The 117,480-nt window shown below is 44.2% G+C and overlaps 5 protein-coding genes across 6 annotated transcripts; 2 read left to right on the top strand and 3 right to left on the bottom strand.

The window, feature by feature from the left end:
• Positions 1–23,515: 23,515 nt before the first annotated feature.
• On the bottom strand, positions 23,516–51,453 carry ephb3a (eph receptor B3a). The gene is made up of 15 exons (XM_041949875.1): positions 51,390–51,453; positions 45,537–45,601; positions 42,685–43,357; positions 40,462–40,617; positions 37,478–37,813; positions 36,625–36,749; positions 34,983–35,139; positions 34,753–34,861; positions 34,395–34,447; positions 33,517–33,639; positions 32,550–32,797; positions 28,425–28,640; positions 28,001–28,150; positions 25,851–26,044; positions 23,516–23,627 (listed from the first exon to the last, which is right to left on the bottom strand). Exons 1-15 carry the CDS (start codon positions 51,451–51,453, stop codon positions 23,516–23,518), a joined length of 2,781 nt encoding a protein of 926 aa, XP_041805809.1.
• Positions 51,454–70,793: 19,340 nt separating this feature from the next.
• LOC121614850 (neuromedin-U receptor 1-like) lies at positions 70,794–72,591 on the top strand. Its single transcript, XM_041948939.1, has 3 exons — positions 70,794–71,481; positions 71,840–72,073; positions 72,281–72,591. The coding sequence occupies exons 1-3, from the start codon at positions 70,794–70,796 to the stop codon at positions 72,589–72,591; spliced, it is 1,233 nt and encodes a 410-aa protein (XP_041804873.1).
• Positions 72,592–80,075: 7,484 nt separating this feature from the next.
• LOC121614549 (CPD photolyase) lies at positions 80,076–85,384 on the bottom strand. 2 transcript variants are annotated; one of them, XM_041948478.1, is made up of 10 exons: positions 85,289–85,384; positions 84,003–84,358; positions 83,755–83,903; positions 82,829–83,011; positions 82,515–82,673; positions 81,758–81,956; positions 81,304–81,456; positions 81,017–81,138; positions 80,747–80,906; positions 80,076–80,641 (listed from the first exon to the last, which is right to left on the bottom strand). In XM_041948478.1, exons 2-10 carry the CDS (start codon positions 84,244–84,246, stop codon positions 80,493–80,495), a joined length of 1,518 nt encoding a protein of 505 aa, XP_041804412.1. In that variant the 5' UTR covers positions 84,247–84,358; positions 85,289–85,384; the 3' UTR covers positions 80,076–80,492. The 2 variants fall into 2 exon arrangements, with proteins under 2 accessions (XP_041804412.1, XP_041804411.1); XM_041948477.1 differs by lacking the exon at positions 85,289–85,384 and adding an exon at positions 84,565–84,979.
• Positions 84,844–91,819, top strand: LOC121614550 (UAP56-interacting factor-like). The gene is made up of 9 exons (XM_041948479.1): positions 84,844–85,047; positions 85,220–85,360; positions 85,468–85,631; positions 88,397–88,545; positions 88,812–88,884; positions 89,081–89,136; positions 90,081–90,155; positions 90,323–90,449; positions 90,565–91,819. The coding sequence occupies exons 1-9, from the start codon at positions 84,975–84,977 to the stop codon at positions 90,664–90,666; spliced, it is 960 nt and encodes a 319-aa protein (XP_041804413.1). The 5' UTR covers positions 84,844–84,974; the 3' UTR covers positions 90,667–91,819.
• A 1,132-nt stretch (positions 91,820–92,951) lies between these two features.
• LOC121614548 (TSC22 domain family protein 2-like) lies at positions 92,952–114,264 on the bottom strand. Its single transcript, XM_041948476.1, has 3 exons — positions 111,779–114,264; positions 93,885–93,936; positions 92,952–93,480 (listed from the first exon to the last, which is right to left on the bottom strand). The coding sequence occupies exons 1-3, from the start codon at positions 113,605–113,607 to the stop codon at positions 93,094–93,096; spliced, it is 2,268 nt and encodes a 755-aa protein (XP_041804410.1). The 5' UTR covers positions 113,608–114,264; the 3' UTR covers positions 92,952–93,093.
• Positions 114,265–117,480: the final 3,216 nt, after the last annotated feature.

Raw genomic sequence — 117,480 nt, 5'->3', positions numbered from 1 at the left:
TCAGACTGAGATTGCTGCAGTGTAAAAGGATGTTGCTGAAACTGCATGCTATCATTATGACTTTTGCTTTTGTCACTCTACATTTTAACATGTAGATCAATATTTCAATGGTTTAAATGCAAAAATAAAACAAGCAGTAAACAACATGTGCCTCATCAGGCGACATAAGTGTTCTTTCCTGCTCTTTGTCCCACAAGCAGGAAAAAACATCCTAATCATAATGTATTTTTTCAGAATTCAAAGGGGTTTTTTTGTTCTTTTTGCCTTCTTAGATGGCATACACTAAAGAGCTGATAGAATATTAGGGAGTAAGGTAATGCAGCAAACGTCCTGGATGGACTCCAACCAGGGACATTGTGATTACATGGATGGTGACTTTGAAGCCCCTGAAAACCTGGCTTCAACTCTAAAGTAGGCCATTTCTCTATACGCTAAATATTCATGATTAAATTAGATGAAACCACATTATATTTATATTTCTTTTTGCAGAGTTCAACAGTTAAAAACTCAAATAAGGGTCATCACCTTTTTTTAAACTGCAAATCAGTGGGAAGAGTGCATATAAAACTAGAAAGGCAGGGAGCGCAGACCTCTAACCAACAACCCACTCCCCTCTGTGATATGCAAACCATCCGGTCAATACTTGATTATTTTTCCTGAATCTCTCTGGTGGAGTTCATTGCAGATAATTCACATTAACATTAAATGTGAGTAAGAGTTGAGGTGGTTGCATGATGTGTGTGTATTTATTCTGTTTTGTCACTATTCAACTTAACCATCGACTGGATTTTAAGGTGCCATTCATTCCGCAAAGTCCAACTGCCCCTTCTTGCAATGTTAACGAAAGAGAAAAATTTATTGTGTATCTGCCCGGTGATTCGGATCCCCTCCGAAACGTTTTCTGTAATCCTGCTGACGGACAGACAAACAAACCGGACTGAAAGCATAATCTTCTTGGTGGAGGTAAATGATGTGAAATTGAAAACAAGTTCAAACTTTGGCTGAAAACAGTGTCTTCATGTAGGATCCCATCACTCTGATTGAGAAAATGTGTTTTCAGGGCCTTTAAATAAATTCCATGAACTCTGTCAACGCATAATTAAAAAGAAACTGATAAAATGGTTTTTTAAAGTGCCTTTAGAAGATGAGACAATTCGCTTCTGCTCTACGCTGCGATGATCCCACTTTCATACACAAGATCGTCCGGATCTGTGCAGTCAACCGTCTTCCTGCTCTGCTCCTGTGGCAGCCCACAGCCCCCCGAGGACATAAACAGAGGAGTCAGAGGCCTCGGGCTCTTATGTTAAACACACCAAAGGGTAGGCACAGACGCACACGTTATGAAATTTTAAAGATACACAGAACGACGATTTGATGCATGGACCAGAGTTTGTCGCTATGGAGATGAAGTTTTGTGAGGAGGGGGGCGAGTAAAAAAGTCAACGATGAAATGATGTTACGTAATTGGAGAGTGGAAATCCTGGGTACTCTCAGGTGGAGCAGAGCTTTACTGGAAGCATTTGCACGTTGTACTACTACGTGTCTATAAATGGCTCAGTCTGCTTTCTACATGCTAACTGTTTTTATGCCACGTCCAGGAAGAAGAACTCAGCTACGAGCAGTTATTTTAGCCGCTCGGTGGAGTGTAAAAATATCTCGGTGGCTGTAACACTTACTCAGTGTTCAGTGCTTTTTTGTGTTTTTCTGTGTGAACGCTGAACTACAGAAAGACTTTGTGTCGTGCCTCGCAACATCCAAGGGTAAAACGTGCATATAACAGACTGTTATATCCAAGACTCACCCTGATGATGATGCATTCATGGTGAAACCACTGATTTGAAGTAAAATAATTAAAGCATAACTATTTAAACTGCTAATTTTTATTAATTCTCTCTAATTAACCTGCAGCTTATATGGCCCTGCGTCTCAGTTTCTCAAATGGAGGGGCACCCGCGGGGGCACTTCATCATGTTTTCTTGTACATTGAGCCACTGTTTGATCTACCGTAGGCACAAGTTAACATTTCAGAAAAAAATGCAAGCATGTGTTTGAATCTCTTAAGAAGCACATTTGATGGTATAAGACATTTTATTTGAATATACATGTGTCCGCACACACTGTCCACAACTCTGAGACCAGGCATTGTCATGTGATCTCCTGAGGGAACAGTCCACTGACAAACAGAGGGCTGCGAGGAAGCTGCAGGAAGAAAACGACTTGTCCAGGAAAAAGGTTGGACACCCTGGCTGCGTGCAGTGGAAGCGGCATGTCCAGGACTCCCAGCTCAAACAGCTGTTTGGAGGCTGGGAGAAGCTGCAGAGGGAGCCTGGTGCTGGCTCTGGCATAAGAGGGAGGACATGAGCTGGAAGCCTGGAGGAGAGGGCCGCCGCCTTGGCCGCCGCCGCCGCCCACCCCTCCAGCTGGAGAGTTTGAGAGTGTTGTGGTGAAGGTTGACAGTTTGGGCACCACCTGATGAGTCCCCTCCTGGCCAAAGCTACATCCATTAGAAATGGGTTCACAAAGGCACCTCTGATGTAATACAAACCTCAACCTCGGCTGCTTGTTAGGACAACACCATGCTAAACGATGGTGCTGTACTATGATGTAAAATGTTGACCCTGCTCAGTGTTATTTCTCTTAACTAACAGCTACAGGCAATAATGCACAAAGGGAGAATTTAAGGCCTAAAGGGGAAAAGCAATCTGACCTGGCTCTTCAAACCAGGTATGATCCATATTTGCTCTTTGTGACAGAACAAACAGCAGTTTGTGAGGCATAAGGTGGAGCAGAGTGGAAGTAATGAACAGGAGAGAATAACATGTAGAGTGCAGAGAAAGTGATCCCAATCTCTGTTTCATGACCAAAAGCGACGGCCTCCTGAGGTAACACGGAATGAGAGTGAAGTCAGAGGAGCATGTATCTGGGAAAACAAAACAAAACAGGGGAATGAAAGGGAAATTCACTCAGGCCTGTTTTCACTTCTTTTTTTCTTTTGCATCGAGCAGCTTTGAAGGGAAATTGTCATCTAACAAAGATAAATGTAATTGGTCACAAAGAGGAAAAGAACATTTGACTGGAGCTGAAGTGTAACAATGATGATAGCGGCAGCGGAGGGCCAGAGAGCAGCTCCTCTCTTCCTGATGGTATTAACTGGACTGAGGATGGCTGCTAATGGGTCGTAGATGATAGATGAGTTATCATCTGGTGAAAAATAGGAAGGGGGATGAAATCAGGCCAGCAATATTCATTCCACGATTCACCCCCGCCCCCATCCCCCCACAATGCATCCATATTTTGTGCAGAATGATTTCGCGCTAAAAACCATTTATTAAGAGATTTAATTGTGCAGGAATATATTTATTCAGGATGTAATATTGTTTCCTCAGAGGAGGCTATTCATTAAAAGATCTTTTAAAAATAGATGTCAACGATTGGTCTCCTGCCAGCTCGGTCAAAGATTTACAGTTTCGCCGTTATTGTTGCTGACTTAAGAACCTGACTTCTAGATGTCATTGCCGAGTGTGGCTCAAGTCCAACACTGTGTGTGTGTGTGTGTGTGTGGGAGGGGGGTTAGAGGAGCTGCTTGTCACACACACACACACACACACAAAGGCAGGGAAATTTGCCACCAATTATGTGAAAGTTTTTCTTCATCTAATTTGCAGTATTGTGTGTGTGAGCAGGCATAACACTGAGCTTTTGAATCTGCACCTTGTAGCGTCGTCGAGATGGGCGACTAATGAGCTGACAGGACAGTGGGAAAAGAGAAGAGAGGCGAGGCGACAGCATGCTCGTGGCTCAGTATCGACGAATACTATTCTTCATGCCCCCTCTCTCATAAGCGGCTTTAGGCTCAAAAGCAGGACCAGCCGGCGGGAAAGCAAACGGTTTGATTTATTACATGTGACGCCAGCGCTCAGGGGTATGTATATGTGCAGAGGCTACAGTCACTCAGGTAGCCCCCTCTGCATTTCTTATAGCTCCCATTACTGTGTGTTTGTATTCTGCGCGGCTGGCATCGCCTCAGATACATTGAATCAATTGCCTCCACCCACACCAGCCATCCACCCCCATACTCATATGTGAGCCTCGGTGAAATTAATGCCTCTGGGACAGACGAGCACTGAGTTTAAGGCAGCCTCGCTCATTGATTGGAGCCCATTGTAATAGCAATGGAAATATATTCAGATAATTATCAGGCTCATTTAGGTATGTGGCTTGCTTATGAACCTGCTGTAGCATTTGCAAAGGGAGAGGGAGGTTTTTTTTTTTTTTTCTCCCGCAGCAGCACCAGAGAGCTTCAGAGCTGACAGTAAATTTGCTCATCAACCAGTTTCGTTCCAGTGTGAGGTAAAATTATCCAATATTTCACGGTCTGCTCCTTTGAAGGTGGCGTTACTCAGCAAAGCTCAATGTGCTATAGAGCCAAAATGCAACAGCGTTCAAACTCGCACCATGAAGAGGTGCAACCTGCTGCATGAAGAAATGAAGAGAAATAAGAAAGTCCTCTTGTTTCCTGCTGTGTACGAACGACTGCTGTAAACAAATCAGGTGAACAACCGATCCTCACGTTTCATTCCACCCTCCTTTACCCGCCAAAAAGGCCCGGTCGTGCTCGCTGTCTGACGGAGTTAGGGTCAAGATTTATCTGCGCGTGAACATGTGGGAGCACAGTGATCTCATTAACAGTATATGTGAAGAATATCATAAAATGATGAGAACTTCATAGGAGGTCAGCCGAGGATCAATATTAAATCCTATCTCATTTATAATCCTGCTGAGCAGAGAGGCTCTGCGGGGCTTAGCTGCTTAAAGAAGACAGGGTTTGACAATTTACTTTAATGCTCATATGAATAAATATAATGACACACAAGTGCTTTGAGATGGCCTTTTTTTTTTTTATTGTCTGCTTGCAGGCACTTCAGCGCTGTTTCGTTGTCAGTGAACACACTATAAATACACTGATGGATGATGGAGAGGCTTGACCAAAAAAAGCGAACGTGATCAAGGAAAGTATTGACATGGAAACAATATGAAATAAAAATCAATTCATCAAATGTTTGTTGCATCTCCTGGCAGGTTGACGCCGTGTCCTCGGCTATTTTTAAGGAGATTTGGCTGCTCTTATCTGCAATCTCCCCCCTCCTCGACGCAGCATCTTCAGATCGAGGATTAAGCTTCTCATCATACATATCACTTAGAAGATTAACCCTTTCACGCACTCTTATCTCCCCGGGTCATGAATCTGACCGATGATGGATGTAAGATTCGATGAGGGAGTTTCATGCGATTGATGCTGAGGCAAATTCCAGCAGGCAGCTGCGCCGAAACTCCCAAACTTTTTCTCCCACTCGCCCCAAAACCTGCGAATTTAACCTCCGATTTTGTGTGTTCCTGAGCCAATTAAGCTGTGAGATTCGTTTGAAGTCGTAGATTGAAAGGAGTGCTTGCTGGTTTTCGGGCCCAAACAGTGAAGGGAGACCACAGGGGTCCAGGTTCCCAGAGCCTGCATGTGTAATCCAGTCTAACATGCATGCAAATCTCATCTGTGCCCGCACACAATGGCCTGTCTGTGTGGAGGAGGGAGGAAGGGAGGGCGAAGCAGAGAGAGGAGAGGAAAAGCTGTAAGTGTGTGTCCTCTGTGCCAGAGCATATGCCATGTTAGGTCTTAGGAGACGGAGCGCAGACACACTAAGGTTCACAGACTAGTAAGAGTCTTTTTATCGGGCTTGATATTTAAACATCTGCATAATTAATCCAATATCTGTGGAGCTCTCCGAGGAAAAAAAAAAAAACACAGCATCGCCCGTGGAAACGAGAACATTGTAAATTCTTGGCACCGCTCTGAGTGCAGCTCTTTTTCACGGCGGTGTAAAAACAAAAGTTGGCAACCCGGATCTCGGGGGAAATTAAAAATCTTTGTCTTTTCCAGCCAATTAAATGAAATACACCTTTTTGTACACGAAGCTAGCCGCTAGAATCTATTTATGAGCGTGTTGCGGCTAACAGTTCAACTACGCTGCTCGCCGCCGGGGAGCTTCACATCACTTCACCCCTCAGGATGAGGCTGGAAACCCGGCGAACGGGGTCAGAGGTGCAGAGATGCAGAGAACTTACTTTCCATCTGTCTCGATCATATAGATTTATAGGATTAGGCCAAATGCTGTTTTAGTCCTCAGCAGAGGCTCAGCTCTTTCATGTGAAACATTGGATTAGATAGTCAGAGAGCCATTGTGTGTGTCCTCTCCAGCCTTCCAATGGCTCCTTTCTCTACCATCCAATTATTGTGTGTGTGTGTGTGTGTGTGTGAGGGTGTTTCTCTATGCACACCACGCCTTCAACTTTATTACATTTCGATAACTTCATACATGTGTGTGTCTTTATTCTCCCCGCCTAGCACCTCTGCTCTATTGGGCAGACCATAGCTCAGCGGGGGGCCTTCACTCCAATTTGCCATCGTTTGTCACCATTTGTTCGTCGTGACAAACAAAACGTTGGCCCTCGGCCCCCTCCCGTTTGGCCACCGTCACACATGGGATCAGCTGCTCTCCTCTTCTCATGGCTCTATTTTCCGTGGGATCCCTTTCTTATCGCCGAATAACTCGGCTCTGCGTTGCTAGCTGGGGACATGTGCTTAAAATAGTTTCCCCGTCTAATTACCTCATTTCATCTGACATTAATATTGTAGCATGTTACCGTTGCATTATTGATGGCGTGTTTGTCTTGGTGTATGAGATGTTAATTAAAAGATAAACTGGAGCTGTGGCTGTGTGACAGTCTCTTTATCCGGGAGTCAGCGGGCTTCCACACTTCTGTTCTCCGACCCTGTCTGATTGTCTATTGCCGATGTTGTCAGATGCCTCTTCTAGCCTCGGCTTCATTGTGCACTGAAATACCTCTATTACAGGCCCTTGGATTTCAAGGTAATTGCATAATGCACTTTAAAGCCAGTTTTATGATGAACTCGAGCTGGACGGAGCTCGGCGCGCGAGAGGCCAGCTGGGCTGAGCACTGACGAATGAGGCCGAGATGCTCCAGGCAGATATGAGCCTCTGCACAGCAGGCACGTGGTCAGATAGCCGCTGCTGATTTCCTGCCTCATATCACTTTGTTGCATCTCAGCCGGTGTCGAAGAGAAACTACAACATGTTAAATTGCTCCCCGGCTCCATAAAAACACAGGAAGGTCAGGCAGTTAAAGAGCTTTCTGAGGCTTCCTGGGGGAGTAAAGCCCCTCTTTGGATGGCTTGCAAATGGACAGGCAATAAACTTTGGGTGACTTTACGGTGTTAACAGCGAGGAGTCAATCCAGTTGGAGATTTGGTTTCACTCTCCTCTTTCCATCCTCCTCATCCTCCACTCCTCTCTGATGCTGTGTGTCGTAAGGTTTTAGCCGTGAGTTGCGAGATGAACCGACAGATGACCGTGCCATTAGGCTGAGTGGCTGGCTGTTCCTCTGGTCAGCGAGGCCGCAGTGACAAACAAGTTGGCAAAGATTTAGACAAGAGGCTCCTTGGCACCGAGGCCCAGGCTGCTTCCTTTCAGCCCCAATGCGGGACGAAGAACAGATGTCTGGTTTAAAGCCACACAGTTTCTCTTGAGCTGTAATTTTTGTCTTGTTTGAAGTGAGCCCCGAGGCATATCTCATTTTCAGCCCTTGTACCAAATCACATGCATACCTTTATTCACATCTTGAAGACTCTCATTACGTGAAATGAAGAGTGTCAGATATGGAGGAAGCTATTAAGGAAGAGCAGCGAGCTCAGTGGTCTGTCGTAATTGGAGACACTAGTGCTGAGATGAGCTTTATATTACCAACGCCAGAGTAAATACTGACCTTGCTGTTTCCATGCTTGTGGCCCTGAGGGCGTTTTTAGTCTCTGGTTGTGATTCATAGAAAAGTAATGGTGGTGAAACATAAATTCAGTCGCAGAAAAGAGCGCAAACATTTTGGCTTTTGCCCATGAAGAACAAAAAGAGATATATTGATCATTAAAAGGATTTAAAGAAAGTCAGCAAGCTTTAAGGATAAGTCTGGCAATATTCTATATTTGTGTTATCATCAACAAATTCCAAGAAAAGGCCAAAGGCAACAGAAAATTGATCCTCCAACAGCTAAAGCCTGATACAGTACTGCTTATTCCTCTGTACCATAGATCTCTGCTGTTCAGAAACTATTAAAAACACACCGGTGAGCCAAACGGCTGCGCTGTGCGATACGATCCTTCATTACGACGAACACAGGCACTGTTGTGTATTCGAGTCGATCCGACATACTGTCCTGCTGCTGGAAATACTCACTACAGCACCGAATGTGTGTTAATCCACCACTCAAAATAATCCTTAACAAATGCACTCCTACCCCTAAACTACAGTGCCCAGCTGTTTGAGGACATTTCTGAAGCTTTCTGAACAACAGCAAAGGGAAGGTCTGTGGAAAGTGGAGGAGGGAGTTTCTGAAGCTGCTTGACCGTCAGACAAGCGCTTCTGATGAAGCACACTGGCAGCATCAAAGTCTGTGCTAGCGTCTCTGCAGGGTTGTATTCAGGCACAGAGGCACTTTGAGCTAAATGCTAACGTCAGCATGCTAACATGCTCACAATGATAAACGTGCCGGAATTATGTAGTGTTTATAATAATGTTTGAATCTGTTCATTATTATGTTCACCATCGTTTGTTCAGAGTGCTAGCATGCTAATAGAATCGCATTTGATCAAGTGGTGCTGGATGAAAAAGTTCAAAGTGGCGACGGTTCATCCTGAGGGGGGCGTGATTGTGTGTACCAAATTTCATTGAATTACAAACAGTTGTCGAGGTACCACAAACCAAACTGTCATGGTGGCGCTACAGGAAAAGTCAGGTGATCACCAAAGTCAGCATGATTCATCCTCTGAGGACCATGAATGTACGTATAAAGTTTCAATCCATTCCATAGGTGTTTCAGCCTGGACCCACCAACAGCCAGCACTGCCGTCCACAGAGCGAGTATGACCGAGTGCTACAGACTGACAGATGGACTAATGCTTTAAGGATTTTGTTTTTTTATTTATTGTATTTATTGACGATAATAAAAAAAAATTACAGAATATCACCAGATGTATCCTTTATAACGATATTATGAGAGTACTGAAGTAATTCTTGGTGCATCTTAAACCAGGATCCTCGAGATGATCATTTATCTGTGTGTGAGCAGCCGTTTGATAAGAATCCTCCACTTTGGTAACTAAATTATTGATTTAAATGGCTGCAATAAAACCTCATCAGCAAATTCATTTTAATTGACAGGAACAAGCTGATGGTTTCATCACTCCTCGGTTGATTTATGCTTAAGGTTGATTTTATTGGCATTGAAACTCACCCAGGAGAATTAATGTGAAATGATCTCACTTTCACCCCCCCGACACACACACACACACCCACACACAAACAGACACACACACACACACCACGGCTGCCTCAATGTCCGTGTGCCATCAATCTGATGTAAGTCGATGTAATATTGACTTTAAAAAAAAGACAAAAGAACCAATTCCTGAAAATTACCGCTCAAGTTCACAGTTAATCTCTTCAAGTAAGATTTTTTTTTGTTTTTTGTTATAACCAAAATTATTTTCAGGTTTGTGAAATTTCCACTAATGTGAATAATAACATCACATTTGTGGGTGTCAATGTTAAAGGGCCTTTTTTTTATTTTTAGGAGAAGTGCAATCAGCGACTATCCTGTAAAACACTTCAAAGTTGAATTAACGGAGGTGTTCTAGCCTTCATTTCATAACCATCCACCATTTTCTAATCAAATCGCTTTCATCAAGAGCTCATCTAGTTGTTGCAAACTATGTTAATGTGTTAAAATGAGGAGAGGATCCACCAGTGTGGTTGCAATCAGCACAGACTTTCATTACAGTATGTTAGAAAGTGATGGGAAGGCACAGCAGAGGAAAAACAAGGCGATTATGAGTCAGCACCGGCAAAAAAATCTCCCTCCTAATTAAATCAAGTGTGCCCTTCACGTCACTAAACTTCTCACATCTTGTTTTGATGGCGCAGGAGCTGCTGGTAACCTGCATGGGACGCTTTGAAAAATCAAGTCCCTGAATCTCAGCTCCCAGAATTAGATTAAACTCTGGTCCTTGCCGGATTCATCAGCATCCTCAAATGGAAATCACTCAAGAAAAAGATGTGTGTTCCATACAGACAGGAGGTCGACTCATCTTACACCTCTAGCTGGCAACCGCAGCTATAAGACACACTTCAAATAGCAGCTTAGCCAGCACGTTTCCAAAAGGCTTATAAAAAGCTCCATTCCTCTTGTATTGAGAGAAGGACACACTAGTCTACATGCTAATGCAGGTATATAATGCATCTCATTATAAAAGATTATTAAAAGGCGTTGTTAAAATATTATTAAAGGACGTTTAATGAAAGTTCTGTCCTCTACCAGGCTGCATGTCTGGCTATGAGGAGTGTGTCCACAATGAAGCATACACATTGAATGCTAAATAAGCTATAATAAGAACTTGTTTGTTCTTTTTCAGGATGTCCACACAGAATATGAAGCAGATTAGAAACGGAGGGGCGGGTGGAGACCAAAACAGATCTCTAATGCTTTATAGATCAGTTATTAGGTTATAAGGGCATCAAATAATGAGGGACTTTTTATTAATTGCTTATGAGTCATAACTGATTTTACTGATGGTTTATAATGCGTTATATTTCACTTATAAACCATTATTAAGAACAACTGTTGGGTCACCAGGTTGTGAAAACCCCTTTGGCAGCTGTTTATTCTTTTTATTTGGTAATAAAGCAGTTATAACTGTTAGTAATTCATTAATAAATACTCTTGGATGCATCACTTTCTAATAAGCCATCAGGTCTTATTAAGTTAGAAATGTTAGTAAGATGTTAATAACAGGTTTTAAACATCTTTATCAACTGGGTTTTGGTCCATGTAAGTGGTTAAATATTAATAGATTTTTCAAAACCTGGCAACCCAAAAGTTGTTCTTTTGAATGTTTAATAACTGAATGAAACATGAAACACGTGTGAATTATTTATGAATCACTATTAAAACCATTAGTTACGACCTATGAACCCTTTATAAAGAGTGCCTTATTATTTGGTGCTCCCTCTGTCCACATCCCTCTGTCGACACTGGGTCTGAAATTGTTTAAGTTGCTTCAGTGAAAATGCTTCCTGGATTCCTCATGGATTCACATTCTTCACAAATAATATACAATCGGTGCTTTTTTCCTCATAAGTTGTATATTGCATGATTTTATTTTTGTATTACATTTGCATGACTGTACACTTCACTACATTACATTTCACAACCTGCACTATTTGAATTGTCTTAAAGTTGCATCCAGTGATTTAGAAATGCGTTTCCATAAAGTTGAAGGATTTGCGAGAGGTTTTAAAAACTTGTTATTAATAACTTCTTATTGATGGTGGAGGATGAGTTGAGTAGTCTCACAGCCTGAGGGAAGAAGCTGCTCTTTAGTCTGGTGGTACAGCAGTGGATACTTCTGTGCCGCTTGCCAGACGCCAGCAGGGTGAACAGGCTGTTGCTGGGGTGGATGCTGTCTTTTAATATGCTTTTCTAATAAGCTCCCAAATCAGTGGATCCTACATTCCCCATAATGCAACTTGAAACAACTCTAAACAAAAGAAGCTTTCAAGTTGCATCTAAACTTTAGATCCTGTTGCATCTAAACTTTAGACCCTTCCTGACCTATGTCTTTCAAACTCAACCAATATTTATAAAGCAGGGTTTTTGGTCAAAAATTGTCTCCAAGCCCAAGCTGAGATAACCCTGGTGACATCACCATGACATCATCAGGGTTATTTTCTCAGACTTGACAGAGTTCCTCCAAAGCCACAGAAGACATAACACAACAGAGACATTATACAACATTAATCGAGGCTAAATTGTGCCTGCCGTGACTCCTTCACTGATGTTGAGATGTCAAATATTGGATTGCCCCTTTAAGCTGGTTTACATTGATCAATATAACACCAGTGTATTATTAAGTATACAGCATGTGACTATAGAGGTCACACTGTTGATGATTTGTATGATTGAGAGCAACGTCTTTATCTTCTTTATTCTTCCTTAAGGCACATCATACACACATATCGTCATTCTCTCAGCTGCTGTTCCTCTGCCCGATTGTTTACACCGAAAACAGCAGGAAGGACTCTTCTTCTACAGTCCTCCTAAAATCAGATTACACCTTGAATTCCTGCCAGCCCTTTGATGACCAGGGCATGATGTAGACACAAAAATAAATAACTACATAAATGCATTTTTCTTGGAGCCTTATGGAAACAGAAAAGCTATTCAAACCGACTGAGTCTAACTTTGTAAAAACAAAGATCAGTTCTTTTCTTGGCAGGAAAAGCTTGCAGACTATCAGTGATCAGCATCAAGTGAACGTGCACATGAAGGACTGGACAACCAAGCTTTGCTGCTACAGAGAAGCTGCATAAGCAAAATGTCAATAATTCATCTTTAACAGTAAAATCAGTTAAATTATGCTCATCAAGACAGACTGAGCAGGTTTTCTGGCATATTGCTACTTGGAATTACCTATTTTAAGAACAAACTTGATGACTATCTGTGAACATGTCATTCATTAAAATGTTTTCTGAAATATGTGGTTTAGGAGGACTGACTGGATCAGCCGTTTGGTCTTACTTAAAGGTACATCATGCAGGATTGTCCTAAAAAGCAATGTATAGACTCATACAAAAGAAATCCCTCTCAATCATGACTCCTAAGCCACTAGAAGTGTGTGGTGGTGTTTATCTGCACAGACTCTACCTGTATTTTCTTATTTTCTTCTTGTTTTGCTGTGGTCAGGGCATTTCTAGGCATCAGTGGGTGTGCGGCTCCCAGCCAATAAAAGCGTGCAGGTGAGGTCTAGACTTTCTAAAAAGGCAGTGACCAGTCTGACACTGTAATCTGTCTCATCTGCGTCTGCAGCTCTGACGCTAATTTTGCCAGACGGATGGCTGGGGAAATAACAAACAACAACTGCGACACAAATGCAATGATTGTAATTATCACGATCATTCTGTGTGACATGTGAGAGCGTCTGTGTGGAACAGCAACATGGAGGAAACATCTGTCAGTTTACCATCTATAACACAATAATCATCGCATGAAAATAAGCATATACGTGCTGAGCGAAACCTGCCGAAACAAAGCAGGCCGGTGGAAAACATTTCCACAGATCTGTGTTCAGTGTAAAAACACGACGCCTCCCTGTGCACGCAAAAAGACAAATTCAGTGTATTTAACTGTTTCCAGGTTGCCTTCCGGCAGAACAGTTTATTTTTGTGGGGATTTACTTTTTCATTAGCATAGCGAAAAGTCCATTAACATGTTTTAGTAAAGTACGCTTTCAAGTTTGTTGTGCTCATTGATTTAGCTGCAGACGCTAAGTAAGCACTGAAATCATATTTCTGTCACTGAACAAAATGTGCAAATGAAGCTGCAAAACAAGCTCTGTGCATTATGAAATGCACGGTGCAATGTCGCATTTTTAACATAACTTTTGGTCATGGCACTAGTCGGGGAAATTGGACATTTGTTTGTGCTACTACAACACTGGCAGGACAACATGTTGTTCAGCCAAGAACGAGTGCTGAAGTCCCTCTTCTTCATGCTGAATCTCCCATCATGTCCCGACTTTTCATTATCCTTACAAATCTCCCAGTGTGCTAACAAGCCGCTACGCTCAGTGAGCGAACAGACGGAGCTCAGGGGGAGAAGAGGATCAGAGAGACTTGGAGCTCTTGGGTTGGTGTGTGCTTAGAGATTCACATCTTTTTTTCCCCCTACATACAGCTGGGGCTCAATTAGTGTCCATTTTTACTAATTAAGTACACTCTGCCTGAATCAGTGGTGCAAAAACTAACGTTGTTTGTGAAATCACACGCTGTATCCGGCTGCTGCCCCTGAGGCAGGCTGGAGGCCCTTCTACTGTACGTTGCTCTTCCTCTTCCTATTTTTCTCTCACATCATGTGTTCAGAGACGAAGGTAGCAAATGAAGCGTTCCCAGTGGTTTTCTGTAGCTAGTAAGTCTTTTCTTCCTACTCCTGTTTACACAAAATCCTACTCGCAGGAAGTGCAGTTTTAACAAATTAGGGAAGAGGGCCGATATTTAATTTGTCGCCTTGCGCGATCCTGTCCTTTTAAAATGGACCCCTTGATGTTGAACGTTTATTTCTGCGTGACACCCATGACTGTAGTGCCGTGCTAAAGCCCAGCTTAAGGCATGGTAGTGGAGTTTTGTGCATATTTTCCTAACAATGTGAAGCGGAGTAAGCTTGGCACAGCAGATAAATCCTAAAGGACTTGAAGAAGAGACCCACAGTCACAGACATTTACAGTGTGAAAATACCCTCAGTGGTGTCTGAAGTTAACACTTTGTAGTATGATATGTGTTAAATTGCTACCACAGAGAGAATTGGGTCCGCGACTGTCAATCTCTGCACACCATCTGCGTATGGTATTAATTTCCCAGACAAGACGACGGTCCTTCTGCAGAAGGGTCAGACTTCTCCAAAATGATCTGTCAACCCCTTCATCCCCTGTCGCACTCTTATCAATGCTGCACACTTCCCTCTCCACTGTTGCCATGGCTACGGTTTGGCAGGGATGAGCGGTATCAAAAGCGCTGTGGAGTTTAGCGAAGACTCCTCTCCACACTTACCTCTGTTGTGTTGCTCTAATCCGTTCCTTTTGATCTTCTTTTGATGGAGACATTAAACCTGGAGGTATTCAGGATGTACCTTACAAAACCTTATGCTACTGTTTGACTGGATGAGACGCCGATTCTCCGCGGACTCACGCTCTGGTCCGGCTGGGCCGCTCTCTTCCAGCGAACAGATACCACCTCATTATCTGCAGACCACAGATAGGGAGCCTCTATCGCAGTCGGGAGCGCGGCTTTCTTCTACTCCGCTCTTTGAAGCTAAAGCAAAAACAATGAACTGCAAAATTTCAGCTCTCTTTGTGCCAAATTATGACTTTAAAATACTTTGAAGGCTTAGGGAAAAAAGGCCGGCATCCAGATTTAAACGAGACAAAAGAGTGTACAGCCATGCTAGCAGCTCTGTGAGGCTGAACTGAAGCAAAGTGCTAATGTCAGCATGCTAATGTTCATGACGATAATGCAAACATGTCCAGCAGTTTAAACGTTGACCACAGCTGTGCCCGAAATCACTTTTTATTTGCTCTATAGTTTCTATAGTTTTACACAACATTTACCCTATACCATTTTATTTAACTGTACATTTAGCCATTATATTGTACCCTAAAAAATGAAACCAATGGAATGATGAAAGTAGTGGCCATCTAGACTCTGCTAACGATCCCACAATGCAATACTCTGTTCTTAATAGATGCAAAGTTAGCAGTCGGGTAACCCTACACTTGTCAAATCACACATGTTTACTGCCCACCATGGAGTTAATTATTGTGTCATATAGTGTGTACAGCAGGGAATGAGTGAAAGAGGGAGTTGGCGTGGACACCATCTTAGTTTTGTGTATTAGCATGCTAACATTGGCTAATTAGCACGAAACACCAAGCACAGATGTGGCTGACAGGGACGTCTTTTCCGAGTATTTAGCTATCCGCCACAAGTATCTGACAAATTTAATTTTATTTCATCCACTTATTTGAGATACGACACTTAAAATCGAAAATGGCAACCTCACGGTGGAGGGAACGGAGGAAAAAGTCTGGGAGTCACAAAAGTTAGCTTCATCCTCTGGGGACTGTGAACGTCTGTACAAAACTTTCCTGTGAATTCAGCCAATGGTGGTTGAGATATTTGGACAGTTTGGACCAAAATAGACTGACATTTCCATCCCTACAGCCACGACTGGTTAGCCATGCTAAACGCTAAACGATTTCCTCTGCTTCACATTCGTACTCCACTGCATTTCAGAGGGAAGCATTGTGCTGTATCCTCCACTACATTTATTTGACAGCTGTAGTTACTTCGCAGTTGCAACGTGCAGCAGAGCATTTCTAAATTGTATTGCTGTTTCTACTTCAGTAAAAGATCTTGATGCTTCTTCCACAACCGCCGGCAACCGACTGCAGTCCGGTATCAAGATAAAACCCCAGGTCTCTGTATCTGTCCCCAGACTCAGTGTGATGGAGTGATGAGAAGATGTGTATGACTACATCCCACAAATATTTCCTCGCTCTCGCTCCTTTTCCTTCATCCTGTGCCCTGTAGCCCTCTGTGAGAAACATCAATATCACTGACAGATGGTTGAAACACAGCGAGTGTGAGAGGAAAAAAAAATCGCAGCTCCATACAGCGGGACTATCCGTGCTATTTGTGCGTCCTCATCCAGTTTAATTTAAGGCCAGAGAATTTCCACCGCTGCTTGTGTTGAAGCTAAATGAGGCTCTGATTTCTGAATATTCATCCGCTGACGCTGCACGCTCAAGCGGCTGATATAGACTACAGCAACACATTAGAGTCGATGGCATCTCAACAAATTCATTCTCACCTGTCACATTAGCGCTAACGATTGACAATTAATGTTGAGGGAAGTGCAGGATGCAACACATGCACATGCAAACACACACAAACACACACACACACACAGCAGCCATGTGGCTAAGCTTTAATAAGGCGATTTGATTTTGAATGTATCATCATGCACAGACATGTTTTGTGTGGCTATTTGTCAGCAGCGGGTATAAAAAGTTGACTGCGTGACTTGTTGTTGTGAATATGCCGGAGTTTATATGGGCTGCATGATGAATAGCTGGTGTCAGGTGTTACCATGGGGATGATTACTTGAAAGCAGGCAAGGCAGTATAAGCATTTGGGATTTCTAGCCAACCCATCAAATGCTTGGCAGGCCATTTATTTCGAATATACAGGTAGTTTCAGGCGATAAGAATCTGCCTGTGTGTGTGTGTGTGTGTGTGTGTGTGTTGTTTGTGTCTCTTTGTGATATAGACAAAAAGAGATCACACCGCATTTCAGTCGAACAGGCTCTTCCCATTTAATTACAAACCTGCTGTGACACATATCACTGTCAACATCGGCGCCGTTGACCCCGGTAACAGGACGAGACAGTGAGACATACCGGTCGCTGCTCTCAGCTCGGACGGCGAGGAAGTGTTTTTGTTCCTTGTCTCTCCTCATCTTTCCAGCGAACTGGAAAGCCCTCCACATGTAGAGGAGAGTCCCTGAAGCCAGCCAGCCAGCCTTCTCACTCGCGGCCTTGTTGCTAACACGCTCCACGGGCCACAACAAAAAGGGCTCTGAAAACAACCTCTCAAAACTTTGACTGGCAGCCCGGCGGTGCGATCCGCCCCGATGCTCCACACAGATACTTTGCAGATTTAGGAAGATAGGACTTAAGCTCAGGATCCACCAATCCCTTTGGTCTTCTTTTCTTTTCTTTGCCAATTTGGGACATCTGCTCTCAGTCTACGGCATCGCACACACCCCCACCACGTTTACTCAAAAGCCTAAAGTCTGTTTCTTCCTGCTCTTTTCTGTCCGTGGCCTCCCTGGTGGGGATTTGTGATTCAAACGGGGTTGAGGGACCTAAACCTCTCTATCTCATCAGCAAACATACAAATGCATAATCTGTTCATTCTTTCGAACCCATTCACATGCATGCTAATGATCTCTGCCGGCCCCTCTTTTCACCAAGAGCTCCCTGCTTTGGTGCTTTGAAACACATCCTGGCAGTCAGACGTGGTCTTTTAGCATCAGGCCGTATTTTGTTGGATTTTTACAGTGTACAATGGAGGGTGTCACAGCGTTTCTCGATTTTTCACCTCACGGAAACACGACAGCACGGTTGTGGCCTCCTATAGTCCGACACACAATGCTATGAAATGCCACATCCTTAGCCTGTCACCATCACAATTAGCAGACGCTAATTAGAGGAACAGTTTCAAATCTTATTAAGATTATTTGCTCTCCTGCCAAGAGTTAGATGAGAAAAGTGGCACCACTCTCACGTCTGTATGGTAAATACGCAGCCAAAGCCAGCAGCCAGTTAGCTTAGCTTAGCATGAAAACTGGAAACAGGAGGAAACAGCTCGCCTGGCTCAGGATCAGTATTCAACCTGTTTTGTGTTGCTAGTTTAATCTGTATAAAAAACCCTTTTGAGGTATTTGTACTTATGTAATTTCATTTGATGGTACTTTATGCTACATTTCAAAGGGGGATAACATAATCCAGTGCCTTTACGTTACTAACTTTTTGACTGCAGGACTTTTACTTTTTACTTTACAGTATTTTTACGCTGTGGCACTGCCCATGACTCACTCATGGACTCTTTTATCGAGCTGCGACAATTCACCCACAGGGGCCCGTAGAAAAATGATGTTGAATAAAATATTGAATAACAGCATCGTATCATTTTTTAAAAATGACTGTCCTAGACATGCTGTTGAGAAAGGTTTTTTTTTCCGAGGGTAGATTTTTAGGTATTAGTGTAGTCACAAATGTCAGTGGGATTTTGAATGAGGTTTTGTTACCTCGGGAACAGAATCTGGAATTTCCAGTTTCATTTCTTGGCTGGGACCCGCAACAACTTCCTGGAGTCTCTGTTGGTTGCCTAGCAACTGGTCCCGACCAAGATTTAGTCTGGCACATAACCCCTCGTAGAAGGGCAAATAGTACTTTTTATAGTTTCACTGTGTTCCCATGTTTCCAGTGCTAAGCTAACAGCTACCTGCCATTTTCCTGACGCGCAGCATCCCGTCCTTCAAACCCAACAGAACACTGACACCCATTAATCAATGGCCGGGGCTTCCGGGGCCATTTAATGGATCACACACTGCGGAGATCGAGCCCCAGACGGGCAGAGGTGGGGAGGCCTCGCCGAGCACAAAGTGCACTGTCATGCTAATCATCAGCCCCTGCTACACTGAAGGGCTTTCATGAGTAAAGCGCTGGGAGGTAAAGGTGAAATTGGGAGGCATTATTTACCCTCGCAGACGTGTGTGTGCGTATGTGCATGTGTGTGCAAGAACGTTTCTGTGCTGCTTGCCTTTAATTAAATGTGAACAAATCATTTGAGGGGAAAATTGAGTATTTGTGTAATGACATGTTTGCAGCTCGCCTTTTATATTTTTCATTAGACATGATGCAGCAGCAAAGATTACAGTTGCATTTGGTGCCAGCTGCTTCGCTGAAATGTTGAGATATAATACTTGAAGGCCAGGGTTAGAGAGTAACGGATTATCTTTAACAAGATTACAGTAATCTGGTTATAAGAAATCGTAAATGTAATCCATTAATTTGGATTAAAAAAGAAGAATGTCTCATAACTTGTGGCTTTATTGTGAATTATAGATTTATTGTAAAATCATGGGGAAACTGGGAAATTATACACCATTCTCTAAAGGTTCTGAATGGTTCATTACTGTCTGTGAGTGGGACAAATGTCTTCAGTGGGTATAAGTGAGTAATAGATTAAATATTCAAGTACTTTTTCAATAGTCAACTGCAGTAATTAAGGCTTTAAGCCATGTGGAGTTCAGAAAGTGATCCTGCAGAGGTCGACTTTCATGGACATACTTATTGTACATCTTTGTACTTCTGCTGCACGTGATCAGCGATGTGAACATGGACTCATAAAATCTCACAGATTTATACAAACAAAACTCTAGCAACAATAAAGTTCACCTTTATAAAATAAAATAACTAAATAAACAGAAAACGCATGCCTGTCAAGGTCAAATCAAAGCTGATTTTAGCTTCCATTTGGAAAATCAGATTTCCCCTTGACTGTCATATATATTTAATGCACCATATAACATGTTATGTTTCAGCATTACTGCAGCTATCTTGTCTGCATGCACTGTTTCCCTCATTTTCTTCCTTTCCAGCATTACACTCCGCTCTACAGTATCTTCGAATATTCAATTAAAATACAGCCCATTTTACATAAAAATTACAGCTGAAAAGACTTTGATTTCCATTTGTGCTTGCGGTGCAGAGATGCAGAAATTCCTCCACGACGAGTGCGAAAAAGAGACGGCGGCGTGTCGTTAAAAGGCCTGATATTTTTGTGTCTCTCCTCACAGTTTCGGCTTAGTGCTGCATGCGTTTCACCATAAAGAGGGTAGTTTTCCATTGATGAGCCGGCGCAGGCAGCTTCAGCACCAGCAGCAGCAAATCACTACTCTGTTAAAAGGCCCTGATGCGTAGCAAACTCTCCTGCCAAGCCCGCTCGCTCCAAATCTGCCTGCTTGCAGACCCCCTGTAATTGGAGGCATTAAACTTGCTTTGGACAGGATGGCAAATGAGAGCTTTGAGCTTGGAAGAGAACTGACTGGTGCATTCAGAAGGGGTACACAAGTAGACGCAGCTAAATCTGACAAATCACTGCCAGTCCAGCAGATCTGTGTGTGTGTCGGTGTGTGCGAGTGTGTGTGGTTATGCCTCTGAATATGCATGTGTGTTTGTGTGCTTCTTCTTTCTGTGTGTCCCGTCTCGGCCAGTGTGTGTGCGTGATTATGTGCGTCCAGTATAACGGCCGAGCCGCTGTTAATCTTGTATTAATCTCGGGGATCACTCTGGTCATGTAGGGATTTGACGTTGAACCGCAGACTTCTGGTCACTGATGAGCAACCAACAGCCATGAAATAAAAACTGTCTGTCATCCTGCCATCCCTTCCTCAGTTCTCCCTCCACCAAGCACGCTCATTAAAATCTCTGTGAGGAACTGTCGCAGCTGATTTCTCATCACTTAATGGTCTGTAATATGATAACGAGATATTTTCCTTTAGGTTAGCTGCCATTTTGCATCATCTTTAAGATGCAGCAGTGCAAAATATTAGATCCCAGCTCTGCTGAGATGGAGGGCTGCAAATGCTTTCTCCAGTGCGCGGCGAGCCAGAGCGGCCTGCGAAGCTGGAAACGCTTCAGATGTTTAATGGTAAACAGGACGCAAAAACTTACTTTTGACATTGTGTCAGAACTCAGATGCAATGGAAAATACCAAGCAAACATGTTTAAAATAGGCTTGTGTTGTAGAGCTTGATTAAAAGCTGGGCCCGCTTCAAAGTAGGTCCTAGAAAAACAGCTTTTCACTGGAAGACGTCCTCCTCAGCAGGCTTGTACTGCATCTATAATATTCTCCTTCAAGGTCAAGTATCTCTACACATCTTCCTTCTTTCAATGGAAAGAGAAGCTTTACCACCGCTAAGCATTTACCTGCCATCTTTGACACACATGGTAAGTTCCCAGTGGAATTATGCTCGGCGTCTGTGTATATTGCACCTTCAGATATGTGTGTGTGTGTGAAGGCCTTTGTGTTGACCTGCCGTGTGTGCACATCCTGTGAGACCAGCAGAGGTGATTAGAGAACATGGAGAGAACACGACACTACCCGTCCTCCCCTGGTGGATGATCACGCCGCCGCTCAGAGGAGCGGCGAGTCAGAAACAGGTAAGCATGAACCCCCCGGAGCCCACGCCGATAGACGCAGACGAGCTTCGTCTCAGTCAGTAAAAGCAGAAGGTGACAGCTTCACTCATCCAAGCTGGTACGAAGAGAGACCCAGATTGTGTTCTGGCTGACAGATTAAAGCCAAACAACACTGACATTTGGTGTGAAGCCAGATTAAGTTCTTGAAGCCTCTCCAGCAGCAACAGAGACTAAAATCCCCAGAATGGTCCTGTGGTCTCGCTAATTGGCGAGCCGCATGGACCGGCCTCTGATTAACCTTAAATCTTAATGAGTCCACCAAAAGCTGCTGTGATATTCCGACTGAGGAGGTGAAACACACTTGCTATTCCCTCTTTTCATCCCTCGGCCGGATAAGAGACCTGAAACTTCAGCCTAGTGAACCCGCCGAGAAATCAAAGAGAATACCATAGATCCGTTTAATAATTTATTTGCATATGATTATCGTAAAAATACTGAAAGAGAAATGCTTATTTTTGTTCTAGTTTTCTGGCATTTTTTTTTACAATCTAATACACCTTTAATTGCACAGGAAAAAGTCTGCCCTAACAGACACACATTTTCTTCTTTCATTGTGACATATAGTTTCAGATATGTAATGACCATTAAACTGTAATTTCTCCATTTGTTTGCTCCTCAACAATAAACAAACAAGCATATAAAGGAGGGTCATAGAGAGGCCAAGATCAGCTCAGATAGTTGTAACTGCTGAGCTGACCGGTCTAATAGAAATATAGTATTATATACAGGCAGTTGTTTTAGATATGAACTGCGCTGACAGCTGGCGTGCTGAAGAAAACACATGTCAGGAGAAATGAACCAATGAGTGATTTGTCCTACATCGTTGTTTGTAGGTCAGGTCAATATTAAGGTCAGGACGCTATCATCTGGATAGTGACCTTTTTAATTCCCACTGATCTGCAACACGTTTGCCAAAGTAAAATATACAACACAGCACTACCACGGCGCTTTTCATTTTCCAAACAAAATGCAGCACTCTCGCCAAAGTCTACTCAGTGTCCTCAAAGGTGATCATCCTGTCTGAGCAGGACATTTCGTCTTCAGTCCACTCATTCATGTCTGTCTGGTTTGTTAATGTGTGAAAAAACAAGCGTTGTAATAAAAAAGTTAAGCCCCGGTACTTGTAAAAAAACACACAAAACCACCTCTTTGCAATAATAGATAATAACTTAGCATTCAAAACAATGCGTATATGAATCAAATAAGGTTAAGAAAGACATGGACGTTAAAGTCCATACAGCAAAATGCCACCAAAGCAACGGTTAATGTGGAACTTATTTGTACTTTTCTCATGAAGAAGTTTCCACTTTGGCATGCACATGACGTGTCCCGCACAGTGTCAGTTACATCTCTCCTCTGACGGGGAGACGGTGTGAAGACTCGGATGCTTTGTACAGATTCGTAACACGTATATCTCCCAGTAGATGTGGAAGACAGTATTTAAGAGGAAGCAGATGAAAAGTGTGTTTTTTTTTCTTGTGTCCCAAAAAAAAAATAAAATAAAATAAAAGAACAGAGTTGGTTGGGTAAAAAAAAAGAAACTGGATTGAAGGTCTACAGATGTGAAGCTGTCTAAAGAGTCCGTTTTGAGCAAATGTTTGCTTTATCTTGGCACTGCTGTATCATCTAGACACTGAATCCTATCATCTGTGTGAGCTCTCCGGTCCTCAGGCTGAGGGTGAAGAGGAGGAAAGACTGATTCCCAACCAGCAGAAAACACATGCAGACATGCAAACACAACCTGAGAGGGGGGCAATAGGAAGTTTGGCTTTATGTCAATAGTCACAAATCCACAAGTGTCAAGTAATGAACACACACACACTGAATGGAAAGGTCTCTTTAAACGGACATTAAATCTCCAGGCGGAAAGAAATCTCCAAAACGGTCCTCTTTCTCTCTCTGCAGCCGGAGCTTCCTTCTTTTATTTTCTTCTTTTTATTTTACATCAGGCTCTTCGCGGCAGAGTTTCTAGGTAGTTTTTTCACTCGTTCCGTATCCTCCCGTTTGCGGCGGCTCACACTCTGATGGGGAGAGTTTGGCTCATCTGTTGCCGAACGATTTCCTGACTGCTGTCCGGACTCTTCCTGTTGTGTCCCGGCAGCGTCCCTCCAAGCCGCAGCAGGTCCCTGCCAACACAAAGCCACACAGGTCAGCAGCAGGTTCACAGCCACTTTAAACAAAAGATACAGCTCATTATTACTCCCATAAGTGCTTTCATTGAAGGTGGGTGAGGTCTAATCCATCTTAGAGTCGCTGTAGCTCCATTCTGCATAGCACATACGCCCACGACCTTGTGGTTATAAACAATAAGAATACAGCGCCACGAGAGTATGCTCAAATCTGCTGATCTAGGGCTTCATCTGCCATAAGTCCAGCTCAAATGCCAAGCCAAATCTATTCATCACGTTTTCAGTTTTAATAAAAGTTCAACATATTTCTCAGCTATCTTGGAAAAAGCGCCGCAGCCTCGGAGTGTCCTTTGCTCCTCGGCCAGTGTCCTTGTTTTTAAGGCCCTCCTTGTGGCTGAAGATACTCTGCAGATAGCCGCGCATCTCATATCCTCTCTCTTCCTCCACTATCTGCCCCAACATCAATGAGCAGCCAATGGCAGGTGAGCATTCGCCGCCTCAGACGCACACGCCAACACAGGAGACGCTCTCTACATCATGCTCTGACAACATGATCCTTTCTCCCTCCTTCTCTTCTGTCTATCTCTCTCGCTGTTGCATACAGATGAGGCCATAAATTAATCATTGGCATGTCATCTGCGCACGGCGACACGTAGCATAACATGGACACACACACACAAGCATCACACACACACACATACGTATCCCTTTCCTGTTCACCCATCACAGCATTGGGCGCGCCCTCCCCTGATGCATTAAAAAGCTCATTAGCAACCTAATTAAACACATTCCTCTCTTTTAGCTTCTCCTCAATCTCCCTTATTACTCACACTTCATCACCTCCTGCTTTTCCACATCAGCAGCTCGGGCTGCTGTCTGTCCTATCACCTACATTCCAGCATCCAGCCAAGTATAGGGGGAATTAAACCGAGGTCAGCCATTACATTTCCACACACAATTAGCTTCACTGAGCCCAAATCCTGGCGTAGGAATCGCCCTTGGGGCTCTGTGTTAGAGTGAAACTGTGAGCCAAGGAGCTGGCACAAGACCTGGATACCGTATGTATGAATTCTGTCTTTTGTGCCTGTCGGAAACAGGAAACTATCGCATAGTCAGAGCCACAGAGCTGAGGATGTGCGCTTGATTCATTATACATCACTACAGAGCAGAGGATCTAGCATCTAAACCAGCACTAATCATACTGTTGACTGGATGCCAGGCTAACAAAATTCAGAACAAACACGTCAGTAAAAATGGCTGCAACACTTGGAGTCGCTGCGCTCAAAACAAAGTTGAAAAACAACTCGTCAACGTGAGGATGGCTACCTATGAATAAGTCAACTTCTACACTTCCGAAGGAAGCGTCACAGAAAAAGAGGCAGACGTCTGTCTGGCAGTAAAAAACCCTTCAGCACAAAGAGAAATCCTCCCAAATCAACCGCAAGCATAAAACAAACCAAACCCAACAAACACGAACCTTGTCGTGCCTCTCTTTAGGCCAGCCATATTTTTTTACTGTGACATCTTATTCCAACAGCCCAGAGGCACAGCTCTGCTGGTCTCTGCACCAGGAGGAGTCTTCATCCTGCACTTCACAGCCGTCATACACAATACACCAGACAATTTCACACAAGGTGAAAGAGAGGGAATTGCATCACCCCCTTTTTGTGTTAGCGCTATTCTGCTGTTATTGTAGAAAAACCCTCAAAAGCATTTTGTGCTTATATGGAAAAACCAAGAATAATGCATATATTTTCAACAAAGGTTGGTTGCAGCAGCTGCCAAGTCAGCCAAAAGCACAACAGAGCCGCAACAACACGGCCACAGTGTGGTGAAAGTTCCTGCAAATGTGTTATCACATGTTCGAACATTTCTTCCATGAGCTCCTGCATTTACTGTAAACTCTGGTTGCTGTTGTGAACTGAGATTCTTCACAATGGCCCTTCTATACGCAGCCTACAAACCCAGAGAGATTTTTTTTTTTTGCTGCAGCTATTGAGACAGTAAATTCAGCAAGTTTGTCTGAAAAGTTGTTAAATCTCGCAACAAACTCGCCAACGTGGCAACAGTGAAGTGATTTGCTGTTCCTTGAAAGAACTGTGGTATAACACATTTTCATGAGCAGAAACTTTCCATCTACCTTGAAATGTGTCTCTATTCACTTAAATGTAAGAGATCAGTGTGTGTCTTTGATTATAGGCTTCCTGCAGATGGACTCACCCTGAGTAGGTGCTGGTCACCACCTTGAGGCTGGCGGCGTTGCGGAGCAGTTTGTCCAGGGTGCTGACGATGCGGGAGAACTTGGGCCTCAGGTTTCTCTCCTTCATCCAGCACTCGAGCATCAGCTGGTGCAGCACCATGGGACAGTCCATGGGCGGGGGCAGCCGGTAGTCCTGCTCTACTGCTGTCATCACCTGCGGGACAGGAAGTCATTCTTAAAAGTCTCTTAAAAGTGCTCTGAGCTAAATGCTAAACATCAACAAGCTAACATGCCCACAGTGACAATCATCATCATGCTGATAATGTTTACCGTGTTGGACATCTTAGATTAGCCTATTAGCAGGCCAACATTTGCTCATTAGTACTAAGTCTCAGGGACTTTTGGTTTATAATAAGCCCTGGCATGGCTACATCCCCGCAAACTAAAAGGTAGCAGCTGCTCGTTTGTTATTTTTTGTAACATTAGCGACCAGGTTGAGGTTAGTGTTACTCACCATTTTCAGCGTGTAGGTTGCTTAGAGTTTGTTTAAGGACGGTAACACGTAGATAGTACAACTGGAGCAGAACGCAGACTGAAATAGTCGACCAATGGCAGGTTGATATCAGCAGTCTACTTCCTGTGAGTCAGACTAAATAGCACTAAACACAAGGGACAGCTGAGGCTGATGGGAATGACATTAGTTTTGACCTGATGATGGCGCTAGATGAAAAGGTTGAAGGTTGAAGAATGACTAAAGCAATTGCAATTCATCCTCTAGGGACCTTGAATATCTGTGGATAATTTCAATTTAATATCTGATATTTTAGTCATAACCACAAATGCCAGCCTGATGGTGGCAGTAGAGGAAATGTCAATTCATCCTCTGGGGATCATGAATATTTGCGTAAAGATTTTATCACAACCTATCCAATATCTGTGAAGTTATTTCACTCTGAACCAAACATTCAACGACCAAACCAGAGCTTTGCTGCGTGGATCTTTTACGTAGTGTTAACATGTTGGCTCTGACTCATTTATATTATGCTCACACTGTTTGGCCTTTGTTAGTGTGGTGGAAGAATAATCCCTATTATGTCCTACATTAGACAGTTTTGCGGCTCGTGCTGTCGCACTTTCCAGTCTTCGTTTCACTATCTTTACAAAACTATAAAAACAATATTCTCAAGGACTCTCAAAGTTGTCACTTCAAAAGTGGCGTGATTGATAGGAGAGACAATAAGTGGAGGATGAAAACGCTCGCTCATTGATTTGATTTCGCCTAGCAACTGCATTTCCCTCCATAAGCTCTGTATGGGTCTTAACTCCCCACAACAATAAAAAATTGCCATTTGGGAACAATAAAACATTTCTGCTGCACTCCTCTTCTCCTGCTGCTTGTCCTTTGATTTTTATGTCGTGCTTCTTGCCGCCGAGCACCTCTGTTTATATCTCGCATTTGTTGACTCTGTTGCTTATTGAGCGATGACTGTGGTACAAAGGCTATTGGGAACAATAGAGGGCCTCTACTTTGATGCTTTCATTACTGCATGTGGGTTTTGTTATGAAAGTTATACATACATTACTGGCATTTTTCATTCCGGCTCTTTTTTTTTGTTGCTTTATTGCTATCAGCGTTACAACTCTCTTTTTGAAGCACAATACAGAGCAGATATTCCTTGGAGAATAAAGTGGAGGTGTGCACACTGCTTCAGTACTTTGTTCGGGGAGGAGGAACCAAGAGATTCCTTTTTCTTTCCTGTGCACTCACTGCTGTAGTTACGATGTCTGTGCAGTGCAGATAGCCTACAGGTAACAACGCCTGTTAAAAAAAAAAAAAAGGAAAAAAAGCCTTTTCCTGAGTATGCCTTTGTGTGTGTGTTAGTGTGTGTGAGAAGGGAGGCATTGCTGTATGGATTTGCAGAGGGTGGGCAGGCTAGGGCTGTAAATAAGGTGGTAAAAACTAGAACACAGGCGCACAGCTGCACCAGCATCTGCAATGAGGAGATAAAGACAGCAGAACAGGCCCAGGTCCAACATGTCACGCTGGAAATCAAAGCCTCAACAGCTCAGAGAAACTCTCAGCCGGCCCTAAACTTAGACATAAAACTCCCTGCATGTGCATTTGTCTATTGATATGTGTTAGTAACATGAGACTGTCAAGATAACTCACATCCTGGTTGCTCATGTCCCAGTATGGCCTCTCTCCATAGGACACCACCTCCCACATGACGATGCCGTAACTCCACACATCACTGGCCGAGGTGAACTTCCTGAAGGCGATGGCCTCCGGCGCTGTCCACCGGATGGGAATCTTCCCTCCCTGCTCACACACACAAACACACACACACAGAGGGGGATGGTATCAACACCCTGGGAGATGCTACAGTCCTATAACAACACACACGAAGTAGCTAATGCAAATTTCACAGACGGTCTCGCCCGCTAACGCAAATATTGGCACACATGAACAGTCACACATGCATCCATATGCATATGTGAAACAAGTGAAGGAGATCAAATTAACAAGCTCAATTAAACATGCACAGAGTGTACAAACAGAGCAGAGTCAGCAACACACACACACACTGACTGACCAGGGAGCTTGTGTAAGTGGGGTCAGCGGAAGTGTCGTCCAGAAAGCGTGACAGGCCAAAGTCAGAGACCTTGCAGACCAAGTTGCTGTTAACCAGGATATTCCGGGCGGCGAGGTCTCGGTGGACGTAGTTCATGTCTGACAGGTACTTCATCCCTGCAGCGATGCCACGCAGCATCCCGACCAGCTGCGTCATTGTGAAGCGCCCGTCGTTCAGCTACAAAAACACAGCCAGAGATGCAGCGGGAGGGGGAGGGAGAGAGGATGGGAGAATGAGGCGGTTAATTAAACAAGGAGGAAAGCAGAGGAATGACAAACGAGAAAGAGAAAAAAGGTTACGTTGAAATATAGAAACAGACGATAGGGAAGAGCATAGGAGATAAGGAGAAGGAGAAAGCACCAGAGACAGCCAATCAGTCACTGAGGCCACATAAACATGACATCTGTCATAATGCTTCATGGCTGCTCCTGACAGTCACTGACAGCTGACCTTTTCGCGCATGCTGTCCAATTAGCTGATTAATTAGACTCTTTACTGTCGTACTAAACCCATTAAGGCTCAATATTGACTCCACACAGAAACAAAAAGGGGAGCTGCAACGCTGAAATCAAAACCAGACAACTGCAGGTATCTTTTTTTTCATTCTCCCTCTGACACAAACTGGTTGCAGGTACAGGCAGTGCACGCTTGTTAACACTAAGCTTTGTTTGCATTTTTCCTCCGCGAACATTAAAGCAAAATGGGCCCGTCAACTGAATTAGAATGGCATGTTGCTCAAAGCTTATTTTCCCCATTTGAAAGTCCTTGTTTTGCAGAATCTTGGCCTTTTATGTTAACATTTGAGAAGCATGAAACAAATCTGAGATTAGGGCTTTCAGGGTTTAATTTACAATTCTCCACGTTTGCGAGGCGTGACGCAGCAGGGTAAATTCAAGATCGCAATAAATCAGGACTTCACAACCTGTGACGGCTCAAGAGACGTGATGTGCGTGAATTGACATTAATCAATGACGTGTCAATACACAATTAACTGATACAAAAAGAGAGAGGCTGCGGGGAGCTGAATGAAACTGAAACGACGCTGTGAGGTTTTCTTTCATGACCTGAATATTTCTTAGACGGAGAATTTAAAAAGGGGAAAAACACAATTTTCAACATAATCAATCCCTTCTTTGACTCCACAATGAGAAGGCAAAGAACACAAGACGTGACATGACAAAACCATAAACATTCTGCTTTGTAGTCTGCACACTCCAATGAAGTCTGACAGCAAAACAAGCCAGGACGGATGGATGTGTAAACAGCCATGATTCACAACAGGCCTTCACAGCCACGGCGGCGTGTACGTATGAGTGCGTGTGTTATTTCTGCAATGCTTCTGCATGTGCATATGTATGTGTGTGCGTGTGTGTGTGTCCAGGGTGCTGCAGTACGAGGTCTCATGAGACACACGTGGACAGTTTGTGCATGTGTGTGAGTTAACTCTGTAGCGTCCTCGGTGGAGCAGAACTCAGACTTCCTCTGAGTCACAGCGTGGCACCGGCAGATAGCGGGGGTGAGGAAAGCACAGGCCGTGCAGAGTTTTTAGTGTTATTAGCCGGACAGCTGACTGAGAGGAGTGGGTGAGAAGGAGGGAAGAGGCTCAGGCTGGACTCTCAGATGTAGGTCTGCAGCTAATGACTGTTTTCATTATCAGTTAATCAGGCCGCTTCACCTTTTCAAATGATGAAGTAATTGTTCGGTCTATAAAATGTCAGAAAAATAGTGAATCGCGTCCATAACAATGTCCGAGAGCCCACAGTGAAGCTCCCAGCAAAAATAAGTTAGCAATTTTCTGATAATTGATTTATCATTGAAGTCACTTTTCAGCTCCTCCAACATGAGGACTAACTGCTTTTCAAGCTTGGGCTTGCTGTGCTTGCTTTGCGTGAGCAACAACACAAAACCTAAAGGCATTCACTTGATCGATTACCAAAATCACCGTCACTTCATTTCATTTTTATTGATTAACTGATCGAACTGATTCATTCTCTACTTTGGTGCAGATCAAAATATGTCTGCAGCACTTCAGTGCCAATATTCAGCGGTGAATGCCTTGATCTGTAGACCCGATTTGCTTATTGTTTCATCATATATTCACCAACTTAACTCTGATTTTTGCTCAAGTTCATGCAAGGCTGCATGTTTAAACAACATTTAACATTTAAGAAGTTATAAATATTAGTGATAAATTATATAAAATTTTAGGGGTTTTGTGGAAAAAAACATGTTCCTCAAATTAAGATACTTAAAAAAGCGCTTAATACAAGATATATAAAGAAAAGTACGGTAATTATTTTTACTATTAAATAATCTGTCAATTTTTTTTTCCAACTAATTGATTAATCATTTACTCCAAAAGAAATGTCTGAAAAGAACCATTGTTTTTTAACATCTGTCAAAACAGCCAACCAAATTCAAATATATTCAATTTACTGTGACATAAAACTAAGAAAAGCAGCCAGTCAACATATTTTGACAAGCAAAGCATGTTTAGCATTCTTCCATAAATGACTTCAGCGAATGATTATCAAGACTGATTCATTCTTAGTCAACAGACTAACCAATTAATTGACTAATCGTGTTTGCTCTAAAAGGAAAGACGAAGCGCAGGTTGGGTCTCAGCTGCATCTAACCATCGATGTTGTTTTTTTGGGATTATTTTGAGATAATTAATTGATAAATCATTGGTCTATAAAATGAGAGAAAGTAGTGAAACATGACATTTGATTTAGAAAGACGAAAACCAGACAAAAGCAGCAAATTTGCTTGATAGATTACTTAAACAATGAATCCATGACCAAAATTGTATCAGCTGTAAGTAAGGATTGACAACTGTCAAGAATCAATCCATAATCTTGCGTGCTCATACTTAAGATACAGATTTAATTAAAAATCTTGGTATTATAATTAAGTTATGTTCTTGCGTGGCTGCTTACGTTTTAAAAACTTTTATCAAGGAGCAACCTCCGGGCAGAAAAATGAAGCCAGTGTGCAAATACCAAAAAACTGCAGTTCCGTGATTGGCCACTTGAGGCTGGTGGCAAAAGTGAGTATATCCCCATAGACCCCATATGAAGATGCCCGACTTTCCAGCAGAAATTTACAACCAATTTTTTTTTGATTGATTCTATGATTTTAATATTTGAGAAGTTTGGCAAATTTTATCAAATCATGAAACCTTTGACCAGGCACTGGTATAAAAAAAACTTTCACATATCCAGCCCTGCAAAACAGTTCATAGTCCATTGTTATTTATTTCTTTATTTGTTTTTGGAGCCAGGAAACATGGGGAGTGAGAAGTAGGTACAATATGCAACAAAGCTCTCCAGTCAGAACTGAACCAGAGATGCTGCATTTATACAGCATCAACCCCACTAGGTTAATGTCACAGCCCACCAGTTCCACTCATAACACCGCCCAAAATTTCTCATCACCTGTATGCAAACAATCAGCTGCATATTACTTAAAGGTAAACTGCTTCTGAGACCGGCAGCACGGCATTGATTCACCAGAAGCAGGAAGCAACCTCATCCAGGCTAACAGCTACAGTAGTTACACTCCTTCACAGCGCAGCCATGCAGGAAAACACATTTTATTGAATGTAAATGACATGTAATGGTCCCCACGCAGCTGGAAATGTACTGTGTGACACCTCATTTCTCATCCTGCCTTTGTTCAGTGTTTTGTGTAGGTGGTGGTGGTCTGAACTGAAAACTCTGATCAGTAATGTATTCTGTAGCCGTACAAAGAGTCTCTAATACACTGAAGCAAACCTATCCAAAGGTCTGCTGTGTGACAGTTTTCCACCAGGAGTTTGAGCATTGGAAAGCCTGTCAGCATCAGTCACTCACGTCAAGCAGAGACACTATGCCTGTCTCCAGGCGTTATATTGCACATTTAATCTCTATCACTCAGCAAGTGAGCGCCTCGGGGTGTTTTACAGAGAGTAAAACATTCCGATAACCCAGAGGTGTCGGGAATGACTGTCTGTGTGTGTGTGCGTGTTCCTTTCAGCTTTGATACAAACAGAAAGTAATCGTCTCTGTCAGAGGTGTTGTGGCACACACCTCCCACCAAGCTTACCCTGAGGAAGGAATCGAGCGCTCCGTTCTCCATGAATTCGGTGATGATGAGGACGGGGCAGCTGCGCGTCAGGACGCCCTCCAGCCGGATCACGTTAGGGTGGTCAAACTGGCCCATGATCGAGGCCTCGGCGAGGAAGTCCCGCCTCTGGCGCTCGGTGTAGCCGGCTTTCAGAGTCTTGATGGCCACAACCATCTCCCTGCGCCCGGCCTGCTTGAGACGTCCGCGGCACACCTCGCCAAATTCACCTGGGTTGAGACAATAATGTGGGGGTAAGGGGAGGAGGGGGTGAGGGTGATGGGGGAGAGGGGTTGCGTGAGCAGAGGGAAGAAGAGGAGGGGTGGAGGGAAGGAGGAAGTTGGGCAAAGTGCCGGGAGAGGGAGCGTTACTGCTTGGATTCGGGAGTGAAGGAGCTGAATTGAAAGAGTTGAGGGTCGGCGTCAACTGCGGGAGAGGATTCGCAAAGAGAGGCAGAAAGGACGGAAGGTCAGGGGTCAAAGATGTTGGGGAGAGAGGGAGTGACCGGTATCGATCGAGTGTGCAACCTGGGAGCGGTGAAGGGAGACAGAGGACGGGCGAGGAACTTCAAGGTTTTGCATTTGGTGCCTGATGTCCGAGTGTTTAGAAGGGAAAGAGAAAGAAAGACAGAAAGAAAAGAGAGGAAGGGAGGAGGGTTGAATGATCAGGAGCACACTGTCATTTAAGGTGAAGCAGGGACACAACATGCCGCTGGAGAGAGAAAAAAAAACAAAACAGACTAGACGGGGAAGAGCTATAGAGAAGGTTTTCACTTCAGTCCTTCCCACCCGCAGCTCTCATGCACACTCTGAATCCTAACCCTTCTCTCCCAGAGAGGACTCTTACTGAACGGACCCCAGGGCTTGATGGCACACTCCTGTTCAAATGAATGATTAATAAACCTGAATTATTCTCTGTCCTCTTGTACAAAAACAACGGCGTTGTTTACCTGCACCGATGACTTCTTCTATTTTCACGCAGGAGATGTCTATCTCTTTGGCAAACTCGTGGACGGCGTCGTTGGGGTCCTCGTAGGTGAAAGGGTCGATGTACACTTTGACCCCTGGAGAAACTGTGCGGGAAAAGTCACAAAGAAGCCAGCGTGTATCATACCTGCCCGAATAATATGGCTGAAATCACAGTAGACAGTTTGACATTTTAGGAAATATGCTTATTCACTTTCCTGCTGAGAGAAGGTAAGATTGATATCACTCTGATGTCGTTATAATAAATATGAAACTACATCCAAGAGATGGCTTGCTTACCTAAGCATAAAGATAGGAAGCAGCAACACATTTTATCTCATCTGTGTGTGTTTAAAAACAACAATTTGTGGTTCAATCTGGGCTTGCGTTCTGTTTCACGGCTGCAGTTACTTCCTGGAGTCTCTGCTGGTCGCCTGGCAACCGCACAGTGATGACAAGACTTCAGGAAGTTAGTGCACCTGGCTACTTTGTTTTTTTAATGAACTAAACAAACCAGATACCACAACTTGATTTGTGAGCATTGGGGGAGCTGGTAGGCAGATTTTTTCAGCTATTGACAGGCAAGCTGTTTCCTGTGTCTATGCTAAGCTATCTGTCTTGTGGCTTTAGCTTCAAATATATATAACAAAACAACTTATCTTTTAAAGTTCACTGTGAATAGCGAGTTTAATGGCAAACATCAGACAGATAACATGGTCAAGAGTTCTTTTGTGCAATTGGTGGAATGGTTTCCTGCCTCAGTCAGGTGATTGGATAATTGAATGAATCAGTTGGTTAACTGCGGTGGCATGACCAAATGACCACAGACGAGACGGTTCTCAAGCTGAACACATAAACTCACTGTATTGCTGCAGCTTCTCAGTGTACTCCAGCTCTGAGCCGCTGCGCTGCTTCCTGTAAACAGGCCATACATAAACAACGTCACATGCACATAATCAGTCTTGACCCTTTCCAGGTACAGCGAATAAACCTAATATCCAACTCATCCATCAGATGAAACCACAGGCTGCCGTGGAAGAAAGTCACGGAGCGGCTCTGTTCTCCTTTTTTTTCTATCCCAGAGCTCCTTTTTGAAGCTAAAGAGTTAGTATACACCCTTTGAAAGCATGTTAAAATTTAATGAGCCTCTTTGTTCAAAGCCTAACGAACAAAATGAAACATGTAGTTCAGGCTGTCACTAATAAAAGTCAAACACTTACTTAAGGCATACAACAGCGATAACCACCAAGGCAACAATGACCACCAGACCGGCGGAGGCCGAGCCGATGATGAGAGGCAGCTGGTCCTGCACCGACTTCTGAGGGTCACCTGGGCAGAATAAGGCACACAGACACAAATGAGTGAATAACACCAGAAACACTACTTGGGGGATTAAAGGGTGGCCCTCATTAAGAAAACTGGAAGAAAAGGCTGAGGGTGGTGTCCGTACTGTGAAGACTGGTGCTGAAGTCCATGGGGTTGCTGTAGCGTCCGTATCCAGCAACGGTGCGAGCTCTGACCTGCACCACGTAGGGGGTGGCAGCCCTCAGCCCCTCCACCTTGGCCGAGCTGTGCTGGGATGTGACGGTGTGTGACATCGCCTGGCCCTGAAGTCACAACAAAGGACCATTAAAGCAGCAGTCACAAGTGTTTCCTGATGCTTTTCAGACAGCTCAGAGGGAGAATCAGTCCTTTGGTTTTTATGTATTATGGCGCTTTTGAAAGATGAAATAAGACAATGTTCATCTTACAAATTAAAGGTTGGATTCATGAGCAATAAAATGCAGTTTTGCTTGGAGGTTTTGCTGCTACAGCTTGTCTTAGTCAGGTATGAACCATAGCGTGTGGTGGCTAATGCTAGCTAACTTTATAGCTCTGTAACTGAGAGAGTGGGTTGGTGTCACTTTATGATAATGGTAATTTGTGGCCACAGCTGGTTGCTGTTTAACAAAGTTTACGCCGTCAAAGTGGAAAGCTAGACAAGTTAGCTTTGAAAAAGAAAACAAATGAAAAGTAAAGCTATAAAATGCACCATTTCCTAATCAGTCACAGCTTCTCTCTATCTGGCATGACCGCTAGCTTATGGTGGCTAATGTTGCTAATGTTAGCTAACTTCAGTTAGATATTGCTAAACAATTCCTGAGTGAGTGATTTTATGACTCTTCTCTAATAGTGCTTCTGTATACTATACTACTATCCTACATTAAGCCTTTAACCGTATCCTGTAGTAGCAGTAGAAAAATGGCTCACTGTTCAGCAAAACTGACAAAGTTCAAGTTCCAGGCCATGACTGACATTAGCACTGCACGCAAACATGCATCCTCCTCTGGACGTGGCTAATACAACTCACTTTGTTCAGTTCAGTAGCGAGTTCAGTAGCAAACTTTAAACTTGTTAAAGTAAAATAACGAATATCGCAGTTGAGCTCAATGATTCTGTCAGTCAGCAGCGACTGGAGCTGATATGCAACAAGCTAGTATTCGCTCAGCAGTCAGTTCAGTTTGAGACGTTTGTGTCGAAGGTTTGTTCGTACACGTTGGACATCATGAACCTGAAAAAAATGTAGAACCTGGCCCAAGTCAATGTTAAGTTATTCAGCAAAGCGCTGACCTGGCCAAACAAATACGTGTAGTTCGACCATGAGCCTCATAATTGTCAAGATGGAGGTTTAAACGATGGGGTGATTAAGATGCTGATGTTAAAACATGATGTTGCTGTGATAAATTTCGCAGCTGTGAAATTTTCCCGAATGGTATCAGTAACACGCTGTAGCCAATGCAGACCCTCGCAGAATTTTAAAGCAGCACTGTTTTTGGTCTATATCTATATCTTAGAGATACAGATAAAGGGCTTTAGTAGGGAATTTGATCAATACCAGTGATGCAGCAGCAGTTGGGAGTCAGAAGAGCCCATAATCTCCAACAATAGTTATTTCTGTACTCTGCCAATCCCCCCACACATGCATCACATTTCAATATTTTTCAGCATCCATAAAAATGCCTCCCTCTGCACAGGGCTGGAAAAGTCGATTTTCAGAGGAAGACATGCACTGTGACCTACATTAAGGCAACGGCTAAAAAGTCAGATCTTACCCTCTCATGGTATTTAATCTCGTAGTCGAGGATGACCCCGTTGGGTTTCTCGGGGGGCAGCCACGACAGGCTGAGAGTGTCTGAGGTGGAGCGCATCAGATGGACGGTGGGCACTGCTGAAGGTGCTGCGGTTGGATATCAGAGAGGACACAGTGTGAATGACACTTTAAGGTACTGGAAACTTGCTTCATTTGTGAGTTGAGGGATCGTCACTTTACGTTCTGAGTTGCCAAGATTGTCACAAACCATCACAGTAAGATAATTATTATTCAAAATACTTCAGCCTGAACGGTACATGTTTCACCTTCACTGTTCTGCACTTCATTGATTTGCGAGGCCTGAAAGTGACTCAACTGACGGCCATTGTCTTGGGTCCATAAACTGCAGTAAGGTGGATTAAGTGCAGGTTAACTGGGAGAGTAATTACAGTCTGTGAAAGGTGCTGAGCAGTTTGGTTGATGATGACGCCGCACATATTAAGTGGAGATGTTGAAAGGTGACATTGTCAGTGATGTAACGGAAGACGCCTGGTGGACAGTGAATGCTGACAGTGGAGATACAAAGTGTACATAACATTTTATCTGCCTTTCCTGTAAGTCCCTCTGAAAAGCAGAGCTGCAGCTGAGAGTTTTTCTATCTGTCGCTCTCACTGAGCTTGTTCAGCAATGTTTCCTGTTGGGGTTAATACTGATACTAGGAGCTCATTAAGACACTCATTGACATTGACTGAACGTAGGATCCACTAACCAGCCTGTTTCACTGTGATGTTAAGTGGTATTGATCGGAGCTGCTCTATGAATTAACTTGGTCTGTGGACACATCCGATGTCACTGACAGATCTTATTCTACTAACCGGCTTGGTTGGTGGTGATGTTGACTGTGGAGTAGCTGGGTGAGGTGGGGTTTTTCCCAGAAACCCCGTTGACGGCCTGCACCTCGAAGCTGTAGCGGGTGTGGGCCTGCAGATTCCTCACCACCACCTTCCTCTGCCTCAGGCCCAACCTGCGAGGAGCGATGTCCACGTTGTCGTCGCAGCGCGTGCAGGGGCTGCGGTCTCGCAGGCATTTCTTGCACACGACGTTGTAGACGAGGTCGCTCCTGCCGCCCGTGTCCTCGGGCTCCTCCCACTCCAAGGACAGCGAGGTCTCGTTCACGCTGGATATAACGTTGCGAGGCGCCGAGGGGATCGCTGCGCAAACACACGCGCACGTAGGTGTTAAAGAAGGTGGGCAGGCAGAACAGAAAACACACAACTGATGCTTTAGTCATGTTCCCTATGCAGTGCTTACATTATCCTCCCTCTGTGGTGGAAGAAATGTCTTAATATCTCCATAAGAAAGCAATGAAAGGAAGTATTTCATGTACAGAAAGAGTGTAATCCTATTCTTTTTCATGAAATCCCTCTGCACGAATAAATGTGTTCGACTGCTTTACATGCCCCAAACAAATCCTTAGGATGGAGCGAAGGGCATGGAAAAATGTAAAAACGTAACAACAGGGGAAAAATCCTTCCAGGAGAATATAAATAAATAAACATATTCAGAAACAGGAGGATAAATACAACTTGTCATGCACAAGTAGAACACCACTGTTCATCATTAAGTAATGCTCCTCTATGAGAAGCACAGTCCTATACAGCCCTGCGCTCTAAACTGAGTCTTGCAGCTCGTGGAACTTGGCTAATCCACTCTCGATAGAAATTCATGTTCTTGTATCAGTATAACCCAAGGCCTCCACGTTTCAATAAGCAGTGCTGCGTTCTGAGTGAAGAGTGTTTGAAACCTGGATAAAGTATGATAACCACAGAGGGGGGCCACAAAGATTGGTTCAGCGAACATCCTTTTCATCCTATTACAGCAAAGAAAGAGAAGGGCTCTCCCTCTAAGCTTCCAGCGGCAGAAAGTCTAACCTGTCTCAAAGCAGAGGGGGGGGGGGGCTCTCGGGCCGTCAGCTCTTCTCGGCCAAAAACCGCCTGTCCTCTGAGTTCAGCTTGCCCTGAGCCGCATTTCACTCGTCCTGTCCTTTCTAATTAGGCAGACACAGTTCAGAGTGGAGGCTCTTCTAATTGGACGCCCATCTAAAACACACGCTGAGCCCAAGCTGCCGGCCATTGACTGGCTGAGCCTCTCTTGTGCAACACGCCGCTTCCAACACAAAGCACAGGCCGCCTGGCACAAGCTCTGACAGACCGCAGGGACGGAGCTGTCAGGCCTGTGTGTTTGTGTGTGTTTGCGTGTTTAGTCGGAGGTGGTGCTTGTGTCCCTGCCCGCCTGTCTGTGTGCGCTGGTCAACGTCCACAGTGTTCCTGTGACAAGGATCTGGGGAAGACAGTTGCGGGCCCTGTGTGTCATTTAACGCGGCGAAAGGCCCCTGGGGGGTGATTTTACACGGTCAAGGCAGCACATGTCGCTCTCCATCAGCACGACTGCTGGGACTTCTCTCAGAGGCCTGACCAAGCACGGACGCTGCAGACCAGACCACTTAGAATAATTGACTTGCAGCTGCAGATCTGTCGTCCTTAAAGTCAAACTGAATTCAGAATCGTCCACAGGGCACGTCAACCAAAACCATAGCGCAGCTATAGTTAATAATTTTGCTTTTAAAAGAGGATGAAACTGTTTGTGGAAACAGTGATTAACTTTCAGGACTCTGGCTGGGTTTCAATGGCTGTGTTTGACATTTGAGGGTCTGCATTGCTCAGAGACACACTGTCTGTTTCTGTGGTGTGCGACCAAGTAGAGTCACAGTCCCGCACAGACCCTGACAATCATACAAGAAGGTTTCCCCCTTTATCATCACCTACATAACACTGCTTATGTAATACAATATAAGATGTCTGTCCCTTTAAAACATCTAACATTTGGGAGGGCTCATCATGTTGTTACGTTTGTGTTTATCTCAGACTGAAATGTGGAAGCTAGAAAGCGACGTTAACTCGCCCCCACTCGGAAAACAGGAGCTCAAATCAGGGCTCATAACAAGGCCAGAGCTAAACCCCGGTTTGTTAACTAAGAACTAATTTTAGTATTTAATTTACTATTTAAACTAATTTTAGCACCTGCCCACACAGATGCTCAGATCCAATGATGACAGCACTATTCACATTTGTAACCAAAAATTAACTCCTGGAGAGCAATAATGTAGGGGGCGCTATCAGAGCAGAAATATAAACCAAATGTCAACTTGCAATATTTTCGGGGGTTTTTTTGGTCAAAGAGCTCATTGCACTTCATCTTAAGAAAACACATGACACATCATCCCTTTTAAGCTGATGTGATCAACTTGTTAGCAAACAGTTGGTTATTGAGATATCCAGATCAAAGTTATCAGTCATTTCTGCAAACATTATGAATGTAAATCCAATATTAACTCTCTTTTAGCTCAATTTTTGGTCTCCACCAACTCCTGCAGGAAATATCTGTCTCTTTAGCTGCTAAATGCTCCACTATGTTCAACAGCTAATTGCTAGTTGTGTCTGTCTGCTGTTTGCAGGTAGGGTACAGTGGATTTGTCAGAGCTTCGTCATTAAAAACAGATGGGTACTGTGGCCGAAAACAACCCGATCGGAGCGGAATGAACCAAAACTGAAGAATTCTTATATTGTCTTCACATTCTCTACAAGTCTACAGTTTCTTCTTTTTGGTGATCAGGATTTCAACCAAGTAAGTACAAAACTAACACTCAGGGTTTGTTCATTTCAGCTGGAGTTTGACACAATGATAGATGCAAGCTGGCAATGATAATTTACCATATGTTGGTATGTTGACTTTTCAAAAAGAGACTCAGCATAATAAAATGTGAGGATTTCTGAAGCCTGTGCAGTGGAGGATGACTTACTGGTGCAGCCGGAGTCAGGGGGGTCGCTGTCAGCACGGTAGAAACCGTTCTGGCAGGGACAAATATTGGCTCCCCGTGCACTGGTGCGACTGTTGGACGGGCAGGGAGCACAGGAACCCTCCCCAAATTTGGATTTGAAGGTCCCAGGGATGCAGGCTGGATGAGCGAGAGGGAGAATAAAAGGAACAATAAGAACAAAACAACAAAAAGACGCCACGCTGTCACTTATCTGAAAGACAAGCGGCTGTCACATCTGTCGCAGAACAAAAACGGTACCTGTGAAATATCTGCAAATATTTAAGGGGAAAACGTTGATGCGTTAGAAACGGCAACCACTTAAGCACAGGGCCTTATCTATACATTTGCATCTGCTCTTTCATTTTCACTCTCTCTACCAGGTGACATTAATCTCCCCAAAAAGAGAGTCGGGATGACAGCTAAGTTTCACGTTGAAGAGGAGGAAAAGGAGGATAAAGATGAAGATAGACTGCTGACAGGAGATTGCTGTTGTCAGACAAACAGGGATGGAGAATGCTTCTGAGAAAAGGGATACACCCTAAACCCATCAATCAGTGTCTGCTCAGTCCTCAGCCTTCCAAACCACACCGCTGAATACAAACAAGGCCTCCACATGCATGCAGAACAGCTCCATAATAAGCCAATAAATCAATTCGAATGAAGGGACATCAGAGGAGACGTAAATTAGCAGAGGAGAGTTATTAGAAAAATATACAAAGTATGGCGATCTAAGGCGATGTGTCCAAGCGATTAATTTGAATTCCAGAGTGTCACGCTGAAGGTTGGCTGATATCGAGTCTTAAGGATAAACCAGCATAAGCCCAGACTAAAGACGGATTCAGATAAAGGGGATTAGCAGCAAAAGGTCTGGATATATCCGCCTCCAGAGCCCCACGTTTTACTGTTTGCCACATTCCTAACTGGTGGTGTAAAAGTGGGGTCTCTGGCAAACATCTGTCCTGTCAGCGTGAGGCCTCATAAAAGCCAGCCAGTGAGGGAGAGAGTGTGATTAACTAGTTAGGCTAAGTGGTCTTTCAGTCTGAACTCAAGTTCCTCCCTAATTCCCAACAATGGCACTTTTAGGAAAATCAGCACAGCTAATGGCCCCGCATTGTGACTGTAAAACCAGCGCAATAAAAAGCCAAAGAAGATAAGATGAGAACGCACACTTTTTTTCCTCCTCTCATAATTCACCGAGACCTTTAGGCTCTACACTCTCTGATCTGATTTATTTTCCTTCTATTACACAGCGCATCATCATTTTCTTTTATTTGTTTGTTTTTTCTCGCTCGTTTCGGAGAGGGTGCTGAATCACCCCACCGTCTTGCTTCAATCCATAAACCTCTTCGGAGGGCACGATGATTCTCCAGTTTCTGATGCACTAATGTTTCCCTCTCCCCCTCTGTTGTCTCCGCTCTCCTCTCCTTCCCTCCTCTTCTTCGCCTTCTCTCCATCTCATGCGGCGTTTGGCTGCGAGCGAGCGGCGAGACTGAGGTAAGAAATGAAATGTCTGAGTGATTAATGCTAGTGTGGCAGTGTTGGCTCACGTTGGTCTGAATGGTGTTAATGAGTGTGGCCGCCTGTAGATTAACTAACGGGAGGCCGCGGAGGAAATTACACTTCCTCATCGCAAGCGCTTGCTGAAGCCCTAGAGAGCTTTTTATCAGGCATTGGCGGCAAGCTTTTAACCTTGAGCCGCCAAATGGCAACGAATGAGCTCTCCAGCACATGTTAGACACTATTTCTCACGCCCAGGTGAGAGGAGGCTTTGCTTGTCTGTCTTTGACTTCCTGCAGCCCACCCCCCCCCCCAACCTTTTCATTCTTCTCCTTTTGGCTGCTGTTTCCATCCCATCTTTGGCAATTCACACCTTTTAACTCACACTATCTCTCTTTCTCTGTTAACATCTCTCTTCTCTAGACTCCGGACGCCTTTCTCTTCTATTATCTGCATTTTCCTCTCTGGCTCTCTATTTTGTGCCTTCCCGCTATCTTTCTCTCCCTCCCGTCCTGCTCTCACAATATTTGTATGCTGCTCCTCTCTGCAACACCTCATTAATTCATACTCTCCTCCACCCTCCTTCACCCCCTTTCAGGAGCCACACAATAAATGCAGAGAGGAGGGCACAGACTGAGGTGACTTGCACTGAGCATATAAAGGAGGTTTGGTTAAATAAAAGTCCAAATGTCTGTTAAATACACATACCCTGGCACTGAGTGCCATCTGCAGAAGGTTCAAAGCCGGCGACGCAGGTGCACGAGCCCACAGGAACCATCCACTCGCCGTCCCCGTTGCAGTACAGCTTCAGAGGGACGGACACCTCCATAGCGTTGGTCACACAGGCCCCCGGAGCGATCACTAAGGAGGTGGCTTCTGCCCCTGTGGCGGTCTCGGGGAAGACAGCGAAATTGGCGATTGTGGTGGAGCACTTCTTGAAGAAAACCCTGACTGAGATGAGCGACATGCAGGCACCGAGGTCCTGGAACGCCAGGTAGAAACCTGCCTTGGAGAGGGGGCCAAAGCTGCGCACTTTGGTGTTGATCCTGCCTGCCTCCAGCAGAGAGAAGCTCTCGTCTGGGGCGATAGTGTCCACCTTCACATACGGGTTCTCCCTCCACAGAGGGCTGGTGTCTGTGGCTGTGTCCCCCTCTGACTCGTAGTAGAACAGATTAAAGGTCTCTTTGCAGGAGCCGGGGATGTTGGGGATGCTGGCGCAGTCACGGACAGAGAACTTGAGCTCCACGTAGACCCGCAGCACGCCCTTGCGGGGGATAAAATCCGTCCTGAGCCAGTTGTTCTGGTTGGGCTGTCGAACATTACACACCTGGTAGGTTCTGATTGGGCTCATGGAGTCGTCGTAGCCGCTAACCTCCTCCCACTGTGGAACAACAGAGAGACACTGTGACAGAGGAAGAGCTGACAGCAGGGACTCTGGAAAGACTGAACGCTGTGAGCACGGCTGAAGCGGAGGAGAGTGCAATAGGTTTAAGAATAAAATCAGACTAAATTCAATTGATTATCTAATGCTTGTTCCTAATGCGACAACAGCTCTGCTTCTCATTCAGCAACAACTGAGCTACAGCAGAAACTCACTTATCCAATATGTTGTGAATTAATATTGAGTAATGTTAAATGCGGCGCATCCTAATGCAGACCATTCAGGCATAGAGGGCATTCGAAACAGCGAAGTGACGTCTGATACAAACAGAATATAAAAATGCAACACACACATTCCCACAGTCTGTTGTGTACATGTGGCCTGTGAGGAATAATTTGCAGCTAAAATGCTTCTAATTGCATGAATCATTCAGAAAATTTAAATCATTACAGACTATTAATAGAAAACATTTTCCCATTAAAACACATTTCACGCATTATGCCTGTTTGACTACGAGTTCTGATGCTGATCGCATCCCGGAGGTTTGGAGGAAGAGGGATGTTTTGCAGCTACAGGATGGTCACAGATGTGTTGGTTAGGCCTTTATCAAAGTCTGCCTATAGTGGCTATTAAACACACTGCAGACACACCGACAGCAGCGCTCATATGTCTAACCGCTGCAGTGCATTCGAAAGAGCCTCAAGAGAAGATTTGGTTTCTATGACGTATAAATTTGCTATCTGTGCTAAGAGAGATGAGAGCATAAAAGTGTGTGTTTTAAATGGAAACTTTCCCCATACATCAATAATGCAAACGGTGAGTTATCTATTAAAATGGCCATCTAAATGCAATGCTGTCAGCGTGATTGCACTTCAGCAGCACTCCTCAGCACTTGAGGTTACGCAGAATACATTATACACTGTATATATATATATATATTTTTTTTTTCTTCTCATGCCTACACATATAGCCTGAAGGCAGATATTTACATCTGTCATGGTTAATACACCTAGTCGACTCATGCCTTTTTACATAATGTAGCTCTGAAAAGAATCATTCAAGGACTGACATGTGTTGTAGTGTAAAAAAACAGAACCATGTCAAAGCACAGCTTTATGTGTTGTTAACACTGCTATTTGTATATGGTAACTAACATCGCAGGCTATGATAAATGGCTTCACCGGTCAATAAATTTAGTCCATTAGGAAATAACCTTGTGAGAAGTCAATCTTTTTCTGATTTTTTTCCTAATTCCCCCTCGGACTGAATGCTTCGTTTCCATAACAAATGAGCTTCCCAGAAATTGATTATTTCAACTGGAAGAAAATAATGCATAACTCATCTCACGTCTCTGAGCTCCAGCGCAATTTATTCCCAAACGATGAGCCCAAGAGTCAGCACTAGATGTCATAAATCACCAGCAACACGTTGATGCACTACCTGACAAATATGATAATTGCCGGCCCCCGAACGTATGGGCTTGTCAGGCGCGAGGAGAGGGGCTGCCTCGCCAGTCGTGACATATGACTTCATGGATGCTAGGACATTCAGAGCCGGCCCTTGTAGGGAAAGGAAGGAGGAGGGCTGCCGAAGATCGTTTCCATGGAAACCCACCATTTCCATTGACTGACTTTGCGCTCACGTAGCGAAGACAAATTACACTGGCCGGGAGTGGGGGAGGTCTGTCAGGCTGTTAGCCCTGGGGTCAAATTCATGTTGTTTTATTTTCTCACCATTCCTATAGTGAAAACCTTAATTTCTGCCAGTAATGCACTCTTGGGCCCATATTACAAAAGACACAGACACATGCTTTCAATTATCAGGCTCTCTATCCTGGGGAGACATGCAAGGTAGAGCATACCTAATAGTCCTTACACACTGTGGGGATTTGCTTTGCGTATCTGCATGTTTGCTCATTTGTTTGTTTAAAGCACTATATTTGTTCGTCAAGCTTTCAACATTGTCTAAATACTAAAAATCCTTGATTTCTTCCACGCAGTGTGTTTCTCATTTGCTTTTTAGTATCCAAGAAAGCAAACACACATTGCAAAAACAAAGATATAAAACAGTAGGAGGTGTGCTGTTCAAGGCAGACTGGGCTCTATTAACAAGCAAAAGGAACACACAAAAAAAAAGGGAACACAAAACAAACTAAACACATGCACACACACTCACTCACCCCACTCTCTGGGAACGTAGTCCAAGCCAGCTCTGTGGTTGCCCACCGACTGTCCATAAGGGTTTCTGCAAAAGAAAAAAGAAAAAAAAAAGGAGTAGGAGGAAGGTTGACAAATCTGAATTAAATGGTGTGAGGAGGAGAAACCAAATTGTTGCACAGCATTAAGGAACACACACACACACACACACACACACACACTCTCCCTGCTTGACAAAGGATGCAGGTAAAACTTCCTCTCCCTCTCTTTCATAACCTGCACCCACATGCACTCAGTTTTTGAAAGTGCTGACAATCATGGCATATCTGTGATGCCGCCTAATTAAGGCTTTGTCTCTCTGTGTGTTTGGCAGTCGCAAATGCACTCCTTTCAATATTCATTTGTGGAGCTAAGAACAAAGCATCCTCCCAGATACCTTCGCCGGGGGAGAATTCCATTAAGTAACGCCGGTTCAGAGAGGTCACACAAGCACAGGAAGATTTAACATATCACATTCGGGGGTGGGGGGGGGCTTTCATCCGGAACACCCGACGCCACCGCAAGTGTGACGCCCCCTCTCGACTGAGATTTGTCAAACAGGTGATCTGAGCGGTTGTTTTTGTCACCTCGCTGTTTGCGACTTTGCGTGGAGGCGAGAGCGCGAGGCGGAGAACAAACAGGAGGATCGGCGAGCGCTGTTGTCAGGCCGTCAATCAGCCGTCACCTGAGCGGCGGTCCTGCGAGTTCCTGCAGAAGAGACGACCCCTCTTTAAGCCCTCGACTTGCAGCGGCGGCCGCGCCAGCTCCCACCGTTCCGTCGCTGCTAGCGCATAATTACTGAAACAATTACACTTTCTTCATGGAGACTCAATGACACGACGCCTGCTGTGCACCATTTGCTCGCGAGTCGTTGATAACGACTAAAGGAGGGTGTGAGAGGGTAAACAAATAGCATGTCCTGTGTGGAACAACAGCAACACTTGAAGAAACATGGCTTTGTTCTGGAACCACAATGTTGCATAATACTAACAATAGAATGGTCTTGTCTAATGTTTGCTTTAAGGACCGTCTGAGTACGGTGTGTCCTTGTTTTGTGTGTCAATAAGAGACGTCGTTTGATTGAGTGAATAGATCACTGCTCCATCTGTGGGGCTGAGCTACAGATAGTGCAGTGTTTACAGTCTGTGCTGTGTGTTCATTAGAGAAACCACAATGGCTTTTCTTCTTTTTACAGAGATAATGAATAGTGATCTCTACATCCAACGGGATAGATTGCATCTGTGGTGTTCAGCTGCGTGCCGCGGAGAGTCGGGCGAACAAGCGATTCCATTGCGGCCGTAGACTGCAAAAAGGCACGGATCAAACCTGAGCGAGACGCGGTTATCTGCCCTCACGTCACGTGGTCGCGTTTAGGCTGCAGTCAAAGACGAGGCCGAAAGCAAGAAGTGCGACTTCCTTTCCTTTGTTTCTATGCAAATGAGCTCGGCTGCATGTGTAAGTGGAAAACAAGTTGACAAGAGCTGACAAGTGGTGTTTGATGATGATCCACGTACAAAACTGGCTCCCAGTGTTTTGTTCGAAATAATGTCAAGTTTGACAGATCACGGTCCAGCTTGTTGGAAGCTGAGACAAAAACCAGCTCAGCATGTGGACTTTAAGTGTAGCATCTCGGGAAATAAGCTTATTTGTTGAGGGAGTCAGATGAGAAAACGAACACCACTCGCCTGTCTACTAAATATGGTGCTACCGTTAGCAGCTGGCTAACAGCTAGCTTGGCTAGCTAACAAAATCTGCCTACCAGCACCTCTAAAGCTTAACATTATAATTAATCTGTTTAATGTGCACAAAAGCCTCAGTATTAAAACACCAAATCTTTATTATATCAGCAGGCTATGTGAGTCTACAGGTGAATGTTGTTACCTTCGGACAAAACTTGGCTAGCTTTTTGCCCCTATGCCCAGTCTTGTGCTAGGCTAAGTTAGCCGGCTGCTGGCTCTAGCTGAATATTTAGCCAGCAGATGTGACTCTCATCTAATGCATGACAGGAAAGCAAAGATATATATTTCTCAGTGTTGAACTTCACCTTTAAGTAAAGCATAAATAAGCATGATTCATGGTGATTTGAAGCATGAACTACTGCAGGATGCTATCCTAATCGTGTTTATCTGCCTGTAGAATTGATCAAGCCACTATGAGTTTATGTGATTGGTTTAAGCTTAAAGGTTTATCAAATAGCCAGGCAGCGACACGTAGATGTTTGCATATTAGATCGGTTCGATCTTCACGCCTCTATGAGAGCTGGTGCAGTTGTGTTTTCAGGCTGATCACGTGTGCATCTGAAAAGCCTTCTTCTACGTGACTCAAGCTGATTTGGTGGAATATAAATTAGTGTATCAAGTTCATTTGAATTAACAATCATTAAGTGATGATCCATTAAGCATTAGCTAATCACAGGAGCTCATGTCACTTGATCACATCTTAATGGTGAGCAACAGGAATCATGCATTAGTTCAGCATGTGACTTGCGGCCTGAACCAGAGCTTTCAGGTACTGATGAATTCAATCTACTCCTAAATTTAAAAGGGGAATAAGTGGCTGCCTCCATCTTTTGTTGACAGTGGAAATCACATTTACCTCTGCACAATATTCACACAAAGCAAATGTGCATCTACTGACAGAGCTTTAAATACAAAAGCAAGTCCTGTTAGTCATTTGCATCCCCAGCCCTCTGTGCTTGTGCATGTGAGGCCACGAGCGGCCGCGCCTAATAACTTCAGTTGTCGAGCCCAAATGTACGATTGCGAACGAGGTTGTTTTACTGATTAGCACGACCTGAGCCAGAGAGGAGGAACTAATCAGTGAAATCAGCGGCTGTTGTCTTTGCTTGGCTACACTCAGCCCTCTGTGGCACACAGCTGAGTGAACGCTCCTGGACTACACGCTGCTGATCCGGCCCATCCCTTGGGCGTCTGATCCAGAGCGTCACCCCTTCCCTCTTCTCTCCCCGGTGCCCAGAGGCAGAATCGCTCAGCCTCGGCTAACCGCAGGTCTGAGCTGATGCTCCTTTAAACAGGCTTCACCTCACACAACGCACATGCCGGGGCAGCACGCTGACCGTCCTACGTCCGCAAGAGCCGGGTTCAAGCCCCCGTGTAAGCAGGACTTCACCCTGCTGAAGAGCTCCGGAGCAAGATGCTGAATCCCTGACAGCTCTACAGCTGCCCCTCTGCGCCCCAACCTGACCTTTGACCTCGCTGTGGAGCAGAAGAAGAGAGGATTTCTCAATCAAGATTTTAAAGAGCTGTGATATTTTTACATACACTTTCATTAGCCAGCAGGAGGGGATGACGCTGTGCATCCTTGCATCCTCAGGCGTAACATCTGAGTCCGGCCTCATGTGTTGCTCTAAAACACTCAACTTTCGGTCTGAAAGCGGCCTCCCCAACAACCCTGTTCACCAAAGTGTGTTATCGTCAACTCAGTAAATCCTCCAAACCGGTTAAGATTGAAAAAGATCCCATTTGTTCCACACCTCTCCCCGTTCCTGTAAATTTTACAACGCCTCTGAGATCGCCTTGCTGCTATAACTCAAATCCAGACCCCCACCTCCACCTCACCCCTCCAATAAAACTACAGCGACGGTGGAGTCATTCTGCCCCCGGGGTAAGAAAACAGTGCTGCAGTGGGAACTTCAGAGCATCACCGCCCGTGCCATTTACCGTTTTTTTTCTGATCGCCCGCCGGAGCCAAAATGCCACACAACTCTGGGTTCTCAGTGCGCTTTGGGAGCTCACACATGCTAATGTTTTATTCACTTTGTGAGAGCGGGTGCATCATGAAAGGGAGGCCTCGCCTTGTACTACACTGACACTGCCAGCAAGCAAACATATGAAATATTAACAGCCAAACATCGTCATCAGTGATCGGTGGATGATCAAATGCGTTGCTATAAATAGGTGCAAAAAAGAAAAAAAAAGCGATTTTTTTAGCTGGGAAATTTGACTTCTGAGCTCCTTCAGAGCAGAGGATCATTTGTATTGGAGGGCATGTTCCTCTCTGTGGAATCACACAGACAACAGCCGAGCGCGAGGCCCAGTTTGATGCTCGATAAGCACGCAATCTCACTTAAGGGCTGACTGCATCTGCTTTTACAGGTCAACAAATAATTACCCCTGTCGATATTCTAATGTACGAGAAGCAGGAAACCGTGAACGAAGCCCGGCGTTAAAGTGAAAACCTGCACAAAACTTGATGCTCGGTGCTTCCCCAGCAATCACACACATGTACACGCCCTGGAGACCCTTTTCTAAAACGCTTCCTGAGCGGTCATCCATCCAGTTTACGGGCTTTTAAAATAGGAGTACAGTAAACGCTGACTGTAAATGAGAGTAATACAACATAAAAATGTCACAGTTGCTGAAGCTTTTACTGCAGTCTGCTGGTGTGAATTGGAGATAAGTCATCACTGTTGCTTTTGTAAATAAGCACACACTTCAAGTTGCAGTCCAGCTTGCATCATCCATGCGCAAACACTTGCCAGTCTGGAAAAAAAACAGATTCCAGATTCAAGCCATGTGTTAAAATCCACTGAGTAAGCAGCTAAGTAAACGACATGCAACTGGCTGGAAAGAGGCCTCCCCCCGCCGCCCCCCGCTCTCATTTAAACCCATCCCATGATCTGCCCTTCATGTTTATCCCCAGAGGACAAACATTAGTTAACCCCTGAGCCTTGAGTAACAGCTAGTGGTCCGGTTGGGGAAACGGGGCTGATCATCACGCCGTCAGAGCCCACTGGGACTTGGAGGGCTGCTGCCGCTGCATTGATTTACTTGCTGACACCAGAATTGATGAGGGATCGTGCTGGCCACGGTCCAGGAGAGGCAGATTGGACAAGGGAGGGAAAAGAAGGAGGGGAGGCAGAGAAATGTGGCTACAGCTCAGAGAGGAGTCGCTGGGCGGGTAGCGGCGGTGGCGAGGGTGGGCTTCTCCCTGGAGCAACGCTCCCCCGGTGATGGAGAGAGCTCCGGGGGCTGCAGCATACTTGTTAAGCCATTGACCTTTAATTCACACTTGTCATTTAATATGTTTCACATGTGTGTCCCTGTGGCGCTTCAGGGGCCGGGATTGATCCGCTCCGGTCTGCGTTTAGGCGTCCACAGCACTGCTCGGTGGGTGAACCCAACAGCAGGCTCCAAACCTTTTCCCATCCATCACACGAGGAGTGTGTTTCTGTTTTCCAGCGACAGCAGAGGGGCGCCCCTCGGCACTGCCTCCGTGGCGTGAATCTAACCTCCCTGGTGCCGAGGGGAGGAAAGGTGGGGCAGGTGGGCATCCTCACTCAGCTTGTGGGTGTGACAACAACAGGGACAATAGCAACAGGGCAGTCCTTCAGCCGCAATGGAAACACTGGGATGTCATCACACACACACACACACACTCACTCACACACACACAGGGGGAACGGGACGTGCTGATGCATGTGTTCATGGATTACAGTCAGACAGCAAATTGATATCAGCGGAATTGCTTATTTAACAGAGCGGGTCTGCATTAAATTAACAGCTTTAATTAACCAAAACATGAATGGAGTCTTGCTTACAGATGTGATTTCACCTACAGTTGCAGCAGCATCAGCGGCTGATCAGGTATTTAAACTGATGGGATGGACTGACCCCAATATGATTCAAATTGTGAGACAAACACTGCACACTGCGCACCGTGCGCGCTCTGCTCCTGTGCGTGGTTTTCCCCGAGTTAGTGGTCTTTTTGATTTTGGTGACAATGAGGTGTTTTCTTGCCAAATTCTAACGCATCCATGCAGCCCATTGTTCACACACGGGACACAAAAGTAGTCATGAAAATATGAAACGACGTACCTTCTACAGCCAGCACCACGGGGACAATGAGGCTGCACACCCACAGCAAGTAATCCATTGTCATAAAACAGGCTTTTGCAACATGAATAAAGGTGTGCAGACTGGACCCGCCGGATGGATGGAGACTCAAACACAGAGCGCCGCAGCCGAGCTTTTTGTTCCTCTCCCGATTCTCATGTCCTCAGTTGTGATGAGGGCTCTCACCGCCCCATCCTACCGAAGAAATAAATAAAAAATAAAATAATAAAAAAAATCCTCAGAGAGAACAGAGCGCTTCTTTCTGTTGCATTCAATCAGGTCCCGTTATCCCCGAGTTGTGCCTGCGATGCTACAGGAGCGCTTCACTGCGCCCTTCCTCACTCCCCTTCCCTTCAACTGACTTCAACGACGCCGAACCTCTGTCCAGGGGCGCATCTCTCGGCTGCTGCCCTGCCCGAGCGGAGGGTGGAGAACCGGGTGTGAGGCCGCGTCTGCCCGCAGAGCTGGTCCGCGTAGTCCACTTCTGGCCAACTCCGCGTAGCTGTTGCTCGTCTGCGAGGGATGTGCGTCGGAATGGCAACGCTGGGACGGAGACACAGAGGGGGCTGGAGGCGCAGGCAGCTCCAAGGCAGACACAATGGACGTCAAGCTTCCGGTCGAGATTTTCAAAATAATACACGTGCTATTTAGCGCTTTGTTAATTTATGGGACAGCACACATTACTTAGCATCAGTAAGATATGATTCAGCTAAAGAAAAATATAAATTTATATGATTTTTTTATTCTTATTGCTTATAGTTTTTGTATTATCAATTCTATACTAACATTTTATTATAGATTTTTTAAATTTTGTATCTGGTGTATACTTAATGTTTCATTTTTTATTAACCATTATATGCCCAGCATTATATGAATACTGGCATTTTACTTATCTTCAGCCTACCATGCATCAGCTCTTGAACAGTTGCTGCTCTTACACATCAGTTTCTCTACGGGGATCAATGAAGCTGATCTTATCTTAAAATGAAAGAAAATGTCGAAACACGTACACGAAACTGTGTTGCTTCTTTTGATTATGATCTTCTTTCTCCCCTCTTATGTAGACATTGTTATGAGTTTACAAGTTGTGCTCTTCTCCAATAGCACATACATTAAACACACACACACACACACACACACACAGGGGAATTTCTCTTTTTATCCTAATTAAGTCATTTTAGTTCAAGTCACTTCAACAGGATTCCACAGTCTGTGGTTACAGAGCTATATTGCATTGCATTTACATGTTGTTTCTTTTCACACCTCATATCAATAGCAATTCAAGTGCAATACAAAGGTGAGTCACACCTGGTCGTAAACAGCAGCTGCTGTGCTGTGTATGGACAGAGGTGACCTCATCCTACCTACTGAGGTCATGACAGCAGCATTTCATCACCTCAGTGTTCTGCCATCACCGACTGGGCCGATGAGCTCAGTGCTTACTCCATTGCTTCAATCATTAAAAAAATATATTTTTACATAAAACCACGTTGTGCGCTTTTATTTTGAAGTCAAAGACGCCACACTTCCGGGTTTCTTGTGAACGTCGCTGTGTGGCTTGACGCAGCTGGCGGGGGGCGCGGAGGATGAGAGGGTGAGGAGGAGGAGGGAGGAGGAAGAGGAGGAGGAGGCTGGTTGGTTGGTTGGCCAGCGGACAGGAGCGGCCACCAGCCCGCAGTGTCGGCCCATCCTGGCAGCAGGTAACACCGGCCTCTGCCCGCTGAATGCCGATCAATTCTGGCATGAAATTGAGTGTGGCCGCGCTGGCGGAGCACGTCGATATGAGCTTTGATAACAATGGATACACAGCGCCTCCCGCGGGTTATTGAGTGGCCTTTGAGGCCGATACTGCATAATAACCACCTGTGATTTGAGTTACACTTGGCGATTTAACAAAGGCATTTCCACAGATTTTGGATATCAGTCAAACATGTTAGGATTATTTGATCAATTGCACAATGAAAGTCTACAGTAGTCCTGCAGTACGACCACTGCTCGTAGCACAGACACACTGAGGCCTCATGGGAACGCTGCTGGAGCACAGAGTCGGCCTCTTTCAGGGTGTTTATGAAAGAAGATCCAGTTTTTCTGCTCATCAAAGCGTCAGTGCAAAGCAGTATCCTGACAGACTGCCTGCCCCTATTAGTTCATGTCATACTTTGACCTTTTGCAGTCTCTCTCTTGCAGTCTTTCCTTTTAGGTTCCTTTCCAGCAGACCCACCCGGCCTTTTGTCCCTTGGTGGGTTCCAGCAGAGTGTGTGTGTGTGTCTCTGTGTGTGCTGGCTGGTAGTAGCTCTCAGCTCAGGGACAAGGCTCCCCTTCACACTGCTAATTCATCCCTCTGTGTGCCCCCACTCCCACTGCTTCAGCCCCCTTCCCATGCGCTCCGACACAGGAACACACACATACAAAGTTTCCCCCCAAAAGTCCCTCTGTGCTATAGCCCTAAGATCCCCAGCTTTACCCCCCCAAATCTCCAACCCCCGACTTCCAAGCAGCTCCCCCATCACATCCACCCCAAAGTTTCTTTTGTCCTGCAGGCTTTGTGCACTAATTAACTACAGTTCAGTTCCCAGCAGGCTCGGGTCAGCCTCCACTACTGAAACCAGTGATGGGCAGCTCTCTTTAACCGAGACAAAAAAGGACAGACAGCGTCCTTCATGGCAGCATCAGTACAGTCATTCTGAACATGTCATGAAAATAATGACATGTGACAGTGCAAAAATCAGCGGCTGCTGCTGCTGCTGCTGCCGCTGTGTCTTATTTGTTAAACACCCATCATAGCTTGCTTGTTTGTGTGTGTTTAAGAGGCTCCTGAGAGACTAACAGAGTGTTTTGGACAAAATTTGCAAAGCTGCTAATGAATTCAGCTTTGAAACAGTCCTTGAATTCCCCCAGTATCTTAAAGTACGCTGTGCAGTACATTTTCATTCTTCCTCTTATTTTGAAATTAACCGACAAGCCAAATTTTGACTGATGGGGATTGCAGAGTGTGCCAAGCCCATTATGTTTCTTTTCTGTGGAGAAAAAAGAGTCTGACTGTATCTCTCTGACTGCAGAAGGTCCCCATGCAGTCATGCCTTCAGCTTCATCTGAACTGTATCTTCAGGTGTTGCTCCAGTGCAACCTTTCCCCCCTCCAGCATGATGAACTGGCAGTCAAATCCCAAGATTTAAGCTGCTGACTGGACTCAGATGGTGTGTGCTTCAGTTGTTTCCTCGACAGGTGGAATAAAGAATTGCAGCTCTGGAGAGTCTTCCCATTCCGCTGCAGATGAGAAATCAGTTCTTGGGCTCAGGGGGAAAAATACATATTTTACAGAGCATGGAGAGGAGACATGAAGAGCCACGGATGAGGTGGAGGGAATGAAAGCTAGCTCTGTGGGACAGCAGTGTTAAGCTGACAAGAGGGGATGACAGAACATCTCCACAAAGCCAGACTGTCTCCTGCAAACTACTTGTGAGTTATGGAGTCTGTCCAGTCCACCGCGCTGTGAGTATAATAAACATGCATGCGCACACAGTACTCGTGTGCATGTAGCTGTGGATTTATGTTCGACACATGCAGCCGTTTTTCTATTAAATTTACATGAATGCAGTAAGTCTCTTGCTGGTGCTTCCAGCTTACACTCTATGTTGTATGTTTCTTTCTCTTGCACCTAAAACATTGATCATTTGAATAAAAAATGCAAAGCAGAGAAAAATAAAAGCCATAATTCATTCATTCAGATTCTTCCTAGATGCATAATTTACCAGATATCGAACAGCAGGGAACAAATGGCTTATATAAGATAGTCACAGGAAACTTTCAAATACATTTCTTTCAATCCACAAAGGAATAATCAATAAATTCTGGTTATTTGTAATATCGCATAGCAATTAACTCTACAAACACTACAAAAAAAAAAAAAAAAATCCTACCACAAGGTCCATGTAGGCACTGTTATGGAGCTTTTGATCATATCACATGATCTTCATCAGCAGATGGAATTTGCCCAGTCATCACGATTCAAGGCTTCTCATCCTCTTCTTGATGAAAATTTGATCATCTGCAATTTAATGAGAACTGGGCAAATTCCATCTCCTGGTGAAGATCATATGATATGATCAAAAGTGCTGGAACAGCTATGGTACTAAATGGCCCTTGTGATGAGGATGACTTAATAGCTGTCTGAGAATTAACTCTGAACCTCAGGTGAACATTAAAGTGCGGCCTTTCCAGAGTATCAGGCTACCCTCGTTTCCAGTCTTCGTGCTAAGCTAAGCTAACTAAAGCTAAATACAGCATTTCATTTCTAAGCTAAAGCCTCTATATGCTACACTGAAAATATTAGCACAAAGAAAATCTGCAGAACACACCAACAGAACTGACAAATTTCACAGCAGCAAGAATTCGTAGATAATCTCTTTTCTTCGGGGGTTGATGAGAGAAAACCGGAAAATGCCCCGTCGACAAACACTGGGAGACAAATTTAATGGGGGACAACGCTGACAGATAATGAGGGGAAAACAATCAGGGAAAGTCTTCGCCCAAAGAGTGTTCACATTACTCTGCATATATTTGAATATCTGTCATTGTCTGTCTCAGCTCCTTGTTTGCTAACAAGGCCAAAATAAAGAGCTCAGAGTCCTCACGAGCGCCGCCGAAACGCAACGGGAAATAGTGCAGGAGTGGCGTTCTGCTTCATTGATTGCAGAAGTAATGATTCGTGATTATGTTCAGACGGGGAGCTGGCTGTTAGCGGGCGCTTCAGGGCACGAGCGCTGCTGGGCTTTTCACAAACTGCTGTCAGCGTGTTGTTCTGTGCACCGCTGATTGATTAAATATGAATTGGTGTGGTTCGGGGAGCCACGGCGTGCTTGTCTGAAACTGCTCCTGAATCATCTCTTCTCCTGAAGCCGACGGTGGCAGCCGCACCTCCGGGTCGGGCTGTGGAGCTCCACCGAACGACGGCTGCGCCTCCTCTGGCTCTCAAAGTTCTCAGCTAATCAGAGGAAAGCTGTCAGTTATTGTATGGTGGTGGTGGGGGTTCATCTGGAGATTTCAGGACTGCAGGTAATCTGAGGAGCAAATGAGTGGAGGCTTACTTGTGAAATAAAGAGCGCTCATCCAGAGAGTGAGGCAATACACAGCAAAAACTAATTAAGAACAATTCCATTTTAGTGGGCACAGACAGTTTCAGCAGAAGTCTTTTTTCCTTCAGAATTATTCACAGGAGGCGTTATTGATGATTCGCCACATTCGGCAATTTTCCCACCATTCTCCTCCTCCATTATTCATCCACCTCTACTTTTTAATCTCCTGTGAGCTGACTCAGAACTCCACTTCCATTTGCAGACTGTTCCTCCTCTATGCTCATGTCTGTAGCATTGATTAAATGGACCCCAGTGGGCTGGGGATTACATCGGGGTCTATTTGAAATGGCATTTCTACAGTGTTTTTCCATTACTGAGCATACTATTGGAATTTAGATAAACTGGGTCTGGGTAGGCTGTGTTGATTTCTGAGTTTATTCGCCTGGCTCACATGGGGTCCATTTGCTGCAATTTAACAATTACTGGCTTTGGCGTGTTTGCTAATTTTCTACGTTCACATCCCTCACCAGCCTAGAGCGCAGCCAACCGGGCTCCCACAGGAAGGCCGTGATGAGGGAAAGGGAATAGCGGAGGCAGAAAATGAATACAGACGATTGTTTTTCATCAGCTGAGTTGGAGCAGGGACGCGATCAAACGGGACTGAGACAAATTAGATAAGAGGGGACGGGGAGTGAAAGACAGTGTGTCTGCTGTTTCCGCCGCTGCCTCCGTCCTGTGAACATATTTGTGTTTTTAAACTCCGGGCTCGGCGCTGGTTGCTCATGAATGACCGGCCCCTCCAGAGCTTTAAATGCAGAAACGGCTTCTCTGCAGCCCCAGCAGGTCGGAGTGGAGTACTCTGCGCGAGCCTGTGGTCATTAGAGGTGTGCCGGATCACTCTGTTTACTCACCGAATGCAAATGTGTTCATGCAAGCGCTTCCGTTATGTAGGCCTAATTAATTTTCTGGTCGTGCTGCATTTCTGAGTCTCATGCATACAGATGTCGGAAATCGTGACATCCAGATCTTTTTCCACATCTAATTTTAACAGCCGCCAATGTTCAGCAGCGAGAAAAAAAACCCAGGCTTTTGACCTCTTCGTCACATGTGATCTTCCCCGACAAGTGTCCAGGTAAGCGATGTCTGCTGCACCGTCTGACAGCTCGCCCCCCTCCACAGGTGGAGTAATTGGTGTCAGATGGTTTTACTTCTTACAGTCCTCATTTGGAGTAAAAACTGTCTGCCGCTCCCGCGTGTCCCAGCTTGGTTTGGCAGTCGTTCCAGCGAAAGGTTCACAGTTTAACGGAGCATTCGCTCACCCCGCACAACCTGCAAAATGATTTGAGTCAGGCGGCAGCAGCCTCCACTTCAGGTTCTGCTCAAGCACAGGAATTATCACGCAGGCTGAGCAGATTGCTGCAGAGGCCCTCATGTGTTCCCCGAGGCTAAACTCAACCAGCACAACATGTCCTGTGACCTTTTCTGTTAGAACTTTGGACAGCCGATGAGCAGGTCAGCTGCAAATTAGCCAAATATGATGTATTTTAAGTTTGATAATTATGGCCATATTTTCAAATTGGTCCACATAATGCACCGGGGAGTTATTCCCAGTGGTGGAAGAAGAATGTAGAATCGAGGGTGATCTCGAGGCAGAATTTGAATATATGTTATGTTGAGGATTGTGTTTTAACTCGTGTGTAAGCACCTGAAAATAAGCATGGCTGTGTTTTCGTTTCTTACATCTACAGAGGGGGGCGGTCCATGTTTCTACAGGGCGGACAAACCAAACACTGGCTCTGCAGAGCACCCATTGCGTTTCTTGCATTTTGAGCAGCCACTATAGGGAAGCAAGGTGAGGGGTGTTCAGTTTGCTGCAATTTGCAACATCATCACTAAAGGCCACTAAATCCTTCACGCTGGTCCTTTAAGTAAAAGTCGCAACACAATGCAGTAAAAATACACAGTAAAAATAAGTAAAAGCACAGAGGTGCTAGCAGCAAAATGTGCTTTAACCGGCAAGTATTCACGCCCTATCAACACCTTTTAAGCTGATATGAAGCCTACACATCATATTTATAATTCATTCGGAATCTACTATCTTGTACCTCTGCTTTGGTCTCCACCAACTCCTGAGGGGAAAATCTTCCGCCTTGGCAGCTAACTGCACCACTGCGTGCACCAGCGAGTCTCTAACTGTGCCTGTCTGCTGCTTGCTGCTGAGCCGGTAGAGTACAGTGGATTTCTCTCTGAAGACAGCTGCCTGCTGCGATGCTGTGAGTGCAGTAAGTGAAGCAGTAAACAGGGAAGTTGTGGACCGGACAGCTAAACACCGAACTGAAAGGTCTGCAAAGCTGAGGGGAGCTGCAGATTGAGGGGATGATCCTCTTTCACATTTGTCACTTGATATATTGCAAAAATAACATTACAGCTGCTTTAGTGTATGAGAGGTAAAAGGCCTCATTATGCCATGACATGCCACATTATTTCATCCCACATTATTAGATTATTATTACTGGCTTGTGTGTCAGCAAACAGCCGCCTGTTTACTTATCCTGCAGATACTGAGGAACATTATAATCCCACCGGAGTCGTGTTTGTGCCCACCTGAAGTGTAATATTCTCTCTCCTTTCAGCTCTGTTTGGCTCTGCACCAACTGCCGGGGAAATATCTGACTCTTTAGCTGCTAAATGCTGGAATATGTTCACTAGCTCGTCGCGACTGTGTCCGTCTGCTGTTTGGTGCCGAGCAGGTAGCATGCAGCGGGTTTATCAGGGCCTGTTTGCAGAAAACAGCTGCTTCTTTTTGGAAAGGCTGAGACTGAACCATGTAAATGTGCCAATATGAAGAATATTAATACGTGCAGCTTTAAAATCAGCTCTAACTCAACTTTCTGCTTCTCCAAACTGGGGGCGTGCCAACCGCCATCCACTGTAAGTAATACTGGCTGTTGATAAGTACCTCATACAACCCCACTTCAAATAATCCAAACTATGCCTTTAAGACTTCTCACTGCCTCCACCAGCAGTAGGAGCCGTGCATCAAAAAGACATAACTCTCCCCTGGAGACCCACCGAGTTTGACCTCACCGGCTTCAGTTTGGAGATAAAGACCAAGAAGTCAATCTGCGGGTCGAAGGCTCTGTGAAATCTTCTCACAGTGAGGTCAGGTTGATGCCGTGCGCCCCTGTGTGTGTGTGTGTGTGTGTGTGTTTGAATCTAACGCCTTGAGAAAGCTTTATTTCATGCGGATTAGCCGGACCAGACCCCCGGCAGGATTGCAGCCTGCAACGACTTGCATGCAGAAGAAATGACTCAACAGCCAAATTTAAAGGTAGCGGTGATGATGATGAGCACTTGTGACTGTCTGCCCTCTCCGAGCCCTCCACTCCTCCTCACCCCGGCTTCTGGTGGCGACACAGAGCGGGGAGAGGGAGAAGCCTGGTTGAGATTTGGGGTGGGGACGCAGTAATTTTATGTTGCATGAGGACTCAGTGGATATTACATCATGATGCAACCTGCAGTATGTTTCAGTAGGTATCTTCCTCAAACCCTCAGTGGAGGGTCAGTCACTGATGGAACGTGAGCACCTTCTAGTGTCAGAAAGGTGAAGTGCAACAAGTAAAGGCCACGCCATTATATTCTGAGCAGACTTGTAGAATGAAGGCCATTCACGCCATCATTTGTAGATCCAAACAATGGTATGGACACATTTAAGACATCAAGTTCCTGTTTTTGTATTGAATGAGGTGTAGAGGGGTGTAGGAGTACACACGTGTACACATGTTTTCAGGGATGATTCTAATATTTGTTACTGGGCATTTTGGGTCATGTCTTGTATTCTTGCTTAGTTTGTCTTTGTCCTGGAGTCTTCACTGGTTGTCTGGCAACCTCATAGTGCAGGAAGTAACTCACTAATTAGTGAGTACTGGAGGTGCTGGTAGGTGGATTTTGATACCGCTGGATGGAGCTTGGCTGCTAGCTAACCGTCACTCGACTGCAGCTTCATATTTACCATATAGACAAGAGAGTGGAATCTAATTTTCCAAAATGTTGAATAGTACCGCTACATAATAAGTGTTGGTCTTAAAAATGTATGTATAGATTTTTTAAAAAATCTGATTTGGAGGCTTGCAAAAAAAATTTTGTGTGTGTGAAATTTGCCCACACAAAGTAAAACACCTTCCCACACACACATATTGTATCACTTGTCAGTACAAAACGGGAAAAAAGTGCATTCATTTCTAGTATACTGGCAGCCAAAATGGTATACTGTGGCAATTAGTACACACAGTGTTCCATTTACTGTGAGTATGGAGTCAGGACAGAGCTTCAGTCTGACTGTGGAGCGAAAGAACAGAGCTTTCAGACTCTAGCCAGATGTGTTAAAATGTGGGATTTTGTTTCTTTTTCGCATCAAGTCAGCCAAAGGCTCAGAATAAAGCCTTCAGTACAACCAGTGTCCCACGAGAGGTGCGCTTGTAAACAAAGCTGTCATGTTACTGTGATGGCTGTAGCACAAGGAGGAAGTTAGTGCACTGAACCCAGCCCTGTAATGCTGGAAGCAGAGGCAAGGACTCATTCTGATGCCAGAAACTGGACCAACTAAGCAACTAAGGCAAATTAAACAATATAGTGGCCTAAACACGTTTATGTAAGAATTTCACAGGATTAAATTGTTGCTGATTTTTCTTGAGAAGTCTCAGGTGAACTAATAAATTCATTCTGGCGCTCTGAGTCAGGCCATGCAGCAGGTGTATAACACCTGTCACACCTTCTCTATTCACAGGCCCTCATGCTCACACGGAGAACGTGACAACGCTGACTTGTGCTTCACTGCTGCCTCTTGACTTGGCTCCTCTCTGTTCATATACACCCTTCATCTCCGGATTATTACCCGGGCAGGGATTATTTGCTGCTCTGCCTGCATGTTGCTATGCATTTCATGCTGCTGTGACGCTGTAGTGCCACAGGTGGGAGCATCCGTGAGAGCAGAACCACGCCACGTGTTTGAAGTGAGCGAGCATCGCAGCCATGTATTCCTCTGTTGCATCTGAAACAAAAAGTCTGTACCCAAGTTTGGAGGAGCAGCAGTAGGACGGAGTGTCACTGCCGGCCTTTCCATAAAGTCAGTAGCAATGACAGAAAGTCTAACAACCTCTGCAAAACAGGGGATAAACATAATTATGGATTACACAGTCTTGAGCTGTCGAGGAGGACAGATAGCTGAACTGCACCGCCAGTATGCAGCGCTGCAGCTATTACCTACAGCATACATCCCGCATGACTCCGAGGTTACGTCAGGCCATCCTGTTCACTGTCATGCGGCATTTTCTGTTTTGATTACAGACACAATCTTTCTGCTTAATGAACCAACCCTAAGCCTGTCATGAATTCATTTTGCTGCAGCAGTGTTGTGCAGTGTCAGATCAGCATGGCAGAAACAGATAATTTATGCTTCAGTGGAAATGTTCTCACTGCTGAGTCGAAACTTGTCCTCGTGCTGTTTTTCAGAAACCAAGACCGGCAGTGAGCAGTGTTTGTGATAGGGGTTCAAATTAAGCACAAGGGTCAATAAAGTTTGTCCTGTAACCAGAAGCAAGTGGTCCTTCAGGAAGTATAACGGTCACATGAGCATTAAAAATAGAGCTGTTTGTGATGGCGACCGCACGCTCATGTAAATATTTGATCAAGGATCTTTTTTGTCAGTATTATCAGGTTCACGCACGGCAGCGGTGTCATGGGGACGCTGCGTGTGAACGGGTTTATTAAGTAAAATTGGCTTGAATGTATTTTAAAGCACAACGGGCTCGTGCAAGATCCTGAGAGACCTCTTCATTACCAGAACTAATTTGCTTTGCAGCACAAACTGCTGTGGTGGGAGGTGTTTTGTTGAGATTTTGCATTTGCATAGCACGTGTAATGATATTTGCGGTATTTTACCGACACTTGGCTGACTCTCTCCTGGCAGTGACTGATGGCCTGCGAAAGAAACACACGTTGTTTTTCCGTTTTGATGAAAATGAGTGTTTGCACAATTAGGGGCAAGGGACAGTCCACCGTGTTTACACATGGAGTTCAATTTACTTGTCACAAGTAATCTGAAGTACGACTGGACCTGTGAAAATAGTTGTATAATGTCTTCTGTGGCTCTGGGGGAGCTCTCCAATGTCTGAAAATATAACCCTCATGATAGCATCAGGGTTATCTCGGCCTGGGCTTCAGACTTAACGCTCCTGAAAACCTTATTGTTTCATCGTCTTCTTCCTGGGAGTGATAGGGTCCTACCAGAACACAACCATTTCTGCTGAAGATGAAACATTTTAGGTTACTTTATATAAATTGAGAGAGATGTGCTTTGTTTTTGTCTTTTCACAAATTCACTGGGTGGGACTTAGTTGGCAAAAGGTGATGTCACATACTTCCATTCATCAATCAGGATCAGTGACATTTAAATCAAATTCCATGGCATTTCTTGCCAGGCCACTGCAAATCAAAGCAATGAAACCACACACACACACGCACGCACACACACACTCCCAGTGGTGCTGATGATGCTTTCAAAACTTCAACTGTGGTTGTTGCACATTTAGTAATTGTAAATTTTTATAGAAAGCATTGCCTACAAAAAAAAGATGCTATCTAGGTGCACTATGGGAAATGTAGGATCCAGCTTAACCCATACTTCTGACTAAGGCTTTGTTCAGATTTGTTTCTCTGATCAGATCTTTAAGACAGACTGTCCACGCTGTTTTTCTTACCACCTATCTGCATGGGTTGCTGCGGCAACAACGTAACTATTTACACACAGATTTCCAGTGTATGACAAATGGAGATCCATCATCTCGCCCTCCAAACAAACATCCTGTCAGGGGTGGCTGCAGAAGACTGTCCTCCATACAGCTCTGCTTGCAGCTGTGTGGACTCTGCTCAGCCCGTCTGATGCACTTCACTTCAACATCAGCGTCCAGAGAGTCCAGGCTGAGACACATCTGCAAAAAACTGATTGGAATTGTATTTCAAACCACCTTCAAATGTGGTTTGGATCTGATTTGCAACATTTGCATTTCATGTGTTTTTTCTGCTGTCCAGACTTTCTAAAATCAATCTGGATATGATGCCAAAAGCCGGATTTGGGCTGGCAGCATGAATGAGGCCTAAAAGTCAGGATATCTCAGTCTCTGCTGACTTGACTCGGACCATTCTTTTATTTCATCTGTCTCTTGTGAGTCTGCCAGCTTTAATGAAAGTGCAATAATAAATCGCTGGAGTCACTGAGGTGCGATGATTCATGTTTGTTGCTTGTTGTTGGTAAAAAAATAAATCCTTATCATTAACTTGAGCCCCCTGCAGAGTAAATCCATCTGCCTGGTAACAGTCATCTTCATAGGGATAAGAAATAAACACCTCAGGAAGAAAGAGAGGATGATTAAAGGAAACATACAGAATGCACCTCATCATACTTACCTCCGCTGGCCATTGACTGAATTCAGACTCTGGGCCTGAACAGCTTCAGTGTTCTTTGTAGTTCCTTCGCATGACGTCTTCATGGACCGACAGATCTGTGGAGCCTGTTTTGTGCTGCTGCAAATCCTTGATAGCCAACATTCACTGATCTCTGTAGACCTGTCACTCCAACATGTTGTGCAAAGTAAAGCTCCAACTAGTGACTGTTTTCATTATCAATTAATGTATTCAGTGTTTTTCACTTACTAGGTTATTCTCTGAAACATTAGGAAATTAAAATGTTTAAAGCCCAAGGTGACATGTTTAGGTTGCTTCTTTTGATATGATCAAGATATTGAATTTCCGATGACATGAAGCAGAGAAAATCAGCAAATCCTCTCACCGGAGGAGCTGGAACTACAGAGTTTTTGCGAGGTTTGCTTGTTAATTGACTGAAATGATGAAGCGATTATCAAAATTATTGCAGAATAACTTCCTGTCAATCGCCAATTCGGTCAGGCTGCTGGTGTAATTTGGTTCTGAGCCACAGTTTGTTGTGTTAAGGTGCTGGTGTACCCACACACTGTATCCACTAACTAACTGAACAGCTGAAATGAAGCACTTTGAACATAGTAGTTTAAGGCATAACATGCTGTCTAGCATATTTCTGCTTTGGCCAGAAATGTTGCTGCATTCATATTTACTCACATTCACATTCATACGGTCTAAAATCTTAGTGCAACAGTCTGCACTACCAACCCTGAAAAACCAGTGAAAATCTGAAAGGTTTTACTATCTGCGTTTGTGAGATTTCTCCACCGTCCACCCAGCAGCTGCACCTCTGAGGAGCCACTAGTCGCAGCATGATAGGACGCACTCCAACAGCCTCTCCAACTGTGTGTCCGTCCATAATGGACACTGTGATGGAGGCGTGCTGCTCTGACTGCACAGACTCGCAGGGGAGTTGCAGAACACGGAGAATATCTCCGCTGGCCTTTTAATAGATTGACTCATTTAAAAGTAGATGCTCACAGACTCAAATGTATGTTAAAGATGCAATTAGACACGTGGAGAGAGTGCTCTTAAATGTCAGATTTGCTTAGGAGTCGCTGCATTCGCTGCTGTAAAAATGCCAGCGTCTAAGTATCCTGCTGTTTCTATCAGTTAATATATAAAGACCCTTCATTAAAAGCTGCCAGTAACTGCATCCAAACAAAGACTCTTTTATTCTGCCTCTTTTGTGACGAGAATAAATAATGTAACTTGATGTGTTTCCAAGGTAGTTTGAACACTGATATTTCCTTTGTTTTTTCTTAAAAAAAGGGGTTTAATATGGATGCAGGTAACTAATTGGGAAACAACAACTTCCTCCTATAATGAAATTCACTCATAAAGCATGAAAATACTATAGATTAATGGATTAGCTGGGGGTTGGTTTTCAGTTCAAAAGTGTGGTGCTTGGAGAGGAGAGGTGGAGCTGAGTGCATTTTAATTAATACATTCTATGAATATACACAAGAAGAACAGTGGAAAGCCTGCGGGGGCTGTTCATCGCACAAAACCTGCGCAGCTCCCTTTGCTCAGCTCGGACAGCGTTCACAGTTTTAAGACTCCGCAATTAGTTCATTAAATCTCTAAGCCATTAGGGTGCATCAATTGAAATATAACAGAGAACAGATACAAACATATACTGAGTCCAGACTCCTGAGAGCCATTCTCATACAACATAAGATGCTGCAAACAAACCAGTGTCGGCGTGGAGGAAACGTCACAGTGTGAGCTGCCGCCAGCTGCTGCCAGCTGCTGCGGGCTCCTCCACAGCCCTGGCTCCTCACATGTGATGGTTTGCCTCAACGCTCTTCAGGATAATACATCCGAACAGGAGCAGTCATACCACATTGTTATTTTGGACACTTTTTTACCATCCCGCTGCTGCTTTACACCACAGGTTTCTGTTGCTGTTCCTCCAGCACACAGGGAAGCGGTTTGTAGGCAGTGGAAGTATGACAGAATTCGAAATGGGCGGGAAAAACGTCTCCAGGCTGCCCATGTGTTGCCGACACTGCATGTGACACAGCTGAAAACCTGTGGCATGACCTGGCCAGAAGCTGAGGCAGAATAGGTAATGAATAAGAAGGTTTTTCATTCTTTATTGAGTCATTTGTCTTCACTTAAGTAGGAATACAAAGAAAACACACATCGTGTTATCATATGCCTGCTTACCATACCCCCTTCTTCTCAACCACCCCCCGCAAGAACAGTGTTAACAGTCATGGTCCTTATATAAGACACAAACGCTCCAATCTCCTCATCTGTGTAGTACATAACATTAAATTTACCTTTACTGTTGGGCTGCGGCCTCTGGTTGCCGTAGTAATTATGATTGAAGCAAAGGAAGAAGCCAGGCGTCGTACAACACTCCTCCTGTTCATGCTGACCATCAACAGATTTCCACTGTTTCCACAGGATTTCTGTTCTGTGCATTTGGTCAAAGAAATGTTGGTATCAGCATTACCAGCAGTGCAGCAATTATTTGTAAAAGCATATTTCTTGCTTTTGTTGACATGCATAGCAGCCATTTTTTGGCTCATGACCCTATAGCCAACTGTATATATAGTTAATCTGGTACGACAGATGTATGAGAGGTTGGGACATTTTCAATCCATGTTTGTGGCAACAACCCTAAGTGTTTTAATCCAAATCATGACCTTTGCCTGATCCTAACCAAGGGGGTTTTGTGCCTAAACCTAACCAGATCCCAACCACAGCACTGTCACAACATCAAATTGAAAATTTAAACTAAAAGACACACAAACATAAAGAGACGTAAAGAGTCGATGTGTCCTGGCTTGCAGAAAGGTACAATTTTAACATTTATTCTGGAGATTGGGTTGCTTCAGCTGCAATAATCACACGCCTCAATGGACTAATACACTCCCACCATGAGCACAAACTTAAAAAAAGGCAGCGCTGACTTGGCATGATGTTGACGGGGTCTCGTCACAATCAAAGCTCTTTGTCTCAGTCAGTCTGACACAGAAGTCTAATTAATGCTCGACTAAATGGAGGCACCAATGGGAACATGTCTGTTTCCTGCCGGGGGAGTGCTGGACCCCTGCACAGGGATTAAAAGCCGTGATTGAATTAGACACCACTGCAGAGGGAGGCAGGGAAATGGGGAGGTGGGGGTTCAAGACACAGTCAAACAGGCTTGTGCAGCTGGCCAAAACTGTGAATTTTGTGCCCTCTGACAGAAGCTCTGCTCATGATTTATTGCACATAGAATTCCCGTTCCTGCTTGTCTGTAAATGCACTGCGTAGGATGTTTCTCACCGGGCTGCTCTATTAGCCAAGCAGTCCTCAGCATATCATATATTTCCTCAGCTCTCCGCTGCTCACATGCATTAACATAAAAAGTGCCTTTTTTATTAATTAGGCTTTTGGTGTGCAGTAGGGAAATACTCACCTGTGACCTAGAGATGAAAATCTTTTACTTGCTTATGATCGAGCACGATGACACACCTGATGACTCATGCTGTACGTTTAATGCAGGGAGGTACTGAAGAGAATGAGTCAAATCAAAGCATCCATTCACACACACAGATATTTTTACCCCGAGTTTCATTAACTGGTGAACAGACTGCAGATCTGATGCAACGACATGTAATAAGACTGTGCTGATCATGCAGTGCAGCTTAGATCAGGCTCCATCTCATTATGTTTTAGAATATGAGAATAAAACATACAGTAAAATATGTACAACTCTGTTGCCATGGTAATGCTTATAGTTTGACTAATTTATCATTAGTTCAGGAGAAGGAGAAAAGAGGCTGCCGAGGGTCCAGAGGGCTGCTGGTGTGAGTACTGGTCACCATTTGCAGCGTATGTATCAACCAACCAACCTTTGGGCTGACCGTTCTGTTCAGGCTGTGTTCAGACTGACAGGTGGATGCTGCTGTGCAACATGAAGCCTTATTTCTGCTCTAACACAACCCCAAAACAGCTGCAGCAGTGAATCTGAGTTGTGCAATCGTGTCTGTGAGCATTGCAAACCGTTGTGCAGTTTTGGCATTGTCTCACCGATACACAACCCCACCAACAAAGCCCTGCACTGTTTTAAAGCACGGCTATTTTCGCTCTGAATTCCCGCTAACGCAGCTTCTCATTGGCCTGATTCTATATTAAATGAAATATAGCGTTCAAATAAATGCATGTCCAGGCGGTTAATGATTAGTAGAAGGTTTTAGAGTCTACAGCCAATGACAATGTACATATTCACTGCATACATCATCTCAGTTTAACTTGTTGAATGGTAACATTTGCTAAGCACTAGGGCAATCAGAGAGCGCAGACCTAACCCAAGCCATATGGTTTTGCCTAGCTGAAGCCCCATCATCTCAGCAGTTTTCTGATGAAGTTTGAGCAGCTTTGTGCAGCTACCCCGAAGGATTACTGCTATCCATAAATGTGGATTGTGATGCAGAGTTATCGCATTTCTACAATTGGCTGTTTTGTCACTATCAAACTTTACTGCCATCTACTGGATTTTAAGATGTATGACATATATTCGGCAATGTTAACAAAAACTGAAAAATTATTTGTTTATCCGGCCCGTGATTCTGATCCACTCCAAAACTGAATGGGTACTTCCTTGGCCCATGCTGCACCCTTTCTCTAAATTCCATGAAAATTGGGCATGTAGTTTTTCTGTAATCCTGCAGACACACAGATCTGAAAACATAACGTCCTGAGAGAAAGCAACTCGTTAAAATGGAGCTGACCCTGACGAGAGTGTCATTACTTTTGCAGGTATTTGGTCATAATCCAATGTATCGAACACAATTTAGATTTCATGATGGAGTAGAAAGTTGGGTTATTACAAGTAATCCTGAGGGGGACATGAGTCAGTGGCCCCTCATGGTCTGAATCAAATTTCATGGCAATCTCTCCAGTAGCTGTTTGAGACACGTAATCTTAAACCAAAAATGTGAACATGCTGGTGGTAGTACAGGAAAAATCAGACGATCACCAAAGTCAGAAGGATTCATCCGTTAAGACCCGTGAATGTTTTAAAGTTACAGATTTATGATGTTATGTTTGTTGCACCTCTTTGTGTCATGCTTTAAATTCTTATTTGATTATTGATTAGGGTGTTTGTGTTGTCTTTGACCTGCAATGAATGGGAAAAGTCACATTTTTTTATTCCCCGACTCCCCAAACACAGTCAGGCCACGGATTCCAGGGTCAAAGCAATCTCAACCTTCATTTTCACATTGGTGCAATAGGTGGGCTTTTAATGGGAAAAGTAATAGAACAGGGGATGACAAGGTATAGAGTCTCTGTAGGTTTAAAAATGAAGATAATGGAAGCGATCTGTCTGCGAAGATTCCCATTCATCGTAATGGAAGCATGTGTGTGTGAGTGGGTGTGAAAAGACACTGAGAGAGAAGGAAATGAAAAGAAGTTCAGTCAAGGAAGAGAGAGATGAAGGAGGCGGTTCATGGTGGAGGATGCAAGCGAGATGCTGTGGTGATGGAAAGAGAGAGAGAGAGAGAGAGAGAGAGAGAGAGAGGTGGGGTGACTCAAATACGGGAAGTCAAGGCAGCTGTGACGCACTGAAATACCAAAGCAGGCAGGATAAAGTGCCAGAAAAACTAAGTGCAGGGTGCAGAGAAATATGATGATGACACCTCTTCTCACGTTTCTTCAAATCTGGTTCCTGCTGTAAGTCAGAAGAGGACAAAGCCCTGGAGGAGCCCACAAGCTGCAGGTGCGTTTTTTCTTTTCTTCCTTTTGTTTTTTTGTTCTTGACATGAAGTTATCTTAATAACTCTGTTGCATGTTGAACTGATAAACAAACCCAGTATGGGAATCTAAACAAAAGCCTCTAATGGAGTCAGTATGCTGCTGAACATGAATTCCTAATAAGACAACTTTGTGGCAGCATTGTTTCTATTAAACTGCATTCTTTGTGGAAATACAAGAGAGTGCATCGAGAATATTTCAGAAACGTATAGATTCTTTTCTTCCAGCATAACAACATGTCTAAGGTTAGGAGAACATGACAAGTTGTGTCAAACATCTTAATTGCTGCTGGCGTGGGGACAATACAGATGGCAGGCTGCTTTTTGTCTACATGCTGCTTCCACTTATGAACATAGTTCCTCTTCACTAGCTATAGCGGAGAGCTAAACTACCGCTGCTTGGAGGCAACAGTCTTTGTTGCTCTTCCTGGGATCTCCCATTTTTTCCATTAAATGGGAGGGAGTTTTCCTTATTCAAATTGAGGGTGTAAGGATGAAGAGTCTCGCATTCTGTGCAGATTGTAAAGCCCCTTGAGGGCTGTATTAATAAAAATGACTTGACGGTGAGAACTGGTCGATTAAAATCAGGATATCACTTAAGTATATGATGTCTTTGGGAGATTTATTGGGAGCTACATATGCTGGCAGCAGTTTTATGATACATTTTCTGACCCTAATTTTGTTGCAATTAATAAACACAGTGGTGAGAAGCCGTTGTTTCCCCACTTCCATAGCCCAACAAACCAGATGATTTATTGTTTGAAGAAAAAACACCTATAGTGGGAAATAAAAAAAATCATATTGCCCTATTACTTTGTCTCACTCTGAGTCAATTTTTTAATCACATTCTGCTAATTTCCCTTTCACAAGTCTCGAGCTTAATTATAAGTCATTGTTTCCACAGCCGCAGAGGACATTATAGAAGTCTTTTCACAGGCCTGAGGTACCTTTTGATCAGTAAACCGTTTGTAAAATTGATGGGGTGCACCTTTAAATTCCATTTTCTCCTCTTCGTTCTATCTTTTGTGTTTAGATACTGAGTGATCTTCCTGCCAGTCAACATCATGCCGGAGCTGAACTGCTCTCTTGCAGCCCTTTTCACATCTGGTGCCACAGTTTTCGATGGTGTAGGCTGCCCCGAGGCTGCTGTGGTGTGTGGGATGAATATGTCCTGGGTGTTGGCTAACGCTACTGCACAAGATCTGGATGACATGTGCTTGAGCGAGGACGAGTACCTGGCCAGGTTTCTGGGGCCTCGGAGGTCCCCGGTGTTCCTTCCTGTTTGTGTCACCTACCTCGCCATCTTCTTGGTGGGCGTGCTGGGGAATTCCCTTACCTGCGTGGTCATTTTGCGCTACAGGGTGATGCAGACCCCCACCAACTACTATCTGCTGAGCCTTGCTGTGTCTGACCTGCTGGTGCTGCTGCTGGGCATGCCGTTAGAGCTGTACGACATGTGGGAGAACTACCCCTTCCTGCTCGGGGAAGGGGGCTGCTACTTCAAAACCTTCCTGTTTGAGACCGTCTGCTTCGCCTCCATCCTCAATGTCACAGCGCTCAGCGTGGAGCGCTATGTGGCGGTGGTGAGCCCCCTCAAAGTCAAACACATGACCACACGTGCACATGTCAAGAGGGTCATCTTCATCCTGTGGACGCTGTCCATGCTGTGTGCTGTGCCAAACACCAGCCTGCATGGGATAGAGGAGCTACCGCCCAGGTTTGGACGGCAGTTTCCCCGATCTGCAATCTGCTGTACGTACAGATTTTGAATTTGATTTTCGCTGATTTTAAAAGTCGACCACCAAGCTTGAGGGTAAAGGCTACGTCAACATGCAAACATTTGCAAATTGCATCACTGGCCTCATGATGGCGCTAGATGGGGAAAAAATGTCTGAGGATTGTTACAATTCATCCTGAAAGGGAAATGAATATCTGTACAAAATGCTGTATCACTCTATCCTATAGCTGTCAACTAACTGAAATCCACAAATTCAACCTTATAGTGGTGATAGAGAAGAAGTCAGGAGATCATATAAAGTAATTTAGGTGCATTGTTTTGGAAACAAATCATATGCTGATACAACAAGTTTTGTTACATCTCCATTCTCAGATGTGGTCAAGCCCACCTGGATGTACAACCTGATCATCCTGGTTTCCACGTTGGTCTTCTTCCTGCTTCCCATGATGATAATTAGCGTTCTCTACCTGCTCATTGGCCTGCGGCTGCGCACGGAGAGGTCGATGACCGTGGTGGACGCCAGGTGTAGCTTTGGACCAGAAAGTCTCTCCAGGTCCCACAAGGAGAAGCTAAGCAAACGCAACCTGCAAGTCACCAAAATGCTCTGTAGGTGTCATTTCAGCTGTTCATTGTTCCAGATGCTTTTGTTATTTTTCACACAGTTTTTCTGTTTCACTGTCTCAGCTTTCCCTCGTCTGTCTCAGCATGTCTACGAATATAATGCAGTGTGTGTGTGTGTGTGTGTGTGTGATTCCCTTTGCCTGCTGTCAGTCTATCTGTCATTCATGTAAGCTGTCCATCTGGCCTGCCCAGGTGTGCTGGTGGTTGTCTTCGGCCTTTGCTGGGCTCCTTTCCACGTGGACCGCTTGATGTGGAGCTACATCGACGCCTCGTCCGAGCAGCACCAGCAGGTCTTCGAGCACGTCCACATCGTCTCTGGCGTCTGCTTCTACCTGAGCTCTGCCATCAACCCCATCCTCTACAACCTCATGTCCACCAGGTTCAGAGAAATGTTCAGTCACATCACCTGTGATTCTAAAAGCTGGCAAAGACGCTCCAGCTTACAACTGACCCAACGCAGCACCCTGAGCGAGAAAACACCAAACGGTGCAAAATGGGCTTAAGCTCATCTGAGCCAGTCTGGACCAAATGCACTTGTAATACAGATAGGTGCCAAAATCTGCAATGGCTTACTTCGAAATTTACGTTGTTTTTTTCTTTATTTATCACCCATCTGTACACACATGTTGCACACATGCCTTCAAATGAAAAGTCTTAACAATCAAACATTATCCTACATGAACAGAACCCTACTGGATGTCCTGCAGGAAGATGTACAGAACATTTAAAGAGAGAACCAACAGGACAACAAGCGGAAAAAAAAGAGGAGTTGGAGCAACAGAAACGTCTGAGGTAAATGCTTGGATGAGCAATGAGATTTTCATATAAATGATACAACAGCATTTTTATTCACGGCAAACGTAGCCCATCAACTCTCTCAATTGTGAATCACTTCTATTTGTGTACTAGATGAATGCATTTCTTGTATATACAGCACATGCATTGTATAATGTGATGCATAGCATTTTCAGGCTGCCTATTGATTGCTGCACGGCTCCGAGTGGCAGCACTAACATGCTCTCACAGCAAAGAATGAATGCACAATGGCTCCTGTTTAACACTTGTCTGGGAATGAATCAGAGGTGAAAATTAAGTCAGCTGAGTGACGCAGGGGAATAAACACAAGGTGGTCCGTCTGTGGTATTTATAGCCACTGAAGAAGCTGATCAGTCATGTGCCTTACGAGCATTCAAATTATACTCTGAAGACACCTGAGGCGTAATTATTTTATATGCTGACTGCCACATTTCCACACGTATTTTTTTGATAACTGTGTAGCTGTGTAATTACTTGTCCAGTGTTGATAATTCTGCATTGAATTTACAGTTTCATTAACAAAATGCACTATTATCTTAGAAAACAATATTGCTTTCCTGATTGTAAAACTTGTTTTGTCTTGTGTGACTTTTTGTATTGAAGCCTGTCCCCGTGAATAGACTGTGTGAGTATTTATCAAGGGTTTTGTCAATGCACAGGATCTGATGTAGAATTCTATACTATTTATAAAAGCATGTATGTTTTATATGTGATCGTGTGCTGCTGGTAAGGTGGTTGGACTCAGAGGCAAATGAGTGTAACGAATCCCTGCGCTTGTTTTCGTGTTCAGAGCCCCATCAAGCAGCCGGCTCCAGGATAGAAATGTCTTCTGTGTAAACATCACAGCTAAAGTGCTGCCCAAACAATTGAAGCTATTTATGAGTAATGAGGTTTGCCAGGAGCCACGAGAAGCTTTCCACTAGGCTGCCTCATCTCAGCGCCGGGTGACACACAGTGCAAGGGAAAAACTAATTTATACAAATGGAGATGATGGTTATGAGGGGTAGAGGCGAAGGGGGAAGATGATGTCACTGGGTCAATAATATGGAAAGTGCAACTGATGGATACTGACAAATTGCTTTGTAATGACACAGGGTCATCAGTGCGCCGCACCAGTCTACCCACAGCTTCCATCGCCATAACAGAGCACGCTGCTTACCCACCGGCTCCGCAAATAGCCTCGTTTAAAAGGCCACTTCACAGTACCACCCAAGCAATGGTATTCATTGAAGAGCAAGGTTATTATTACCACCCATGGCACTTTGGTATGACAACACGAAGCAGACTGTATCATTTTATTCACAGCTTTAAAGAATATGTGAGCAGAGTGTGGGCGCTGTGAAATTAAAGCACAAATCAACCCAAATGAGAAATATGATGTGTTTCATTTTGGCTTTCACTCACAGAAATGAGAGATCTGGAAATTTCACCATGCTGAAAGCCATAAAATCCCAGAATTGGAAACAATAAAAAGTCAGTGTGGTGCTCGGGAGGAGCTGTACGAGGGATGAATTGCAAAGTGTTTGGCACCACGTCGCTTGGTCTCAAGTTCATATGAGGTCTTTTATGTAAGCCATCCTGACATGTTTTGACTCCCAACATATAAGTAGGGAGTTAAAATTTTTAGTTTACTGCAGCAGTGATCTTATGGACCATCTCTATTAAAGCATTAAAGCAGCAGCTAATAGACGATGGAAACCTACTGTAGCAGCTGCAGCACTCTTACTTTATTCTTATGACACCGAAATGATCTAATCCGAGAGAAGTGCTGGGACAGGAGGTCATGCAGACGCACAAAAGCATATCAGTGACGAGAGGGATGTGGAGGAGGAGATGGGATTTACTGCAGACAGGATGGTGTGAGGTGCTTCATAATGAGATGAGTGTGTGAGTGTATTGTGAAGATGGGGACTGTTGGTCTGACAGGAGCTCCAAGGTCGTTCCAACAAGAATATCGGTTGTGAAAAATGGAGAGAAGGCGTGAGACCGGTGATGTCCTTGACCTGATGTACTGAGCAGAGACCAGAGCTCGGGGGCCTGTGGCTCCATTAGCAGCCCTGTGCACCAGCACCATGGGTTAGGATTCAAGGCCAGCAGCACGGGCAGCCCGTGCTGTACAGCCAAAACATATTCAGAAACTATTCAGAACTACGCTAATCAATATTTTTAGCCACACTAGCAGCGTAACCCCGCCACTTTGGTCCAGACTATTTGATGGATTTCCATGAAGGAGAGGTATTAATGGTTCCCACGGGACGTCTCCTCGTGTTTTGGGGGATCCCCTGATTGTGCTCTAGTGCCACCATGTGGTTGACATTTGTGGCACTGAGTGAAATGTCTTGACGGCAGGTAGTTTGCCATGATATTTGATGCACACACCCACCCACCTCAAAATGAACTGGAATCACTTTAGCGATTCTGTGACCTTTCATCTGGCATCATCAAGTCAAAACTATATTCTGTCCATTATTTTGGTTAATGACTAAACATCTGCAAAACTTATGACATTCTTTTCAGCCTCAGCTCTAGTTTGCGATCATTGCTAATTAGCAAATGTTAGCATGCTCACTTGCTAAATTAAGATGGTGAAGGTGGTTCACACCAGCATTACAAGATGACTGATACTTAGATTTGGGCTTCTATCATTGAAAAACACGTCACAGATAGATAATCGCTTCATGATCCCACACAAACAGGAGGAACTGGCCCTTTCGAAGACTTGTACATTGACTGGGTTTTCTCTTAAACTTGACAAACCCCAGTTCTACCAACCCACTAATCCTTTTTGACATATACTTTGTTGAAAACAGCACAATATATTTGATGTTTCACCTCATCAGCTTCATTGATTTTTGTTTCTGCTTATTCTGATTTTGATGCAGCAACACGTTTCAAACAAGTTGTGACAGGAGCAACAAAAGACTGGGAAATGCTCCAAAAATGTTTATATATTTTGAACTCGTTGTCCACTGTCATTCATCAGACATGTGTCTACAAACAAGACAACAGTCATTTTCTGCATTTTTTGACAGCCGCTCGGTTTGGATTATTGTAGGCAGTAATGGACCGTGCAGGAGCAGTCACAGCGGTTCGATGAAGAGCTGCAGGCGACAGGCTGCAAACCTCAAACTTCCCAGCGAGGTGGCAAACTCCTTTCACGGTGCCCAGCTGTCCACAGACTCACACTGCGTGCAGCGTAAAATCAGGTTACGGTCGTCACAGGATGATGGAAAAAGGCTGATTATTGCCCGAATTCTGGAGCTGCACTTGCTGTTGTCATCAGGAACAACAGGTGCCAAATCAGTCAGGACTGAAATCTTAAGGATTACAACACTTGTGCAATTATTATATTCAATTATATTAGTATATGCCTAAGTGTTGGCCATCCACGCTTTTCATTTCAGTCACAATGGTGAGTATTTATTTTTTTGACTGTATTGTGTTACACAGTGTTTGGCACTGTTACCTCATTGAGAATAAGCCTACAATAACTCATGCATGATCTGTGTGTGTGTGTGTGTGTGTGTGCGTGTGTGTGTGGGTATCATTCCCCAGTACAAAGACATGCAGGGTCATTAGAAGCCTCAACAAAGGGTGTACCGTGCATTGGCCCAGCGCACTGTGCATGCCATCACCACCTACTCCTGGGATCCTGAATAGGATAAAAGGGTGGAGAGAACGAATGGATGGAAAATGATTAGGGGAGAAAGTGTGAGTGCAAATGCATGGCCACAGATCCCTGGGCAAGTGTGGACATGTGAGGAATATATTTTAATGATAATGTAAGAAACACCATTTGAAGGCATTTTCTCTCCCTCGCTCCTGTAAATTGCTTGTACAGAGCAGTATTGGAGTGTCAAGGTTGTGCCACAACATTATTCTGCAGGGTAGCTGCTGCAATAAGCTCACGTATTTGCAGGAAAAATGTACTTGCAACACTACAGCCAGTCAGTGTAGGCAAAAAGTAATTCAGAGACTGTAAATATTGGTAGATAAAAGGGAAACCGGGTATCAACAGCGCATTGATTAAACTCTGGCACCGCTTCACTGTTTTCATTTTCTCCTTGTTATACCAGACTTAGTGGGTGAGATTAGCTCTCCACTCAATCTATACGCAGGCTATTTCACAGGACACAGGTAAATCCCAGGACGCAGCAGTTCTGCTGTGATTGCATTTTCCTCGTGTTTATAAGTCTGATGCCTTTGTGTCGAAATGGCTCGCGCTCCTGCAAAGTCGAGAGGGAGAAACTCCCCAGGAGAGCGGGAGAAAGCCACAGTTCCCGTCGTCCAACATATGAGCTTTTTGCGTTTTCAGCCGCACCAGCAGCATGTCTCCAGGGACAACCAAGTCACTGTGTCTGTCATTCTGACAGCAGCGCTCCCTGTAATCCTGCCAACTGGTTTCAGCCAATTAGCACAAGCATGCACAATAGTGGGAGACATACGGGTTATGTCTCTCCCTGGAAATGAACAGAGCTCATTGCATAGAGGAGGTTCCATGTTGTAAAGTGTTGTTACCTGGTCATGTTTTTTATCCGCTGCAGTTAATTAGGTTGGGTAGACGTGGTTTTTGTCTCTGTGCTTAATTACATTGGTGCTCCGTAAAGCCACATTTTCAACTGCGATGTGACCCAGTCCCTGCACATAAGAGCATGTGACATGTATTTTCCTTTTTGTTTCCCATTTTGGATAAAGGAACACATGCGTTTCTGTAATCAGATTATTTTGTCATCCATTTGATGACAGTTCATGCTGCATTTACTGTTAGAGTCCAGCAGGGTCCTCCTTCATCCCGAGTGTGTCTGCAGTTTTCCCCTCTCCAGTGTATCTAGTGTCTTTCTGTTAGTGTGTGTGGGTGTGTGTGTGTCATTGTGTATGGGTGTGTCTGTTTCAATCAGGGTGTTGCGACCTAGTTTCCTCCTCCCACCTACTCACCTGCACACCTGCTGCGAATCCACCCATCAACTCCACCTGTAGCCTGCAGTATGTAAACCCGGTCCTTCCCTCTACTCTGCACCAGATTGTTTCGTGTGTTATAGTAGTGCTACATCTGTCCGACTCAGCTAATTCTCTGTAATTTTATCTTGCTGTCTTTGAGCGTGCCTGATCTTATTTTAAGTGTGCTTCTGGTCCATCGTCTCCTGCCTCATACACCCTGATCCTCGTCAGTCTCCAGTGTTCCTCCTGACGATTCAAGCCACCGCTCTGCTGTTTGAGTACCTGCAAATTTAATGACGCCATCTGTGTCAGCCTGTGATTTAGTGCTAATTAGAAATTGTTTGCTTGCTTATATGCTAAACTAATAAAATCTGGTGAACACTGTAAACACACTAGACCTTCTAAACATCAGCATGTTAGCATTGTCATTGTGATGTTCGCTCAGAGCACTGCTGTGCAGCAGAGCAGCTGGAGTGGCTGCACACTTGTCTTGTTTAAGAAAAGGTGATGTATGGAGCTTCATAAACCAACAGGGACTGTAGTTTGCAGCAAGACGATTAGTCTTGCTGTAATATTCACCTGAGGTAGTAACAGGACTGCTGAAGTGATAATGGGAGCATGATACAAAGTTCAGAGGCAGAGTTTATAGCCAGCTTTCGAGTGGGATGCAGCTCGGGGCGGCCCAGGCCTGATAAAATTACACAGCTGAGTTTATTTTAGTCTGTTATGTTAATTCACTCTTGTGACTTTGTGAAAGCAGAAAAGAGGCGGCTGCACATTTTCTCACTGCTGTGAACTGCGATTGTTCTTAAAAAGCTGTGACTTCAGGTAGTTTTCTGTCACTCTATGATCGATTTAATAAAGTGGGAGAAAGAGTAGCCCCCAAAACAAAAAAAAGCTTGAAGATTACCAGCAACATCCTCTCTGAGTCAGTATTGATGTGATGCTCTGTGTTCATGTGAAATATAGGTGTTCCAGCGAGCCTATTGTTTAAGCACTGGATTAAACAATTGTAACACATAAAATATGGCACATCTGTTTACAGTAAGGCAGAAGAAGAACGTCTTAATATAGACATCTTTGTCAGCTTGGAAATGTTTCATGGGGTGGCCAGACTGGGCCACTTAAAATCTTGGTCTGCCACATGAAAACTAAAAGCCAGTGAATTTCAGGAATACTATTCTGCCATAGCAGTACTCTGATTAGATGAAAACAATGTGAGAGTTACACACTGATATATACGGCAGCGACTGGGTAGGACAATAAGATGCAGTTCTGTCAGCAACAACAGCATGGAGGTTACCAAATTAAGAAATGTTGCATTCTCTCTTGTAGGGGACATGATTAGATGGAATATAATACATATATATTTATATACTTGTTTTTGCGACACAATCTTACTTTCTCAAGGAGGAAGTAAGATTGTGTCGGAAGGGTCATGTTTGAAAGCTCAGTTCTTGTCATTAAAATCACAGTCCTGCTGCTTTTCATCCATGTTTCTAATCAACTGCTTTACTCTTCATCTACAACAGCATCAGAAGACAAACAGCCAGTATGATAGGAACTATTTTGAGGACCTTAAAGCAGTAAATAACAATGTAACAACTCACAATTCTTATACCCTAGAACTACACCAAGTGGTTTCAGCTCATTTGCACACGAAAGCACATTTTGGGAGATTTCTCTTTCCCCTGAAATGAACTAACAGAACAAAGAGGCTGAGCTCATTGCATAGAGAAGGCTCCATATTGTAAAGTGTTGTTACCTGAAGGGAATGTTTTTATCTACTACTGAGGCTGCAGTTAATTAGGTTGGGTAGACGTGTTTTTTGTTTCTGTGCTTAATCACATTGGTGCTCAGTAAAACTACATTTGCAACTGTGATGTGACCCAGTCCCTGCACTAGCGCATGTGATGGATTTAAGGACAGTTTCTCTAATCAGCTTACTTTTTGCCATCTATTTGTTGACCGTTCATGCATTTCCTTTATGAACTGCTCATATATGTGCTGAAAAGATTAGTTTGACCTCAGAGTAGCTTTTAAATGAGAGTGCTTCAAAGTCCGCCTTTATTTCATTCTTAATTAAATTCAAAAGCAGTCAGTTCAAAGTGGTTGTGGGTGGATGCATGATTCCTGGTAAACAATAAAACAAGTCTGTTAAAGGCAATACAGTTTACTGTATTTCAGGTCTTACAGTTGGAGAACTAAATGAATAAACTACTGAATTCAACAGAAAATGTGACTTTCATTTATTTACAATCTGGTATGAAACGCTGGCATTTTAGACAAAGGAGTGAAATCCTCCGAGTTCCTCTAAAAGAACAGTATGTGTTGTGGACTCTGCTGAAACACAAAGTATAAAAAGTAATATAAAAGTCAAATAACAAAAAGTAAAAAGTTGCTCACTAAGTAGGCACCACAGTTCGTCACTACAGATCCAATGTTAAGTTAGGCAACAGTCCACTGTACAGTGAAGTAGAAGGAGACAGTCATGATGAGCAGAAACATGTCTGAATAATCAGTAAACAAGGCAACAGTGAGAACAAAGACAAGAAGAGGATCCACTGCTGCAGATGCTCCCTGAGGTAATGGTGTGAGAGCTGTACGCTGTCAGGGATCTTATTCCTGTCCTTCAAAAACATTTTACACTTCACAGGTTTTTAGGACAGTACTTTCGCTCAAACCGGGCGACGTCAAACTTCCGAAGGCAGCCTTTGTAGTTCATGTAGCGGATCTTTCCGAAAATGGGTCTCTCGGCCCAGCCCTGGTCGTGGATGCCACAGATAGACCACATACAACCTGCAGGGGGGGAAACACGGTGAGGAGGGCATGAACGTGTGAGAAAAGCAACTCAGAATATCAGTATCACATTTGCACAAATGAGAGTTTAATTTATGTCCTCACCGACAAAGCCATTGGGGTCCTGGCCATCCAGCTCATAGCGATCGTTCAGGTACAGAGCGATCGAGAGCGCCTCCTCGGGTGAAGACGTCCACTCCAGGATCTTTTTGGCCCAGTACATCCGCAGGAAACCATGCATCTTCCCCTCAGAGACCATCTGGTACTAATGGAGACGTGCAATAAGCAGCAGTAAGACACACGGACCAGCGAGCAAATATGTTAACATCGAAAAAACACTTGAATAAGAGACGCAGTGAGACATGGATGCTGTACCTGAGCGCCGTTCCAGAGTTTGTCGTGGGTCTTTGCTTTCTCCAGCTGCTCACGCGTGTACAGATACGGCCTCTTGTCTTTGGCATGATCTTTTAAGGTCTTCTGAGCCCACTCATACGCACCTGAGTACCACACACACACCCGATACAACATCAAGAGCTGAATCATTTCAAATGTGCTCGATCAATCTATACAAGTGAACTGAGGCTCTGAGCAGGTGACCCGTCTGATGGGACACTTCTGAAAACACAGTGAACAGGATGCAGTTTAACGAGATCTCGACTGACCCTCCACGCTGTCGTATTTCTTGTTGTAGAAGCAGAAGTTGTCTGTCAGCTCCCTGCGCACCACCAGCTCCTCGATGAAGGAGGCGACGGGCTGACCTGTGCTCTTCCCACTGCGCTGCACCTGTAGAGCCACGCGCTGGGCTGACAGGTGGCCTGACGGAGGAAGAGGAGATGGTTGAGAGAGGATGAGAGGCGGATAAAAGCGTGTTTTTCCCAGTTCAGAGTACGTATGAGGAGTTTTAAAATCCATCCTGTGACCTGGTGTCATGGCCGTTCACTTTGAACTCAGCTGTGGATGTTCTTAAACAGACAGGAAAATTAAGATATGGCCGACAGTTGTGTGGGTCACATGTGTGGAAGGACATGGAAAGAAATGTGAGTAAGAAGTGTTAAAAGAATAAATTTAGGCATGCATACAATTCACTCCAACTATCTTTTTCGTGGCACTACTGACCGAAGCGGATCCAGGGGGAGAGCTGGCTGAGGGCGGCAGCGTTTGGGTCGTTGCGTTGGCTGTCAAACAGTTTAAGGCGTACATCAATGAAGGACTCCAGCATGGCCATCCCTGCCTTGGTGCCTGGCTTAGCCCACTCCGGCTCGCCTACTGTTCTGTCAACCTGCAGGGAGGCTAGGGTTTCGTCCCAGTCTACTGGCTGGAAGGTTAAGAGGGAGAAAAGGGGAAAATTCAGCAGAGGCCACAGCTGACAGTGATGAGCCAAAATATGCACTCTGGTTTTCTAGAGGAGTGCAAACTTCAAAAGAAGGGAAGAAAGTTCTGAGCCCTTCACCTAGCTTATGTTATCAGCAGGCTCAAACCAGTGAATAGCATATCAATCACTGCACTGCAGTGAAAGTACGCACTCCTGCAGCTTTAATATCTAGTGCTGGGAAGTAAATTTTTCAACTTTTGGGCAGTCAAAAAGTCTACGATTTATATTCACTCATCAATAAATAATGTGCAGAAGAGAGGAGCAGCTGAAGGTTGAAAGGAAGTGCTTTATTGCAGCAGTGTGACATCCAAACTCTCCAAAAGCACGTCCAAAACGATGAATAAAAGAAAAAACATGACTGTGTTGTCTTAACCTGTTCCAAAGTTCTTGAATGTCACAGAAAAACATAAATGCATGACTTCTTTCTCCTCTTTACAACAGCACATTAACCTTTATTCACGACAATCTGAATGTGCCCTTCACTGTTACTGCAGCACTTACCTTGGCGGTTCTTGTAGCTGTGTAGGGGTGTTTCTCTACTGGAGGAAAATCAGTGAGGAACTCTGGCAAAAGTTTGGTGATCTTTCCTCTGATGGTCCTGGCGGCATACTCCAGTTTAGGTGATGCTACCCAGCAGGGGACGATATTGTGGGCGTCAACCTATAAAAGGAAAATGTGGTGTTTAACTCATGTTGTTTCTTTGTGAGCCAGCATGATGAGGAACTAACAACGCAAGGCAATAATCAGAGAGGGAGAAATCGCACAATATTACCCAGCGGCATCAACCCTGTCCCTCTCTGGCAGTGAGCTTGTACCTGTATGAGGGGAATGTCCTTCGGAAGCTTCTTTTTGACGTCCTCCAACCACTGCAGCGGCTCTCTGAGGGGGGAGAAGTCTGTCACAACAGCCCCCAGGCTGCGGTCTGACACAAAGCCAGGAATAACGTCCCCCGCTGAACCACGCAACAAGTGGAACTGGATGTTTAAGGATTTGCATTTCTGTTTGGTAGGAGCAGAGCAGCAAAGTTAAGCCTCATACACTTGGTCGTGGGTTCAAGGACCTGGATCATGAACCACTGAAAAGAGTGCACCTTCAGCCATTATACATTCAATGAACCATAGTTGTGGTTCATTACTCAGTAAAGAAACAACCTCTGTGACTTTTCTATTGATTCTTTCATTGTTTTATTACTTACTTTACTGTGGCTGCAAATTATTCTTACCTTTAATGATGAATATGTGAATTTTTCAATTTCTTTTAATCAATTATGTCTTCAAATTGCTGTACAATCATCAAAATTGTCTCAATTACCAACAGGCCAGAGGGTATGTCTCCAGATTGCTTCTTTCATTTCAGTATAATAAAAAACAAACCGGCAAATCCTCATAATCATCTTACGGATTCATACATTATAATTGTAACCAGTTAACTGACTGTCAATCACATAAGTGATGAATCATTTCAGCTCTGCTTTTAATGAATGGGCAGTTCTGGATCTGGATTTTGGAAGTTACCAGATTCTAACCAGCTAAAAACTGCAAGTGTTCACTTTAAAATTAGACTGAATCAACAAAGAAATCTGTTGAGTATTTGGTGATATTACTTGATCTGGTTGACTTACTCATGGAATTAATGTATTAGAATGTGTGACTTTTCCATCAGTCAAATCAATATATATATATATATATATATATATTATATATATATACACACACACACACACACACACACACACACAAACCTTTGCAACTTCCTCCAGACCTTTCAGCATAAAGCTGTAATGTCTCAGGGTGGACAGCTCTGATTTTGGGACCAGCAGGCAGACACAGACGTGCAGAGGAAGGTTCTCCTTCACAGCAAGCCGCTGGGCGTGGACCAGCGCCCAGTTATCTGGAACAGAGTAGAAACACAGAAAACATGTTGCCAGTTGAGACATGGAGAAAATAGAGGCCTCTTGATGCACTGCTGGTAATTGTTTTAAGTGTTTACCTTGTACTCTGTGGTCTCTTGACATCCAGTACAGGACACCCTCTGAGCCCTGCTTCATCTTCTCAGTGTCAGATATAAAACGGAGGCGCTTTTTGTTGAACTTCATCTCCTTCTTCTCACTCCTCTGCTGCTGCACCATGTCCTCCAGCCAGCCCTGCTCCTTCGCGGCGGCCACCTTCAGCTGCTTGGCGCTGGGCTCTTTGGTAGCAGCAGCAGATGTTGCTTTGCGTTTCTTCTCTGACATGATGGCTTCACCGGTGAATGGCTTGATCCTGCAGCAGAAAACTGAGGTCGGCCTCCGAGTACTGCGGGCAACAAGCCTCAAAAAAGGTCTCGCTAAAGAGGAACAGGATGAGCTGCAGGAAAAACAAGACGAAAATGGTGAAAAACTGTCCGTTTGCAAACCACCACAGAAGCCGAAAGTAATTCAACAAAGCTGACTAAATTATTAAGAAATAATGCATCAAAAAACACAAACTAAGTACTAATTAGTCAAAAAGCCGACGACGCAAACGTAAAAGCTTCTCGTTTGAATGACCGCCGCGATGAATTTATAACTTACCTCCTCCAAATGCAGTGAAGCATGCAATGAATAAAACTTGAAATCGGTCTGGAAGAAGTATTTGGAGCTAACCGACAGAAATGGTAAACGAAGGAGTGTTAACTGGCTTTATAGCAGTCCGGTTACCAGAAACGCGTTGGTGAGTCCGGTGTTTCCATTTATGCAACCAGTTACATGAGCACGCTGGTGTCTGGGTTTTGTAACGCATTGTTTTTGCCGACTTGTACCACATTTCCCACAATGCAGTTGGAATGTCTCCACTGGGCATGCGCGATGCCGTTTACGCTGGGAGGAGGGTCGTGCCAGTTGTAGCGCGTAGCTAGCCACAAAAGGGACGAAGTGCTGGCTGGTTAGCCAGCGATTATTGTTTTTTACTTTACGCTCGGTGTCGCTTGTCGTGGTTTTAAAGTATGAACAAAGATGATTTTACAACAGGGCGAGGGAGGAGACCAGCGGTTCCCGATAAAGTCGACATGTCATTAGGTAAGGCCCTCGATGGCTAACGTTAACGCAAACGTTACTAAAATAGAGTAACGTTACTAGCTCATGTTAGCTACTAACTGACGGAGGTTGTCAGTTGCTAGCTAGCCAAACAGATCTAATTTTAGCATTTAGACGCCCTTGTTTATCAATGTTCCTGTGGTAAATTTAACAGATGACATCATTCGGTTGAACAAAAAAGAGCAACAGTTAAAAAGGAGACAGGCCACTGTGAACCGCCGACCTGTCAAGAAGAAGGGCCGTTTAACGCAAGGAAAGGGAGTTTCGTCAAGGGCTGCTGGAGCAGTCCAGAGAGGTGTGTACGCTCCTCCGTTGTTGCCTCCCCGTTTGGAAATCTTTTCTCCTTTTCTTTCGAAACACCTTTGTGCATGTGTAGTGCCGTAACGCCCTTATCCTTACCAGGAGGTGGCGTGGCCCGAGGAGGAACGCCTAAATTAAGAAACAGAAGGGTCCCTCCACCACCAGGTCGACGACGGGGTCAAGGGGTCATCACAGGCCTGGCAGCCAGGAGGCCAGCTGCCCTGCTGAAGCGAGTCGGCACGTTTAACAGAACACCAGTCAACCAGGTAATGGAGGACATACTGGAGAGCACTACACGACAGGCAGCCGCTGTTATTGGCCTGAAACCTCATTGTAGACTGCTGGCAACACTGGCATTAATGCACACATCCTATTGGAAGTTCATAACATTAACTGAATTGAATAAATAAGAGAACATTTGCTCAGAAAGTAGGAACCACCTCTGTCAATCCTTCCTTGTTGATTGTCGCTGGAAAGGTGCGGAGCAGAGGTTCTCAAATTTATCATTCAAACGTCCATATCTGATTTTTATTAAAGGTCAGAGGTCGTTAATGATTGACAGTAACAATTAATCAATTAACGTCACATCTCTTGTGATTGGGCCAGCGCGACACAGATGCAGACACGGCTTAGTGCATGTTTATTTCCGAGTCAGACATTTACATTTACATTTACGCTAGTTGTAGAAAATTCTTTGGTGTAACATTAATGTGTGAACTCTGCAGCAGCAAAACACAGCACTCTCTCCGTCAGTTGCCATGACAACGACATCAGTGCTAGGGAAATCAGCCACATTTGGCTACATTCATCTGGTGACACAATTGCTGTGAGGGATCGCCAGCTATACTGTACATTCAAACTCACCAGCAATTCATTGATCAGCAGAAAATGTATTTAAAAACAGGAAAGGTTACACTTCTTAAGGTATCGTACTGATTCATAACACGAGGTGGCAGAGGTCCTCAACAACATTAAATATATATATATATATATATGGGCTTTATTCCCTACTATTGTTTCATATTTTCAGTTTCCTACAAAATTAATGTTATTTTATGAGTCTATATCAGTGTGAACAGACTCTTATAAAAAAGAAGGAAAATTCATAATGATAACTAGAAAATGCTTTCAGATGACAGATCAACTACCAATGAATGACTCCTTTTCATAACTAAAAACCCCTCTTCAGGGTCCCAGGAAGTCAACAAAAATACTCTGAGACTCAAACAGTTGGCCAACAAAAATAATCCCCAGCGACACCTCCTGTGTCTGATAGACAGTCTTAGTGATTCCCCGACAACTCCGGAGTTCCTCCTGTATCCGGCCAGTGTGCTGCTGTGGGTCCCAGTGAATGGCCGGCCTGGGAGCAGTGTGGTTTGATGGTGGGGCTGTGGAGTAGAGAGGATGGAGAGCTGGAGAATGATGAGATTCTGTAGAGTGAGTGAACTATGAATTAGACATTTTGGCTCGTTGCCAGGGGTTGGCAGGCTAATCGCAGATCACTCCCAGGACAGACTGGGCTTCTTCCACTGTTGAGTGATGTTCGATGTGCCCATTTTCTTAATTCATTAATATTCTGTGGGCCGGATGTGGCCCGCAGGCTTCCAGCTGACAATCTCTGAGTTGGAGGCTGGGTCCAGATTGTCCTGTCTTTTAGTCTGGATGTGGACCAAGGTCCGGACTTTGAGAAGCCCTGATATAAGTTATTAGAGGACAAGCCTTGAAAAACCCAACATACAACTAGCAGCCATCTTCAAGCGGTTTGCAGATCGTCTGTGCCACGTTGAAAGATGCAAACGCTGATACAGCGTCACACCTTACAAAAGCAATGTTGGAGTTCCTTGTCAGCCTCTCTGTCTTTCAGTCGGCATGTTGTGCATTTTTAATGTAATGGTGTCAACTCTTAGCCCTACGAGTTAGGTTGACAAACATCCCTTTTCTGCTGCTGAAATGATTGGTATAAAACATATTGGATACGTAAGAGAAAGAGGAGAAATTTGTAGCAATTAATATTGAGAGTACAGTGAAACTTTATCCATGTGGTGCTGGTATTGCACCAAAACTTGAGCAACTTTTGCAAGACATTGTGTCTGCACTAGCTGACAGAGAGACTCAGAAAAGACAAAGCTCAAGTACTTTTCAAAAAGCTTGCGTATTTATTATTTGTTACCTTGGTAACCAAAGTCTGTCTTGCTTGCTTAGTCTTTGAGCAAGCACACCAACAGACTGTACTCCTCCTGCTTTAATGACCTGGATCTGCCTGACCTTCATCACGCCCAGAGGCAGAGTTTTCTCCACATCCCGTCGCATGGCAACAGACATCAGCAGCCGCCGTCTGGTATCCAGGAAGCGCTAACTCACTTTGTTAGCTGCCCTGATGCTGTCTGCTCCAGACGACCTTAGGAACTTTCCCATTTTGTTTCCCATCACGCCAGAATTGCGATCTATTCCAGGTCTTGATGAGAATCTGTGGATGTGATTGGAACTTTGAGCTACCACAGCCCACCACAGCATCCATCATTGTTTTTCTCTCCTTTTCTATCAGACGTCACGAAGTTATCATGAAAGCTGTGTTTTACACACTTAATATTCAGCTATGTCGACGCACTTGGGGATTCATGGAATTTTTCTAATTCTTATCAAAGTAATCTTTTAAGTTCTAATTATTTCCAATGCGCATACCGGTCCTTTTAAGAGTGTAAGATGAAGCAACTCATCTCTTCTGTCTGTTCTATTCCTTTCATGTTTTTGTTCAAGTATCAAGCTGTACCACACTTAATTTCAGACAGTAATTCATAGATTTCACATCATTCGCATTTGAAAGGTGGTTTTGTTTTCTTCTTTCTTAATAAAACTTGCCTTTATACAGATGGAAATTAAAGTGGGCTTGTTGTGGGGAATCAGAGCTGAAGTCTGAAGGAGTTCTTACTTCAAATAATTCTCTACCCTGAAGTTATGATCTGCTTTCATTGTTTGTTTTTCCATTTGGTTTTACTGTATCTGTCCTCCACTGCACTTTTCCCTTTTTCAGAAAATAAGACAGAAAACAAAGCCCTTCATTCAACGCCCTGAAGCCCAATACAGGAAGCCAGAGGTACAGAGGCGGCCATACAGGCAGCCCGATGCACAGAGAGGCCAGAATGCAGCATCAGTCAGGAGACCATTTCAGCTGCAGCGGCGGTGAGAGCACCTTTATAACAACCTGTGTACAGTCCTTCAGTGCACTTGAATGAAGAGAATTGTGGGAGTGGTGTAAAAAGTCAAAAACAGGCTGTTGTAAGTATTTTATTACACACATGACTAAGTTTTAAGCGGAGTAATCTAGAAAGTAGAAAGAGCTAAATTTCCTGTGCATTGTATACAGCATCAGACACAATAGACTCTAATCAACGTATACTGAGTACACAGCTGTGCTTCAATACAGTCTTTGTGTTGCACTCATGCAGACCACTGCCGCCCGTCCATCAGACTCAGAGGGAAGCACGCCAGGCCACATTTCTCTTTCGCAGAGGACTCAAGGTACACAATGGCTATGTGGAGCATTGAGTTGTTAAATGTACTGTATTTGTAGATAAACCTGAATGTGTCATGGACTACCTGTTAACATGTAGTGTAACCTTTTTTGTCTTTTAAGACGTAAATCTATTATTATACTAAATCCATCTGTCAACGCACCACTGTGTTAATTCTTCATGTCCATTGCTCCATATTACAGGTACAGGCCCAGGTGCAGAAAGCAAACCCTCGCACTCCTTCAGTCAGAACACGCCAGTGAGTATCTATTAGCTGCTGCTGTTAAAATGCCTTGTAGCAACCAAAAACGTAATAATTTTGGCAATTTTAAATGTAATAAAACCAATAATGTAATAACTTGCCAATAATGTAATAAAACCTTTGAGCCAATAACGTAATAACTTTTTGCCAATAATGTAATACGTTATTACACTATTGGCTGGTTGTTAAATGTACTGTATTTGTAGATAAACCTGAATGTGTCATGGACTACCTGTTAACATGTAGTGTAACCTTTTTTGTCTTTTAAAAAAAGGTTACCCTAACCCTAACCCATAACGTAATAACTTTTTGCCAATAATGTAATACGTTATTACATTATTGGCTGGTTATTACGTTATTGGCCTAGCATTTAAAAACCCTTTGAAAATGTAATAACTGGTGCTGATAATGTAATAATATTATATATGACTGCAGTTCTTGGGAATAATAAACCTTTTTGTGCAGTTCACTGAATTAAAATAAGTACAGTGGACAAATTTAAGATTTAGATTCTCTCTCTATCTCTCTCTCTCTTGCCTGATCTTTCTCATTATTAATATTGATCAGATAAAAAAGATTTGATCCTGTAAGATCCTGTGACGTCATCCAGGTGTTTAACAGTGGGTTTAGCACAACTCTATGATATAACAGCCTATAGATCACATCTGGACATTATTGGCAAGTTATTACATTATTGGTTTTATTACATTTAAAATTGCCAAAATTATTACGTTATTGGTAGTTATTACATTATTGGCCGTTACTACGTTTTTGGTTGCTACATGCCTGTATCACTCTGTTGTGTGTGCATGTATGAAGAAGAGGAAATCACACTGAGGATGTGATACACTTGGAGGGGAAAGAAGACCATTGTTTGCCATGTTAGGTTCATTGTCTTGTGTTTGTGGTGATACAGTACACCTTTTTTATTTATCCACCAGGTGGCGCACATCAACCACCAGCAGTGGTATCTTGACTGTTTCAATTGACAACCCCACAGCCAGGACTCAGCCCGAGTAAATATCACACACTCTGCAGAATCTTACACCCCGTTTTTTTGACATCACGTAGAGGATCATTTCCATAAGCACATGTTTTATTCATAGTGTGAAATTAGGAAATATACATGTCTGCTATGACCTTCACACCTCAGTCACCGGCTGACTGTGTGACTGCTTCGTAGGCCTCCTACTGCTTGGACCCTGCATCCCCCAGCTGCCACCTCTGCTCCTGTCAAGGTGGAACTGGTGGAGAAGAAAATACCAAAGGGAGTTCCTCTTCAATTTGACATCAACAGTGTTGGGAAACCGGTGAGAGCATGCTACTTAGATTTCTGTACAGTTACATACACAGGACTACGAATGCAGCTGTTCACATCCCCACGCAGTGCGTTAACGTTCGTCTGGTGTACGTTTCTCTCCACAGCAAACATCGATGACCTTGAATGAGCGATTCCGAATCCTAAAAGACAAGCGCACCGCCACAGCACAAAACACTAAAGGCAGCCGATTTGTTACCGTGGTTTAGCCAGCAAAAAGAGGGTGACCAGGAACAATCAGCAGCCCTTTTTATCCTGCTCAGACCCGCACAGTGAAGCCCACCTTTCTGACGGATGGGACGTGCTGACGCACTGAATGACTTCGCTAAGAGGACGGAGGGCAACCACGGGACAAATGAGTGCAACACACACAACGGCTCAACTGAGAGGGTACTAGTGTGAAAGGAAGAGAGTTTAAAATAAGTCTCCATTCATTGTCCATATCATTGTCCTCCACTGTTGCTCTGTACTGGGAAGGAAAGAGCTTTTTACCTTCTCTGGACTTAAAACTGTTGACACTATTTTGAAGACCGTTTTGAAGTATTTCTTTACAGAGAGGACTGCTATGTATTTGTTAGGATGGCATGTATGTTCACAATACCCTTTTTTGACATTTTTGAGAATTGTTTTGTAACGTTTCTTGAAATAAACAAGTTTCTCTTTAAATAATCGGTATAGCCTCAGATCAGTTTGGAGCACAGTGACTGAAACTCCTGTCTTGTGATCAAACAGTGCCATCTGGCTGTGAATCAGAAACCAGTCAGCTCCTGTTCCTGTTTTTGTGTGAAGAATTTCATGTGTCCAAATGTTGCTTCTACATTCTTTGCATCTGTAACACTGTATCCTGCTGTGGGTGTCAGGTTTATGAATGTACAAAGAGGATCCATTTCAGTGCTGTGTCAAGAGCAATTTGAGCCTCCAGAAGTTGGCACATATTTCAGGTAGTTTTGCAGTGAACAGTAAAAGGTTTCAGATGTCAGAACTAGAAGATATTTTTAATTTCTTGTATTAATATTAACCTGTTTTCTGTAACTTTGTAACAAAAAAAACGTTCATATTTTGGAATCTGAATATTGCTTTTATTTAAATACATTAAAATTTGCAATGTAACAAAACTATTGGCATATGAAATTCAAACACCATTTAAATGGACAAAACATGGCTCACTTCATTTTTCTGTGACTAGTGTCAGTAACACTAGGTTATTTTTCTCTCTGCCAACTGCTCTGCATCATTTTTCCCCATTTACACTGTTCACAGACTATCTTACAATAAGAGTGCTGAATAAAAATGAGGTAAGAAAGTGGTTTGAAGATTACAGATCATGCAGTACATGCCGAACAGCAACAAAATATTTTGTGAAGGAGGAAATAACAAAAAAAAAAAAAAAAAAAAATACATGTGTGCATTTTTAAAAATAATCAATTTACACAGCTTTGCATCTTTGGTTACAAAGTAGGTTGAATGATTTCACAGCTTTCCCCCCTGGCCCCCTCAGGAAAAACATTGGGAAAAAAAGATGAAGGTAGGGGGTGTGGCAACACTAATTCATTTTTAGAGAAACTACCAACAGAATTGAATCTTCATCGAACGCCTTCTGCAGGCTCATGTTAAGATTTGATGTCAGCGGGTGAAGAGTCACCCATCAAGGCTCTTAATACTTTAATCTATACAAAAATGTACATTCATACTGGGTCTTGACTTGAGCTATGAACTAGCCACTGCAGAGGAAATTTTGAGTTAGTGTTAACATTTGTCAGAATTTTTCTTTTTTGCCTACATTTTTTAACAAATATAAAGCATTGCCCCTGGAAAGAATGGCCAATCTGTTGAAACACTGTAAAACAAAAGGAAACAAGTCACTGGGCTACTGTTTAACAGGTTTCATGAAATTGTTCATTTGTGAAATAGCAGCCCTGTAATAAATAAAACACTTAACAGTAGAACTCAAAAGACTGACTGCAAGGGTTGGACTTGATGTGAAAGTAACGGCAGCGGTGCGGCGCTCTGAAAAACAGACTCTCTCCCACTTCTTCCTTTACAACATGAAACAGCAAGGCTAAAAATACCCCTTTACCCACTCAATTATCTCTCATTTACAAAAATAATCGCTCTCTTTTTGACAATCGCTCCCGCTTGTCCCTTATGCGAGGTGGACCCCTCCCTTTCCACACCCACGGCTTGAGCAGGTCTCAGGTCAGGTCGCAAGCCAGTCTGACTCGGGCCCGGTCCAAGAAAAGACATCCTGTCCACGAGCTTGGACCCAGCAGTCAACCGATCCGGGAACAGAGCCAAGATGGAAAAAAAGAAGAAAAGAAAACACACCCCGACCTTCCCTGACACTCTGTCTCTACACACACTGTCTCTACACACACTGTCGCTCTCTCTCTCGATGATTGCATTAACACTGGAAAGGCCCACAGTACAGACGCATACACACTTACATTTCACAGTCACGCTTGCTAACACACACACACACGCGCACACACTGTACTTTGTGGTCAAGCTGGTGGCTAAGAAGACAAAGTTTTTTTTTTTTTTTCTTCTTTTTAATTTCACATACACTAATTGTAATAAGTTGTAGAGAAGATGCTCTTCTTTTTTTTCTGCCCCCAGCGAAGCGGGGCAGATGCACTTCAAGCAGAGGTGACGTTGGGTTGCAGTTGTTGTTGTTGTTGTTGCTGCTGCTGCTGCTGTTGTTGTTGTTGGCCAGGATCGAGCTGAGGCTGAGTCTGGAGCTGCTGGGGTTTGGGGTGGTGCTGGAGCTGGGGGTGGGACTGCGGCTGAGGCTGAGGCTGGACCTGCTGCTGAGGCTGGCTGAGTCCTTGCTGGGGAGGCGTGGTGCCGGAGCCGGTGGCCGACTGGGAGGACAGCTGAGACAGCTGCTCGCTGTTGGCCAGCGATTTCAACACGGCGTTCTCCCTCTCCAGCACAGAGTTCCTCTCGTACAGCTCCTTGATCTGCTCCTTTAAGACCTCCACCTCTTCGCGCACTGCATACATCAGATGGCTTTTCACCAGGTCCTGCACGGGGGGGGAGAGCGTGACATGAAACAACATATAGGAGCTGACCAGAGGCAGCAGAGTCACAAGGAAGCAGATTTATCATGGTCAGACAAGGACATCAGAGTGAAGCTCAAGGCTATAGGCTACATTTGTTCATATATATTCATTCTAGCTGCGTATCCAGTTTGTGTTGATGCTTAAAGCCAAAGACAAACAGACCTACATAAAAGACCCTATAGTTCTTAAAAGCAGGTCATGACAGGCATGAGAGCTGGATGTAGGAACCACCAAGAATATAAGGAAGCACCATAACACAGTAGTGTACATGTGTAGATTCTGGTCTCTGATGTTGCTCTTTCCATGTAACTGAATACGTACTTTTATACATTTAAATGATGATCAATGGTAAATGGATCACTCACCATGGCCTGTTCAATTTTATTATCAATGGCAGCAACATTGGTTCCCGAGGCCCTGTGAGAGAGAAAAGACAGATAAGGTACATACATGTTTCTAATCTCAGCACCCTTTGTTCTGCTTGCTTGTTTTCCCCTGAAACATACAAAACATTTTAACTAGAGGTACATGCATGTAATAAAAACCCGAAACCTGGGAAACACAGACAAGAAAGCGGCGCTCAATGAATCAAACCACGCGGCGTTGGCTCTCCGCAGGAATCTAGGGCAGATCATATAAAATAACCTGTCACCACTCTTGGTCATACCATGTACATTAGAGCTCTAATCTAGGTCGGGTCACTCAGGGTACAGGAGAGGCTCGGCTGCAGGCGACACAGCCAGGACCAGCTAGTGTGAATAACGCATCGTTCTGTGAAACTGCCATATTCAGCGTAGCCATGGTCAGGTCTCCAGTGACTGACAGCAATCGGAACAGGTAGAGGAGCTATCACGACTGATCTCCACATATTCTCTGTCCATCTGTGAACGTATAGCCTTGACTTCTTTCACATCTATAAAGAGCACCAAAAAGTTGCTTTCAGAAACACTGAGATTATTCAAGGAAATGCTGCAAATTTCAGACAAACCCTCACAAAAAAAAGCTTCTGCTGAGTTTAATAAGTCACTGATGACTGGAAACGTTCATCAGCTATAGACGTCAGGCCATATCCCATCACTGATCAACCCCACAAACACGAGTCAAGCAGTACTTCGCCTACGAAATTATCACACTTTAGCTGCGCACGCTCCTCTGCGGGCCGAGCGCCAGCAGCCTGGCGTTACCTGCGGCGTGTCGGACAGGTGAGCGGCGGCTCGCAGGCCGCGTGCCGGGTCGGGTCCCCGGTGTAGGAGAACGTGCACGGCATGGCGCTGGCTGCTGCTGGAGCGACGGTAGCAGCGGAAGAAAGAGGGAGTGAACTGGAGCGCACCGGAGGCGGTTCAGAGGGGGGGGGCTGTGACCACATTTAGAATTGTGCAACATGAACCGACGGGTGGAGAAATCAGAGGGACTGGCAGGAGGCGGAGAGCCACGTCCGCTCCGCCCGCTTCACGGTGGCTGAAACAGTAGACAGTACTCTTACTGTATGGGGGCCGACTGGTGCCAGTCAATCATAAAGATAACTTGTATGACTCCATTGAAGTATTAGCCAAGCTGAAATTCTGACTGATCTGTAAAGGGATCAACAAAGGCAGTGGGATTGACCCACTGGAGGCCTTTCAAATAGCTACGCCAAAATTTAAGCCTGTCAAGACATTTCAGACAAAACTACAAGGTGTTGCTGCATGAACAGTCAGGGGATCAGGAAAGTCTGCATTCATCCTCTGGGAACCATGAATGGAAGTAAAAGAAGTGATTGTAAAACCATCCAAAACAGATGTCTACGGGCCATCTCTAGGGGTCTGCCTCTGGCAAGAAAAACAATCTAATTTATAACACATAGGCAGATATGAGTAGAAATAAATTTACACATGCCAAAGATATGTTTTAGTTTTCGAAACAGTGATGCCATTAAATAGTTTCTCCACCAGAGGGCACTGCCAAGCTTACTTTTCCAACTGTACAATGTCTCGCGCGGTGCAGTCAAGATGCCTGCGAGTGGACATCAGGCCGACTGTGGACTCCCCGCGAGGACAAGATGTTCTGTTTCTCAACACCATCCAATTTGTGTGTGCGAGGCCAGCGGAAGCACTCAGCAGATCGTTATCAGGGGGGAGGACGGGGGAAGGAATGTCCGCCTTACCTCTGCGGCTATGAAACGCCGTCACTCACGTCCCCTGTTCTACACTCGTGCCTTTGATGCCTGTCAGATAAGACGATGTCTCACATGCGCCACATACAAGCACATCACACAGTGAGCAAAGTGGATGTGTTGACTAAGATACACATGGTGTCACTCAGCCTGTGCAGACAGACACACACACACACACACACACACACACACACACACACACACACACACACACACACACACACACACACACACACACACACACACACACACACACACACACACACACACACACAACTTCAAGAGATAAATTACAAAAAAGAATGCACATTTCAGCTGTCAGTACTCACTCATTATAGCATCTCTTTGTGTCCCTCAAAGACCACATTATGTGACCCCACACGAGTGGTTACATAACCAAATGTTGTGAAAAAAGAAAAAAAAAAAACCCTCATCAACATCAACCTCATCTTCACCCTGTACAAAATGTGTGTTTAATTTATAGTTTTCCTCCCTAACAGGAGTGTTCTGTGCCCAGAGGAATCTCTCACTCTATAAAGCACAGACCCTGAATGGACTCTCTGGGCTACACCCTTGTTGCTTCACCAGTGACTTCAGACAGTACAGACAAAAACACGCTCTACCATAATGGAGTTGCACTTTCACGGTGCAACATGTACACGGTGTTTCACACACGCTGTATATTCAGTACAGGCCTGTGTTACTATTCAGTCATGGCCCAATATTAGCCTGCTGAACTTGTTCAAACCGGTTTTTAAAGGTCAATTCACTCTGTTTTTTTTTTTTTAAACTTTAAGGTAAGCAGAGGGTATATGCTTCTTTTCAGACCCAGCTGTGTGAAAATGGACGTGTTCCAACTTTTTGTTTGTTTTAAGAAACTGAAATGGCATCAACTCCTTTTTCAATGTCCAGCCAAGCGGAAGAAGTAAGAGAATTCACAGTTTGCAAGCTGCTGCACATTCACAACGAATAAAAGGGAAATGAAGACGCCCCCACAAACAGTACAGAATGTAAAAGCACCAATGTAGACATTTATTTAGTTTTTGTAACTTTGGGAGAAACTGTGTTAAGACATATTAAGAGAATATTATTTATTATGAAGTAATTTAAATTGGTGTCATCTACTGTGTGAAAGTGCAAATAGTGAGTGAATGAAGAACAGTATATGAAGACTACAATGCAGCACGTTGTGTGTAACTTGAATATTTGGCTGAGCAGCTGAACATGAAGGACTGTCATCCACATGCCGGGGATGCTCAGCGACGACCGACCGGCTTACATAATTTAACTAATGAGAGCTGGAAAGACAAACACAGCGACCCAGGACAGATGGGTAAAAATTAAGAGTGAGCGCAGTTGTTAAGACGTCGCGAAGGCAGCTGTTCTGGAGGCACGAATTCTAAGAGGATTCACACAAGAGTGTTTCTGGATGCTGACAACAAAGGGCAGACGCTCCCTGGATTATAGCAGAAACGGGCCAAAAGAGTCCATCCGGGAAGGGAAATTTGGGTCCAAACCTCATATAAACAATGAAAAATCCTCATTATGATTTCCCAGAATGCAACTTGATAAATTCATTTCAAATTGCTTATTTCATCCGACTATAATTAATTTTCTGCCAGTCGACATCTCTAATTATCTCAGCTCTGTAGTCGTCTAAGATCGACAGTGATGCCGGGTGTTTCATGCCCTGATGATGGTGAATTATCTCACTGCCGCTGAAGCAGCTTCTCTCTTGAGGTTTTCTTCCAGCTGGCTTCAGTGGAGGCAACAATGAGGCGGGCTGACACTCCTGAGATCAAACCAGAGGCTAAAAGGAGAGGAAAGCTCAAAATGTGACAGGCTAGTGATGGGATTATAACTGTGGAGACTGGAAGACGTCAATAATGCAGTAATACTTGTCAAAGGGCCTGAGATAGATTTCCACAGAGCCACAGGCTAAGACTCAGATGATGAACTGCAGCTCTCAAAGTGGGTAAAGAAGATCTTGTTAAGTCATGATGGTTTGGGCGGCTTCTCTTTACTGAAAGTGAACTAGTAACATTGAAGGAAGCAGGAATAACAATCAAATCAACACCATATTAGGAAACCATCTGGGGCCCCAAGTAGAACCACCAAGAAAAACTGGCACTGTGGGGGGAGTGTTGGAAACCGCAGCACGATTGAGTCGTGTTTTGGGGTTCAAGAGCGAGAGTGGCTGGTTAAAGCACCGCTCCTGACACACACATGATCTTGTTTAAGCCTCTAGATCTCATGTCAAAGCCAAGAGCTTGTTTGAGCACCTGACTTCAATACAAACCATGCTGAATGCATGTAGAGCCTCCTCCTCGGTAAGCAGCGTGTACTGTAAGTACTGAAGTAAGGTCAAGCTCCGCAGGGCTAAGGGCTGGGCTGAGATGAATAGGAAATGCTAACGAGGGTCTGAACTTACTCTGCCACTGATTAAGCACCCAACGCCTCTGTAGACTTCACCTTCCACATTAACATGCCTGACGTTTGTACGCTCCGTGTAGAGTTTGGTGTTCCCCGTGCAGTGTCCGCTGTAAAATAAGTGCGCCAATAAAAAGTCAATTAGAGGCAGAAAAGTTTACACTCACACAGAGCGTGGGCAAGTGGAGCAGCGAGGGTGAATAACTCATCTGAACATCGAATAGTTGTCATTCCTCGCCTCTGGCAGAACTGCCCGCATTTGTAAGAGCCGCATAGGTTTCCTTCAGCAACGCAGTGAAAACAGAGTTTATTTATCTCGGCATGAGACATGATAAGGCAAGTTCAGAGCTTAAGAGGCGAGGCCTGATCAAATGCCCAAGGACAACAGGTGCACAAGCCAATCTTACCTAGAAACTTGTGACGCACACATACCTCTAATCTACCAGAGTAAACTCAGGTCTTTATAAATCTGGACCTTATTTTTCTATCTGAGTATGTGGCTTTAATGCAGACGCAGAGGGCCTGCTGACAGGGAAATCAACAGCAGAAGTATACAGATCATGCCTTTTTCACGCTCATATCAGATGTGCATATATATGCTTTCATTACATTCAGGACCTGACAGGAACTTCCACTATTTATGTTACATTACTTTACACAGCTGTGCATGAAGTGGGGGCATCGGCAGTCAGCCAGCAGAGAAGAAATGAGGAAGTCCTCAAGCAACAACCAAGAAAGCATCCAAACTGTTGCCATAGCAGGACTCAGGTCCAACTACAGAGCAACAGAAAAGGCTTATGGGGGCTTTATTTTTTGAAGTTTACATGTTTGCACACAGGCAAACAAAACAACCCTACAATGAAGCAATTGATGAGACTGTGGATGGAAAAGATAAGACAAGCGAACACATAAACCTGAGCGGGGTTTCTACTGTTTTAAATACAGCGTTTCTTGTTTCATGTAGTAAAAACAAATGTTCACCAAAATTTTAATTGTGGATACAAAATTCTAAAACTCACAACATTTTGCTGGTCACTGTAAATCTGCCAATCTTGGATCAATTTGGCAGCATTTGAAGAAGACTAACATGCTTATAATGACAATGTTAACATGCCTGCAAACGTTTTCTAATTAGCACTCAACACAAAGTTCAGCTGCAGCTGATGGGAATGTCATTTGTTTTGCAGGCATTTGGTCATAAACCAAAGTACTGGAGAAATCAAACATTAGACCTGATGATGGTGCAAGACGGAAAGTTAAGGGATCACTAATGTTATTATAGTTCATCCTGAGGGAGACAAAGGTTCATGGCAATCCATCGAAAAACTATCAAGAAATTTTACTAAAACAAAACCGTCAACCTCATGGTGGCGCTAGGTGAAAAGTCAGGGCATCACCAAAGGTAGTAGGATATTTCCTCTAGGAGCCATGAATGTCGGCACCTAATTTCTGAGCATTGCGTCAAACAGCTGTTTAGATAGTTGAGTTTGGACCAAAGCAGACGAACCGCCACTACCACGCCTAGACGCCTATTATAGACGATGGAACGTAACTGTAAACAAAGATGCTTGTAGAGTGGAAGATGAATAATAATTAAAAAAGTGACAACTCAAGCAACGTCTGTTCAGTCCCTGAACGTCTAAATATCGGCACATATATACATTTTGCTAAAAGTTGAAAACTGTTGTTGATTGGGCAATTCAGACATTTTATACGCTGATTTTCTTCTCAAGAAAAACACAGAAAGAGAGAAAAACTAATACTATGTTACTACTAGACGTCTCTGCCAGAAACATGTTCCAAGTGAGCCAAGAGTGATGCCCATATGGGGGACTCTTATTTTGACAGCGCAGTCTTCTGCAATGCATCTGACACAGTTCTACCGTGCAGCTGGTGAGGCTTGAAATACACATCACAGCAAAGTGGAGTCATTGAACTCAGGGAAGTGCAGCCGAGGCAGAAACATTTCTCTGTAAACACACATGTAGGCTTTCTTCACATACGTACTTTTCTGTATATGCCAGGGGTTCTGTCACACAGCTGATCATGTGGTCTGACAAAATGTCCATACAGGGACTAATAAAAAAAAAAAGCACATTATGGACAAAAGGACATGTAGGAAATTTAGTCAGTGTCATCTTTTGCTAAAATGTCACATAAATTAGAGCTTTTTTTTTTTTTTTTAACTTTCACAACCTCTTCTCTCGGTTCATATGGGTGCCTCCTACATGATCCCAAATAAACCTGAATAAAATAGACTGATTAAGGGACAGTCTACCAAACACAGCCTCTAACAAAGGCCTGGTTATCTTTGCTTGCTTGGAAACAAAAACAGCCCTTGGCAGAACGGTGTATCCACAACAGAACTGCTCACAAAAAAAAAAGAAGTGAAGCATGGGGCCCATAACAGGACTATTCATGCCATCTTACTATTTTGCTGCCTTCTGTTGAGAGGGGAACCTTCAGCTGGGCGAATGGAGCTCGCAAAACACTGAGCATGGACAGAAGTGGAGGACATATTGAGTTTTAAAGTATTGATAATGAAATGTTGATCTACCTGTTTGCATTAATAAAATAAGGCAGCTGAGGCAGCAAAAAGATGGAAATTATTTTGTGTGTGTGTGTGCGTGTGTGCACTCCCTCGCTGGCTGGTGATGGTGTGTCAGCTGCATATTTCTCTAAAAACAGTTTCATTTCCTGTCACTCAGATATGGTTTCACACGCTTCCCTTTTTCATTTTTGTAAAAGGCATCATAAAAATGTTTGAAGGCGCTCTCTCACTCTGCGCTGGCGGGGCAACTGTTTTTGAATGTCACCGCGAGCGCGAGGGCAGAGTCCACAGACTGCGGTGGCATTTATCAGTTTAAAAGCACAATGACGAATTTGAAATGCGGCCGGGGATAAAAGTCATTTGACAGAAACAGTGAGACGGGGGAGCGAGTGCTGCACTAGAAACCAGGCCGCTGTTATTTCAGTCCTGCGTTACAGGCAGCATGCACAGACTCTTCAGCCCGCCTTGATTCACTTGAAAGCAGACAGCAGCGAGTTCTGAGGATGTTAAAAGCTTTCATTTCTATCAACAGTATTATTTTCATAGTTGTGGCCATTTTCTATAAAGCAAGAGAACATTTTACGCAACAAATGAGCCTCTGAGACATTGTGACTATGATGGAGTCTAACCCTGAGATCAACCTGAGCAGTCAGACAATCAGACAGGTGGCAAACAAACCGTTTTACCAGATAACTCAGCGGGAAGTGAAAAATTCACGTGAAAGATAGAATCAGTTTCAAACGTTCCTGTTCAAATTCTCTGCTAGATTGTCGTGCTACTCCCCGCTTCGTCTGAACTTAGAGAGGCTAAAGTTGTACAGTGTAATGAACAATTCAGAGGGATGTTCTGTTTTCACCTCCAAATAACTCAAGGTTAGATAACTGGCTTCCTTCCTTACCTGAAACAATTCAATCCATCGGTCAAACAAAAGAAGATTAATCGCCAGCTACTTCGATAATTGAGTGATTGAGTTAAGGCTGGAGTCGTTTATCAATCAAAAAGTATGCCCGTTCTCCGGTTCGGTTTTATATAATACCTTGAACAACACTGGATCTTAGAGGCCGACACTGATTTAGACATTCAAAGGTTTAAAATATCCCACAACATGTTGGCTGAGCAAACGATCTTAATACTGACCCCTGTATGTGGGATGTTTTTGAAGAGTTGTGACCGAGCAGAACATTTTATCTTTAAAACTTTGTCTTGTCGGTGCTCCGTGGTGGACAAACATTATTATTGAGACCTAGTTCAACCTAATAAAGCATTTCTGTACTACAATTTTTTGTTAGTTATCAGCCAACACATACACTCATACTGACACACAACAATCAGCCGATACATCGGCCTGTGTGATTTATCTGTCGAGCTCTCCTTTATATGACTGCAAACTCAGTACTTCTGGACTGTTGGTTTAAAAAAAACAAAACAAGAGAGTTCTAAACTTTTATAGACATTTTAATAAACATTTTATAGACCCATCTGGTTATGTGAGTAAGAAAAATAATCATGAGTTGCAGCTGTAGTTGGGTTTAACTTGTTTATAATCTGTTGAGCTGTCTGACTGCTCGGTTGCGTTCCCTGTTCGATCCTGTTCCATTGTTTGTCTCTTCGGCCAAAGATCTCGGCAATTAAGCTGGCACACAAGACAATAGAGACGGCGGCCAAACGTTTGAAAATAACACCCCGGCGGTAAACAAAACAGACTTTTTAAGTGGCGCAGACAATATATACACTTTGAGATAGAGAGCGTCAGAGAAAGCACCAGACACAGAAGCTGAGAGAAAGAGAGACAGAGATGTTGTTCAGAAGTCTATTGGCCAATCCTGCGCTTGCTGCCAGGCTTTGTTTCCAAACTCAATCCATGCACGTGGAGAAAAGCAAAGCTCACTGCTACTGAACACTGCACACATGTTGTTACACTCTTGCAGGCCTGTCCAGTCCAATCCAGTATAGTACTGTACCTATCACTGTGGGCCTTTGAGTCCCTTAATCTGCTGCCAGACTGGAAGGCCTGGTAGAAAGCCTTGGAGGGGTTCCTGTGTCAACCACATTCAGGGAAAGAGAGAGGAGACACAGATATAGAAGAGGTGAAACAGTGAAAACAGACTGACGTTTCCTAGAAATATTTCCTTACGCAACTTCATTCCCCCTCAGAAAGACTCCTTCGCTCGGATCGTGCGGCTAACTTGGCCGGAGGAACGGCTTTTTCAATAAAACCTACGAGACATTCAAACAGTAAAGCAACGAGTCTTGACCTCAACACAGGAGTGGTGTGTTCAAAGGTGGGGACAGCTTCGTAAACTTCAAGGGCCTCCCTCAGGCCATTCACCTAACACTATGTTGGCCATCACTCACGCTTAGCTTGTTTTCCACTCTGCCTGAAAAAAAGAGTGAAAACATCAGCCATGACCTCCGGTTTTCAGCTAAGAAACTGGAAATCCTCTCAGTTCTTCACAGTGTTGAGAAATCACTGCTTCTGTCACAGAGTTTAAGGTTAAATTTGTTTTTTTTTTTTGGTTCCTAAACTGTCATGTTATGGAATTCAACATTACCTCCTATGTTCCTGGTGAAGTACAAGTACACAGTGTTCTGTGCCAAGGGATGTATATTCGGGGAGGGGAAAGGAAATCCCCACACTGACCCCTACACACACACACACACACACACAGACACACTTAATCTACTGTAGGCTCATGCCTTTCAAAACAAACTGCTCAAATCCACACAAATGTAAATGCTCATGGGGCAACCCAGCAGCTCACCTAGCAGAGTGTGTGCCGTGTATAAAGTCTGAGTCCCTAACACAGCGGCCGAGTTCCATTCCAGCCCTTTGCATGTCGTCCCCTCTCTCTTTCCTGTCTCTCTCCAGCTATGACTAGCACAAAAATGTAATCTTAAAAAAAACCAATGTAAATGCACACTGACAAGAGTATATGCACACACTCACAAAAGCGCACACAGAGGCGCAAGCCAACACACACACACACACACACACACACACACACACACACACACACACACACACACACACACACACACACACACACACACACACACAAATGAGGAGTTGATTTACAGCATGTGTGAGAATATTGTAGCAGCCAAGTCTCTTTTCCTAGAAATCACTGGCACAAACTCCCTTTGTCACATTACCTCATGACTAAACACTCTCACAAACCTCCTCCTATGCCTCTGCTTAATTTTACTTTGCAGGCTACGGCGCGAGAAAAACCTCCACACACGCACACGCGTGGCAGGCGCACCTCCACAGAAAACCTCTCTTTCTCCCAGTTAAAACTCAGAGCTCTGTTCGAGCCAGCCACCGGCTGAAATCATCGAGGTCAGATGACTTGGAGTCCAGCAACCTCTTCATGAATGAGGTAAGAACTGGAGGAGTCATCACTCCCTGTTTTCAAGTAGCAAACACTCGCCTCTCAATGGCTCTCTTTGTGACTCTAAAATGTAACATGTCAATATCCAATTTATGAAAGCCCCTCTTTGTAAACCAAGTAGTGGATGTGCTCAGCAGTGGTGAAAGTGCCGTCTTCCTCATAAATCCAGAGTGTGGTGTCCGAGGAGGACAGAGGGGACAAGGGAGTAACTCACCAGAAATGTACGCACGGGAACAAAATCCCCTTTTACTTTTCTTCACCTCTCTCTAAAAGCACGTGAGCTAACTGGACACAAAAATGACAGTTGCACATGCTCAGGCCTTGCCAAATACTGCCCCAAAGCAAGCGTACGACCTGGCAGCAGATGGAAATAACCTTTTGGTGCATTCTTGCTGCTTGATGTCATACGTGTAACTGGAGCATGACATAGGCTTTTTCCTTCAGTGTGTGCCTGCGCTGCAAAACAGCGGCTGCGTCAAAGGTTCACTTTCACGGTGTTGAACCTCTTAATAACCTTGCTCACTCACTGAGCACAAAAATACCCAGAGCAGCCTTAAGTGGCGAGGAAGGAAGTGCGAGTGAAAGTGCACGGAATGGGAGAGAGCAATGAGTTAGAGGAAAGTACGCAAAAAAAAAAAAAAATAAGACTTATGCTTTCAGGTGCTGTGGAGGCATCATGCATTGGCTCAGCCACAGTTCCAATCAAAGCTGACACTTTAAAACTTAACTAGAGGTTTGGGATGTGCGAGCTACAGCGATACCAGCGCTGCGATTGGTCGACTTGGGCTGCTTTTGTTTTCTTCTACGTTTCCACTGCCAGTGGAGTAGTTGATAGTGAGCGAGCAAAGCCATTTTCATAGCAAACCCTACCATCCCACTCTATTCAACAAAGTGATTGCTTTAGTGCGGTGGGGCAAAGTGGCAGCGGCGGCAGACAGGCAGGCAGAGTCCTCGGAGTATTGGGGTGCAAACGAAGAGGTTAAAAAGAGGGGGTTGAAAGCTCTCACTACCGGTGCTCACGAGGCTTCAGGTTCTCTGTACCATCCATCCATCTGTCACTGAGGAGAAGTAGGTCAAAACTACTTAGATTTCAGCTGCCCTGTGGGAGTTTCTTTCAGCGGGTTTTGGGTTGTAGGCGAGGGAGATGGAGTACAGGGAGGATCCGGAGCCACTGCACGATCACAGAACAGCCACCAGAGGAGAAAGTGAGCTTTGATGCCAACACCCCACTAGCATAGATTAGTGGGTAGTGCTTTTTGACCGAGGGCCATAATTCCCCAAAGAGTCTGTTCTTCTGTGGTTCTTAGTAGAGCTGCAGCAAAAACTGACGATCAACATGCCGTGTACATTTGCTTATCCACAGTACTGAATTATATTGTGTTGTTATAAATATTTAAAGTATCATGTCTGCCAGGACACAGTATTTTGTTAAATTATAATAAAGTATTTGTTCAGCCAAAAAGCCAGGGTCACTGTAACTGATGATAGAAATAACTGTGTGATACCATGAAACCGTGATATGTCTGCCGTTGCTTCTGCCATACCGTTGATGCACTTCCAAGAGTCATCAGGGTGGAAACCAGTCAAACACGAGGGACATTCTTACGTACAGAATACATTCATGGTACAAGCCGGCACTGTCTGTACTGTCAAAGTCAAGCCCAGGAATTTTTTTTTTAACTGAAAAGCGAAACAGTAAATGCAGCCAACTTCCCAAAACTTACAAGCTACAGAGATGATGAGAGGAACTGGGTGAGCAGGGCAGAGAGTGAGAGAAACTAAACAGAAACATAAGGTTCAACTTTGGTCTCTGCTCGAGGCTAGTGGCTCGAGGCTACGTGAGCTGATGCTAGCATATCACAGGTGGAGCAGGAATTTTTATCCTGTTTTTCAAACTGCCCGTGCTGACTCTGACAATGTTTGTAGCAGGAGTGCAATGCTGAATCAGGGGAGCACTCTTTTGGAGGAGACAGAAAGTATATCTTGCAGTTTTTGCATTTCACTTTTGGCCACTGCATGCCTCCTTTGCAACATTGGGTAGGTCTGGGTAATTTCGGCTTTCTTCTTGACGACTGTTCCAAAGCTAGATAAATGTTATTGATCGGAGATGTGTGTGCAAACAGGTATCAGGCTACAGAGAGAAAATGCTGCTGCCCTGCCACTGATCACTATGTGCCATTAGTATTAGCACAGCACGTGTGCAGACACAAATTCATCATAAGACTCTACAGCCGCAAAAGCCGACTGGCACTGATGCAGCTGTGATCAGCTGCTGCAGTCATCAGAAATGGACGCCGCTTCAGAGGAAAAGACGTCTCCTTTCTCTTCTCTACTGCATCTCTCCATGCATCTTTGGTGGGAATGACTAAGACGCAATGAAAAGACACAAGCGCGAGAAACTTGGATGCAATTGAAGCGAATTGGGATGCATTCATTGGTTCAAACATGACAGCCGTGCAGCAGTTTCTAGTTATAAAGAAAAACACAATGAATTTGTTGTGTTGTCTCATCACATGCAAAAATTAGCAGTGAGTTGCTTTATTATTTTATGTTTATTTGCTCAATTTGCCTAATCTTTCGTGAGTTGCAAGGAAAAGGCTTTCCAAAGGCTTACTGTCTCCAACTTTTGCAGAGGACCACAACTTTTAAGTAGACGATCACAGAAGGAATCTGAAGACACAAATGAAGGCTGCAACATCAAACTATTGTTTAAATTTTACCAGCCATTCAATAGATTACAATTGTTTTGTTGGCTGGTGAGAGAAGCTAATCTGCATATTTTACCAGCATTTGGCAGGTTGCTGATACTAATTTAGTGCCCAGCACAAATATGTAATTATTTTTTATAGAAAATAGTTATCTAATAAATAATATTATACGATTAATAATTAAAAACAGCATGTCATTATGGTAATTAGTTTCTGCCCAACTGATGAACAGCCAGAGGTAGAAAAAGGCTGAAAAGTGAGTCCTGGTAATGTTTCAAGTCACTTAAGTGCCACTCTCCAAAAACAAGATAACAAGCATATCTTCAGCTCAGCTTATCTACAGCACAGTACAACACATCCTCGGTTAAACAAGCCAATAAAACCTTGGACTGAGCTGGTGACGTTTGTCTGCTTGTCAGAACAATGGAGGGCCTCCATACCTGGGGTGGAGGTGACGACTGAAGCAAAGCCTACAGACATACGGACGAGTGGCGTGAACAATACATCTTTCTTTGAGAAAATAGCTCGAAGGCTGAGAGGAGGCAGCGGTCACGCAAGATGAACGACTTGACTAGTGTACACAGAAACACACACACACACACACAGGCAGTGGTGTAAGAGTTTGCGGCAGGTACGGAACATTAATTATAACACTATTGCTAAACATACTCAGCTGACACGCCGAGCTAAGACAAATGCAGTCAAATACAACAACAATAAAACCTGCCTTTACAAATGTTCTAATGTTCAGCTTTCCTTAAAACTGTGTAGAGGGGTGTTTACATCCTTAATGGAGGTACAATTTATTTCAGATCCGTTGTCTTGGACCGCTTTAGCATTAGCTATGTGTAGTTAACTGGTAACTGAGTGTACGGTTACAGGTAGACGTATTGCTCCTTTGCAGATACTAGATGTGGTGCTGTGCAACTCAAAAAGTATCACAGCATGAATTGGCAGCCAGGTTTAGAGCTCGGATTAGTACTGAGGCCAAAGATTAAAAGAAAAGACAAAAAAAGTGTGTACTTCTACCTCAGTGAGGCACTGGCGATAAAATGTGCCCACCAAATGTCATATGATATGAGCAGAGAGCCCCAGTGCGGAAGCAGGGAGAGAGCTAAGGAATATTAAATGAATAGAAGGTGGAGAGCAGTGAGGGACTCTGACTGAAAACAGGATACAGCAGTAAACCAGAGGTCACAGGGGGAAGGGAAAGACCCTGTGGTACATGTTGTCTCCCTGTGTCACTCTCTCACACATGCACCCACACATCCACCATGACTAAAAATGAATGCGCTGCATTCACGTCTATGGTGAATTTGTCCAAACGTAATGGCTCAGCTCCTCGGCGAGTGGCCCCCACCCCCAACGTGGACAGAGTCAATCCATCCCCTTTTAAAAGACACACCCCTCATCCACCCACACAGACACAGTCTCTCGATTCACAGTGGCAGTAACTGCTCCACTACCTCGCAGGCCAGGGCTCCCCTCCCCTCTCCTACCTCCAAAGGAGTCCGATTTTACATAAGCTCCCATTATGGAGGACAATAAACCGTACCTCCCCAGCATGAGCTCAATTACACAGACTACAGACGCAATACTTTTATGCAAATGATCCCGCGAAATAGAAGCAACTCCTCCGCAACAAAGACATTATGACAATCAACTGATGTTATTTTATGCCTTCAGTTGTTGAAGCCATCTGGGAAACATTAAGCGGAGCGAATCATATTCTAAGTATGAGAACAACATCTTTAATCTCGAGTCCATATCTCCACTGCTTTGCTTTAATTACTTGCAGGGTAAACTACAGGGTGGAGGAAGATGGGGACGAACATTACCAAATGGCCAAGAGAGGTTTTCCAGGTTGTGCAAGCCGTGGAAAAGTCTACAACCTTCCATTATGTGCAGTCAAAACTGTGTGCGTGCACGTGCATGTACATAGAATTTCTTTGTGTAGTACAGATTATAGATATTAGCTGCTGAAGCAGTCCATTTGAGGATAGGTGGTTTTGTTGTGTGGTGTGCGGGGTAGTGAGAGGCAAAATAAACACTGTAGAAATTAAGCAAGAGACAAAAAAAGATAGGGGAGGGAGGGGGGGGTGTATTGAGCATAGCTAAAATGCCTGCTGAAGTGAGGCACAAGTTTTGCTCTGCAGTTTCCTGAGCGTACTACAGTTGCTGCTGCAAAAGAATGTCATTCAGCACTTCATCTGCACATGAACAACTGCCGTGCCTTGTCTGTCAGTCAGTCACTGGTGTGGTAGGTACAAAGCACCGAACGCTCTGATGCTGTAAAAACTATGAGGCAGCAGCCAAACACCAGTCAGACAGGGCTGGAGTGAGTCGCTTAACATGGCCACAGCTCTTACAGGAGGGGTGTGCATGCCTCTGACACAGTGGGGTGTGTGTTTAACCACGTCCAAGGGCCCTGAGCAGAATATACAGTAATTAAGCCCATGTGTTGCAAAAGAAAAGCGGCACGACGTGACAACCAGCACAGTTGGCTGACACACCCCACTGTTTGGTCTCTTATCGGCAGAATAGGGGCACAGTGGAAAGACTACTGCTCAATGTCTGATAGGACTTGGCTGTCGTAAGAGACCCCTGCTCTTATCAGCCTGGGAGCTGGGCCCTCTCACAAGCAATACATAGGTACTCCAAAAACACACTGCCTCAAGTCAGCTGCACTGTCACAAACCAAACTGTTTAAAATGGCACAACTATCAGAGAAGCATATTTGTCCTACTTTGGCGTGTTGCTATGACAAATTAACTAAGAGATCATGTGAGCAATCATGTGAATTTAAAAAGGTTTCATTTTTCTGAATCACGTGCTTCAACAGCTATTTTTGTAAATTCAGCCTGAAGAACAACTTTGGCAGTTTAAAATGAATAAAATAAACTCTTTATTAGTCTTAACCAGAAGCTTTCATACTGTGAGGGAGGCTCATGAGAGTTGAACGGTGGGCACAGAGGGAGGGACTTAAGGCAAAGATACTGTGTGAGTAAAAGGGAAAGGTGGATGCCGGTGCTCTAAAAACAACAGGATTTTAGTTATTGTATTTGAGCCATTGACTCAACAGCTGGAGCTACAGCAGTGGCTGTGACACACATCCCATGTAGGCAGTTAACATACTTAAAACTCCTTGGTGGATTGCCACACTTTGCATGAAAAAGAAAAAAAAAAAATCATACCCCCTCTCAAAGCCATAACTGAATCAATCAAACACGTGGAGTAACATACATAAATCCACTTAGAAATCAGAGAAAAAAAACACACACTATAGATCCAGAACTTCTAAACTAAAATCAACACGTCTGCTTCAGTGTCAAAGTAATCCAGTAATAATTGTCTGTACATCCATAGAGGTACACTGCAAACAAGAACCGCTAACGGCTGATTCAGCATCCCTTTAATGATGCCAGTTTGCCAAAATGGAAACAAATACATAAACCTACCTACCTCCTCACACCACCGACAAATCATACTAGATGTTTGTGAAGTCACTTAACAATTGAGGTTTGGCTGGCACTATTTAATGGCACAGAATAGAAAAAAAAACAAAGAAGTTATAGATCAGAGGCTGAGAAGTGGAAGCTTCCCTAAAGTGCACAACATACTCAAAACACTGTTCAAGAGGTTGTCCACCCACACATGAAAAGACAAAAAGTAGTGCCAGTGCTCTGCAGTCTGCTCACACTGTCTGGTATATGTGTAACACTGTAAATGGAAACCACAGCGAGATTTCAGGCACTGTATCACTTCCGCTCATGTGTGCCATTCACTACAAGTGAAACAAAGAGCTAAACTCAGGAACTGAGAGAAAGTATACTTTTGGAAAGGAGGCAAATGCCATGGCCCATAATAACTCATAAAAAGAACGATAACGTTATTTCTCATGAGCCACATGTACACAAATTTAGCCTTACAGACAAAATGAAACAAAAATACTGTAGGTTATAGTTATCTGTGTGAATTTTGAGATTTAGTGTGACATGCAATTTTGGTGGATATCATTACTTCCAGTGTCATCGCAAATAAACATCCATTAATCTGCTTAGGAATCAGAGAAAAATAGACGCTCCTTCTAACTGCAGAACTTGTACAGTGTCTGTGCAACCTAAAGGCTCATTCAGCAACAAAATACCTGCAGTACAAAGGTAAAACTATTATTTCAGCCAATACTCTAATATCCCCTGTAAGCACACACTGAGGGGGGGGCTTGATGGGGCTGAGAGTGGAAACCATGATATCATAAATGTGGCAACACAAAATCAAACACTCTTCACTATGTTTGTATTAGAAAGGCTTTTCCGGAGGCGGAACTAACTTATCAAAAGGTCAGGCATGCAGCACGTTTACAAAGAGGCCAGGAGTGTCAGGGAGCTGAACTAACTTTGCACAGTAGCAGCTAGCAACACATCTTTGATGTTTGCAGGAAAGGCCATCACCTCAGACCCTGTCCTGGAGGGCGGGGACAGCAGGTTAGAGACACGAGATCTGCAACAAAATGCTTCCACACACACACAACTCAAATACACACCCTTACACACAGACAATCACAGTATTACAGGAGGTGTGTTTGTTTGAGTAGTTACTGCCTCTGCAGTGTAAGCCACGGGTGTTCTCCTCAAGTTTGCTACACTCCACTTACGTTTTTAATGAGAAACAACAAATTTTATATTTCCTTCCTGTGTGCCACTCTCTTCCTTCTCCACACTCCCCTCCCTCCATCCCTCCCTGAAACTAATGGGAAAACCTTGTCTGTTCATCTGACAAGCTAAACACCCGAAGATAACGCACACAGTGTCTTTCCTATAGCTGTCGACCTTCTTGTGATCGCAGCCAATGGCCAAACGTGCCTGTATAACAAGCGTCTCTCCAACTGTACACCCAAACAGGCACAGTTAAGCCTTACACTATCTGTGTTCAAATTGTGTGGATGATGTTGCACTGGCATGCTGATGATGCTCAACAGGGATGAGAAATTCCTGACATATAACATTAAGATTTCATGAACAGTTACCTGTCCAAATCCCCGTCGACAGGTATGTGGATTCCAAACAGGCTGTTGACGGTGGGAGTGGCAAGCTGCAGGCTCTCAGGCATGAGGGGCTTCACCGGTTCCTTCCCAGAGGCAACAGGAGACTGTGTGTTGACAAGGCCCTCTGACTTCCCTCCACCACCGCCCTCCACATGTCCAAATCCAGTTGCTGGGAGGCCCTGCACACCCAAAGCCACTAGAGTCTTGCTGTGGGGTATCTGGCCTGGAGGCAAACTGGAGGCTGTCACATTTGGCATGGCTGCACTGGAGGCACTGAGCACAGCAGTGGGCACAGTGGCGGACACACTGGAGCTCACTGCAATGGCAGGCACATTTTGTACACCAGATGATGCAGGGTGGAGGCCGTGGGGTTGAGGCTGTCCAGCAGCTGCATACTGACTCACACTCTGTTGCTGCAAAGTGGGTCCACCAGTCAGTACGGAGCCTCCGACACCTCCCATTCCTCCAGTTGGCTGCTGCAAGAGGCCCGGGACTGGCTGTCCGGTCGGTACAGATCCCCCTGCTGCTCCTGCAACATCTCCAACCTGACTTGGCACAGAGGCCCCTCCAGAGGCTGGTGGCAAACCAGAAGCGGGTCCCTGTCCCACGGGCTGTGGTCCTGCAGAGAGGCTGGACACTGGGAGGGACTGGCCAGTGGCAAGCCCTGGCTGCATGGTAGTGGGCTGTTGCTGCTGATAGTATTCCGACTGACTGGTCAGGTGGTGGCCCATGGGAAACTGCTGTTGCTGATGCTGGGGAGGGTATGCGATGGGCTGGGCTGAGGGAGGCATGATGGGGGACTTCTGTATGTGGACACTGGACTGAGGCAGGCCATTTTGTCCAACAGGCAGCGTGCTCTGGGGAGCAGAAGGCTGGAGACCTCCCACTGTTGGCTGAGCCGGGACAGCTGTGGGCTTGCTGCTGGAGAAAGCACTCTGTGCGGTCGACCCACTAGCCCCCTGTTGCCGAGCGCTGTAGTTCTGAAGGTGGATTTGTTGCTGCTGCTGCGGTAGTGTCTCCACTGAATGCATGCGGGAGGAGGAGAGGGAAGCATCCGCCACGGAGCCCAAGCCCTGGGCTGAGTGTGTTGCTGGGGCCGCCACAGATCCTCCTGTATGCCCGAGCCCACTGTCTCTGTCTGCAGCAGGGTCCAGTGGAGCACTGGCATGCCTTATGCTATCTACAGTCCTACTAACAGCAGAGCTCTCAGAGTCTTTCTCATAAAACTCCGTACACGTCCACCTGCCTCTACGAAAGGGTTCTCCAGTACCATGATCGAGTTTGATGACCCTGAAGCGTGAAGTGCAACTCACCGTGGAGGTGGCGGGAGGAGGAGCAGAACCTGTCACTGCTGCAGGTTGGGATGTGTTTGCTGACACACCGGCTGGCCCAGCGCCGGCTGCTGGACCAGACTGTTGCTGTACTGCCCCAGGCTGGGTGGGGAGGGTCAAACCAGGCGTAACGCCGATCCCCGGTGGCTGCTGGCCACCTTGAGTGGAGCCCGACACTTTTCGAAACTCCCCAGCGGAACTGCTCGACAGCGCGGACAACTGACCGGGTTGAGGTATGTGTGATGATGTTTCTGGCTCTCCGACATTATTCAGGGCCTCTTCGGATGAACTTCTGTCACACGCAGGCTCGTACTCAGGCCGCGACATGTCGTATATCTCCGACGACACATCTTCAGTCCGTGACTCGTCTGGGTCTTCCAGACTCTCCGTGTCGTCGGTGGCACCTATAGCCGCCACCTGGGCCTGAGTCACACTTGTGATCTGGAAACAGCTCTTTTTCTTGGCCGGCATTTTCGACATATTGACAGCCTGACTCCAAGTCCGTATGGCTATGTTTATCCTCCGTCAGAAAGAGACGAGCTGGTTGCAGCTCCCAAAAGCTCAGATCATATTTAACAGCACACTTGAATCTATTTAACTTAGCCTAGCTATCTGTGATCAAGATGTATCTACGCCATCTCTCTTCCTCTGTCGGTCTCCTGTTGCGTTTCATGGGCTCCTAACGCAACGCCGCACTTCGTCTTGTCTTGTCCAGCAATGCGGCTTCAGACCCTGATACCAGCAGCCTTTACGGTGGTTGATCCAGAGCTTTCGGCCAGTCCGGACCGGCCTGCTAATGTCCCGCTTGTGCAGTTGTCAAGCGGCCGTTGTCGCAGAGTGTGTTGCCCAGCAGCAGGAGCTACTTTAGGCTGAGGAGGGCCCGCAGCCCTCCACTCACTGAGCTAGCTAGCAAGTCAAGCCAACTGGCTGCTGCACACTCCCCCTACGTCGGAACAAGTATGTGAGACATCTTCTCGAAAGCAGTCCTTTGAACCCGCTCACTTCACCAGCTTAAAGTCATTCGGTGGCGACGCTGACTAAACGGTCGAGGGAGGAAAAGACTCATAAATTCCACGCTTTAAAACAAACGAGAATCTAAACAGCGCCCACAGTTACCTCCCTCACTCAGTCACTCTTGACAAGATGGCTATGTTGTATGCAACCGCGCTGCATCGTGGGTAGGTTGTGTGCGCAAGGATGTTTACGTACGAGACGTTTGAGAATCCCCCCCCCCCCATGCTGCCTTCAGGACACCGTCGGAAAAAATTAAACTATGATGCGCCCACTAGCAATCACATCTAAACTGAGAAAGTGAACATTTTCTGAGACAGTGGGTGTGAGTCTTTCGACACCACCTCCACTGGTATACAAGTTTTCACCCTGCTCATTCTCAGTGTATCTGTAATCTTTATTTATAATGCAAATTTAGTCTCTGGAGCTCTGGGGCACAAAAAATAAAAAAATTAAAAAGTGGTACTACGGAAAAAAAGATAATTCATTGAGTAGTTAACAAAAAATGAATCATCAGCAATTGTGATAAATTGAAATAAAAATTTTAATCATTAACCATTTAAGTCACTTTTATATTATCTGGTTGCAGCTTCTCCAGTGTGAATTTTGTGCTAAAATGGACCTTGGATTCTGGGAAATGTTGACAGACATTATCTATATAATCCCACAATAATAGGATATTTTATACGTATTTTATAGATCTGACATTTTATGGGTTAACAATGAATTGATTAATCATAAACATAATCAAGGGATGTATAGGCAATAAATGTAATTGCTTGTTGCAGCCCTAACTGCTGTCCTCTGTCACCTCACTGTTATTCTCCATTCTACCTGACTCCAGATTTGCTGTGTGGTGATTTGATTAAAACATTAATCTAGGAATACGCAACAGAGAAGCATGAAACTGACATGATAAAGGTCTTAAAACTAAACTCTTTTTTTTGTTGTTTGTTTTCCAGTGACCCTATTCAAGGGTCATAAGGTCTGGTTATGTAGCAGAACTCACTTTAAGGCCCTTAACACATCTGTTCATTTGTTCTTAATTAGTCATATTCCAGAAGTGATTTACAATTAAACAGCACAAACCTGATGCTACTCATGGCAACACATGATGGACATGGAGTATGTTATTATCAAGTATACACTACGTCTATTCTCATTGAGTTGTTATGTATTTTTACAAGACTCTGCACATTTTCTCAGCACTACAGCTGAAGAAGCTCTGGGTTACTTTAATTATAAAACAACAACTGTCAGAATACTAGGTCTACTTTACAGCACACATTAAAATTTTATATTCTCTTGTTTCTCCAACCTATCTACTAAGAACTTCCTTTTTTATTCTGAAGGCCAGACTTTATTGGAGGGCACCTGAAGGCATCAACTCTCTCTCCCTCTCTCTCCAGGTATTTGCTGCAGTGTTACTACAGTATATACCAGACGATATTATCAGAGCATTCCTACAGAGGCATTTCTTGGACTGTCTCACAAAAATATCACAGGATCCTATAGTTCTTGTTTTGTAAGGGTCTTTGTTTAAAAATTTCTTGTGTGCACGCTACCCGCACCTCTATAGGATCGTGGAACGGATCATCAGACTACTGAAAGGGTATACATGTAATATGTATAATACATTCTGATATGCATTTTTAAGTCATGAACATTGTTCAATATGCCCACAACTTGTCTAAGTTGTCTGAGTGTCAGTCAGGCAGCCATGTATAAAGCAGTGTAAAGCAGTGTAATACTGAAGATGATTCAAAGTGCATACTGCAAGGAAATTGATGTAAATTTGTCTCTTTTTAAAGAAAATTCAAGATCGTTGATGCAAAGCTATTATTCACAATAAAGCATAGGCCCGTTTATGTATCGACCCTCAACAAAGGTTACTGTAACCTTTTTATTATTTAAATTGGAATTTCTGAATAATTTAGACAGTGTATTATTACAGCCAGTATATGACAGAGGTCCTCCAGTACCTCCTGTGATCACCACAAAATTGTATTCTTTACCAGTCGGTCAAGCTGAATAAAAATATTTGAAGAAAGCAGTGTGTTCTGAGGGAATTGATTTACCAAGCTGTGGTTGGAGGAACAGCATGCATCATGCATGAGTAAGTCATAGCACTGCATTACAGCTGCAGCTTTTGGTGAGCTGAAAAAGTCAACTTTGCATGGGATGTTTCTGCTATCTGATAGTGAAAAAATTGTTTAATTAATACCTAGGCCTGTTTACAATGTGAGGAGCTTTTGCAAGTATATGAGTAGATGTGCATAAAATTTTAAATACTGTAGCAATCAGTCAACCAGAATATCAGGTTCAGGTTTGTGTTTGTATTTAAAAAAAAAAAACATGTATAACATATCTCTATAAATCAACAAAGGGTTAAATACCTGTTTCTAAGACATGTTTTTCATCCCTCTGCACTAGAGAAGTATGCTGTGGAGCAGGCGTGAGTATCCACAAACCATGGAGAACACTGCCCCTGGTGGCCAAGAGTGAATCTCTCACTTTGAAAGGGCATTATACTTGGTTTTCCTTTTTTGGTTGTTTTGGGTGAACATTGAACTCTTCACCATTAGCGAATGCAAATTTCAAGCAGAGAGACAATCTATCATTGATGATTAATGATAACTGTTGTCCAAAACAGACATGAAGAAACAAAATGATTGACCCAACAATGCAGTCAAAAAGTACCATGCTGTATCCTTAGAAATAACTGGCATTTTATATATGGATACATTAACTTATGTCATATAATTCCATTATGTTATTGCCTGGCGGACAAGATCTAAATACTTCTGCAAATGCATTGCCTACAGCCACTGCGTCATTTACACTTCAAATCTCTTCTCCATTCTAATCCTTAAATGAACCTAAGTTACATAGCCTGAAACAATGAAACATGTGTTCTCTACATGTTTATACTGCAGCTGTTTGCATGGCTTTTTCTTGTACTTGAGGCATTACACACTGGGAAAGCTTGAACACTTAACAGCAGGTATAGCAGGTATCAAAATCAGAGTTTTCTCTTAATTTGTTCATAAAGGGATTATTTGTGTTTAATTATTTTCAACATATACTTATCTGCACAAACCCAGCCCAGGGGTGCTTCTGGTATCATCGAGGTATTTCACACATGTAAGTAGCATTGGTTCAAATGATGTGATAAAAGTGACTTTACAATCTTAACTGCTCAGCCGCTCTACCAAAATAATGTTTTGATTGGACTTGCATTGTAATTCATGATCCTATATTATATTGGATCCTGGGTGCATTTACACTATTTACCCAATAAAGTCAGAAACTCAGATAAATGATGGAATAACTGCAGGACTT

The sequence above is a fragment of the Chelmon rostratus genome, chromosome 12, assembly GCF_017976325.1.
Source record: "Chelmon rostratus isolate fCheRos1 chromosome 12, fCheRos1.pri, whole genome shotgun sequence".
NCBI lineage: Eukaryota > Metazoa > Chordata > Actinopteri > Chaetodontiformes > Chaetodontidae > Chelmon > Chelmon rostratus.
This window is presented reverse-complemented; position numbering and strand designations above follow the sequence as displayed.

Coding starts and splice junctions, on each gene's coding strand:
- LOC121614549 (XM_041948477.1), bottom strand. CDS start 84,587: ATGCTTCACTGCATTTGGAGGAG. Junction 84,359..84,564: donor CTTCACTGCATTTGGAGGAG/GTAAGTTATAAA, acceptor TTTTTCCTGCAG/CTCATCCTGTTCCTCTTTAG. Junction 83,904..84,002: donor AAGAGACCACAGAGTACAAG/GTAAACACTTAA, acceptor ACTCTGTTCCAG/ATAACTGGGCGCTGGTCCAC.
- LOC121614548 (XM_041948476.1), bottom strand. CDS start 113,607: ATGTCGAAAATGCCGGCCAAGAAAAAGAGCTGTTTCCAGATCACAAGT. Junction 93,937..111,778: donor GTCGACGGGGATTTGGACAG/GTAACTGTTCAT, acceptor TCTCTCTCACAG/GGCCTCGGGAACCAATGTTG. Junction 93,481..93,884: donor ATAAAATTGAACAGGCCATG/GTGAGTGATCCA, acceptor CCCCCCGTGCAG/GACCTGGTGAAAAGCCATCT.
- ephb3a (XM_041949875.1), bottom strand. CDS start 51,453: ATGACAATGGATTACTTGCTGTGGGTGTGCAGCCTCATTGTCCCCGTG. Junction 26,045..28,000: donor GGGACATGAGCAACCAGGAT/GTGAGTTATCTT, acceptor CCTGTCCCGCAG/GTGATGACAGCAGTAGAGCA. Junction 23,628..25,850: donor GTGACCAGCACCTACTCAGG/GTGAGTCCATCT, acceptor TTGTGTTGGCAG/GGACCTGCTGCGGCTTGGAG.
- LOC121614550 (XM_041948479.1), top strand. CDS start 84,975: ATGAACAAAGATGATTTTACAACAGGGCGAGGGAGGAGACCAGCGGTT. Junction 85,361..85,467: donor TGCTGGAGCAGTCCAGAGAG/GTGTGTACGCTC, acceptor TATCCTTACCAG/GAGGTGGCGTGGCCCGAGGA. Junction 88,546..88,811: donor CCATTTCAGCTGCAGCGGCG/GTGAGAGCACCT, acceptor GCACTCATGCAG/ACCACTGCCGCCCGTCCATC.
- LOC121614850 (XM_041948939.1), top strand. CDS start 70,794: ATGCCGGAGCTGAACTGCTCTCTTGCAGCCCTTTTCACATCTGGTGCC. Junction 71,482..71,839: donor TCCCCGATCTGCAATCTGCT/GTACGTACAGAT, acceptor CTCCATTCTCAG/ATGTGGTCAAGCCCACCTGG. Junction 72,074..72,280: donor GCAAGTCACCAAAATGCTCT/GTAGGTGTCATT, acceptor TGGCCTGCCCAG/GTGTGCTGGTGGTTGTCTTC.